The sequence below is a fragment of the Pan paniscus genome, chromosome 8, assembly GCF_029289425.2.
Source record: "Pan paniscus chromosome 8, NHGRI_mPanPan1-v2.0_pri, whole genome shotgun sequence".
Classification (NCBI taxonomy): Eukaryota; Metazoa; Chordata; class Mammalia; order Primates; family Hominidae; genus Pan; species Pan paniscus.
This window is the reverse complement of record NC_073257.2, coordinates 91,852,605-91,984,797: the sequence shown is the minus strand read 5'-3', so window position 1 is coordinate 91,984,797 and position 132,193 is coordinate 91,852,605. Positions and strand designations below refer to the sequence as shown.

General features: G+C 43.2%; 3 protein-coding genes, 1 long non-coding RNA gene and 1 pseudogene across 14 annotated transcripts in view; 2 read left to right on the top strand and 3 right to left on the bottom strand.

Annotated features, from left to right (window-relative positions):
- The first annotated feature begins 12,031 nt into the window (after window positions 1-12,031).
- LOC100982840 (mannose-binding protein A-like) lies at window positions 12,032-32,341 on the top strand. 2 transcript variants are annotated; one of them, XM_055093058.2, is made up of 4 exons: window positions 20,027-20,375; window positions 20,818-20,934; window positions 21,788-21,862; window positions 22,535-23,009. In XM_055093058.2, exons 1-4 carry the CDS (start codon window positions 20,138-20,140, stop codon window positions 22,906-22,908), a joined length of 804 nt encoding a protein of 267 aa, XP_054949033.1. In that variant the 5' UTR covers window positions 20,027-20,137; the 3' UTR covers window positions 22,909-23,009. The 2 variants fall into 2 exon arrangements, 1 of the variants encoding a protein (XP_054949033.1); XR_010113203.1 differs by adding an exon at window positions 21,546-21,618 and having other exon boundaries at window positions 12,032-20,934; window positions 21,788-32,341.
- Window positions 32,342-34,048: 1,707 nt separating this feature from the next.
- Window positions 34,049-79,992, bottom strand: SFTPD (surfactant protein D). Of its 4 annotated transcripts, XM_034930969.3 has the most exons (8): window positions 79,861-79,992; window positions 46,253-46,454; window positions 42,545-42,661; window positions 42,170-42,286; window positions 41,736-41,852; window positions 41,180-41,296; window positions 40,486-40,569; window positions 34,049-38,012 (listed from the first exon to the last, which is right to left on the bottom strand). In XM_034930969.3, the coding sequence occupies exons 2-8, from the start codon at window positions 46,449-46,451 to the stop codon at window positions 37,636-37,638; spliced, it is 1,128 nt and encodes a 375-aa protein (XP_034786860.1). In that variant the 5' UTR covers window positions 46,452-46,454; window positions 79,861-79,992; the 3' UTR covers window positions 34,049-37,635. The 4 variants fall into 4 exon arrangements, with proteins under 4 accessions (XP_034786860.1, XP_054949030.1, XP_054949031.1 ...); XM_055093055.2 differs by lacking the exon at window positions 42,170-42,286; XM_055093056.2 differs by lacking the exon at window positions 42,545-42,661.
- LOC129393136 (E3 ubiquitin-protein ligase ZNRF2-like) lies at window positions 79,809-80,278 on the top strand (annotated as a pseudogene).
- Window positions 80,279-122,429: 42,151 nt separating this feature from the next.
- LOC100974747 (nuclear nucleic acid-binding protein C1D-like) lies at window positions 122,430-122,968 on the bottom strand. Its single transcript, XM_034930973.3, has one exon. The coding sequence runs from the start codon at window positions 122,888-122,890 to the stop codon at window positions 122,465-122,467; it is 426 nt and encodes a 141-aa protein (XP_034786864.1). The 5' UTR covers window positions 122,891-122,968; the 3' UTR covers window positions 122,430-122,464.
- Window positions 122,969-128,026: 5,058 nt separating this feature from the next.
- Window positions 128,027-132,193, bottom strand: part of LOC103785175 (uncharacterized) — a 33,604-nt gene continuing 29,437 nt past the window's right edge. For all 7 annotated transcript variants that reach the window (XR_008619964.3, XR_010113199.1, XR_008619965.3 and 4 more), the window contains one exon: window positions 128,027-130,949. This is a non-coding gene — a long non-coding RNA (uncharacterized LOC103785175). The remainder of the gene's footprint in view (window positions 130,950-132,193) is intronic.

Below are 132,193 nucleotides of genomic sequence, written 5' to 3'. Positions count from 1 at the left end.
TTTGACTGGAAATGCCTGAAATAAATTATTTTTGGGGGGCAAGGTTCAGGCAGAAAGGCAAGGAGTGTAGAATTTTAGAGTTTGTTGTGGTCATATTTACCAACATTAGATGTGAGATTTTATTATTCAGAATGCTTTGATGTATCAAAACCTCAAAATGCTGCAAATGAGAAATCAAAACATTCATGGATTGAATATATACCTTGATTTTGTGGCTCCAATTTACTAAAAAAGCAGTCTGGCCAGTCCAGGAAATATGTCATTTCTCACTATTCCCGGCACATCAAGTTTTTCCTCACATTGAGGTAATGTTTCAGCATGTGCTTATTTTGTTTTTGAATATAATGGTGCATGGCTGTTTGGGCTCTCAGAATTTTTTAAGCCATTAATTTTATCTCAGGTCTTTTTTGCATTCCACACCTTCCTGCATACTAACTATGTGTGTAAATTTCTCTTAAAATCACATAAATTTTCACTTAAAATCCTTACCAGTCCAAATCAATTCATTCTTCCTCATGATATATATTCCTTTTCTATTACCTCAGAAATAATAAAATACTTTACTGTTATCATTTATTTCTGATTTTAAAGTAATGATACAATAGATTTAGATCCTCATTTTAGCCATCATTTTATCATGATCATGTACCACTGAACTTAAAAGTTGGAAAAAAAGCAATCTAAATTTCCTCTGAGTTCCAATCCCATGTAATTTATAAAATTTTGGAAGAACACAGGTAGGTACTCAGAGTAATCAACTTAGCTTTGGAAGAAGAATTTAATTTTTTATTATCTGCCACAACCATAGCCTGGTGAATTGATTTAAATCATTGAGCTATAATTGCTTTTTGAAGATTTTTTATTTTTCCCCTTCTTGTGAAGTAGTAATTAACAAAATGTAAAAATCTAAATTCAATATATAATTTCATGTTGTAAAATAAAGGTTACACATGAAATATAGTTAATGGTCAAATAAATTCTTTGTTAAGATTGGGGACCTTTGCAATTTGTGAGAAACATTCACACACACACAAAGTCTGTAAACAAAGATAAAATGTTTTTGCTGAATAATGTAATTGTCATTTCCTTCTCCCTTATTGAAAGAGAGTTGTCTGTTTACCTGGATTGTTGCTTAAATCTGCCACAAATTTGTTACTCAAAACCTTATTTATTATATTATAGCAAATAGGGTAATAATTACTGTCAGAGAAGGGGACATACTTTTTGTAACTCTTTACATTTTTCTTAAAATACAAATTCTGTTATATAAATTTTGATTTTGAATCTTTTAATTATCTTTTCACTACCTCCCACACATCCTCTAAGTTTTCTTTGTCTTTTTCAACTTCAGTATACAGATTTCAGCAATACTGTAATTTTTTACTGAGTACTTAACATATATAAGAAAAAGATACTTTACAATTTCCACATGCTGTAATGAAATATGTTGAGCTTAGTTTATGTTAACTGCATCTAGTTCTTGTTTGATTTCTTCTTTTTTCCTCTAAAGTTATATTTTATCTTGCAAGTTGTGTATGTGTATTAGTTATGTATTTTTTTAACAAATTATCCAAAATCTTAGTGGATAAAGCAGCAAACATTTATAATCTCACAGTTTCCATGAGTCAGAAATTCAGAGAATGCTTAGCTGCATTGTCTGTGTCTGAGTATCTCACAAGGCTAAAATCAAGGTGTCAGTTGGGCTATCGTTATCCCAAGGTTCAACCAGTGATGAGTCCACTTTTATAGTGACTCAAGTAGCTGTTGGTGGGACTCAGTTCCTCTATGGCTATTCTTAATTGGTGGTTGGCAAGAGGCCTACTTCACTGTTTTACCACATGGATGTTACCCATAAAGCATCTCACAACATGGAAGCAGCTTCGACAGGGCTAATAAATAAAAAGGCAAAAAAGAATGTGCAAGAAAAAAGCCAAAGGCTTTTGTCATCTAGACTTGGAAGTGATTAAGCTCAAGTGTGATTTATCTCAAGCCAACTATCAAGCTGAAAGGACAGGATATGAATGTTAAGAAAAGGGGATCACTGAAAGCCATTTAGGAAACTGCCTACAAATTACGTGGATATGGATGTCTTATGAAAATAAAATTCCTTGTCTTAGAGTGGTGTCTTTTTACTTTCTTTTTCTTTTTTTCTACATCTAATATTTTAGAACCCAAAACATGGGGATAAAGACAAATTTTAGCATCTTATCCTTAATATTTAGGAGCACAGCATATGTCATGTTGAGGATGCTACTATGCCTTTACATTATGTTGGAACGTGTGTATTCATCTCTGGCTCTCTTTTTTTCTCTCAAGTGATGGTGATTTATAATGTCTAGAATAAAGTATACTTAGAAACCAAATTAAAACTGTATTTTATCGTATTCGTGTAAGCTTACTAAAGTATTACTAAATACTCCTGTTTGCATCTTCATCATCTCCAAACTTTTTTCTCCTACTATGGCATCTTTTCATATCTGCATGAACCAAATGTGGCTTTTGAAATAGGAAATTTTGGATGGAATGATAATCCACTATGAAGGAGTCATATAGTTGATGTAAGGAGAAGGGCTGACTTACAAGACCTAAATATATTTTGAAATTCTTCAACACTACTATACCTTCTCCTTAATGTACCCAGAACATATGTCTCAGATTTCAATAGTCCTTGGAGACACATTTTCCTCAAATACCTGAATAAAAAGACAAACCTACAGTCTTACTTTATTATATATAAGAACTTAATAATTTACCAGGTATTCAAAGATACCCAGGAACATTTATCTTCTTCAAAATATTTCCTGATTTTCACTTGCCATTCCATTTCCCATCTGGATCCAGATCAGAACCTTTACCTACTTTTCTGCAGGTTACTCACTCCTGGCTTTCTTCGTGCTTGTGTGGCTCTCTTTTAAACACTTCACACTGAGTTGTGAACACCTATCCCTTCTTTTTTCAAAAGGTCTTTTTTCCCTTCTTTTTTCAGGAGGCAAGGAAGGGGGAGGCAGTAGGAAGGACTGAACAGAGAGGAAGACGTGCAAAATACTCATTTGGAACAATGGGAGATTGAATAGACCGGACAAAGAATGATTAAAGTGAGGACTGCTGGCATGGCCCTGTTTTCCTCCAGCCATGTTTAGTTGCATCGTTGTGGCATGGAATAGATGGAGAGCTGGGTTTATCCAGGGCTCCCATCTTACTAAGCAGATAGGAGGTGACAGGGAGGTGGGTGAGTTGAGGAGGTGTGCAAGGGACCAATGAGAATGGTTGGCCATGGAGTTTAAGCTGGCTCACTAGAGAGGGAAAAGTCATAAAGGAAGGAAGAAACAGTGAACAGGTAGTAAGATCTTGATTGGAGGTGCTGGTAAGGTTTCAGGAGTTTTGTTTCAGGGCAGTACAGGGAGTAACCTGGATAGCTAGGAGGTGGTGGTCAGAGTGGGCTACTGTGGGGTTTGCAGTCCTTGGACCTGACAAGGTCTAAGGTCTGATCATGGAGGGAGGGGGAAGCTGAGGTAGGGCAGAGGACAGGAGTGGGCTTCATGAGATCAAAAGGATGTTAGAAGGATTATCTACCCAGATACTGACATCTCCATGAAGTAAGAGGCCTAGTGTGAAGAAGTTACAACATCTTAAGCTCTTCAGGGATAAGGGAATCATGTGCCACGTGGGTAGCCTCCCCAGTCTAGCACCCAGTATATAGCCTATGCAGAATGAATACCTGAGGGCTGCTGGGGGCGAAAACAAGGTCCCTGTGACAGGACCTGAAGCCTGGGGGTCTCGGTGACAGGAGTGGGCCTAGTTTTTAGGTGTAGAATTGAGCCTTGCGTGCACTGGTGGGATCTTATTGAAAGGAACCCCTCCAAGACTAGAGGAAGATGCATCCTGACAATGTAGGCTCTGTAGGCGTCCCAAGTACCTGGGCTGGGGGTTAGATGGACTCCAAGGCATTTCCTCAGGTGGCAATGGGAGGATCCCTGGGAAGGCAAAGCTGTGCAGGAAGAAAATGGCAAGATGCTACATTCCCTCAGGGAAAGCCCCTTTCCCGGGAGCAGGGAAGGCGAGGTAGTTTAGGCTGGGTCAGTTTGTCCCTGCCCTCAGAGTCTGTTGGTCCTGGAAAAAGAAGGCCTTATTTTATTTATTTATTTTTCTTTGAGACAGTGTCTTGCTCTGTCGCCCAGGCTGGAGTGCAGTGGCTCGATCTCAGCTCACTGCAACCTCCGCCTCCAAGGCTCAAGCGATCGTTCTGCCTTAGCCTCCAGAGTAGCTGGGACCACAGGGACCACAGGCGCCCGCCAGGACGCGGGCTTGCTTTTATTTATTTATTTATTTATTGAGAGAGAGCCGTAGCCTCCCTATGTTGCCCAGGCTGGTCTTGAACTCCTGGGCTCAAGCGATCCTCCCGCCTCGGCCTCCCAAAGGGATGGGATTACAGGCATGAGCCACCGCTTCCGGCCAAAAGAGGGCTTTAGGGCACCCCCAGAACGCGAGATCTCCCTCATCTGTCATCTTTAAAGAGGAGGAAGTGGACTCCCAGTCCAGCCATAGTCCATTCGTCCCGGGCACGGTCACTCCGGGGTGGCCAGGACCAAATGTGCCTCCTTCTGGCTTTTGCACCGCACCAACTAATCCGCGCCAGGCCGCACAGCTGCTCTGGCCTTCGGGGAGGACTCCTGGAGCGCGGTGTACACTGCTCCGGAGTCCCTCCGCAGGAGTTGAGGCAGCGAGTTCCGAGGGCGGGGTGGGGCGGAATCCGGAGGCACGCGGACCCGGTGGAACGCACTGCGCAGACGGCGCCGGCGCCTGCACTCGGCTGTTGACGAGTCTTTCTTCCAGCTCTACCCTGAAAGTCCTCCAGGCACCGGTCTTTTTTTTCTGCCTTTTGTTTCCCTCCCGGCGAGTCGGCGCGACAGTGAATTTCCGTTTCCCGCGGTGTCCAAGCGGACCTGAGGAGTTGCAGTTGTGAGCAGGTTCGGTGGTGCCGCGGGCTGGGGTAGGCGGCGGTGGGGTCCCTGGCTCTGGGGCACTGGGAAGATGGCGAGTCGTGCGCGTGGGAAGGTCCTCTGGCTCATCTTTGCTCCCCAGGAGCAGCATATTTCGCATCTGCCAGAGGTGTGCCCGGGGGTCGTTGGGAGTGGGACGGGGTGAATCCCTGCAGAGAGCCCGGACGGGGAGGGAAGGTGTCGGGGAGACGTGGTTTCCTGGCGACGTGGTCCCGGCAGGCGACTTAGACCTGAGCCGAATGTGTTGACCCCAAATTGCGCTTTTCCCACCAAGAAGAAAAGGGAGAGAAACATTAGGACAAGTTCGGAACTAAAATATAGTAGAGAAGCAACATAATCTCTGAAATCACACAGCTATTCGGTTTCAAAGAGTTCCTAGTGCCCAGCTCTCCTAACTCCCGGCTGGTGTTCCTTGACATTATGGTGATATATAAAGACTTTCTATTTCCGCTCGTGTGTGTGTCTGTGGGAAGCCTCTGACTCACCTCTGTGCCCCAGTAGCACCCTGTGCAGCCTTGCAATGTAGCCCTTATTGCATGGCACGAAAGATACTAGTTTGGATTCTCTGCAAGTCAGATCATAGGTATATCCATTTACTGGCACAGTGGCTAGCACATCATAGACAGACACAAACATTTATTAAACGGAATTAATACAGGACCTTAATTGAATGAAGTGGCACCCTGCCCCGCTGTTTTTCAATCAAGCTGTCAGATTTTATGCAGCCCGATATTCTAAAAAAAAAACTCACTAATTCAGTGATTACCAATTTATTGGCCACAGATTCCCAGGTACCTCAGAAATCACTGGAAGGGTCTCTGTAAGTCCATAGGGTCTCCAGGCATCATTTAGAACCAGTCATATCTCACACATGCAGATATTGCTATTTTTCAAATGTGTGTAGATGAGTTGTAATTTAGGAGTTTTGCAGAGTCAACAGGTACTAAAAGTAATACTGTGATCATGTTGGAAGTTCATAAAAGCATTTTACATTTTTTATTAAAATTTAAGTTTTGGTTTAAGTTAGGAAACCACTTCATTACATTAGTCCAGTCAATATCTAGGTCTGAGCTGTCTAGTATGGTAGCCTCATGTGACTATTTAGAGTTGGAATGAAATTAATTAAAAATTCATTTTTTTCAGTTTCTCTAAGTACATTTTCAGTAACCACATGTGGCTAATGGCTAAATGGCGGAAAAGTACAGATACAGAATATTTCTATCCTTGCAGAAATAGATACTGATGATGTTGACACTTAAGACGAATAAAAAGTAACTTAATCATAAAGTGTAATCTTAGCAGAAGTAACTCATCTAATTTATAGCATAACAGAGATAAATGAAATTGGGGAGGGTTAAGCAGTTTCTACCCTTGTTCAGTGAACAAATACATCATGTCTTCATAAAGAAATAAATGAAATTTAATGTTTTTCCCTGGGTATTGCCTGGATTGTAAAATGCTTCTCCCACCTCCTTACCCCAACCTTCTTCCTTGTAGGTTAGAGTTACTTGTTATTGGTAAATAGCCACTATGGAGACTAAGGACCAGAAGAAACAAAGAAAGAAAAACAGTGGACCCAAAGATGAAAAGAAAAAGAAGCAGCATCTGCAGGATCTCCAGCTAGGAGACGAAGAAGATGCCCAGAAGAGAAATCCCAAAGCTTTTGCAGTTCAGTCTGCTGTGTGGATGGCTCGATCCTTTCACAGGTATGTTTAGCTACAGTCTGATGCTTCTTTCATTGATTCTTTTTAAATAGTAGGAGCCTCTCACAGGTGACATTTGGATTCACAAGTCTAGTCCAGCTCCAAAGGACATGGAGATGCATGCTGTGTGGCTTTTACTAAAACATGAGAAGACTTCCCATAGAAGCTGCCTTGCCTCCAGCATCTGCACACTGGTTGGTGTTTCTTGCCCAAGATACAAGAATTTATAGAATTTGATTCTTCCTAAACTTTAAACTGTTTCTATGGTGATAAGTGTGCTTTTTCCCACTGAATATGTTTTACAAAGTTGTAATATAAAATACAAAAATTACAATATTTAATACTAACATAGCTTTATTGAGTGAGTCCTTATGATATTCTTAGCAGTGTACTTTAAACATTATTCAACTAAATCCTTCCAGCAGCCTTACCAGAGTAGGAATCATTCTTGCCCTCTTTTTATGGACAAGAAAACTGAGGTCAAGAAAACAAGTTACCTCCAATCGTATAACCAGCAAGTAGGACAGCCAAATTTAACTCCAGAGCCTCTGCTCTCATCTGTTATGATGCACTGCCTCAGTATTTACCTTTTGGTTTTTAAAAAATTATTAAAATCACTCATAAAACAGTCAGATTTAAGGAGTGTTTAATTTTCAACTCTCTATACTATTGAAGTTATCTTGTTACATCTTTATTGAACAGCAGTTATTTGGATGGGGCTCAGAAGTTAACAAGTTAATTGACAAGTTAATTATATTTATATATTGTCTGTTATACTCTATGAAATATACGAAAGTACTCATATCTATAAGTATATTTTAAAAGTCTACTTTTACTCTATTTTGAAAGTGAGTTTACTTTTTTGTTTGTTTGTTTTTTTTTAAATGAATAGGACTCAGGATTTGAAGACAAAAAAGCATCGTATTCCAGTGGTTGATCGAACTCCATTAGAGCCCCCACCAATAGTGGTAGTGGTGACGGGGCCTCCAAAGTTGGAAAGAGCACTTTGATATAATGCCTGATTCAGAACTTCATTGGCAGAAGTTGACTGAGATCAGAGGCCCTGTGATGATCGTTTCAGGTAGGGGATGCCACCACAGACATAGAGTTGGCATGGCTGTTGTCATCTGAGGGACATGCGTGTGTTTGTTGTTTTCTTGAGTGGAACATGTTAAATTTTGTCATATCATGTTACTTCTCTTATACTTTTACTAAGTTAGCTATAACTTCAGAAAAGGGTAAGTTCCCAGAGATAAGGATGTGATACATATCTTATCCTGACTGCTGTATGGCTTTGCCAAGCATGTTCCTTGGAAGGGCGTAGCAGGCCTAGTCACTGTGAACATATCATTTAACAAATAGCATGTACCTCCTATGTGCCAGGTGCACATGCTTGCCCTTACGAAGCCACATGCTGGTGGAAGTGCGCGTTTTCTCTTTTTCCTGTGAGAATTTGCCTGCTTTGGGAGATGGCGACCTTTCCAAGTGTGAGGGAAGATGAAACAAACTTCCAGTGGTAGAACGGCAATGTACACTCTGAAATCTCTTGTTATTGCAATAATATAGTTGGATTGAGGCTTTTCTTTATCTTTGGAGCATCCATATTTTCTTTTCCTTTTTTTTTTTTGAGGCAGAGGCTTGCTTTTTTTGATTTTTGTACACATGGCACCTCTCTTCTTTTTTTTTTTTTTTTTTTTTGAGATGGAGTCTCACTCTGTCACCCAGGCTGGAGCGCAGTGGCATGATCTCGGCGGCTCACTGCAAGCTCTGCCTCCCAGGTTGACACCATTCTCCTGCCTCAGCCTCCCAAGTAGCTGGGACTACAGGCGCCTGCCACCACGCCTGGCTAATTTTTTATATTTTTAGTAAAGACGGGCTTTCACCATGTTAGCCAGGATGGTCTTGATCTCCTGAGCTCGTGATCCACCTGCCTCAGCCTCCCAAAGTGCTGGGATTACAGGCGTGAGCCACCACACCCGGCTGGATGTTGGTTTTTATCAAAAGCCTTTTCTGCATCTATTGAGATAATAATGTGGTTTTTGTCTTTAGTTCTCTTTATGTGACAAATCACATTTATTGATTTCTGTATGTTGAACCAACCTTGCATCCCAGGGATAAAGCCTACTTAACTGTGATGGATAAGCTTTTTGATGTGCTGCTGGATTCAGTTGCTGAGTTTTGTTGAGAATTTTTTCATCAATGTTCATCAAGGATATTTGCCTGAAGTTTCCTTTTTTTATTGTGTCTCTGCCAGGTTTTGGTATCAGAATGATTCTGGCCTCACATAATGAGGTATGAAGGAGAAGGAGTCCCTCCTCCTCAATTTTTTGGAATAGTTTCAGCAGGAATGGTACTAGCTCTTCTTTGTTCATCTGGTAGAATTCAGCTGTGAATCTGTCTGGTCTTGGGCTTTTATTTTTTTTTATTTTTTTTTATTTTTTGGTAGGCTATTTGTTACTGATTCAGTTTCAGAGCTCATTCACTATTGGCCTCTTCAGGGATTCAGAATTTCTTCCTGGCTCAGTCTTGGGAGGGTGTATGTGTCCAGGAATTTATCCATTTCTTCTAGATTTTCTTGTGTGTGGATAGAGGTATTCATAATATTCTCTGATGGTTATTTGTATTTCTTTGGAGTCAGTGGTAATATCTCCTCCATTGTTTCTGCTTGTGTTATATATGGATTTTCTCTCTTATTAGTCTAGCTGGCAGTGTTTCTATTTTATTGATTTTTTTGCAAAAAGCCAACTCCTGGATTCATTGATCTTTTGAATACTTTTGTGTTTCAATCTCCTTCAGTTCAGCTCTGATTTTGGTTATTTACTGTCTTCTGCTGGCTTTGGGGCTGGTTTTTTGTTGGTTCTTTTGTTATTTTAGTTGTGATGTTAGGTTGTTAAATTGAAATATTTCTAACTTTTTGTTGTGGGTATTTAGTGCTGTAAATTTCCATCTTAACACCGCCTTGGTTGTGTCCCAGAGATTCTGGTATGTTGTATCTTTTTTCTCATTCGTTTCAAAGAACTTCTTAATTTTGGCCTTAAGTTCATTATTTACCTAAAAGTCATTTAGCAGCAGGTTATTCTATTTTGAATTGAACGTTTATGAAATGCTTAAACATTTTAACTAGCCTTTTTTAAAGTGCAATGAGAACCATTAACAAAGAGATAATAGATACATGAAATGATGCTTATCAATTTACCTAACTTTGCATTTTTCTGTCACTACTATTTTGTGGGAGTCTAAGTCTCTTTGAAGGTCTCTAAGAACTTGCTTTATGAATCTGGGTTCTCCTGTTTTGGATGCATAAATATTAATATTTAGAATAGTGAAGTTTTCTTGTTCAATTCAACACTTTATCATTATGTAATGCCCTTCTTTGTGGGCCAGTCCCAGAGAAAGCCTGTTATATTTCACTCAATTTTCTTGGAAACCTCTCTTGTTTAAAGTGTATTGGGACCCAGGTGCTATGAGATATATTCTTATTCCCCACCTCCAAAATATGTAAATTATTGATACTGTTAAAAGAAAAACTTTAGACAAATTTAAGAGAGTTTACTTGAGAAAAGAAAAAAAATGATTTGCAAATCAGCCCTTAGAATCAAAGAAATTTCAGAGAGACTTTGGCACTGTCACATGGTCAAATATCTATGGGAAAAAAATGTAATGTGCAGAAACCGAAACTGAGGTACAGAAATAGCTGGATTGGTTACAGCTCAGCATTTGCCTTATTTAAACAAGGTTTAACCAGTTGGCCGCCTATGAGTGGTTAAAGTATAGCTACTGGGATTGGCTGAGACTAAGCTGTTGTTACGGGGACACATACTACTAAACTTAGACTTTTAGTTTGTTTACCTGCTAAGTATGTGAGTATGGAGATTTTTCAGGCTAGATTTTAGTTTTATTTAGTAATACATTATGGGATCTGAAGGACACTTTTGTAAAGGTTGAAACAAACATATTTTATGCACATTTCCATTTCCGACAAAAGAAAAATGCTCCTTTAGCTCTGCTAAGTGTGACAGTTTCTAAATTAAAAGAACATTATTTACATCTGAATTGTTAATTCTAATATTAATTTCAAGTATTAGTAATATAATCATTTTTCACTAAGCCTTCCCTTTTATGCCCGTTTACACTTTCAAATCTAATTATATTCCATTTTCATTTTAAAGGTCAAGCCCCAACTGTTTCATGGTGTGCCTTCTTTCTAATTAAGTATTTGAGACCAATGGGAGTCAGGCTGGAACTGTATCATGTCAATTTTCACAAGCTGACATTCACAGTAAAAGCAGTTCTTGATTATTTCCCTAACACCTTTGATGTTAAGGGAAAAAAAAAGCAACAACACTGAGCTGTGTATATTCCCTCCTCATGCTCCTGGGTGAGAAATCATAGTTAGTAGCTGCTGATCTTGGAAATCAGAGTTTCGGCTACATTGCTAGCAATAACCTAAATCAATACAGAATAACAACACAAGCCAGTATGTGGTAAGTCATGAAAAATAGATCCGTAGTGATATCAATTGAAAATGATACAGAAAAACCATATTATCTAGAAAGAAAAATACAATTTTATAACACTCTTGGTCCTGAATAGTTTTAACTATGGTACACAAAGCAAGCAAGCAGCAAATTACAGATAAAGATGACTGTTACTTTCTTTCTACTGTTAACACCCTCCGGTAATAGATTGTAACAGAATGACTATTTGGAGGGTTAAGCATTGGGAGATGTCCCTAATTACATAGCATGTTTGGTAACATCATCACATTTTAATTTGCATAGTTTTGCTGTTTTTGAAACTGCATTTATGAGATTTTGGGGAACAGGGTTAAATGGTGACAGAATAGTGTCCTTTGTGAGTATGTGAAATGGAATAATTGGGATAAATAAATAGGGTTTATGTTTCATCTTCACTTCATCTCCAAGAAGTGAAGCATTATTTGTACCATTCCTTACATTTTATATATTTTAGGAATTTATAAGGTTCTTGTTTAAAGTAGGGTAGTAATTGGAACATGTTTAATATGAGCAATTTTGACCAACTCTCTTATTTTTACATATATTATATATATATATATATATATATAAAACGTTGTGAGAATTATGTAGACATTTAAGACTTCTTTTTTCAGGCTTTGATACTGATTTCTGAAATAAATATGCTCCATAAAAATTCTTGCAATTTTTAATAGTTATGGACTTTCAAATACTTAGTATTCTCACTATACTTTTTTAGAAAGTATATATATATATATATATATATATATATATATAAAGAGAAAATCATTACAACTGTGAAGTATTTTATTTCCCTCTGTTGAGATTTTGAGAGCTATTGTAGCCTTTCAGAGCTTAGATGAGCTACCTGAGGAATTATTTGCAAAGGGATTGCAATCCTAATTTCAGACAAAACAAACTTTACAAACCAACAAAGATCAAAAAAACAAATAAGAAACTGTATACTCAAGTGATGGAAATGGAATATCTCAATTTATCAAATCTTGTAGAACTTTTCATAAGAAAAATATATTTTCTTTAGAAATACGTACTTGGGACCAAATTGTATCACTTAATATTATTTAATATTTTAACTATGAGATTTTTCTAGGACTTGACTTTAATCCTTAGTGTATCATTGATTACTAATTCTTGCTACAGTATGATGAGGGCAATAACATGTTTGAAAATTTAACCTTAAATTTTTGCTAATTCTAGTGGTAGCAAAATATTTATATACCCCTAAATAAATTTTGAGGAATCAAAGGATTGATACATAAGTGAATACATATAAAATGTTGATTGCAAACAAAAGAAAGATGATTGTCTGAGAGAATATAATTTGTCAGGGCATTTTATTTGCAGGACGTAATAAAACTGGACAATAATATCTATCTCGTATGGTCCTTGTGAGTATTAGATATATTAATCTTATAAAGCACATGAAAGAATGCTTAGCACATAGTATTTGCTATATGAGTGTTATTTATTATCAATAGTATTCTTAAGTATCTAGATTTAGAGCTACCCTGAGGCTCTACTGAATACAGTATGTAAGAAATTTCTCATTGTAACTTTCTCTTTTCTGTTTTGCACACATTTCTTGTGGGATTACTTGAAGAAATATTCTCAGTATTGTTCCACATCAAGATGGCCACTAGTAGCACTGAGCTTATATCTTACTAGCTAAGCTACTTTTTCAGAAAATGAACATTGTTTTCCTCAATAATTTCAACAAAATTTCTAGGTAAGTTTCTCAATACACTAGGTTGGATCATGAGCATATTACAAAATAAACCATATGGTTAATCTTTATTTTGGACAGGTTGAGACATATTATGACCACTGCCCATGATGATTAGGTCCATTGCTCTCACATGGTGTGAACTAGAAGTGAAAGAGAGGTAGAAATTCAAAAAAGATTGAAATGCTGCTACAGAAGAAAAAGAAAATACTGAGGTCTCTGTAATCACAGATATTTATGTTATAAGAAATCAATACAGATTAAAAATTAGGTAAGAAAATTGATTTACTAATAATCTTGATCTTTAGCCACATTTCTCTGAAATAAATTTGCTCTAATGCTGTGACGGGGATCAGCAAGCTACGTTTTCCAAGTTCCTTCAAGTGGGATCCTGCTAGGTTCTGCTATTGGGAGGTACTAGAGAAACATAGGCAAAAGAATGGAAGAATAGGTCTCCTTTCCCTGTTTGTTTGCTGTCCTTGCCGATATTCTCCCAAGAACATCCCCTTGCCCTAGGAGCAGTAATTGTTTGAGTTTACCAATTTTTTCAGAGCCCCAGAAAGTGCCTCTTCAGAGGTAACAGCAGCAGTTGGAACATATCTCTCCCTCAGAGGTCTAGCCTCAGCTCAGGAAGGCTTTTACTCTGAGTTAACAAATTTTAATAACTCCAGTCTCTTCCCTTTATTCATCTAAGCTTCTGAGGAGGTCCGTATGTGGCCAGGAGATGGTGGTGATAGCTGCATCTTGCAGTCATTTTCTTTGCTTTCCACAATGTTGTTACTTTTTTCTCCGATTTCTTATGTGGTCAATTTTTTCATATTAACTCATAGTCATAGTGTAGTATTCATACTTTATGTGAAATGAAATGTATTTTATAATGTAGCCATGGCCTACCAATAGCATATTTTCTTTTAGATTTGGTGATATATATTTTGCTTCAGTGACTTTATATCCTTATTTGTTGCCCAAATTAGTTTTTTGTATACAAAACATCCAGTATTACCCTGGTCCCATCATTTCTTCTGTTATCTATTGTCCTGTGATTTCTCCTGGAAAGTGAATTGTTTATCCGTCCATTTCACTCTGTGAAGTCATACAGGTCTATCTATATAGAACTCCTGTGCTCCAATTTATTCCCTGTGTGAAACTGGGCAATGCATTAATCTGGGAATATGTTTCTTCATATGCAAATCAGAGATAACACTTACCTCACAACATTGTTTAGAGCATTAAAAGAAATATAATATGATATCATTCACACAGAATTTCCCTGGGTGTGAATTGAACAATGTCAATTTTTCTCCCATTTAATGTGAAAACTAACTATATAAATAAACAAAAAAAGTATAAAAGAAGAAAAAATCAATAAAAATTATCAAATATATACATATTAAAATATTATCGAGTCTTATACAAATTGAGTTTTTCAAAAATAATAATGATTGTAACTTTTATATTGCAGTTAATGCAAGAAGCATTATGAAGGAGAATCACATGTCTAGAGCAAAGTGATGTTAATAGTGTTTATGTTTGAGCCAGATGGAACTCCTCATAGGAGCACACAGTGCTCACCTCCTCCCAACTTTGCATTCAAAGAAATCATATTCGTAAGCCAAAATTGGTCGTAGAGGAAATATTCAACACCACTAAATTAAGCAAACTAAAAATACAGCAGTTTTTCTCAGTGAACTGGTTGTTAAATACATACTAAATCACCACTAGGTGGTATAGGCCCTCATAAATTGCAAAATAAAAATGGGACTGCTTAGTTTCTATTTTGTTACTTTCTTTATTTCTGAAGAGAATGAGCTCAAATTTTAACAGCAGAGAAAAAAATATAGTTATGAGAGAATCAGACTTTCAAGTATGTGGGGCTATTTTAAGGAAGGACATAGATGTTCTAAGTTTATCCTAGCCAAGAAAAAAAATGTGCTTGGTTGGCTACAAATGAAAATCAATAAAATCCTCCCATAGGATTATTGATCAGTCTAAACCAAGTGTCAATTTTTTTTTTTGTAAAGGGACATATTGTAAAAATCTTGGTCTTTATTGGCCTGTTTCTGTCTCAACTAACAAACTCTGCTGCATTAGTGTAAAAGTAACCATAGGCAAAGAATGTAAATGTAAATGAATAAATATAATTGTGTTCTAATAAATTTTTATTTGTATATCAAAATTTAAATTTTAGCATGTCATGATAAGTTATTCTTTGGGTTTTTTTCAATGAGTAAAAAAATGTATAATCTACATTTAGTTTGCTTGCTCTACTAAGTGAGGTGGGGGCCAGATTCAGCTTGAGGAGGGTGGCTAGCTAACTCTTAGTGTAAACAATATATATTATTTAGTATTCCTTTGAAGTGATCAACTTGGTTATAATCATGGTAAGCTGGCAAGTGAGTTGTAAGATAAGGACTATGTTACTTAAGTTCTCCAGAGAAACAGAACCATAAATGAGATAGATAACTAAGATAGATGTAGACATAGAGGTAGAGATGGAGATAGAGATAGATGAGATAAAGATACAGATGATAGAGATAGATATAGATGACACAGAGATACATATACTGATACAGATGAGATAGATAGAGATAGAGACAGAGATAGCTAGAAGAAGATAATTCTTGGGAGGAATTGGCTCACAAGGATGTCGAGGCTGAGAAGTTCCACAGTCTCCTGCCTGCACGATGGAGGCCCAGGAAAGTTAGTGAAATAGTTCAACCTAAGCCCAAAAGTCTGAGAACCAGGTGTTCCAATATCGGAGGACAATAGAAGATGGATGTCCCAGCTCAAGAAGACAGATTAAATTCACCCTTCCTCTGCCTTTTTGTTTTATTTGGGCTCTGAATAGATTGAAGGATGCCCATAGATATTAGTGAGGATGATCTTCTTCACCCAGTCTACCTATTCAAATACTAATTTCTCTGGAAACACAGACACACTCAGAAATAATGTTTCATCAGCCATGTGGGCAACCCTTAGCCCAGTAAAACTGACACATGAAATTACTCATCACAGGGAGGTCTGGGACAATTCACGTCTTTGTTAATTTAAATAGACACATGAAGAAATTATTTTTCCTCTATCTTTTTTCCTTCTTCTTTCTCTTTCTTTCTTTCTCTCTTTCTCTTTCTTTTTGTTTTTAACTAAAGGACATTTTGTAAGCACATGAAACCAGGGAATTGCAGTAGCCATATGGCTACTATGAGGTGAGAAAAAGGAACGTTTTTGCATCCTGCAGATCTGCCCCAACTATGGTCTTTGTGTTAACTGAGACGACAAATACGTTACTATCTAAGCTTCCTTTAGTAACGTCTTCCACTACCTTTATGTTAAAACATTTTAAAAGATAAAATTAAAAATATAAAATGTTGTCCTTTTAGAGTGGAATAAAGTTGGCTTCCATAAGCTCCGATGTGAATTTTACACTGATTCTGGCCAAATTTTTCAGATAATTTTAGAAAATTGCCTAAAAATACTCTGTAAATCTAGTGTTAATTATTAGACATTATTTTTTTCAAATGTTATTAATATTATAGTGTTAGATGAAGAAAGTATAATCACTAGGGATGAGTTTAATTTCCTTAAGAAAGACAGATATCAGGATCCTCTAATAATACATTAAAGGCTCACTAAAGTCAGAGGTATGTATTTGGTAATGTACCTCACTATATTCTTGTGGACAAGAAGGAGCAATATGGATTAGGTAATGGAATAATTTGGTAAATTATTTAATGGTTAATAGTTACATATTACTAACAAATAAAATGGTTTTAACCTGACAAATTCATTTTTGTTTATATTCTGGTAACATTTTCATCAGTGTTTTAGACATGTTCATCTGTCAAACACATGAAAAGTGAAACAACTCTGAGGATTAGCTAATAGGTTGAATGATAAAATAAAAACCTATATGGATGTCTGTATATTATAATTATGAAACAGCTTTTAGTCATTAAAACTAAATAGGAAAGACCCTTAAATATTACATGTTTAACAATAAACCACACACACATAATGACAATGCTAGGATGAGATACATATGTTTTAAAAAGCAAGATTTTACTACAACAAGCAGTGTTTAGCTAGCTAGGCTGTAAACCAAGGGTTGGCAAAGTACGGCCTGCAAGCCATATCCAGCCAATAGACTGGTTTTGTAAATAAAGTTTTATTGCAGCATGGACACAATCATTCATTTGTGTATTGTCTATAAATGCTTTCTCACTGCAACAGCAGAGTTGAATAGTTGTACAGAGATTATATGGCCCACAAAACCTAAAATCTTAGCCTCTTTCCCTTTACAGTAAAGGTTTATTAATCCTGCCTAAAAACAATTTAGCAGAGTAATTTGGCTACAAGGAAAATAATGATTTTCTCTTATACATTTAATGTCTGGACAAGGTTAATGAGAGCTATGTTTTTCTCCAGGTAGAGTATCCTGGACGTGCAGTTTAAAAAAAAAAAATGCATCACATTTTGAGAGTCTGTCATTTGAAGGCATGGTCTAGTCTAATCATGGTTTATCTCAAATGTAAGTTCAGAAATTGTGGATGTTACAGCAAGACATAATTTGACTCTAAATCAGCAAGTACTTTCAAATATTCAGAACTATCTGGAAGTGAAAACAGCTTCCTCTGTAGACAGACAGCAAGTTTCTTATCCCAGAGCCTTGTAGATAGACCATCTGTGCAGGTTATAATCAGGAGATTCACAAATGTGATAATGATGACATAGTCACATTGACAATGAGGCTTTTAGTCATACAGATTAAATATATACTCTATTGTGCAAACCTCCTAGTAATTGAGAATAAACTTAATCTTGGGCTACAAGTAGATACAAAGTATTCTCAGTTAGATTTTACATGTATACATTTTGAAACTATTAATTTTTTAAAAATAAAGCAACGACTTTAAAAAAAATTTTTATTTATTTATTATTTATTTATTTATTTATTTTTATGGAGTCTCACTCTGTCGCCCAAGTTGGAGTGCAGTGGCGTGATCTTGGCTCACTGCAACCTCTGCCTCCCAGGTTCAAGTGATTCTCCTGCCTCAGCCTCCCGGATAGCTGGGACCACAGGCATGTGCCACCATGCCCGGCTAATTTTTGTATTTTTAGTAGAGACAGGGTTTCACCATGTTGGCCAGGCAGGTCTTGAACTCCTGACCTCAGGTGATCTGCATGCCTCAGCCTCCCAAAGAGCTGGGATTACAGGCGTGAGCCACTGCACCCAGCCAATTTTCCCATTTTTGACACACTAATTCTAAAGTAAACTTTCCCCTTCATTACTTGAAGATTTATTTCAGGTGTTTTTCAGTTCCTCCTAATTTCAGCTCCTCAGTTCAAATTTGGCTCACATTAATGATGGTTATCTGTTCTTGACACATAGAAAATACAAATATAGGACTTTTACTGAATTCTATTTTTTAAAAAGTTCTAAGGAAAAAGCTATTACATCCACATATATGTGTAAAATGTAACATGGACCTAAGAACTACTGTGAATAAATAGCTTGACTTTTAATACAAGAGAGTATATTGAATTTAAAGCTAAGAATCTGGGAATTCTGGAGTACCGTCTGCTAGAAACATTATTATGTCAAAAATAACAAAAAGGGTTATTTGACATGATTTGCTGATCAGTAAGCCCACTGAGGGAAGCCCTCCCAGGTTTATGTGAGAAGTAGTCAGTTTTTTACTGGTGCAGAAGAAATGCTTTTTATTGCTCCAAGGATGGCACTGAGCCCCACAAAGCAACCACTGGGGAATATCAGGTTAATAGCATGAATCTGTGGTTATAAAACAAGCACACTGTTTTAAAAACATATTTAAAGTAATTCATGAGTTGGATGTTTCCTGATAGGTATACTTTTCAGTTTAGGCATTTTAAAAAAAGTCTGCAGTGTACCTTTATTTTCACTTTTACTTTGGTGTTTTGATGTCTATAGAAATGAGCAGTTTCTCTACTTCTTTCCCAGAAATTAATCTCCAATGCTGACGTGAGCACAAAGACCTTATGTACTGCGCTGGGAAATATGTTGTGTTTTAAGAATAAAAATTTTCATTAGAGTTAGTCCATGCATCACAGATATTATCCTTCCTGACAAGAGGAACACTAAAGCACAGACACTGTGTTGGGCTGTAGTTCTCAATGGAAAAATTAAGCTTTTCAAAATGTTAGTCACTGCCATGCTAGATGTTTCTTTAAGTCATTTTTACTACCTGTTTTGATAGATTCTAAGAATCAGTCTTACATTGTATTTTTCTATGGCTTACTGTTAAAATCTTATTCATAAAAATAACTATCACGCATGGAAATAGTATATACCAAAATCATAAACCAGAAAGTAATTTATATTTAACCCTCATAACAGTACTTCAAAGTAGAAATTATCTCATATTGTAGAGGAAACACAGGCTCAGATAGGATATAAATTGCCCATATCACAAAATTAGTAAGTGATGGAGCTAGAATACAAACAAGATCTGCCTATTTACACAAATCAATAATTTTTCCTCTATAACATGTTGTCATTACATGCCTTTGGTTTTCAAGTGAAATGCACTCAACTTCACATTTTAAAATATGCCACAAATGTACCCATAAAGTAAGTGAACATGACTATTGAGTGGGACCACAATTAAAAAGTTTGCCTTGGGACCTTTGAAACAAAGACGGTATACTGACCCTCGGGGAACTGAGTTACATGCCCAAGTCCAGCCAAGAGATGGAACTTGTGGGACCTCAGGTCTCCTGCTCCAGTCTAAGTCCAGCTCTTTCCTTCCATAGGAAAGGAAGAAGAAGGAAACCATGGCTCCTTTGGCACTTTAGAAAGAAATCCGAGCAATCCAGGGGCCAAAGCTCACACAGGCAATGAGTTCTCTTCACCATTGTCTGGACCACTGTACCCAGGGCTCATGGATAATCCTCAAGCCCTGTGGGCTGTCAAGTAGGACGTGCTTAACTGCTAAGACTTGTGCTAACAGGAGCTCTGGGACCTCAGGGAGAATGGGCTCGCGTTCATCTTGCACCTGCCTTTGTTTTAGCACTGATCTAACTCTCACATTTTTTACCCACCCGTCTCCCTAGTAGCCTGAAAGTCATTCAGAGCCAGGGGTTGTGATGGTCCCCTCTGTGTCCGCTGTCCCCAGCACAGGGTCCAGCACACCACAGTGGGTAGCAAATGCTATTTAAATGAGATGGGATGAAATTCCCTTCCTTCACTTTCTTCACCTCAAGGTAAGGACCATGTTCCTGTTTCCGTCATTCCCTGTCCTTCTCCTGTCTGTGGTTACAGCTTCCTGCTCCAAAACAAAAGCCTATGCGGATACCCAGAAGACCTGCTCCATGATTACCTGTGGCATCCCCGTCACCAATGGCACCCCAGGCAGAGATGGGCGAGATAGACCCAAGGGGGAAAAGGGAGAGCCAGGTCTGGGACAGGTTTCTGTGGCTTCCTAAATCTCCACCTCCAGCAAGTGTTCAAGCAAATCTGTGCTTGAGCCTGCCACACGAGGGTTAAAGCACAGACTTGGGGAGGCTCCCCTTTCATCAGGACCCATGCTACACTCAGAACAACCCCTGTAAAATGCCATTGCCTCCAAAACAAAGCTGTTTGCAGACTCTCTGGGATCCCATATTTCCACACAGGAACTGGGGGTGTGTGGTTGTCCCCTCAGAGGGGTGTCCTGCCTGGTTGGGGAGCTGGCCTTGGTGCAGGCCCTCCACCAGGTTGCAGGAGAGTCTTTCTTCTTTGGGTCAGATCACTGGCTCATTGGCTGTTCCGGAGGTGAACATGAATGGAGCATTGAGCTTTTGGGGAAAAAAAAAAAGAGTGACAGCCACTGGGTCATCTTCCCTTTGTCTTGCAACAGGTCAAGGGCTCAGAGGTTTGCAGGGCCCTCCTGGGAAGATGGGGCCCCCAGGAAATACAGGGGCTTCTGGAATTCCAGGACCTAGGGGCCAAAAAAGAGATCATGGGGACAATTCAGGTAAGGGGCACACGTCAGCATGTGTGGCCTGGGGGTCCCGGGCCTGGGGAGCTGAAGGGCCAGCTGGGAGGTCCCCTTTTCCTTCTTCTCCTGCTGCCTCATGGGAAGATGCCCAACTCTGCATCCAGGCCCAGTGCCCCCGGCCCTCTCAGCTTTACTTGGGGCCTGAGGAGACTCCCATAGGTGCCCAGGTGCAGACGTTCAAGCCATGTAGGGCCATTCCCTCATCAGGCCCCTTAGCAGATGGGCCCTGGCTTTTCTTCAGTGGAAACAGTTCAGTGTGCACCTCCGGGGTGCCAGGGAAGAAATAAGGCCCTTTAGGGGGTTAGGTTTACGTCCATTGTCACAAGAGTGGCACGAAAATGTTCTGCCTCTTAGGACCCCTGGCTGATGGGGAACATCACAGCAACTTAGTTCAGAGTAAAATAGAGCAAAATTCAGTAAGAACAAAACAATAATGACAACCCACTTATTCATATTTGTCTACCAGCCTGTCAAAACAATAAAGGTATTTAAAAGTGTATCTGGAATGAGAAATGAGAAAGAATTACAAAGAAAAATTTTCAAAAAGGAGGGTAATGAGTTGAGTATTTTCTTATGAATTCTTACAGTATGACAATATGCAAGCCGTATGTGGAGACGGGGGTCCAGGACTGAAGTTCCAGGTTGTGAAGGGATGCGGAGGTATAGCTGGGAAGGAGGAATGTAGTCATTTTCCCCTTTTTATTTCTTCTGCATTCTTATTTTCCTGGAATAAGCATTCGTCTTAGTAAGCCACTTTGTTTTTTTCAAAATGCTCCGCTCTCCAAATTAAGGTCTTCTCCATAAATACCTTCTCCCTATTGCGTTGCAGTTGCTGAGGCTAAGCTGGCCAACTTAGAGAGAGAGCTATGGAGCCTGAGATCAGAACTGGACCACACGAAGAAGCGTGAGCTTTCTCTCTGCCCATAATGTGTTCTTGGCTCTCACTCTTTTCTTCAGCGCACTCTAGATTTGGAGGAGGTGGGAGGGGAACTAATTCATGAGCACTCGTCCTACACCAGGGCCTGTGCTGGGTGGCATTTTCCCATAAGATGGTTTCATTCAATCCTCTCAGCAACCTCAGTTGTGGTTGTTGAACTTGCTTTATTGACAGGTGAGGAAACCGAGGTGCAGGAAGTGTTAGTGACTCATTTCAGGTCACACAGCCGGGAAGTGGCAGGGGAAGGGTTGGATGGAGATCTGTTGTCCCCAAAGTCTGTGCTCCTTCCTTGTCATCTACTGTGCTCTGATGTCTGTCCCTGCCTCTTCCTTATCCTGGTGCCCAAGCCTGCAGTGAGGCCCAAGACCGTCTCCCTATATGCACCTGTGCTGGGGCAGGTTTTAGCAGATGCTTTTTCAAGGTGGGATACCCAGGGGAGTCTGGGCTGTCTGCAGGAGTCTGGATGCCCCTTCCCAGGCTCTGCAGCTGAGGCTTACTTCCTGACCAGGCTCTGGCCTGAACTGCTGGGCATAGGGTGATTTTTCAGAGGTCTGGCTTCCCAGGGAACTCAGACTGCTTGCCTACTGTCCTGCGCTGGGCTCCAAACCCAGCCAGCCTCACTCACCATTTGTGGTTTCGTGCAAGCCTTCTCCTTGGGGAAAATGTCTGGGAAGAAGCTATTCGTGACCAATGGTGAGTGGATGCCTTTCTCCAAAGTGAAGGCTGTGTGTGCTGGGCTCCAGGCCACAGTGGCTGCCCCCAAGAATGCCGAGGAAAATAAGGCCATCCAGGATGTGGCCAAAGACACTGCCTTCCTGGGCATCACAGATGAGGCAACTGAAGGCCAGTTCATGTACTTGACGGGCGGGAGGCTGACCTACAGCAACTGGAAGAAGGATGAGCCAAATGACCACGGCTCAGGGGAGGACTGCGTTATTCTCCTGAACAACGGGCTCTGGAATGACATCTCCTGCGCCTCCTCCTTCATTGCCGTCTGTGAGTTTCCTGCCTGAAGAGGCACGTTCCTCAGCCCCCTCCTTGGCTCCCTGCTGAACTCTCTGCTGGATCAGGGAGAGAATTCAATGTTGGAAGAGAATTCAATGTTGGTTTTCTTCTGCCCTGTGTTGAGTCCTTCCTTCATGTGGATGGGAGGAAAATGAAGGGGATATATTTGATTGTGGGGTGAGAACAGAAGAAGAGGCTGGCTATCAGGCACAAGGGTTCTGGTTCAGAAATGGCAAAGGACACCACCATCCCACTAGGAGCACAGCGCTGGGTCGGAGTCTACACTGGAAAGGGCCACGTCTGACCCTCTCATTTCATGGTGAAGACACTGAAGCCCACCAGAAGGAACCAGTGGGGCCACACCTGGGTCAGAGTAGGCTGTAGATCCCAGCCACTGAGAGATCTTATTCCTTTTCTCCATGAGTTGCCACTACTGAATGCCTAAACTCCTTCCATGGTGAGCCCAGACCTCTCTAGGACACAGGTATTGTTTCTAGTTGTTCATGAGCTGCGCCAGACAACCTCTCACTACCTGACTGTAACACTTGGCAATATCCTACGTGGGCAACAGTTGTTAGTCCTAGGAATCCTCTCATCCTGCCCATGTAGCTGTGGCCACCCTTTAGTCACTAGGGTGACCTTAAGGCCAAAGAACAGCTTTTCCTCCTGCATCATTTTAGGATGCTGACTCGATATTGAGGTGTGTCAGCTGCGTGTGAGGAGGCAAATTGTCATGCAGGGTGTACCCTTCTCCGCAGGCCTCGTGAGTCTCGTGAGTCTCAGCCCCAACCCCTACTCCAGTCCCCCACCTGCCCAGCAGCCCCTCCTTTCCCTGTAACACCCTCTTCCCATTATAGTTCAGTGGGCCCATTATCAGTACAGACAAGCGGAAAATTACCCCAAAGGTGAGCTTCATACCCTATGGGTTAAATTATGCGGGCCCAGCTGGCCAACAAATGCCATCCACTTTCGGAGCAGGCTTCTGATGCCATTGGGACCCACAGTTCTGCTCATGACCATGGCTGTTTTTCAGCTATCTCAGGGTGGGTGGCTCTGAGATGACATAGAGCCCGTGCAGCAAACTAAGGGAAGGGAATGGATTCCAGCACCTGCCGTATGCCATTCACACAATGAGATGGGAAAATATTTCATAAAAAGGCTAAGGGCCACTTTAACTCTGTGAAAAGCTTTAGTTAATCTTGGTTTTCTATTTTACTTCTCTTTGTATCTGAACTACCAGGAAAATCACCACATGGTTGGAAAGTGCTTGATGAATATTTGTCAAATGGATGCATCAAAAAATTACACAGGGACGCATGGGTGGGATCCCAGGGAGTGAATACCAAGCATGCTTTCTCTCAGTTGTCCTTCTTCTGTAGGACTATCCGGGCAGGGCTGGGACGTGCCAAGGGCATTGGGACCATCAGGGTGAGGGTGGCAGGACCTGTGTCCTTGGCCTCTGGCCTACATAGACAGCCATATCACTGAATTTTCAATTCCAAAAACCCCTTCTAAAGGTGCCAAAATTGGAGTCAATGAGAGGAGTATTTTCGTGATGCACAGCAAAATAATTAACTGCTTCCAATACAATCCACACTGCTTACCGAGGGAACAGGACACTGGTTAAGCTTTAGAAGCACATATGAAGCCATAGTGTATGGCAAATAGAGAAAGGAAGGACCAGAAACTTTTTAGAGGGAGAAAAGACACACATATACGGTGACCCAGAACAAAAGAATGACCAGAACCAAGCATGAATGTTACACCAAGCATGAATGTTACACCAAGCATGAATGTTACACCTGAATGTTCTCACAGCCTAGATGAAAATGAGAAAACTGGCCGGTGATGGTTACATCGTCCTTCCTATGTTATGCTAAGGAGGGTTGTCGTGGTCAGTGCTGAGATGAATGCCTCCTTTTCCACACTGTGCATAAAGGACAATATCTTCAGCCATGAAACTGTAGAACATGCAGTTATGTACTTCACATAGGGGTGAAGTACATAACTGGTTGTTATGGTTTTCCAGCATGCAATGATTGCCCCTCAGTCAGGGAAATGCAAAAAATCTTGCAGGGCAAGCTCCAATTCTTCCATCCCCCTTTCAGACTGCTTCTCTTAGTTCCTTCTACGGGACTCTTTTCCTCCTATCTCTCTCAATGACTACAGCCTCATGTTCCTGCTCTAAGAGCTTTTTATGCCACCAATGCCCTGTACTCCTTCTCCCCAGTTCATAAGCCTCCTTCCCTGCCCCCTGGCACTTTGAGGTTCCTTGCTAATTCTCTCTTCTCTCGGCTCACCTGGCAGGGCATGAAGGCTCCTATTTCTATTTGATGGTAAGGAAGATTGCCATGGTCAGTGCTTCTGGATGGGTCGGGCTTTGTTCTCTCCCTGATCCAGCACCTAACCATCTCTTTTGAGCTCCTCTCTCTAAATGTATCTGCTGCCACACTGTTCTTCCTTTAGTCTGGAATTGAGACAGATTGCCTCTCTGTATTCATTTCTCAGTTCTTATCTGCAAGCAATGAGAGCCTGGTGTGTGTTAGCTGGGGAGAAGGTGGAGTTAATCTGAAGATATAGGATTCTCTTTCTGCAAGAAAGATGCCAAGAAAAACAGCTTTTAAAAAAGATACAGGATTCTCATGAAAGTCCAAAGATTGAAACTTCAGTTCATCCAGGCCTTCCAGGACCTGGGACAAGAGGAAAATTTTGGATTTAAGATGACCCTCCAAACAGTCTCCCTCCCTCCTACCCATCCTTCCTTCCTCCTTCCCTTTCTTCCTTCCTCCCTCCCTCCTTCCCTTCCTTCCTTTCTTCCTTTCTCCCTCCCTTCCTCCCTTCCTTTCTTACTCCCTTCCTCCCTTCCCGACTTCTCTCCTTCCCTTCTCTCTCCCTCTTTCTCTGTCTGAACGGCTGAGGACAGGCAGCTTCCTTTATTAAGGAACAGACAATGATTGACATCTCTTGCACAGGGAACCCAGTGAAGCCACACACTCCACGGACAGGCCTGAGGGGCCCCAGGCAGCTCATTCCCCTGAGACTGCAGGAGTGGGGATGACTGTGAGCAACCTCTTGAGCCCTGCTGTTTGTTCAAATGGAGGAGATGTCTCTGCCATTCATTTCTCACGTTGGCTTTTGGACCGCAGAGCTGAAAGACATCTCCTAGCTGCAGTCTTCCTTTGCTGCCTCTTGCATGGAGTAAGAACCTGAAGGCCATGCTCAGAGCATTCCTGGAAGGGAAGCTAGTGTTCAGAACTCTGTGCAGCCTGGGCTCTGGCTCTGGGCCATGCCCAGGGGAGAAGGCGGCCTCGGTCTCTGTGCACTATGTTAGGGCTGAAGGAGAGATGGCTTGGTGGGTGGGAAGTTCAGATTTTGGGAGCAGGAGACAGGGGTTTCAGGTTAGCTCCCTGACTAATGTACTCAGTGGCATGTCGGTTTCCTGGGCCTCCATTTCCCTATCTATAAATAGGTCACTAAAGACATCTTTCTTCTAAAACTTAATGAATCAATTGTCACACACAAGTCCAGAGTGTAGGAGCCAATTCAGGAGCAAAGTGGCAGGATCTGAGTTTTTGTGTGTGTGTTATTTTGTAGAGATAAGGTTTCACCATGTTGTCCAGGCTGGTCTCGAACTCCCGAGCCCGGGAGATCCCCCCACCTAGGCCTCCCAAAGTGGCGAGATTATAGGTATGAGCTACTGTGCCTGGCCCTGTTTTCAGTTTTTGTTTCCTGGCAATTCTGTCCAAAGTAATTGTGGGCTAAATATTTATCAGCTGCTTCTGAATTCTACAGAAGACAGTCTGGGTAAATTAGAATGACAAATATACCTTGGCCTCAAGGTGGGAACTTCGGATTTAAATTATGTCTGCAGAAGTAGAGACACAGCAAGTATAATCACAATTTGCCTCCTGTGTCTGAATGAAAACAGCTACCAAAGCCTGTGACACTCGAGGCTCAGGCTCCTGCCTGGGTCTGAATCCTGGAATTGTAGGGCCTTGTGCCTGCAGGACACTGTTTCCTCGGAGTCCTACAGCTCTGCTGCTTCACTTTATCCATGTCCAAGCCAGAAGATGGGGAATGGGGTACCAGCTGAGGGCCCAGTGTTCATATCTTTCAAATCTTCTTCCTGCTGGTGCCAGCCAGCCTCCCTTCTCTGTGGCTGTCAGAGGGGGACCAGTGCCAGGGGTCACAGTCAGTCCCTGGACTTGCCCTCTGTGTCACAGCAGAGCCTCTGTTTGCTTGTCATTATGTAACTGGTCTGTGCTTTTGAGCCTGCCAAAGCTCAGGGTTTTTCCATTCTGAAAAGGGATTGGATGCTATCAGTGGGCCTGGGCTGGAGATGCTGGGAAGTAGATTTTATAAAACGATGTTGTCCTGGTAACCCTGAGTGGCTGATGGGCTGCTGGGAAGAGGGGAGGAGATCAGGGCAGTGGGCCATCTGGGAAAGGGTGCTTACAACCCTGGTGGCCACTGTGTGAGGAGTAGACAGTGTCCCCAACTATGAACCTGTGGTTTGTCCAGCAAACACAGGTGTATGTTTCAAAAAAGCTGGGGGCAAGCAGCCATTCATTAACCAAGCAAATGCCTTGGGTGAGGCTAGCCGTTGCCAACCCACAGCCCAGCCTGCCCTGCCCTGGCTTATGCTTGTGCCACCTTGTACCTCTCTTCTGAGTAGTGACCAGCAGAATTGACTGGAATGCTTGACAAAATCATAGGCTCTTGGCCTCATTCTGGACCCAGTGAGTGAAAACCTCAGAAATCTGTCATCTTCACGGGTTCCTCAGGTGAACCGGATGTTTGGCCAGTTTTGAAACCACTGCCCCAAGAAATACAGACACCACAGTGGCTTTCTGCCTGCCTCTCACCATACAGGGCAGCCCTGGAGCCTGGAAGCCAGCATTTTCCCATTCCTTACAGGCCCCTCATGAGGTGAAGGGAGTGCTGCTTAACTGTATAGTGTCAGACCCCAAATAATCTCCCTCAACGGACCAGCGCCCCGCTAGTGAAAACCAACTGCAGACCTAAACCTTCCCTATTTCCAGGGTTTCACTGCTTCCTGTGACTTTAGGGAGGAGGTCTGCGGTTGAGACAGCTCTGAGGAGCTTCAGAGCACGTGAGGCACTGGATGCGTGAGACCTTGAGGGGGAAATTGTGTGCACATGGGCTTGGGGCTGTTTGTGTGTATTGTTGTACATGTGTGAGTGTGTGTTGAGTGCTTGTATGGAAACCAACAATCCAGTATGGAAACCAGAACCCAGTGCTTGATGTTCTCAGCATCCTGCCACTGGGGGGCTCAGCCCCTACCTCCCCAGCCTGTCTCCAGGTTTACCTCTGCATACTCCCCACTGAAGAACATTGGCTTGGGCTGACCCCGGAGACTCTGGGTGAGGAGTTGAGGTGCTTGGTCATGGACAAAAGGTCCTCCGTAAGGGGTCCTTAGCTGTGTTCTAGGACACCGGGGGGTCCACAGAGATTGAGCACTAATATGATCCTCTTTCCCTGCCAGGTCTTGGATTGTATGTCACCATTTCCCCCACCACCCGAGTCCCTACCTGACCACTGAAGCTAAGGTTGCTCCAACCCCAGTCACCATTACAACACTCCATTTTATTTTCTTCTAAGAATTATGGTTATCTGATATCATCTTGGCTATCTGCTTAAGTTATGTCAGTGTTGCAAAGTCATTAAGAATAAGGAATCTAGCTTGGGGTCAGTGGCTCACGCCTGTAACCCCAGCACTTTGGGAGGCCGAAGCGGGCAGATCATCTGAGCTCAGGAGTTCGAGACCAGCCTGGGCAACACAGCCAAACCCCACCTCTAAAAATACAAAAAATTAGGCGGGCATGGTGGCGCATGACTGTAATCCCACCTACTTAGGAGGCTGAGGCAGGAGGATTATTTGAGCCCAGGAAGCGGAGGTTGCAGTGAGCAGAGATCGTGCCACTGTGCCCCAGTCAGGGCAATGGAGTGAGACTCTGTCTCAATAAAATAAAATAAAATAAAATAAAAATAAAAATAAAAAGAGTAAGGATTCTGGAGTCAGACTGCCTGGATTCAAATCCTGGTTCTACCAGTTTGCACCTGTGTGACCTGGGCAAGTCACGTAATACACTCTCTGTGTGTTAGTTCCCTTCTTGGTAAAATTGGGATCATGACAGTGTCCACCTCAGAGGGTTGTTGAAGGAATAGATGAACTGATATAAGCAAGGCAATTAGGACAGCACTGGCCTGCAATAAATGCCATGCAAACATTAGTCCCTGCTGTTGTTATTAGTACAAGACCATATCACTCACTTCTGCAGTCCCACTGCCTTGAAAAGGGCTGGGAACCACATACACACTCAATCAATAACTGTTGAATGAATAAGTGAATGAATAATAAATGAATGAATCTGAGTCCTCCACCAAGATGTGACCCAATTCCCTTCTCTGGAGCTTAACTCAGCTCTAAGCTGGATCCAAGAGAGAAACAGCAAAACTCATTTTGGAATATGGTTACGGACACAGCCTCCTTTCTCTGATAATTGAGCATCCCTGGCCCCGGCAGCAGTGGCCATGTGCAGCTGGTGCTGTGGCCTCGTGCTGCCCCCTGCTGGTTGCCTGCAAGACAAGGCCAGCAAACCCAGAGAGACTCAAGCCCAGCCAGGTGAGTGGTGGGATCACATGAGCACCTTGTCTGCAACTTCAGATGCTCCCGCTTTCCTCCTCTCGACGATTGTCCTGGTTGCTTTGCTCACTGGGGTTGTGCCCCCACCCTGCAGGGCCAGGGCCAGACGCACGCTCCTACTGCGTGACCGCAGGTCTTCAGCATGCTGGATCCCGACAGCCCTCAGTGCACAGCAAGCCCCGGGGACTGGCGGGATGCTCTGCTCCTTGTCTGTACATCTGTCTGTCTCCTTTCCAAGCCTAGAATGTGATCTCTTTAGGGCAGGACCCACAGGCCACCCCCACACTCTCCTTGCCTGCCCCTCCACAGGTCTCTGTGTCCGAGGCAATTTCAGAATCCCCTCAAGACAGGACTTTGCTGCTGCTCTTGCCCGAGCCCTGTCGGGGCTGGATTTGTGGGCTCCTCTCTGGGTTCCCTTTGCAGACTTTTTGGGTATCTCTCTCAAATGCAGTCACTTTTTTCTTTCCTCAGCATCAGCAGGGAAAGAATCTGGACTTTTCTCTGAATCAGGTTCTTTTGGAGAACACTACTAAGTATATGCTTGTGATTTTCGTGTGATGACCTTGCGTCATTTCAAAAGGACAAAGGGGTTCAGGCTGGGAACCTGTAACTCAGGACAGTTTAGGGACTCTGCCTGGGACCCATCAGGCCACCAGCAGAGGGTCCGGTGCACAGATGGGTGGTGGGGATCTGCTAGGGGGTCTCAAATGGAAATGACATTGTTGTTCCGCCAGCTTCAACACTGTCCTTGTTTCTTGTTCTTGGGCTTCCTGGGAAGCCAGCTGGTGGAAGCACAGGATTCTTGCAGAAGTCCCAGAAGGTGCCTTCACTGGGTGCATGATGAAGCTGGGGGCAACCCCCTTGTTGGGTACCCTATGGACCTGCAGGGCAGTGCCCTCTTAAGCCAAGGATGACAAACATCAGCACGCATACTTACCCTCTCCTCCCCCATATCTGTGCCAGATGCAACTAATCAACGATCTCCTACACAGCCTGGAAAAGATCCTGAAAGCTATTTAACCCCACAGTCATTACCAAGGGATGTGAGATGGTGTGGGAAAAAAGACTCATTGTCCAGCCCTACAGCCCTGCCCAGAGCTCCTGATGTGTCCAGCTTCCTATCCCCATGAGAATCTATGACCTTGACAATTACAGAAGTACCACCAGAAGCCATATGCCGAGTTGCATGTGGGACCCTTTTCCCCAGTGAGAGCATCCTTTGGAGACCTCACCTTGCCCAGCAGTGCTGACCCTTTCCTGTGCTGTCTGCAAGCAGTTCCTGGGTGGTCATCTCTCCTACACTGATGGGATCTGGTTCCCAAGCACCCCAAGGGCAGGAATCAGAAAAGGTCATGAACATTTTGGATTCACTATGTGAAAAGGGTCTGGGGAGTCCAGAGGTAGAAGCTCCCAACCATGGCTGAGATGGAGGGGAAGGTGATGAGACATGGTTTAACATCACACTCACTGTTATATGGTCGTGCTTGCCTAATGCACCAAGATTATGAGCTAAATTCCACATCAGATAAAAAGCAGTGCCGCTTTCCTCCTCAGCCAGGGAGCTATAAACCACCTGGAGCTTCAGGGCAGGGAGTGTAGAATCTGACCCCAGGCCACAGAGCAAAAGCAAGGGAAGGATGGGGAGGGATGCCAAATTCCCTGAGTTCTTGCTGCTTTCAATTCTGATCAATGCCTAAAAGGAAGTGAATATGTTATCTCAAAATTATTTTTATCTTTTTCGTATCTCTGCTCCTTTCTTATCGCTACTACATATGTTGGCTTTTTTTCTTATACAGATTTATCAACATGTATTTGTCTAATTCAACTCTTAAAAAGTCTAGTTTCTGAGATAATTTGTCATATCTATTATTGCTTTTTGTCGTTGTCAACACAGGGTCTTGCTCTGTCTTCCATGCTGAAGTGCGGTGTCACAATCATGGCTCACTGCAGCCTCGACTTCCTGGGCTCAAGTGATCCTCCTGCCTCAGCCTCACAAGTATCTGGGACTTCAGGTGCACGCCACCACACCTGGTAAATATTTATTTATTTATTATAGAGACAGGATCTCCGTATGTTGTCCAGGCTGGTCTTTAACTCCTGACCTCAAGTGATCCTCCCCAATCAGCCTCCCAAAGTGCTGGGATTACAGGTATGAGCCACCATGCCCAACTTATTTCTATTATTGTTATTTGTTTTATATTTCATTAATTTCACTTTTATATTTATTTGTTTTGTCCTTTTTTTGTTGTTTTAAAAAGATGAACACTTAGTTCAACTATTTTCAGTCCATGTTTTTTATTTTTAAATTTTTAATAATGAAAGCAAAGTTACTTATTTCCTCTGAGTATAGCTGTAACTCTATCTCATAGATTTTGGGATACATATTACTGTTTCATTAAGGTTTAAAGATTACTACTAAGATTATGCATTTTTCACGTATCAGTACTATTGGCCATTAGTATTTCTTCCTTTATGAATTTCCTCTTCTCATTCTTAGGCCATTTTCCTATTTAGATATTCATTATTTTCTTATTGATTTATCTGTTGTGTACATTGCAAATACATAACCACTTTTCTTTTACATTGTGTTTTACTTTTCAGTAGAAAAGTTTTACGTATTTCTTATGTAGTCAGATATATCAATATTATCACTTTGGGTTCCCTTGTCTGATAACATTCTTAGATAGCTCTTTTTCCTTCCAAGACCACATAAATTGTTACTTATATTTTCTTCTAATTTTAATTTGTATATGTAATAAAATAATCTGATTTTACACTTCCTCTAAATGTTTATTTAACCCAGAATGATTCATTGGTAAGTCATTGTTTTCCTGTGATTTTGGCATTCTCTCTTTATCATGCATATAGAACACATACGTGTATATATACATACTTGAGCCCATTTTTAGCCTTTCTGTTCTTTTTCATTGTTCTGTCTATTTCTGTGTCATTAATATACAACTTCAATTATGCTAGTTTTATAAAACCCTCTAACATAGATGGGTCAAGTGCATTCTAATTATCCTATTTTAAGCAATTTTCCTAACCCTTGAGAGTCATTCTTTCATAAGAGCTTTAGAATCACTTCATGAAGTCCTCACACCTTCCTCCACTCCCTCTTTTCTTTCCTGTGAACATTGTATAGGGGTACAGTAAGTGTCTAGGTTCTCTGTGGGATCCCCATCCCTCTCATCCTCTCTCTGTTCTCTCAGGCCGTCTCTCTAGCTGGGGGCCAAGCATCCCCTTCCTGCCCTGATCTTTCCCTCTGGTCACAGAATGCGTTTGCTTGGCCTGAAGTTGCCATCAGAACTTTCAGCCCTGGCCTGGCCCCAGGCACTTATGCTTCAAATGAAGTATTAAGGGAATTAAAAAATAAATATGTACAAGGGCTGGCAATGAGGCCACTCTGCAGTTTCCTCAGATCAAAGGGCCTAGAGACATCTTAAAAACACTTTATTCAACCCTACAAACAGGACTTACATAAGGACCATTCTGCTCAGGCAGGGTGCTGCTAAGTCCCTCTCTGTGGCTCAAAGGTGTTTCAGCCAGGTAGTCTGAGATTGCCTACAGACTCTTAAGTAAATAGAGGGCAAACATGTTAATATTCAAATGTATCCAGGAAGGATGGGTGCTGCAGTAACAACCCCCAAATATCACTCAGAGTACAAGTCCATTGCCTAGATCCAGGCAGTTGCTTTCCATGCATTTGCTCAAGGGCAGTTGCTTTCCATGCATCTGCTCAGGTTCCAGAATGTTTGATTGTACAACAACTTTATTATTATTATTATTATTATTATTATTATTATTATTATTATTATTGAGACAGGGTCTCACTCTGTCGCCTAGGCTGGAGTGCAGTGGCGCAATCTCTGCCCACTGCAACCTCCACCTCACGGGTTCAAGTGATTCTCCCTTCTCAGCTTCCCGAGTAGCTGGGATTACAGGCACGTGCCAGCACTCCCAACTAATTTTTGTATTTTTAGGAGAGACAGGGTTTTGCCCATATTGGTCAGGCTGGTCTTGAACTCCTGACCTCAAAGTGATCCACCCGCCTCGGCCTCCCAAAGTGCTGGGATTATAGATGTGAGCCACCGCACCTGGCCTTGTACAAGAACTTTATATCTACCAATCTGTCTATAATCACAGAAGACATGGCAGCAGACGAGAGGGCATTTTAGAAATGTATACCCACTCTTTTCTGCTTCTCCCCAGGAGTGACCCACATCACAGGTTCATGCCTGCCTTCAAAAGTCCTCTCAGTGAAAGATTGGCGAGAAACAGTAAAACCTACCATAAGATGCCAGGCCTGCTGTTAGCCATAGAGAGGCCTAATAGTCACAGGCAATTAGAGTGGACAGTAATGAAGACTGCTTTGATCTCTGAGTGGCTTGGTAATTGCACAAAGAGAGGTCTCTTCTCTATTCTCATGGTTAAAACTCTTATCATCCATCCATTCATTCTAAATCCACTTGTTGAGCACCGCTATTGTCCATTGCCAGAACAATCCTGCAGCTTACTCATCTTGTTATGTTAGGGAAGTGCAGGATCACGAGGGCATGACTAGCCATGTCAATCTTTGTATCCAATGCCTGGATAAATATTTGACATACAGATTAAGACTGCATTTCTCTAATAGATAACTAGTTTCTTTGCTCTAGGTAGGTAACTTGAAAATGTCAAGCACATCATTAAACTTGAATTTTAAGGTGAACATCTGGAAAGGAAGAGTGGTTGAGAATGCCCTGAACTTATGCCACTCAAGTTTCAGTGATGTGTATCAAGGGGATTCAGAACATAGACAGGATCCTAGAAAAGCAAACGTCAGAGGGCTCCACATCAGCTGCTCATTATGGAATGTGGACTGGGTTGGTGACAGAAGGTTGAAAACCAGGATGAGACTTGAGAGTATACTTTTTAACTGAACAGGGGTTTCTCTATGAAACTGCTGTGAAAGTCCCCACTTCAGACATGGATGGGTCCCAGCCTGCTCTCATGGTGTCCATGGTGAGAGTCACAACATCACCTGAGAGTGCAAATCACTTGACACACAGGCTACTAAACAAGGGACCCTGACTGCTACAGTTAAGGTGGGGCAGACACTGAGATCTGTGTTGACCTTGGCCCATGTGTGTTAGTGCAGGGGAGACCTCTGTGCTCAGGAACTGGTTAGGACCTGAATTTCTGAAATAACTGCTTCAGTCCCCTATTCCAATCAGCCTGTGCCTACAGATCTCAAATGGCCCTCCCTGCTTGTTCTCTGTGCTGGAGAGCAAACCAGACCCCTGTGGCCCATGGCACTGATGGATCTGAAGCTTCTTCTTGGGGTTTGAAGTATCCACATTCCAGGCCTTCAACATCATAGGAGATTTTTTTCTCTCCACACACTTCAACTACGCTGACTTTTCCCTTAGCAAGAAGTAGGTTTGGCTTAAGTATTGGGGTAGGTAGTGGTCACTTTCAGGGGGTCTTCCCAGACCATCATGATCTTGCATCTATCCCAGTGGCCATATTGTACCACACGGACCCACTCCCCAAGTTTAGTTGATTGGACCAGAGGTGGGCATCTGAGACAGAAAGACTCATTTCCACAGGAGTTTCCAATTGATCCCATTGGAGAGTTTCTGATTTCTGTGCAGCCGTCTTTAGGACACATGATTCTTAATGCTTGGGTAGTCAAGAGACCAGGAAGCAGAGGAAGCTGGTGTGCAAAAAAGGGAAAGATGCAAAGATGCACAGGGAGAAGCAGAAGCCAGGGAGAGAGCTTGCCATTACCTGAGTCCCCCTAGTCCTTTTTAAGCCCATTTGGAACCCTTTATTCAGAGAAAAAAACACTTCTCTTGGTTTATGCTACATCCAAGTGTTTTCTCTTACTTGTAATAAAAAAGCCATTCTGAGCTCCCTCAATGAATGTGTTTCGGTGTGGTCTCTGAGTAGTTTGCTTATTATTGTGTAACTGACTTATATTTCAGAAGCTGCCACAAATTTGGGGATTTTTTTTTTTCAGTAACTGGAGAATGATCTTAGCAGAAAACCTGGGCTGCATGCTGTCTTGAAGTGTGGCTTTTGTTTTATAGACATGCTGTCCTATATATGAAATGTACTTGTAGGAGTGTCGGGAAGAGGGATGGGACTGGGGGGGTCCCATCCAGAAAGAGAAGTCTCCCTGGTTTGTGTAAACTAAGGAGAGAGTGGCTGATTTTCTATCAGGAAAGAGGTTGTTTGCCCCCCCTCTTTTTTTTTTTGAGATGGAGTCTCGCTCTTTCACCCAGGCCAGAGTGCAGTGGCGCAATCTCAGCTCACTGCAAGTTCCGCCTCCCAGGTTCACACCATTCTCCTGCCTCAGCCTCCCGAGTAGCTGGGACTACAGGCGCCCACCACCGCGCCCAGCTAATTTTTTGTATTTTTAGTAGAGACGGGGTTTCACCATGTTAACTAGGATGGTCTCTATCTCCTGACAGCATGATCCGCCCGCCTCGGCCTCCCAAAGTTCTGGGATTACAGGCATGAGCCACCACGCCCGGCCTTGTTTGCCCCTTTTATGGGGCCATGGTTCATCCAGGTGTCACTGACATCTTTTGAACACAGGTGTCATTTAAATCATTATGTGCAATAATATGTCAAATCAACTAAATATGCATGATCTTTGGCCTATATATTTACAGCCTAAATGTATAGGCTTTAGGGTCAAAATGACCTTGCTAATGACCCAGCTGTAACACTGACACCCCCTTTTGTCCCTGCACAGTTTCATCCCTCTCTGTGCCTTGGTTTTCATATTTGGAAAATGAGGAGGAGGATTTAACTAGATTATCTCTAAGGTTGAATGGGGAAAGAACATTCCTGGAATCACCAGGCAAGAAGAGGATTGGAGGTAAATCGGAGCTTGGCCAGAGACCCTTTGTTCCAAAGTTCCCTAAGATTTCAGACAGCTTTAGGATTGTGCAGCTGGTACTCCTCCCATGAGTCAAGAGGCAGTCATGTTGGCAGTGATGGAGAGAGATCCTGGGCAGTGCAGGGGTGAGGAAGGGCCTACTGAGTGCAGGGCCATGTGGCCTGGCTGGGGAGGCAGACATTCTCTGCCAGGTCACCCTGCCATGCTGTGCAGCTTCCTGGGCTCAGACCTTGAAATAAGAGGCAGCCATGGAGGCTGGGAGCCTCCTTTTATCCCTGGGCTCCAGCCAGAACTGGCTAGAGGAATCCGGGGTTCAGGAAGAGGTGCTGAATAGGGATACATCTGCAGGGGAGCCACCAGCCTCCAGAAGGAATTCGAATGAGGGGACAGGATGAGCTCATCTCTGGAGTGAGTGTAAGAAGAGAAGACAGCTGAGAGCTGAGACTTTGGCACTGCACCATTAAATGGTCAAGGAGAGAAAGAGGGACAAGCTAAAAAGACTAATAAGGGGCCAGGGGCGGTGGTCTACACCTGTAATCCCAGCACTTTGGGAGGCCAAGGCAGGCAGATCACTTGAGCCCAGGAGTTCGAGACCAGCCTGAGAAACATGGCAAAACATCATCTCTACCAAAAATACAAAAAATTAGCCGGGCGTGGTGTCTCATGCCTGTGGTCTCAGCTACTTGGGAGGCAGAGGTTGCGGTGAGCCCAGATCGCACCACTGCACTCCAATATTGGTGACAGAGTGAGACCCAGTCTCAAAAAAAAAAAAAAAGAGACCAGGCAAGAGTGGTATCTGTGAAACTGGGAGGAGGAAGTGCTTGAAAGAGGAGGGAGAGATCCGCAGGGTCAAATGCAGCTGATGGTTTGAGAAAAGGGCCTGAAAAGGAGTCTTTGGGTTTAGGGACAGGAAGGTCATTGGAGACCCACTTTACCCCTTATAGGGAAAGTAGGCTGGCCCCTTCTTCCCCTGAAAGGAGTTTTAGTGTGAAGGAAGCCTCACATTTCACTCTGTGGTGTCCTGCAGCAGCTGTAACTTTTGGCCACATTCTGTAGAGAAGTCCTTCCCGGCACAGATGGTCACCTTTTTATTAGGATATTGGCAGCATGAGGGTCTAAGCCTTGACTTCTGGCCAAACTCCTGGGCCAAGCGCTGCCCCACCCACCCCAGTTGGCTCAGAACTCGCAGACCACAAGACGCTTTTCTCCACAAGCCTTGTCATTCCACTTGCCATTGGTGAAGATCTCCACACAGTCCTCTGACCCGCCATCATCGTTGGGCTCCCCTGGGGCCCAGTTGGAATAGACCAGGGACTCTCCTGTGGGGTAGGTGAACTTGCCCTCTGTCTTGGAGTCAGTCATGCTCAGGAAAGCAGCCTCGTTCTTAGCTACGACTAGCTGTTGCAAGGCGGCATTCTCAGCGGCAGAGCGTGGAGAGGCCAACTGCCCACCAGCCTGTGTGCACACCAGCTGTGCCTCCGTAAATGGTTTGACGAAGCCTGCTGTCTTGAAAATCTTCTCCCCGACACTTTGGCCATTTGGGAAGAGCTCAACTAGGAGAAGAAGAGAGTCAGGTTGGGGTTGTGGCATCACCTGGCCAAAGCTCAGGGGCTCTGAGACCTCTGTGCTCCAACCTGAGCCTCTCAGACCTCCCAAACAGGCACCACATCAGGATGCCAGAGAGAATGCAAGAGAGATTGTTCCAGAACAGCCCCCGTCCCATGACCTACCCTGTGAGGTGACACCATGATTCCCCACTTACAGATGAGAGCACTGGAGTTTAGAGAAGCTAAGAGGCTCAAAGTCACACAAGCAGCAAACGTGCAGTTAGGAATTCAACCTCACTCAGTCTGACACCAAAGCTCAGACATGCTCTATTTTGGCACATGCTATATACTAGAATTGATTTCTCAATTACTAGGTAGAAATGAACAATTTTTCCCAAGTTGATCACAGTGTAGACCAGGCCAGTTTCTGAGAGTACAGAAAACACCTGCAGTTAGCCCACTGTCACCCTGTACAACAGTAGGGGATGTGGGGTTGTCGGAGAGGGTCTGTGCTGTGTGATGGGGTGATGAAAGGGGAGAGACAGGAAGAGGAGAGGACATCTGAAAGCTGTCAGATGCTAATCTCTGCTCTGCGTCTGGCCTCATGTCGGCCTCTTAGTATGCACATGGATGATGTCCTAGCCAGTCAGCCTGCCTGGGAGGTGCTGAGGGAGTGGAGGAGAGCATCTGAAGGGCATGTGTGAGTGAGGCACAGGGGAGTGGTGTTAGTGCTGGAGACAGCCCTGGGTGGGAACTGGAAGACCAGGCATTCAGATCCACGTTGCGTGGGCAAGGGAAAGTCACTTCCCTTTTCAGGGTTTCCATTTCCTCATCTCTAAAATGAGGGCTCACTTCACAAAAGCTGTTGCGTGGGCAAGGGAAAGTCACTTCCCTTTTCAGGGTTTCCATTTCCTCATCTCTAAAATCAGGGCTCACTTCACAAAAGCATTGCCTGTGTGACATGTCAAGTATCTCTTTTTAGTCTGTCTTTGTGGCTCTTGGGCCCATGCATGGAAATCTTCTGCAAAGGACACTGGAAGCTCCAGAGAAGGCTGTGCCCCTGGCTTTGTTGGGCTGCTCAGAATGCAGGCTGCACCCTGACTCATCGTCCTTAAGATTCTCCATGGGCTCAGGGTGGCACCCAGAGCAGCCCTGAACAAAGTCAGCATAAGAGTTCATGTACCATTACTAAGTTTATGTGCCATGCACATATGTGGGCATGCCTTTGAATATATGTGCATCTACCCAAAGGTACGTGGGAGTATGTAAGGTTCATCTGGATGTGTGTGCATATTTGTGTGTGCTATATAGACAACATATGAGCTCATGTATGTAGATGGAGGTGGAGTGAGTGATGGTGTTTAAGTGCACACACATGCGGTGGGTGCATATGGACATGTTCCTCTGTGTGTTTCTGTCACTGTGCCTCTGAGTGAATTAGAGCATATGCAGAAAGAGATATATACCAAATGCTTGAAACTCTCATTTCAGAGCTTGGGTACTTAGAAGCCAAACCTGTGTTGCACCCAGTCAGCCCTTTTATGCTCTACTACTTCAGAAAACTTTAATCTTTTATTTTTTGGCTCAATGAGATGCGCCTGAACTCAAAGCTGATATCAGGAAAGGCGGAGGAGAGTAGGGGCAGTTGGGCACTGATGTGGAGATTCAAAAAGGCACCAGGCCCTCAGCTGTGTGTCCCTGGAGGCCTCTGACTCTTCAGGATTCCAGGGTTAGGGCAAAGTCTCTGCTTTAAAATACCTCCAGAGCTGCAGGTAGAGCCCAGCAGTGGCTGGAGCCCAGAAGCAGCCTGCCCCCTATTTGAACCAAGAGCACGTCTAAGGTGAGATATCTGATGGCCACATACCAAGGTCAGGCCCCCACCTGCCTTGTACCCCCAGAGCAGAACCCCAGTCCTAGTTCCCAGAACAGTATCTGGTTTCTGGGCTGCCTTGGGATGTGCAGCAGCATCACTGGGGACTCCATACCTGGCCCCTCTGAGGTAAGAAATGCAGCCCGTGTTGGGTAGCCCCTTATCTATCAGAGGGACCAGCACAAAGTAGGCAGGAGAGAGGCTCTACTGAATTGCACTGGACTCAGGACAACAATTTGTCTCAGGGCACAGGTGGCATTGAGGTTGGTGGGTAGTTCAGGAGCCTGATGGCCTTAACTATGCTACTGCCAGCCTGGTGAGCTGGTGATAGGGGCCACATCCTCCTCCTTTGCCCCCTTGGATCTACTTTGAGCTCCAGGAGCAGGTGGCTGCCCTCTTCTAGCCCCATCCCAGCCTGAGCCCTACCCCCTGCCACAGTCCCAGGTCCAGCCCTACACAGGTCCCAGCTCATTCCCATCCTAGACCGAGGGCAGGCTCTGCCTCAGGCCCAGCCAAAGGTCTAGCCCCAGCCAAAGGCCAAACCAAGGTCGAGATCTAGTGTGGGGCCCAATGCCAGTGCTGGATCCAGGTTCAGATCCAGGAACTCACCTTTCTTATACTGAGAGAAAGCAGCCTGGAGGTGCTGTACTTGTCCCTGTAAGGCCTCAACCTGCTGCCTCAGAGAAGCAACATCTGGAGGGGAGAAAATGGCCAAGTAAAGACTTGTCCAGAGAGCGAAGGAAGAGCTCAGAGTCTGGGCCCCAAAGGAAGGGTGTCTAGTTTCGGGCACATATTGTGGAGCTGACCCACAGCAAGCCCACATCTACTGACACAGCTGGCCTCTGCTGTGTAAGGATGTCTTATGGTTCTGCTATGAACAAATTGCTGCCTGTACTTCACTGACACTGAACCAGATGACATTGTGACTTTAAAGTCTTGGAATATAATGGCATCTCCATTGGGTGGGTGGGGGGGGTTGCTGGGCAGGAATACACACTCATGTGTTTCCTATCCACTGGGTTTTTAATGCCCAAAACTGTCCTATGAATTGGGAAGGCAGTTGTAGTTTTCCCGATAGTCAGATGGAGAAGCTGCCCAGGTTGCTTTCCCATGAGTACTAAGTGGCTAAGACCAGAGCCCCGTGCTCCTGCCTTCCAGCCTGTCCGCCTTTCCTGAGTTCCACCCACCAGCTGCCATTAATGGGGCACACATCCCAGAGCCCCTCCTGTGGCATGAGGAGGGCTTCCTCCCTGCCCACCCATGCCCCAGCGGGGCTTCCCTGGGCCAGGAGCTGCTACCTTACCTGGAAGCCCACTTTCTCCCTTTCCTCCTTTGTCTCCAGGAATGCCTTTGTCCCCCTTCAATCCCGGGGGTCCCCTGGCACCTGGACTTCCCTGGGGACCCATGGCTCCAGCAGACCCTGGGGTAAAAGAAGAACTGGGTGAGCTATGTACTCATTTTATTTTTTTTGTTTTTAGCATTTTTACCTTCCCATACATGGACTAACTATCCTTATTGCCCAGAAATAGACAGATGGTCCCCAGTACCCAGCCATGCAGCTCCCTGTACACTGACTGTCCCTGTTACCCAGCAATCAACCCCGCTGTGGAAAACTGCCCCGCCACCCAACAACTAACCTTCCCTGTATACAGACTTCTCCATTGCTTGCGCCCCACTCTCCCTAGATAGGAACAGTCCCCAGAGCCCCCTCATGCACCCTTCTTGGATACAGATTCTCTCCATGTTCCAGCGATACCACCTCTGCCTTTGTGGGTGGTGGAGGGGGTGTAGGCATTGACAGCTCCAAGCAGGCACAGGAGAACTGGACCCAGCCCAGCCCAGCTCTTTCCACTGCTCACCTGCTGCCCCTGCGTTTCCAGGGACTCCACGCTCACCAGGGACACCTCGCTCTCCCTTAGGGCCTGCGAGGCCTCTTGCCCCTGCCGAGCCCTGCATGCCTGGGGCACCTACTTCTCCTGAAGAAGGAACACACAGGAACAAACACAGCTAAGAGTGCATTCAGCAGGTGTGGTTTTGTTAGCAATGGAGCTTTTTGCCCGCAACTTTAGGGTCAGAGAGAGAAGTGGGGAGACTCTCCTTGCTTTCTGGGGCTCCTCTGTGGAGGGTGAGAGGAAAATATTGCAGTTGTGGGGATTGGGAGGGTGCATGGCAAGCCTTTGCAGCATCAAGGGTCTGGACTCTCCCTGGCACTCTGAGCACGCCTCAGGTCATACCATGGACCCTTGTCCTTCCTCCTTTCCCTTCTCAGACTGGCCACAGACCAGCCACCTACCTTTGGGCCCAGCTTCTCCTTTTGGGCCTGGCTTGCCCTGAGGTCCTGTGTTCCCCTGCTTCCCCAGGGGACCTTCTCTTCCAGCTGGACCAGGCACACCGGGAGGTCCTGGAGGTCCTGAGCAAAAGCACTAGCCCGGTCAGTAACAATGAATCCTCTTGGCAGGAGGAGTGTGTAGTAAGGTGAGGGTAATAACAGAGGTAAGGGAGGCACCACTGTTGTCCTCCCAACAGCAGGTCCCATCTTTCCTGAAATGACCCAGTGCCACCTTCAGACAACCTTCTTCCTGGGATGGGCTCTGTGTGTGCCCACTGGCATATCCTTGCAGCTGCACCACCACCTGGAAACACCTGAAGTCGACACCCAGTTGCTCACCACTTGGCCCAGTGTCTCCCTTTGGTCCAGGTTCTCCAACAGAGCCATTGTCCCCTTTGGGCCCAACTGGGCCAGCTTGTCCAGGCATCCCTGCTTGCCCTGCAGCTCCTGGCAAACCTGTAGCAGCAGAAGAAATGGACAAAGACCTGGCCCTAGACCCAGAAAGGGCCAGCCTCCTGCAGGATCAGCCCCTAGCATTCCTTCAGGATTCTGCAGAGCATGAGACTTCCACTGTCACACACCCGGGCCCAGTGGTGATCCAGGAAGTGGGTATCAACATCCCCATTTTATAGATGAGGAAGAAGCCTTCCAGAGCTGGAGGCGGATTAAAGCCAAGACCTGCCTGACCTTCTATGCGGTGCTCCTTCTCCTACCCCAAGGCCACTGTATTGATGGCAGGCAATTTGTCAGCTCTTACCTGTGATCATGGACTTCTTGCGTTCCATATATATATATATCAGGGAAGCCAACCAGAAATGGCACCAGACAGGTGGTGCTAACTTGTTCATTCAGTTATTGGTCGATTTGCTCATTTATTTGTTCACTAAGAGCCATCTACGCAGCATCTACTTTATACCTAGCACTAGGCAAGATGCAAATCTGAGCTTAGCCTCAGGTCCTGCTCAGCAGGGGGTTCATAATACACTGTGAGACAAGGGAGAGGAAGGACAATGCATGAAGTGTCCCTCATCTCATCCGAGCGTCCCCACCCCAGCACTCACACACTCAGAGCTTTCTTCTTCAAAGAGAAAGTGGGATTTTAAGAGCAAGGAGAATCGAGGGAGATTTGCAGAGAGGAGGTGACATTTCAGGCTTGGAAGCCATGCTCCCGTGGCAGAGGAGGCCAGGCCTCCGTGGGGGGTGAGCATGTGGTTGTGGGTAAATTTGCTGGATGGGTGGAAGAATCTGTGTTGGCATATCCCAGCAGCACCACCACCTGGAAACATCTGAATTCCATGCCCAGTGGAATTCCGTGCCCTGGGTCCGGCCACTGGTTACAGTCCTTATTAGGGATGAAATGGAAGCACAGAGGGTTATAGGATGTGCCCCACCTCTGACACCCAACAGCACGTTTTCCTCAAGGCAGGATGCCCTGACCCCAGGTGGAGCCTTGCTTGGGCTTCACCCAGGCCAAGTCAGCAGCAGGAAGATGGACCAAGAGAAAAATGTCACTCTCCAGAAGGGAGTGTTAGAGCCCACTTGTTCTTGGTACACAAACTATGGAGGCCATGAGAGTACCAGGGTGGAGGAGGGGCACCTCCCCAAATGCTGCACCCATGCCTTTCAAAACACTCACTGTGTATCGTAGTGTACCCAGAGACCTAGACCTGCACCCGAGTGCCACCTGAAGTGGAGCTTTATGGCCCAGCCTTTTGCCTGTTTTGACCCCTAAAACTCCTCCACCCCTTCCAGCTTCCATTCGCTCATTCCATAAATATCTCTGGAGCCTCTAATACATGCCAGGCACTGTCCTAAATACTGGGGATAAACAGCCCTTCTCTGGGGAGCTTCAACTCTATCTCATAGAAACAGATAATAAAACATTAAAAATGTACAACATATGATATGTTAGATATAATGCCACAGGGAAAAGTAAAGCATAGGGTGTGTTGGGGGTAGGGTCTGTTTTTGGTAGGGTGGTCGGGGAGTGCCTCACTGAGAAGGTGATCCAGGAGTAAAGTCCTGAAGGAGGTGAAGTATGAGCTGCAGGGACAGCTATGAGAAGAGCAAATGGCAAGCCCCTAAAGAGGGAGGAGGCTGAGCGTGACCGGGGGCCAGAAAGAAGCTATGTGGTTGGAGCTGAGTAGGGGTGGCAGCACCAAATTCAGAGGAGCAGCAGGGGTACAGGGGTACAGGGTGGTCCTGCCGGGACTCATGGGCTGCTGTAAGGTGTGTGATTTGTCCAAGGGAGATGAGCATCCCTGGAGGGACTCCCCCACGGAATATTGCTGAGCAGGAATGCTGAAGGTGCTGAGGAATAAGGAATTGTTCCCCCCAAAGGCAGGATCTGGGTCATATTTACCCTCCATGATGTCGGGGGTGTCACCAGAGTGACTCAAGCTTCACCCTCCACCCCTGCTCAAAGATCTCTTCTTTCAAGCCCCAATTTTCCTCGTAGCAGATTCTGGGAACCACATGCTTCCAACTCTGCAGGGGTGGTTGTCACAAGCACAGACTTTGGCCCACAGAGACCTATTCTGGGTAGATTCTGAGGATGCTGAGGATTCTGAGGGAACCCAGCCCTCAGACCTGTAACAGTGGAGTGACTGGAGAGACTGCGATTGAGAAGCCAGAGTGGAGCCTCATCCTGCAGCCCCACTGTGTTCTGTCCTGTGTCCAAGTACTGAACCAAAGCCAGGCCTGGAATGTGCATGGGTTGAGGCACATATGTGGGGAAGGGAGGCCTTGACCATGCTTCAGGCAGCAAGCTCCCAGGGCCATTGTGGGAAAGATCCCTGAGATTCAAATCCAGGGCCCCACTGGAGGCCAGACTGAGTTGGGAATCTCTGAGAAAGAGCTGCCAAGATGAACCCCACCCCAATTCTGGGATCCCCCCTGGACAGCCCTCCCCAAGCCCCATCCCATTCACGTTGGGAGCCACTTTCTGTCTGTAAGGGATAGGCAGATGCTTACTTGCCCCTTACCCCACAAAGCCTGGGGATATTGCTTCGTCTTTCCAGAAAGTTAAAGACTGTATCTGATCCCTTTGAAGCCCTGCCCAATGTCATAGAGGTCCCTCAGTTCATGCTGCTGGCTGATGGAATTCTCCTTTCTTGCCAGTAAGACCTAGATCTTTCCCTACAAGCGGGGAGCAGTATTCCCAGGGACAATTCCCTTACTCATCAGTACCTCTGCTAAGCTCAAGATAATTCACCTATTAGGTACAGCAGAAAATGCAACTTTATCCCAAAGACTCAAGAAAAAATAAAGCCTTTGGCTCAATTATTCATCACTGGGTGGTAGATATCATTCCCATTACCAGATAAAAAAACAGACTCAGTGACACTGAGGGGCTCTCCCAGTGTGGAGATGGAGCCAGCAGTAAAGCCCAGGCCAGTCTGATGCAGAGTCTTCGTCCTTTCCACCTCCAGAATGGTTGCTACTTAGCCTCTCTGCATCATCATTTTCTTACCTGTCGAAGGAGATTAATATGTCCCCTGTAAGACTCTTGGGAGGATTAAATGAACTACTCAAGTGAATGCCCAAGCACAAGGGTGGACAAAGAAATGTGAGTGCCTTTTCTCTCCGTGTAATGTATTAAGAGCAAATCCTCTTGATTAGGCTTGAGAATGGAGCCATGGAGCCCCATTTTTCCCACCCTTCATGCAGTAGTGTTTAATTAAATATTTAAAATATTTAATGCCCTGCACAGGCATCATTTAATTGGAATGAACAACTGCTAACTGCTGGCACAGGGCTCTAGAAGGCCCCAGATATCAGTAATTTACCACTGTTTGCTTGCTCTTGGGATAGGAAGGATCCGGGGATATTAGAGGAGGAGCTAGGGCAGTTGGGTGCTGGAGGAGGCACATGGGGGCTCAGCACAGCCACTTGTTTGCCAGCTGGTGGAGCAGTGTGGAACTTGCCTTCTTGGGGGGAAGAAACACGTCTCCACACTTCCATAACAAAGTACCCAGAGTTGCTGGGCTAGTTACAGTTCCAATGACCATTCCTCCCCAGCAGGATAAGCCCAGGGCCCCACCCTACCTGGGTCCCCCTTCTCGCCCCGAGGGCCCTCTCTCCCATCCCGTCCATCGCGACCAGGCAGGCCACTCTCCACTGAGCTACACATGACCAGGGTGCAAGCACTGGGCGTTGTTCTGTGGGAGTAGGTCTTCATTTCTGCTTCCAGGTAGCCCAGGGGCTGTGTGAGCAGGACCAGTGCAGAGAGGAGGAAGAGCAGCATGGCCTGGAGAGGTGAACAGAAAGAGAAAAGACATGCTTATGCTTCGTGGACATGGTTTAGGGCTTGGCTCAGCTTCTAGAGGTGACAAGAAGCCCCCATTCCCTCCTTCTGTCCTCTGCTATGGGGCCTAGAGCAGCAGGAATCCAAAAGCAGTTTAAGGACAAGGAGGGCACAAGGTCTGGATGGAGAGCATGAGTTACCCAGCTGGAACTCTGACATAGGTTGACAGCAGCATCCCCCATTCCCAGGTGCTCATGTCTTCCCTTCTTGTGCCTTCCCTTGGGCACTAAGTTTGGCACAGTGGCTAGGATGTAGCATTCCTCACTGGGGCCATCTGTCACATCAAGAAGGGTTCATTGAGTGCCTCTGGGCAGGACACCCCCCCCCCCACTCCCTAGACCATCTCCCTGTCTGTACCACTGAGGCAACTGGCTTAGCTCAGACAAGGCAAGCCTGTTTCTTCTCTCTTGCTGCCTTGCATGGACTAGCACTGGTGCTGATAGTGCTGGTCTGAAAATGCAGCCAGAGTCCTGAGTGCTTAGTGATGTCCTTCCTGAGCACAGGCTGGGAGTGTGGTGCACATTTGCCTGGCGATTTGCCATTCCTCGAGCAGGTGCTGTCTCTAGAGAAAAGTCCCAGAGGGAACCCAGGTGAAAGTTTTCAGAGACACTAAACTAGCAGTAGGAGAAATCCTGAGACACCTAGAGTTCTTCTAAGACCTGAGAGGGTTTGGAAAAGAAGTATGTGGAGTCTGGGCATGGTCGCTCATGCCTGTAACCCCAGCACTTTGGGAGGCCGAGGCGGGCAGATCACTTGAAGTCAGGAGTTCGAGACCAGCCTGGCCAACATGACAAAACCCCATCTCTACTAAAAGTATAAAAAATTAGCCGGATGTGGTGGTGCGTGCTGTAATCCCAGCTACTCGGGAGGCTGAGGCAGGAGAATCTCTTGAACCCAGGAGGTGGAGGGTGCAGTGAGCCGAGATCGTGCCACTGCACTCCAGCCTGGGCAAGAGAGTGAGACTCCATCTCAGAAAAAAAAAGAAGTCTTATATGGAAAGAGGACATGCCAGGTAGGCTCAGTCAGGCAGAAAGCTAGTGTTGTGGGTAAGCAAGAGCAACTACCCAACAGGGCACCCATTTACTATCTAAGATGGTCAGGAACTGAGATCAGGATAAGAGCAGGACCTGGGACATTACCTGTTTTGGGTATCTTTTCTCTCAATGAGAAACCGTAAAGTTATGAGAGTGAAAAGAGCTGATCAGATTCGCAGAGGCTAGGAACAAAGCCAGAGGGACTTGTGCAAAGAAAGGGGTCACCAGGCCAACTGGGGTGGTGGCAAGTGGGGGGCTTCCTGCCCAGAGGAGTGCCTTCTTCTTTGACTGCTGGTGATTCTGGGCTGTGGATGACCCCTATTTCTCACTAGCCTCTTTCAATTTTGAAATCACCACTTCCTTGGGTATCCTGGTAGTCTCTAGAAACACCTGGGTGAGCTCACTGCCAGCAGCGGCTACCTTGTTACACCTGTTCTGGCAGAGGCTCAATCATGAGCAGCAAGGGCCAGACCCAGGCCAGAGCAAGGGCATTGTTCTGTGCCCTGCAGCTCCCTCACCCCTCAGGCCCTGTGTCTGATTCTGGGGAAGAATGAAAGGCAATAGGCATTCTGTCTACAGGCTCAAGATGGCACAGAAGGCACCAGCAGCCACTGTGGCTTGAAGGACACTTGGAGAGGGCAGACCCGGGTTTTCAGGCCCAGGATTCAGATGAGGCATCTTAGCTGGGGCAGCAGATGGAGTGGGCAGAGTTGTGGTCCCCCTCAACCCCTGCAGTGCCCAGTTTATGCTAAGCTTTCAGAGTACAATTTCATTGAAAAGGCCATCTCCTCTGAACATGGATTGGAAAATCAGAGACCTACTCCAGTAAGTATATTTTTTAAAGTAAAGACCTGAAGCTATGAGAAAAACAGGCTTTCCCTGCTTTTCCACAGGCTGTTGGCACCAGGATGGGTTTAGAACCCCAGCCTGTGAGTGCCTGGGTTTGTCTCTCTTCCACTGTCCTTTCTGAAGAAATCAGTGCAGAAAAGAGCCTAGAGATAAATTAGCATTGCATTTTTCCACCTGAAGCTTCCACACTGTGGCATCCCAAGTCTAGATAGTGTCACACCCACTCTTCCACCCTGTGCACCCCCAGCTCAGAAAGCAAATCCTCCCCTGGGCTGAGGCCACTGAATAAGGGGCAGAAGAGCACCATAAGACCTCCTGTGCTCCCCACCTCCTGCGCCCATGCCTCCTAGACCAGAACAGCTACACAGACCCTCCACACCAATAGGTTGAATTGCCCAGGTCGGCAGAGGGATATTTACAGGATGTGGAGAAAATAAAAAGAAGGCAAGAACAGAGACACTTACAGTTTTCTTCTTGTTAGGCCCCAGGAGCTCCAAGCAAACTAGCCTTTGCTTGGCAGGCACTCACTATTTATGCCTGCCCTTAGCTGCCCAGCCCCAAAAACTCCCTTCAAGAAGTGGGGCAATTTTCTTCTTTATTGACTCACTCACTCTTATCCCCACCTGCGTTCTGGAAACCTGCCACTGATATTCACAATACTATGCACATCCATCACTATAGTTTGCAGAACACTATCAGGCCTTGAACTCATCTGCACCTTTCTCACTGCAGCTCTGTGAATTAAGTGGCATCATCAGTGTCTGTATTTTATAGATGTCTAGAAATCAGGAGTCCAGAGACCAGCAGGTTGCACAATGACCTACAGCGATTGCAAAAGGAACTCACAACTGCAGATCTTAAGAGCCAAGACCTGCTGTGTCCACTTCTCCTCTTCCTTTGTCTCAACAGCACTGCCCAGATATTGGGAAAGAGCTGAGAGCTGCTTGGAATACCTGGGCAGGGGTGGGGCAGGTAGAGTGGCTGCAGAGGCAGCAGCATGTGGGGGCAGCAGCTAGGGAGCTGCCACCTGGAAAGAGTTGCTCTTTTGCATGCTGCTCTAGGCCTCAGAGAGCCCCTGCCTCGCTTGTCTTTTGTGGGATGGATTTCCCTTAGCAGACCTCTGCCTTGCCTTGTTCAGGCTTGTTCTCCCTGCCGTCTTAGCTGGTGTTTGTCTTGTGCACTGTTCTCGTAACTAGTTAGGACCCCTGAGCTGATGCTACTTTTATCCAATCTTTTAGTCTGTATGTATTTTTTTTTTTTTTTTGAGACAGTCTCACTCTGTCACCCAGGCTAGAGTGCCATAATGCATTTATAGCTCACTGCAGCCTCAAACTCCTGGGCTCAAGTGATTGTCCTGCCTCAGCCTCTTTACAGGTGAGCATGATCACACCTGGCTAATTTTTCTTTTTAATTTTTTACAGAGATGGGGTCTCACTCTGTTGCCCATGCTGGTCTCAAACTCCTGGTCTCAAGCAATTCTCCTGCCTCAGCCTACCGAAGTTCTGAGATTACAAGTGTAAGCCATCATACCCAGCACCAATCTGTATCTTTTAAGTGGAACATTTACTCCATTTATTATCAAGGTTAATATGATATGTGATGTTTTGTTCCTGTCATGATAATTGTTACCCAGTTGCTTTTTAGTCTCAATTATGTAATTGCTTTATATAATCTGTGAGTTTTTCACTTTAATGTGCTTTTATGATGAGGAGTATTGTCCATTCATTTCCATGTTTAGAACTTTAAGCATTTCTTGTAGTGCTGGTCTAGTGGTGACAAATTCCCTTTGCATTTGTTGTATGGGAAAAACTTTATTTCTCCTTCATTTATGCAGCTTAGTTTAGCAGGATACAAAATTCTTGGCTGGCAGGATTTTTGTTTAAGTAGATTAAACATAAGACCCCAATCTCTTCTGGCTTGTAAGGTTTCTGCTAAGAAGTCCATTGTTAGTCTGTTGGGTTTTCCTTTATAGATTAGACATTTCTCTCTTGCTGCTTTTAGGATGTTTTCCTTCACATTGACTTTGGATAGTCTGACGACGATATGCCTTTATGAGGTTTCTCTTGTAAAGCATCTTCCAGGTGTTCTCTGAGCATCTCCTATCTGGATGTCTAATTCTCTAGCAAGACCAGGGAAGTTTTCCTGAATTATTCCCTCAAATAGGTTTTCCAAGCTTTTAGTTTTTTTTCTTCTCCCTCAGGAATGTCTATATATTGTATATTTGGTAACTTTATGTAATTCTATATTTTTCAAAGTCTTTGTTCATTTTTAAAAATTTATTTTTTCTGTATTTCTGTCTGACTAGGTTAATTCAAATGACTGGCCTTCAGGCTCTGAAATTATTTCTTCTGCTTGGTCTAGTCTTTTGCTAAAAGTTTCAACTATATTTTATAGTTCCTTCAATAAATTTTTATTTCTAGAAGTTCTATTTGGTTTTTGTTTTTTAATCTCTATCTCTTTTGTAAATTTTTCATTAATATCCTGAATTATTTTTCTGATTTCCTTATGTTAGTTTTCAACTTTCTCTTGTATCTCATTGAGCTTCCTTACAACTCATATCTTAAATTCTTTATTTGTTATTTCAAAATTTTTATATTGGTTAGGATCCATTGCTAGGGAGCTGGTGTGATCCTTTGGGCATGTCAAAATACTGGTTTTTCATACTTCCAGAGTGCTTATGCTGATTTCTTCTCATCTAGAGAAGCCGTTACTTCTTACTTTTGAACTTACTCTCATTTGAATGGGATTTTTTCCCCCTTTGAAGGTGTGACTGTATGTTGTGTGTGATCATTTGGCTTCAATTTTGGGTGCCTTCCGTGGATCACAGCTCTGTATGAGTTCCTTGGTCATAGATAGCTTTTGTGTGGTGGCTTTATTATGCTGTATAGATAGCTTTTGTGTGGTGGCTTTATTATGCTGATTGTAGTAGCAATGTATTGGGCATATGAGCAGGAATACTACCTTCTGAGGGGCTGGGAATGTGGAAGTCTCTGAAATTTATCTCATTCCCCAGCACTATACCCTCTGTCAGCCTGTTTTTTATTTGGTTGTGCAATTCAATCTGCATCCCAATAAAAGCTGGCTGTGGCATAAGCTGATGGGTACTTGGTCTTTGTTTTCTGGGAGGGGATCTCTGTTGTCACAGGCAGTTGGCTGGTCTGTGGATGGCCTGATTCCCTGAAGGGAACACAAAGCTTTGGAGGGGGACACAAAACTGAGGGGCACTAAACAACCAAGCTCACCCTGGGAAACCCCAATTATGAGCAGAAGCAACTGCCTTGATGGGAGTGGAAATGGGAGCTCATGGTGAAAGGCACTGATGTCTCCACCAGAGTGGGAAGGAGTATACCAGCTCCACATCCTGGGAAGGCAGGAAGGCAATCCACTTTCCTAAAACACCCTTGTCCTGGAGCTTGTGACCTTCAGTTCAGATAGACATTGTCCTTCATCTCCAGGCTGCAGTGTGATGGAGGTCTGCAGAAAACACCCGTCCTGTGGCTACCACCAAAATGGCCTTGGGATAGAACCTCTTCCCTCAGCAGCTCTGATACTCATCTGCATTCTGCTATGGGAATGCTGCTGCTCCATATGGGGAGGAGGATAAACTCTGCCCTTCGTGCAAGGCTTGGCCAGCAGGCACCCCATCAATGGGAGTGCAGCTGCCCCCAGGAGCCCTCAAAAGCCATCCCCAGGTGCACTTGTGCCAGCTCCCAGTAGGGACAGCCAAGGGTCTATCTGGAGCATTGAGTGAGGGGGTAGGAGAAGACTCCCTTTCCATGTTTATTCCCAGGCACCAGTGTCACCTGCCTACTGGTGCAGAACCACACTCCTCCTCTTCAGACCCCAGAACCATGCCTGTGTCTCTGCTGGGAGGGGCACAGCCAGCCTCTTCTCACACGTGGGGAGCTCTTAGGCAGAGGAGAGCAAATGAACTGGTTTCTTTTATCCAAAGGAGTACGTTGGCACAGACACTCTCCCTTCTCCTAAGGGCTAGACTTCTAGGAATTCCATAGCTCCCCAGGGTCCCACCCGTCCCCTGTGGTTGCTGCAGTCTAAGTGGGTTCTGGGGAATGTTTATGGAGGATCTAGTGATGCAGAATCACAAGGGCTGGGATTCCCTGGGAAGAATAGAGACCCACAATGGGTGCATAACCAGTATGACACCTGCCACTTCAACTCAGGTTTTGGGGGAGAGCGAGTGTGCCTGCATGAGCTGGCCACCCAATGCTCTGCCCTAAAGAAGTTCCCAAATTGCCACTGACAGCAATGCCTGGGCTCACAGGTGCAGAGGGTTTCTCCAACAAGTTCAGCAGTCCATAGTCTGCCACAGGAGTGAGGGGAGCAACTTCCCCTCCTACCCTCTCCATGGGACTCTATGTTCCTTGGAAGTCAATCTCTGCAAAACTCTTGCTGTCTTCTTTTTCAGCACCACAGCTTTTTCCTGTGGGTTCCCCAATAGGTCATGTCACTCATTCCTCAGTATTCCACTCAGACCATGATTATTCAACTGCAATTTTGTTTCTTTGTTCTGAGGAGAACTGGTGTCCAATGTCTCTAGACAGCCATCTTGGGGAAAGGAAAACTCCACTTGTCTTTATAATTACTTTTACCAGTGAAACTTATACTTTTGTGTGCATTTGTGTTTCTGTTTAACCTCTTTTTATTTCAACCTCGAGAACTTCCTTTAGCACTTCTTGCAAGGTGGACCTAGTGGTGACAAACTCCCTCAGTATATGTTTGTCTTGGATAGTTTTTATCTCTCCTTCACTAATAGAAGACACATTGCTGGGTACAGAATTCCTGATTGACAGGTGGGTTTTTTTTTTTCTTTCAGTACTTTGAATATATCATTTCATTCTCTCCTGGTCTGCAGGGTTTCCACTGAGAAATCTCGTGATAGTCTTTTGGAGGTTCTCTTTTATGTGACAAGTCAGTTTTCTCCTGCTGCTTTCAATTTTTTTTCTTTGTATTTGACTTTGGACAAACTAATTATAATGTGTTCTGTATAGACCTCTTTGGGTTTGTCCTATTTGGGAAATTTTGGGCTTCATGAATCTAGATATCTATTTCCTTCCCTAAATTTGGGAAGTTTAAAGTTACTATTTCTTTAAATTTTTTAAATTACTTTAAATTCTACCCCCTTTTCTCTCTCTTCTACTTCTGGGACACCCATAATACACAGAAAGGTTTGCTTCATCGTGTCCCATAAGTCCCATAGGCTTTCTTTACTCTTTTTTATTCTTTTTTTCTTTTTGTTCCTCTGATTGGATAATTTCAAATGACCTGTCTATGAATTTGCTAATTCTTTCTTCCACTTGATTGAATCTCCTGTTGAAGTGCTCTATTCAGTTTTCAATTCAGTCCTTGAGGTCTTCAGTTCCAGGATTTTTGTGTTTTCTTTTTTTATATATAGTTTTTATTTCTTTGTTAAACTTCTAATTTTATGTATTGTTTTCCTGATATTTTTTCATTGCCTTTCTGTGTTTTCCTGTATCTTGTTGAGCTTCTTTAAGATGATTATCTGAAATTATCTGTTGAGCAGTTTGTGGATCTTCATTTCTTTTGGTTTGGTTACTGGAGCTTTATTAGATTTATTTCATGGTGTCATGTTTGCCTGATTCTTTATGATCCTTGTATGCTTGCATTGGTGAGTCTGCATTTGTACAAGCAGCCAGATCAGAGATTCTGGGTAGGTTGGCTGATAGGGTCAGCAGACAACCTGCTGTTGGTGACCACAGGTGGGCCTATTGCTGAAATCTGTGGGTAGGTTTGCTGCATGTGTGTGCTTGCTGCAGGTGTCCGCACATGGGAGGACCTGCTGCTGGGGTACACATTTGAGCAGGCCTATTGCCATTGTCTGCAGGTGGGGTCTGCCTGCTGTCAGTATCTGCAGGTATATTTGGCTAATTGTTGTAGTGGTGGGTGGGTGGTGGGTACTGCAGTAAGGGTCTGCAGGTGGGCAGGTTGCCTTGGAGTTTGTGGGTGGAGAGGATCACCAACAGGTCTGCTAGTGTGCATGGTCACTGCTAGTTTGCAGGAGGTGGAGCTGTTTGAGTTCTGTTGACTAGCCTTCTATTGGGGCCCTGGATGGACAAGTCTGTTAATAAGGGAATAGGATTTCCTTCTCAATGAGGCTTTTTGCAGTCTTAAGTCCCCCAAGTGTTAGGAGAAAAGCTGAGTGTTGGGAGAGAAGCCAAGGCAGGGCTTGGAACAAGTCCACAGTCCAGAGTCTAAAACCCCTGGTGGCCTTGGGAATGTATCTAGACTTGCTGGCTCCTTGCTTCTAGCACTCCCATTATCTCAAGTAGCCATATGCTTCAAAGAAAATGCTAAACCATCACAGCTATAGCTCATTCACTTGATACACCGCTTCCTTTCAACCCCCACATCCTCACCACCTGTTTCTTTGTTTGATCACCAATAAATAGCTTGGGCCTCCAGAGCTTGGGGCCTTCGCAGCCTCCATACTAGCAGTGGTCCCCTGGTGCCAATTTCTCAACTTGTCTTTTCTCATTCCTTTGACTCCACCAGACTTCGTAGCCCCCATAGCCTGGTGTTGGGTCTGATGACCCCAACACCAAGGAGCTGGAACCTTTTACTTGGATCCCAAAGGTTTTATAAAGGCATTTTGTCCATGAATGGTTGTTAAATTGGTATTTCTGAGCAGGAAGGAAGGCTGGGGATCTTCTGTGCTGCTATCTTCTTGGTGTCATGAGACTATAATTATAATGTTTTGAAGAGTAAGGTTTTATCTTAAAATATTTACCACCTTGCTTTGCAACTAAGTTGCAAAGAAAGACAAATATAGGGATCCTGAAGTAAAACAAAACAAAACAAACAAAGAAAACCCTGCCATACCTTATGTTCTGCAAAATCTTGAAGCTTGATAGTCTAAACCTGTAATCCTCCACCCCCTCTCTCCACCACAACCTCACAGAAAAGGTAGGATTGCTTATGCTCAGGTGCTATCTTTTGTTGCAATCTAATCTGTTCACTAGATTCTGCAACAATTGTCAATGGGCTGAATCCAATTCACATGCATATGCAGGTTCTATGAATGTCTAACCTAATAAAAATGACAAAGTGAGAGTGCTTGAAACTACCTTTTTGGATGAGAATTCTAGGCACTTTACCCTTTGTTTCTTTAAATATTAACACAATAAAGGAAAAACACTTCACTGTGTAGCTCTATTATTCACTAGAGAAAGGAGTGGCTAAAGAGAAACATCTCTACTGCATCCTGACTGGTATTACTTCTGTCTCCTGCATCATTTGAAACTACTGAGAAAGAGCATGTCTTTTAATCTTACTATTGATAACTGAATCAAAGACAAAGAGGCAGAAAAAAATATGAAGCAAATGTTGGCGGGAAGTAAAGAGATACAACCATACTAATTTCAAAAAAACAGAATTTTCATCTAAAAGCATGACTTAAAAAATCGTTATAGAATCCATCTGATTTTATATGAAAATGATTTATATATTTATTGTGAAAATTTAACATTGTGAGAAAAAAGTTTAAAATCACCAAAATGGGGATGGAGCCAAGATGGCCGAATAGGAACAGCTCCAGTCTACAGCTCCCAGTGTGAGCGACACAGAAGACGGGTGATTTCTGCATTTCCATCTGAGGTACCGGGTTCATCTCACTAGGGAGTGCCAGAGAGTGGTTGCAGGACAGTGGGTGCAGCACACCATGCATGAGCCAAAGCAGGGCGAGGCATTGCCTCACTCAAGAGCACAAGGGGTCAGGGAGTTCCCTTTCCTAGTCAAAGAAAGGGGTGACAGATGGCACCTGGAAAATCGGGTCACTCCCACCCTAATACTGTGCTTTTCCAACAGGCTTAAAAAACAGCACACCAGGAGATTATATCCCGCACATGGCTTGGAGGGGCCTATGCCCAGGGAGTCTCGCTGATTGCTAGCACAGCAGTCTGAGATCAAATTGCAAGGTGGCAGTGAGGCTGGGGGAGGGGCATCTGCCATTGCCCAGGCTTGATTAGGTAAACAAAGCAGCTGGGAAGCTCGAACTGGGTGGAGCCCACCACAGCTCAAGGAGGCCTGCCTGCCTCTGTAGGCTCCACCTCTGGGGGCAGGGCACAGACAAACAAAAAGGTAGCAGTAACCTCTGCAGACTTAAATGTCCCTGTCTGACAGCTTTGAAGAGAGTAGTGGTTCTCCCAGCACGCAGCTGGAGATCTGAGAACGGGCAGACTGCCTCCTCAAGTGGGTCCTTGACCCCAGAGCAGCCTAACTGGGAGGCACCCCCCAGTAGGGACAGACTGACACCTCACACGGCCGGGTACTCCTCTGAGACAAAACTTCCAGATGAACGATCACGCAGCAGCATTTGCGGTTCACCAAGATCCGCTATTCTACAGCCACCGCTGTTCTGCAGCCACCGCTGCTGATACCCAGGCAAACAGGGTCTGGAGTGGACCTCTAGCAAACTCCAACAGACCTGCAGCTGAGGGTCCTATCTGTTAGAAGGAAAACTAACAAACAGAAAGGACATCCACACCAAAAACCCTTCTGTATGTCACCATCGTCAAAGACCAAAAGTAGATAAACCCACAAAGATGGGGAAAAAACAGAGCAGAAAAACTGGAAACTCTAAAAAGCAGAGTGCCTCTCCTCCTCCAAAGGAATGCAGCTCCTCACCAACAACGGAACAAAGCTGGACGGAGAATGACTTTGATGAGCTGAGATAAGAAGGCTTCAGAAGATCAAACTACTCCGAGCTACAGGAGGAAATTCAAACCAATGGCAAAGAAGTTTAAAACTGTGAAAAAAATTAGATGAATGGATAACTAGAATAACCAATGCAGAGAAGTCCTTAAAGGAGCTGATGGAGCTGAAAGCCAAGGCTCAAGAACTACGTGAAGAATGCAGAAGCCTCAGGAGCTGATGCGATCAACTGGAAGAAAGGGTATCAGTGATGGAAGATGAAATGAATGAAGTGAAGTGAGAAGGGAAGTTTAGAGAAAAAAGAATAAAAAGAAATGAACAAAGCCTCCAAGAAATATGGGACTATGTGAAAAGACCAAATCTATGTCTGATTGGTGTACCTGAAAGTGACATGGAGAATGGAACCAAGCTGGAAAACACTCTGCAGGATATTATCCAGGAGAACTTCCCCAATGTAGCAAGGCAGGCCAACATTCAAATTCAGGAAATACAGAGAACGCCACAAAGATACTCCTCGAGAAGAGCAACTCCAAGACACATAATTGTCAGATTCACCAAAGTTGAAATGAAGGAAAAAATGTTAAGGGCAGCCAGAGAGAAAGGTCGGGTTACTCACAAAGGGAAGCCCATCAGACCAACAGTGGATCTCTCAGCAGAAACTCTACAAGCCAGAAGAGAGTGGGGGCCAATATTCAGCATTCTTAAAGAAAAGAATTTTCAACCCAGAATTTCATATCCAGTCAAACTAAGCTTCATAAGTGAAGGAGAAATAAAATACTTTACAGACAAGTAAATGCTGAGAGATTTTGTCACCACCAGGCCTGCCCTAAAAGAGCTCCTGAAGGAAGCACTAAACATGGAAAGGAACAACTGGTACCAGCCACTGCAAAAACATGCCAAAATGTAAAGACTGTCAAGGCTAGGAAGAAACTGCATCAACTAACGAGCAAAATAACCAGCTAACATCATAATGACAGGACCAAATACACACATAACAATATTAACTTTAAACATAAATGGGCTAAATGCTCCAATTAAAAGACACAGACTGGCAAATTGGATAAAGAGTCAAGACCCATCAGTATGCTGTATTCAGGAAACCCATCTCACATGCACAGACACACATAGGCTCCTTCATAGAGGAAGATCTACCAAGCAAATGGAAAACAAAAAAAGGCAGGGGTTGCAATCCTAGTCTCTGATAAAACAGACTTTAAACCAACAAAGATCAAAAGAGACAAAGAAGGCCATGACATCATGGTAAAGGGATCAATTCAACAAGAAGAGCTAACTATCCTAAATATATACGCACCCAATACAGGAGCACCCAGATTCATAAAGCAAGTCCTTAGTGACCTACAAAGAGACTTAGACCCCCACACAATAATAATGGGAGACTTTAACACCACACTGTCAACATTAGACAGATCAACAAGACAGAAAGTTAACAAGGATATCCAGGAATTGAACTCAGCTCTGCACCAAGCAGACCTAATAGACAACTACAGAACTCTCCACCCCAAATCAACAGAATATACATTTTTTTCAGCACCACACCACACCTATTCCAAAATTGACCACATAGTTGGAAGTAAAGCACTCCTCAGCAAATGTAAAAGAACAGAAATTATAACAAACTGTCTCTCAGACCACAGTGCAATCAAACTAGAACTCAGGACTAAGAAACTCACTCAAAACTGCTCAACTACATGGAAATTGAAAAACCTGCTCCTGAATGACTACTGGGTACATAACGAAATGAAGGCAGAAATAAAGATGTTCTTTGAAACCAACGAGAACAAAGACACAACATACCAGAATCTCTGGGACACATTCAAAGCAGTGTGTAGAGGGAAATTTATAGCACTAAATGCCCACAAGAGAAAGCAGGAAAGATCCAAAGTTGACACCCTAACGTCACAATTAAAAGAACTAGAAAAGCAAGAGCAAACACATTCAAAAGCTAGCAGAAGGCAAGAAATAACTAAAATCAGAGCAGAACTGAAGGAAATAGAGACACAAAAAACCCTTCAAAAAATTAATGAATCCAGGAGCTGGTTTTTTGAAAAGATCAACAAAATCGATAGACTGCTAGCAAGACTAATAAAGAAGAAAAGGGAGAAGAATCAAATAGATGCAATAAAAAATGATAAAGGGGATATCACCACCGATCCCACAGAAATACAAACTACCATCAGAGAATACTATAAACACCTCTACGCAAATAAACTAGAAAATCTGGAAGAAATGGATAAATTCCTCGACACATACACCCTCCCAAGACTAAACCAGGAAGAAGTTGAATCTCTGAATAGACCAATAACAGGCTCTGAAATTGTGGCAATAATCAATAGCTTACCAACCAAAAAAAGTCCAGGACCAGATGGATTCACAGCCAAATTCTACCAGAGGTACAAGGAAGAGCTGGTACCATTCCTTCTGAAACTATTCCAATCAATAGAAAAAGAGGGAATCCTCCCTAACTCATTTTATGAGGCCAGCATCATCCTGATACCAAAGCCTGGCAGAGACACAACCAAAAAAGAGAATTTTAGACCAATATCCTTGATGAACATTGATGCAAAAATCCTCAATAAAATACTGGCAAACCGAATCCAGCAGCACGTCAAAAAGCTTATCCACCATGATCAAGTGGGCTTCATCCCTGGGATGCAAGGCTGGTTCAACATACACAAATCAATAAATGTAATCCAGCATATAAACAGAACCAAAGACAAAAACCACATGATTATCTCAATAGATGCAGAAAAGGCCTTTGACAAAATTCAACAACTTTCATGCTAAAAACTCTCAATGAATTTGGTATTGATGGGACATATCTCAAAATAATAAGAGCTATCTATGACAAACCCATTCATACTGAATGGGCAAAAACTGGAAGCATTCCCTTTGAAAACTGGCACAAGACAGGGATGCCCTCTCTCACCACTCCTATTCAACATAGTGTTGGAAGTTCTGGCCAGGGCAATTAGGCAGGAGAAGGAAATAAAGGGTATTCAATTAGGAAAAGAGGAAGTCAAATTGTCCCTGTTTGCAGATGGCATGACTGTATATCTAGAAAACCCCATCATCTCAGCCCAAAATCTCCTTAAGCTGATAAGCAACTTCAGCAAAGTCTCAGGATACAAAATCAATGTACAAAAATCACAAGCATTCTTATACACCAATAACAGACAAACAGAGAGCCAAATCATGAGTGAACTTCCATTCACAATTGCTTCAAAGAGAATAAAATACCTAGGAATCCAACTTACAAGGGATGTGAAGGACCTCTTCAAGGAGAACTACAAACCACTGCTCAATGAAATAAAACAGGATACAAACAAATGGAAGAACATTCCATGCTGATGGGTAGGAAGAATCAATATCGTGAAAATGGCCATACTGCCCATGGTAATTTATAGATTCAAGGCCATCCCCATCAAGCTACCAATGACTTTCTTCACAGAATTGGAAAAAACGACTTTAAATTTCATATGGAACCAAAAAAGAGGCTGCATTGCCAAGTCAACCCTAAGCCAAAAGAACAAACCTGGAGGCATGATGCTACCTGACTTCAAACTATACTACAAGGCTACAGTAACCAAAACAGCATGGTACTGGTACCAAAATAGAGATATAGATCAATGGAACAGAACAGAGCCCTCAGAAATAATGCCACATATCTACAACCATCTGATCTTTGACAAACCTGAGAAAAACAAGCAATGGGGAAAGGATTCCCTATTTAATAAATGGTGCTGGGAAAACTGGCTAGCCATAAGTAGAAAGCTGAAACTGGATCCCTTCCTTACACCTTATACAAAAATTAATTCAAGATGGATTAAAGACTTGCATGTTAGACCTAAAACCATAAAAACCCTAGAAGAAAACCTAGGCAATACCATTCAGGACATAGGCTTGGGCAAGGACTTCATGTCTAAAACACCAAAAGCAATGGCAACAAAAGCCAAAATTGACAAATGGGATCTAATTAAACTAAAGAGCTTCTGCACGGCAAAAGAAACTACCATCAGAGTGAACAGGTAACCTATAAAATGGGAGAAAATTTTTGCAACCTACTCATCTGACAAAGGGCTAATATGCAGAATCTACAATCAACTCAAACAAATTTACAAGAAAAAAAAACAACTCCATCAAAAAGTGGGTGAAGGATATGAACAGACACTTCTCAAAAGAAGACATTTATGCAGTCAACAAACACATGAAAAAATGCTCGTCATCACTGGCCATCAGAGAAATGCAAATCAAAACCACAGTGAGATACTATCTCACACCAGTTAGAATGGCGATCATTAAAAAGTCAGGAAACAACAGGTGCTGGAGAGGATGTAGAGAAATAGGAACACTTTTACACTGTTGGTGGGACTGTAAACTTGTTCAACCAGTGTGGAAGTCAGTGTGGTGATTCCTCAGGGATCTAGAACTAGAAATACCATTTGACCCAGCCATCCCATTACTGGGTATATACCCAAAGGATTATAAATCATGCTGCTATAAAGACACATGCACACATATGTTTATTTTGGCACTATTCACAATAGCAAAGACTTGGAACCAACCCAAATGTCCAACAATGATAGACTGGATTAAGAAAATGTGGCACATATACACCATGGAATACTATGCAGCCAGAAAAAAGGATGAGTTCATGTCCTTTGTAGGGACATGGATGAAACTGGAAACCATCATTCTCAGCAAACTATCGCAAGGACAAAAAACCAAACACCACATGTTCTCACTCATAGGTGGGAATTGAACAATGAGAACACATGGACACAGGAAGGGGAACATCACACTGTGGGGACTGTTGTGGGGTGGGGGGAGGGGGGAGGGATAGCATTAGGAGATATACCTAATGCTAAATGATGAGTTAATGGGTGCAGCACACCAACATGGCACATGTATACATATGTAACAAACCTGCACATTGTGCACATGTACCCTAAAACTTAAAGTATAATAATAATTTTAAAAATCACCAAAACACCTTTCTTAGACAATCAATTTTAACATTTTGGTGATCATGTCTTTATTATTTTCTCTATGTATATGTGAATCTGTGTATGTAAATATACACACAAGTGAATATTTTTATATATACTTACATACAAAAATATACATATGATGAAAATCATGTAATGCATCCTATTTTTTCCTTATTAATAGCTTTATAATTTTCTAAAGCTATTTTTTAGTTCTTCTCCTGTCTTCCTCTCCTCCATTCACCTGTCTTATGTTTTTTAACTCCACTGTCCTCCACAACCAAGTAACATTTTCCATGTGGACCTCTTTACATTCACTTGTCTATGCTTCTACAGTCATTTATCAGCATATATGCATATATTTATGCTTGTAAGTGTGTTGGGAGAGTTTCCATTTTTTAAGGATCATATTAAACTTGCTTCTATTTGTTAAATTTTTCTTTTTAACAATACGTTGTAAAAATGTATTCAACTCCGTGCATATAAATTTAACCCACTCTTTTTTAGAGCAGTATAATTTTGCCTGGTGTAAATTTATCAAAACCTTTTCAATGATATTTCTATTAAAGTTGACTCTTTCAGGTTTTATAACCATGAAAAGTATTACAATAAACTTCTTTGTCTCTATTCTATCTGTGTATATATCTATCTATCATTTATCTATCAGTCTACCATCTGTCTACCTACCTTTCCTTATTCCTGGTGTCTTTGTTTCTATTAAAAAGATTTCCAGCTGGGCACAGTGGTTCACATCTGTAATCCTAGCATTTTGGGAGGCTGAAGCGAGAGGATTGTTTGAGGCCAGGAGTTTGACACAAGCCTTGGCAACATAGAGAGACCTTGTCTCTGCAAAAAATTAAAAAATTAGCTGGGCATGGTGATACATTCCTGCAGTCCTAGCTACTTGGCAGGCTGAATCTGGGAGGCTGGAGGATCAGTTGAACCCAGGAGTTCAAGGCTGCAGTGAGCTATGACCACTACTGCACTCTAGCCTGAGTGAGAGTGAGACCGTGTCTCTTAAAAAAAAAAAAAAAACTAGGAGTGAGACTCCTGGATTGGAAGGTATATGCATTTTCATTTTAATAAATATTGCCAGAGGCTTTCAAAAACCTAGTATGTTATCTATCTCAACCAAGAATGTCAGAGTACCTATCCTAGCATCAGTGCTAATTCTAAAGTACTCCTTTCTCATTTTTGTGAATATGATGAATGAGGATTAAAATCTGATTGCTATTTTAGTTTGCATTTCTATGATTATTAGTGAGGTTGAATATCCTGTCATGTATTTATGACCATTTGGATTTTCACTTCTCTAAAACAACATTTACATAATCTCCTTTGTCCCTGTTTCTATTTGATTATTTGCACATTTTAGGAGCTTATTATATAGAGTGAGCTTGTGTTTAACTCCCACTTACAAATGAGAACGTGTGGTATTTATTTTTCCATTCCCATGTTAATTCACTCTAGGATAATGGCCTCCAGTTGCACCCATGTTGCTGCAAAGGACATGATTTCATTCTTTTTTATTGCTGTGTAGTATTCCATAGTGCATATGTATCCCATTTTCTTTTTTATCTGTATCTCTCTAATCCACCTGGCATTCACTCGATTTCCCCATATTTCCTTCTTTCCTGTTCCTCACCCTGATCATACTTGGTTTATTGATGGCAGTTCCACCAGGCCTAATCACCATTCACCAGCAAAGGCAGGCTATGCTATAGTATCTTCCACACCTATCATTGAGGCTACCACTCTAACCCCCTCCACTACCTCTCAGCAAGTTGAACTCATTGCCTTAACTCGAGCCCTCACTCTTGCAAAAGGACTACTCATCAATATTTATACTGACTCTAAATATGCCTTCCATATCCTGCACCACCATACTGTTATATGGGCAGAAAGAGGTTTCCTCACTACACAAGGGTCCTCTATCATTAATGCCTCTTTAATAAAAACTCTTCTAAAGGTCGCTTTACTTCCAAAGGAAACTGGAGTCATTCACTGCAAGGGCCATCAAAAGGCATCAGATCCCATTGCTCAGGGCAGCACTTATACTGATAAGGTAGCTAAAAAAGCAGCTAGCATTCCAACTTCTATCCCTCATGGCAGTTTTTCTCCTTCTCATCAGACACTCCCACCTACTCCCCCACCGAAACTTCCACCTATCAGTCTTCCCACACAAGGCAAATGGTTCTTGGACCAAGGAAAATATCTCCTTCCAGCCTCACAGGCCCATTCTATTCTGTTGTCATTTCATAACCTCTTCCTTGTAGGTTACAAGCCGCTAGCCCGCCTCTTAGAACCTCTTATTTCCTTTCCATCATGGAAATCTATCCTCAAAATATCACTTCTCAATGTTCCATCTGCTATTCTACTACTCCTCAGGAATTTGTCAGGCCCCACTCCCTTCCCTACACATTAAGCTTGAGAATTTGCCCTTGCCCAGGACTGGCAAATTGACTTTACTCACATGCCTTGAGTCAGGAAACTAAAATACCTCTTGGTCTAGGGAGACAGTTTCACTGGATGGGTAGAGGCCTTTCCCACAGGGTCTGAGAAGGCCACCACAGTCATTTCTCCCCTTCTGTCAGACATAATTCCTTTGTTTGGCCTTCCCACCTCTATACAGTCCAATAATGGACCGGCCTTTATTAGTCAAATCACCCAAACAGTTTCTCAGGCTTTTGGTATTCAGTGGAATCTTCATACACTTTACTGTCCTCAATCTTCAGGAAAGGTAGAATGGACTAATGGTCTTTTAAAAACACACCTCACCAAGCTCAGCCTCCAACTTAAAAAGGAGGACTCTGTCAAGTATAGAGCCCAAAAACTCACCAACCAAGCTGAACCCCCTTGGGCACTCTCTAATTGGATGTCCTGGGTCCTCCCAATTCTTAGTCCTTTAATACCTGTTTTTCTCCTTCTCTTATTCGGACCTTGTGTCTTCCATTTAGTTTCTCGATTCATCCAAAACCATATCCAGGCCATCACCAATCATTCTATATGACAAATGTTTCTTCTAACAACCCCACAATATCACCCCTTACCACAAAATCTTCCTTCAGCTTAATCTCTCCCACTCTAGGTTCCCACATCGCCCCTAATCCCGCTTGAAGCAGCCCTGAGAAACATCGCCATTATCTCTCCATACCACCCTCCAAAATTTTCACCACCCCAACACTTTACCACTATTTCATTTTATTTTTCTTATTAATATAAGAAGACAGGAATGTCAGGCCTCTGAGCCCAGGCCTGCACATATACATCCAGATGGCCTGAAGTAACTGAAGAATCACAAAAGAAGTGAAAATGGCCTGTTCCTGCCTTAACTGATGACATTACATTGTGAAATTCCTTCTCCTGGCTCAGAAGCTCCCCCAATGAGCACCTTGTGACCCCCGCCCCTGCCTGCCAGAGAACAACCCCCTTTGACTGTAATTTTCCACTACCTACCCAAATCCTATAAAACAGCCCCACCCCTATCTCCCTTCACTGACTCTCTTTTCCGACTCAGCCCGCCTGCACCCAGGTGAAATAAACAGCCTTATTGCTCAAAAAAAAAAAAAGTTATTGATACATAATAGTTGTACATATTTATGGAGTATATGTGATATCTTGACTCATGCATACAATATATAATGGTCAAGTCAGGATAATCGGGATATCCATAACCTCAAATAGTTATGATTTCCCTTTGTTGGGAATTTTTTAAAATAATTTCAACTTTTATTTTAGATTTAGGGTGTACCTGTGCAGGTTTGTTACATGGGTATATTGTATGATGCTGAGGTTTACGGTACTATTATACCCACTGCCCAGGTAGTGAGCATGGTACCCAATAGTTTTTCAACACTTTCCCCCTCCCCAGTGTCTATTGCTGCCATCTTTATGTCCATGAGTATCCAATGTTTACTCCTATTTACCAGTGAGAACATGCAGTATTTGGTTTTCTTTTGCTACATTAATTCTCTTAGGATAATGGCCTCCAGTTCTATCCATGTTGCTGCAAAGGACATGATTTTATTCTTTTTTATAGCTGTGTGGTATTCCATGATGTATATATACCACAGTTTCATTATCCAATCCACTGTTGATGGGCATCTAGGCTGATTTCATGTCTTTGCTATTGTGAATAGTGTTGCAATGAATATATGAATGCATGTGTCTTTTCAGTGGAATTATTCATTTTCTTTTTGATATATACCCAGTAATGAGACTGTGTCAAAAGTAGTTCTGGGTCAAAAAGTAGTTCTAAGTTCTTTGAAAAACATCCAGACTGCTTTTCACAATGGCTGAACTAATTTACATTCTCACCAACAGTGTGTAAGCATTCCCTTTTCTCTGCAGCCTTCCCGACATCATATTTTTTTTTCTTTTTCATGATAGTCGTTCTGACTGGTGTAAGATGGTATCTCATGGTTCTTATTTGCATTTATCTGATGATTAGTGATATTGAGCATTTTTTCATATGTTTTTTTGGCCACACTTATTTTGAAAAGTGTTTGCTCATGTCCTTTGCCCACTTTTTAATGGGGTTGTTTTTTGCCTGTTAATTTAAGTTCCTTATAAATTCTGGATATTAGGCCGGTCGTGGTGGCTCATGCCTATAATTCCAGCACTTTGGGAGGCTGGGGCGGGCGGATCACCTGAGGTCAGGAGTTTGAGACCAGCCTGACCAACATAGTGGAATGCAGTCTCCAATAAAAAATAAAAAATAAGGGCCAGGCATGGTGGCTCAAGCCTGTAATCCCAGCACTTTGGGAGGCCGAGGCCTGTGGATCACAAGGTCAGGAGTTAGAGACCAGCCTGACCAACATGGTGAAACCCCGTCTCTACTAAATATACAAAAATTAGCCTGGCATGGTGGCAGGCGCCTGTAATCCCAGCTACTTGAGAGACTGAGGCAGGGGAATCACTTGAAACTGAAAGGGGGAGGTTGCAGTGAGCTGAGATTGCATCACTGCACCCCAGCCTAGGGGAAAGAGCAAAACTCCGTCTCAAAAAAAAAAAAAAAAAAAAAATCTGGATATTAGACCTTTATCAGATGCATAGTTGGTGAATATTTTCATTTTCTCCACATCCTCAACAACACTTATTATCCTTTGTCTTTTTTTATAGTAGCCATTTTAAAAGGAGTGAAGTTGTATCTGATAGTAGTTTTAATTTCCATTTTCTCAATGATTACTGATATAGAATTTTTTTTATATACCTCTTGGCCTCTGTATGTCTTCTTTTGAGAAATGTCTGTTCAGATCATTTGCACATTTTAAATCAGCCTATTGTTTTCTGGTTATGGAGTATTTTAGTTCCTTATATAGTAACCCTTTATCAGATGTAGAGTTTGCAAATATTTTCTCCCATTCTGTAGGTTCTTTTAACTCTGATGTTTGTTCTTTGTTATACAGAAGGCTTTTAATTTGAAGTAATCATATTTGTCTATTTTTGCTTTGATTGCCCTTGCTTTTGGGGTCACATCCAAAAAATAATTGCCCAGACCAATGTCATGGAGTGTTCCCCGTGTTTTCTTCTAGTAGTTTTTTCAGGTCCTATATTTACTCTTTAACTCATTTTCAGTTGATTTTAGTGTATGGTATGAAATAAGTTTCTAATTTCAATCTTCTGCATGTGGACCTCCAGTTTTCCCAACATCATTTGTTGAAGAGACTGTTGTCTCCCCATTGAGTGTTCTTGGCATCTTTTTCAAAAATCAGTTGGCTGAGAATGCATGAATTTATTTTTGGGTTCTCTGTTCTGTTCTGGTTATGTCTCTGGTTTTATGCCAGTACCATGCTGTTTTGGTTACTACAGCTTTGTAGTATGTTTTGAAGTCAGGTAGTATCATGCTTCCAGCTGCATTCTTTTAGCTCCAGATTTCATTGGTTATTTGAAGTCTCCTGTGGTTCCATATGAATTTTAGGATTATTTTTTCTACTTATGTGAAGAATAGCTCATATTTTTATAGGAACTTTATTGAATCTGTAGATCATTTTTGATAGTATGGTCGTTTTAACGGTATTAATTTTTTCAAACTGTGAACATGGGATATCTTTTCATTTTTGTGATCTCTTCAATTTCTTTCATTAATGTTTTACAGTTTGCCTTGTAGAGATCTTTTATCTCCTCGTTTAAATTTATTACTATGTATTTTATTTATTTTGTAGCTATTGAAATAGGATTGCTTTTTTATTTCTTTTTCAAGTAGTTCATTGTTGGCATATGGAAATGCTGCTGATTTTTGTCTGCTAATTTTGCATCCTACAACTTTACTGAATTTATCAGTTCTAAGAGTTTTTTTGTAAATTCTTTAGGTTTTTCTATTTATAAGATCATGTCATCTGCAAACACATAAAATTTGACTTCCTTCTTTCCAATTTGGATGTCTTTTAATTATTTCTCTTACCTAGTTCTTCTGCCTAGAACATCATCCAATACTGGGTTGAATTAAAGTGGTGAGAGTGGGCATCCTTGTCTTGTTCCAGTTTCTAGAGGCAAATACTTCAGCTTTTCCCTATTCAGCATAATGCCACCTGTGGGTTTGTTATATGTAGTCTTTATTGCATTCATGTATGCTTCTTTCATATCTAGTTTGTTGAATATTTTTATCATGAAAGGATATTAAATTTTATCAAATGCTTTTTCTGTGTCTATTGAGACTGTCATTTTCTTTTGGTCCATCATTTTGTAAGTGTTATGTATCATGTTGATTGGTTTGCATATGTCAAACCATCCCTGCAATAAATCCCAATTGATTATGGTGAATGATATTTTTAATGTATTGTTGAATTCTGTTTGCTAGTATTTATTTTGAGGAATTTTGTATCTCTGTTCATCAGAAATATTGGCCTATGGTTTTCTTTTTTTGTTGTGCCCTTTTCATGTTTTGGTATGAGGGTAACATCATCATAGAATGAGTATAAAAGAATTTCTTCCACTTCAATTTTCTGGAAAAGTTTGAGAAGAATTGGTATTAGTTCTTTCTTAAATATCTGGCATAATTCAGCAATAAAGCCATCAGGTCCTTGGCTTTTCTTTGATGGGACACTTTTTATTAGTGATTCAATCTTGTAGCTCGTAATTGGTCTGTCCAGATTTTCTACTACTTCTTGGTTCAATCTTGGTGGTTGTATGTGTCCAGAAATTTTTCCATTTTCATTAGGCTTTCCAATTTATTGGCATATAGTTGCTCATAATAGTCTTTAATGACCTCTTCTATTTCTATGGTATCAATTGTAATGTCCCTGTTCATTTGCAGGAATGCTCTTATATGTGACTTTATGCTTTTCTCTTGCTGTTTTTAGATTCCCTCTTTGTCTTTGAATTTGATAGTTTGAATATAATGTGCCTTGGAATTGACCGTTTTGGGTTGAATCTATTTGGAAATGTTTGACCTTCATGTACCTGGATGTCTATATCTCTTGCAAGACTTAAGAAGTTTTTAGCTATTATTTTGTTTAATAGGTTTTCTATGCCTTTGTTCATCTTTTTTCCTTCTGGAATCCATAGGAAGATGACCCTCCACCTCCCAAACTCCCTTTCAGTGAGGATTAATTTCAGACCCTGTTTGACATGCTGCAAAGCTCACCAGGGCATCATCTTTAGGAGAAAGGTATCAGTCTTATTACACCAATTCAGGCCTCCTGTCTTGGATGCAAAGTTAATATAATGCAAAGGATGGGGGAACAAGAAACACAATAAATTGGAGAGCAAAACTAAGGCAAGAAGAAGCCTCAGGCACTTTAAAACACAAAGAGGGCTGGGCACTGTGGCTCATACCTGTAATCCCAGACCTTTGGGAGGCCAAGGCAGGCGGGTCACAAGGTCAGGAGTTCAAGACCAGCCTGACCAACATAGTGAAACCCCGTCTCTACTAAAAATACAAAAAATTAGCCAGGCATGGTGGTGGGCACCTGTAATCCCAGCTACTCAGGAGGCTGAGGCAGGAGAATCACTTGAACCCAGGAGGCGGAGGTTGCAGTGAGTGGAGATCACACCACTGCACTCCAGCCTGGGCAACAGTGTGAGACTCTGTCTCAAAACACACACACAGACACACACACACACACACACACACACACACACACGGAGCATTTTGACTCAGTCATGTGGATAGCACCTAACTTCCATCCTCACTTCATGACCTAGATAATTGTTTCCAAGCTCCATATTGCCCCTAGAGAAAGCATGGGAACCAGGCTGTGAATGATTTCCCTGAATCCTGAATAACAAAAACATTTTCATGGCAAATATGATCTCCTCTCCATGACCATCACTTCCTTGGAAGTCTGTACCACATACAAACTGGAACCAAACCAAGGTAATGAGAAAAGGTGAAAAGGGGACTTGTCCAGACTTTTCTCCCTTTTGGCAAGTTCAAAAGTCAAACCTGAAGGCAGGCAAATGGGCAGAACATGGGAGGATGCTAGATTTTCTCATCCTGTGAGTTCATGACAAGGAGTTTTTATCCTAGCTCTGAGAGTTCCAAATGGGAACTGGAAGTTACTTCACTCTCCATCTCTCAAGGATTGACTCAATGAGCTTATATAAATCCATAATACTGAGCTGTTTTCATGAGTGATTTTCCCTTTAAACATTGAAACAGAAAGAAAATGACAGTAAAAGTTACAATAGCCCCTCCATGAAATCATTAAACAAAGTCTATGAACATTAATATTCCCACTTTGTTAGCATTTTTGTTAGTATTAACATGCATATCATGAAGCTTCCCTTTTTATTATAAATAAATTGTACATCAAGTTCAAGCCTCTTGGTTGTCTTTCTTCATTTGTGTTTTCTCTTTTCTATTTTTGTACCTTCCAAGGATACATCATGGATCTTCAAGCTGTAGGGAAGTTTCCACTGGTACATTAAAAATATCTTTGAAGGCCAGGCGCAGTGGCTTACATCTGTAATCCCAGCACTTTGGGAGGCCGAGGCAGGTGAATCACAATGTCAGGAGTTCAAGACCAGCCTGGTCAACATGGTGAAACCCCATTTCTACTAAAAATACAAAAATTAGCCAGGTGCAGTGATGGGTGCCTGTAATCCCAGCTACTCAGGAGGCTTAGGCAGGAGAACTGCTTGAACCTGGGAGGGAGAATTTGCAGTGAGCCGGGATCCCGCCACTGCACTCCAGCCTACGCGATAGAGCAAGACTCTGTCTCAAAAAAAAAAAAAAAAGTCTTAGAAAACGAAATGTTAATTTCTTTGTGTTATTTTATCAATATACCCTCTGTCCCATCTGTTTTACAATTCCATTAGTCCTTTGCATTGTCTCCTTTCATATATACATGTGAGAGCAAGGACAGGGTACCCAGCTCTAGTTCATAGCTTGCATCTACAAAGGTGCCGGTCTGGAATAACACCACAGTGTCATGCAGTGAACTTCTTGGGATGACTCTGGATGCATTATGCCAAAGAGTTTCTTTGGTTTGTGTATGTGGAGCACAAGTGCCAGAAAATTCTAAACTCATTTTTTACTGGTGGATTACTCCAAGTAGAGGATACTTTTCCACATAATGCTGATTATGTTAACTGTGAAATTAGGATCTCTGTGTGTTTCACAGACAGACAGACACACACCCACACACACAAACAGTAGCATCACAGATTCCCCTTAAATAAACTGAAAAATTTATTTGACAGCATTAGGACTATGCCGTTAGTTGTTTTATTCTCAATTGTACCCCCAGATATTTTTTATTTTTATTTATTTATTTTTTTTCTGAGACAGAGTCTTGCGCTGTTGCCCAGGCTGCAGTGCAGTGGCACGATCTCGGCTCACTGCAAGCTCTGCCTCCTGAGTTGACGCCATTCTCCTCCCTCCGCCTCCCGAGTAGCTGGGACTACAGGCACCTGCCACCACGCCCAGCTAATTTTTTTTGTATTTTTAGTAGAGACGGGGTTTCTCGATCTCCTGACCTCATGATCTGCCCGCCTCAGCCTCCCAAAGTTTTGGGATTACAGGTGTGAGCCACCACGCCCAGCCACCCCCAGATATTTTTTATATGCCATCAGAGATGAGACAGTCTAGTATTTCTAGTCATGCCTATATTTTCAAGAGTGATGTGATCATAGTTCTCTGGTTCATTAAAAAAAATCTGATATTGGCCAATTTTAAGATACATACAAAATATATCTCTATGTATATATACCTCTCCATCTATCTCTAAATGCATATAAAGTGTATCTCTCTGTGTCCATATCTACTTCAACAATCCCTTCACCTCTCCTCATTGCACCCTTCTATTCTTGTTTGTATATATACAGATGTGCCTACAGCTAATGTTGAAAGAGGAGGAGTCTTTTCTTTGGCAGAAATGCTGAGACCAGCTCGGTCAGGGAGACTCTAACCCAGCAGTGCTAGAGGAATTAAACATACACACACAGAAATATAGAGGTGTAAAGTGGGAAATCAGGGGTCTCACAGCCTTCAGAGCATTAATTAGCATTGTTTCTATAGATATTCGATTAACTAAAAGTATCCCTTATGGGAAACAAAGGGATGGGCCGAAATAAAGGGGTGGATCTGGCTACTCTGAGTAATTTAAAAGGAAAGGGCTCAAATGTAGCTATAATATTTCCCTGTTGATCTGGGGGGGTGTATTCCAACAGGGAACCACCAAGCCTCTAAATCACTCTCTCATCTAGCTTGCTGAATTCCTGCCTGAATAGAACTAAGAGCAGTCGCTCTAGGTGCTGCTCAAACAGTCACTGGGGCAACTACTTTTTGCCCAGTGTCCTCCGGAAAAGAAAGATCTGGGGGGTCATTTTCTTCAAAATAATAAGGAGGGGGTGCAGAAGGGTAGGGATGAACCTCTCCCTCCTTTGCCACTTTAGCTTCAGCTGGTAAAGAAACCTGCTCTGTAACCTCTTCTGTTACTTTGTTATACTCTCCTTCCTCCTCCTCATCAGTGTGAAAAAGTTCCTAGGTGGAATGAACCAGACCCCACACTTGTCCCATTGTTACCCTGATGCTTCCAAGCTCCCCTTCTTACTCACCACGGGGATTGCTTTAAAAGTACTCAGGTGTCCTCCAGCTTAGTTCCACATTCTCCAACTGTTGCTCCGGCGGCCCTTCGACCTGGATTTGAGTCCCCATGATGGACACCACTTGCTGAGACCAGCTCAGTCAGGGAGACCCTAACCCAGCAGCACTAGAGGAATTAAACCCACACACACAGAAACAGAATTGTAAAGTGGGAAATCAGGGGTCTCACAGCCTTCAGAGCTGAGAGCCCTGAACAGAGATTTAACCATGTATTTATTAACAGCAAGCCAGTCATTAGCATTGTTTGTATAGATATTCAATTAACTAAAAGTATCCTTTATGGGAAAGGAAGGCATGGGCCCAAATAAAGGGGTGGGTCTGGCTAGTCATCTGCAGCCAGGAACATGCCCTTAAAGCACAGATTGCTCATGCTATTGTTTGTGGCTTAAGAATGCCTTTAAGCGGTTTTCCACCCTGGGTGGGCCAGGTGTTCCTTGCCCTCATTCCAGTAAACCCACAACCTTCCAGCGTGGGTGTTATGGTTATCATGAACATGTTACAGTGCTGCAGAGATTTTGTTTATAGCCAGTTTTGGGGCCAGTTTATGGCCAGATTTTGGGGGGCCTGTTCCCAACACAGAAGTGGTGGGCTATACCTTGTGAAACAAGAGTTCTGGATACAGTGGCCTTAAGAAAAACAAGTTTCTCTTTTGGCAAAAGAATCAAAGTGATGGCCTTTGGTTCTGAAAGGAAAGAGTGACTCCAGTAGCATGAGGACTTTAAGATTTGGGGAAACTTGAATTGCCAAAGGCAATAAATGGTGCTGAAAGCTGGAGTTCAGCTGGTTTTGTGGTCCTGGTCAGCCAGCCCAAAGAAGCCTGAGATCCAGGCTTGCACAGTGGATCCTATCCCATCACCTGACAGCCTGTGCAAAAACACATCTGCATGCTCCCAGAAGTCCCTGGCTACTGAGTCAATCATATCTACTGCTCTGGGAAACCACAGAGTTTGGGAGGGTGAGTGATAAAATGGCTGCTGAAGGAAGTCCAGTGCCAGAAGAGTGATGGCACCACCACTGCCACTGCTGCCAGAGTCCAAGTCCAGGCTGGAAAAAAAGGGCTTTTTTCAGTAAAGCCATCTGCACCTAAAGGGAAAAACCCTGAGGATTCAACAAGAGCATAATGAAGCTTTCCACCTCCCCCTTCTGAGAACTGGGGACAAGAAGTCTTCAAAACCAAGTTATGGGACTAGCAGGCCACTTCTAGTTCAAGTGGCATGGGTCATTGGCTGCTGCCTGGCAACCATCCTCTCAGAGTGGGTGATATGGTTTGGCTGTGTCCCCACCCAAATCTCAAGTTGAATTGTATCTCCCAGAATTCCCACATGTTGTGGGAGGGACCCAGGAGGAGGTAATTGAATCATGAGGGCTGGTCTTTCCCATGGTTTTCTCATGATAGTGTATAAGTCTCATGAGATCTGGTGGATTTATCAAGGGTTTCTGCTTTTCCTTCTTCCTCATTTTCTCTTGATGGCAGCCATGTAAGAAGTGCCTTTCTCCTCCCACCATAATTCTGAGGCCTCCCCAGACACGTGGAACTGTAAATCCAATTAAACCTCTTTTTCTTCCCAGTCTTGCATATGTCTTTATCAGCAGCATGAAAACAGACTAATACAGTGGGGAAGAAACTATAGGAGTGAGACGTGGCCATTTCACCTCTGGAGCCAAACTCAGCTTAGTTCCTGGCTGGGTGCCAAGGATTTATTCTTTAGCAAAAGTCTCTGCAATTAGTGACCCTCAATCAAGATCTTTTTACCCTGTGGAATCCCTCCCAACCACAGGACTCACTGTATTGGTGCTCTGCTCACAAACAAGCCCCAGCTGAAACCTGAGGCCAGAGAGCAACCTACTAGCTGTGAAGAATCCTAGAGTTCCACAGGACATTACTTCTATTAATACTCATAATGTTTCATTTAGTTCAAGCAAGCAGCTTTTCTGGTACTTAATCATAAACAAACAACAACAACACACATACACACACACAGTGCTCACACATGCACAAAGCAACATTGTAATCTATTTGATGTATCTAGTTTCACAGGTAATCAGTCTCATTTACAAATCAATCTGGCTAGTTTTTCTTGTCCTCATGGTAATATACGGAACTTGTGTTTTTCAGGTATCTGTGGTGAAAGAGCCCTCTTGCCAGCTGGAATTATTTAAATGTAGCAATTTTCATCCAGTCATTGCTTTACAACACAGATGTGATATCCACAGCCTACTAAGGAGTTGTTACAGATTTTTTTCCATTTATACATGAAGTAGGTCTTCAGATTTACTTCTTTTTTTTCCCTTTCTTTTCCACCTTTCTTTCTTCCTCTCTTTCTTTCATTATCTTCAATTTTGAGGAAAGTTTTATTTTTCAGTAAAGAGATCTTGCATGATACCTCACATCTTTCATTTAACCTGTTCTCCAGCACCACCCTTCTCCCAGCTTATTAAGCAGTGCAATCTTTGTCTGAGTTCAAGAATTTCTTGACTTACCCTGACAGTAGCACTCAAGAACAGGTGAGCCTAACCACTTGCAGTCTGTTTACCTTTTCTTTAAAGTGAAAAGGAGGATGTCCCATTTTTTGCCTTTTGGTTTTTATCAGATGATATAGCTTTGCCATAATTTGTAGTTACAGTAGATTAGTTACCATCTGTCCAAGATGCAATGCTGTTTGGTATAATCTATGGGACCTAACATAGGGGTGCAAGGATGGTTCAACACATGCAAATCAACAAATGTAATACATCACAACAATAGTGTGAAGGAAATATCCATGTGATCATCTCAATAGATGCAGAAAAAGTATTTGATAAAATTAAACATTCTTTCATCATAAGAGATGAATTTATTATATTCATCACAACAAATTAGGCATATGCTGGGTGCAGTGGCTCATGCCTGTAATCCTAGCACTTTGGGAGGCCAACGTGGGTGGATCACTTGAGTTCAGGAGTTCAAGACCAGCATGGGCAACATGATGAAACCCCATCTCTACAAAAATTACAAAAATTAGCCAGGTGTGGTGGCACATGCCTGTAGTCTCAGCTACTTGGGAGGCTGAGGTGGGAGGATCACTTGTGCCTGGGAGGTTGAGGCTGCAGTGAGTCAAGATTGTGCCACTGCACTCTAGCCTGGGCAGCAGAGTGACACCCTGTCTCAAAAAAAAAAAAAAAAAAAAAAGGTATAGAATGAATGTACCTCAACAAAATAAAGGCCTTATATGACAAATCTACAGGTAACATCATTCTCAATGGTGAAATTCTAAAATGTTTTCCTTGAAGATTAGAAACAAGACAAGGATGTACACTCTTGTTACTTCTATTCATCAAAATACTGGAAATCCTAGCCAGCTCAATTAAGCAATAAAAAGAAAGAAAAGGCACCCAAATGAAAGAAAGAAAGAAAGAAGTAAAATTGTCTGTCTGCAGATTACATTATCTTATATTTAAACCCTAAAGACTCCATCAAAAAACTGTTAGAATAAATAAATTCGGTAAAGTTTCAGGATACAAAACCAATGTGCAAAAATCGGTTGCAATTTAAATACTATCAACAAACTATCAGAAACAAAAATTAAGAAAACAATCTTAAATAGCATCAAAATGTTAAACTATCTAAAAATATCATGAGAAAACATAAACCAGAAAATAAAAAATAAATAAAATGTCTAGGAATAAATTTAACCAAGCAGGTGAATGATCTGTACACTGAAACACAATAAAACATTGATAAAAAATTGAATCAGGAAGCAGAGCAAGATGGCCAAACAGAGCCCTCCAATGATCATTCCCCATGCCCTGCAGGAACACCAACCTGGACAACTATCCGCACAAAAAAACACCTTCATAAGAACCAAAAATCAGGTGAGCAATCACAGTACATGGTTTTAACATCATATCAAGGACAGAGGCGGTGAAGAGGGAAGGAAAGAGTCTTGAATTGCCTACACTACCCCCATTCACTGGCAGCATCAAGTGGTATGAGAGAGATCTGTGTACTTGGGAGAGAGAGAGCAAAGTGATTATGGAACTTTGCATTGGAATGCTGTCACAGCAGAAAGCAACACAGGACACAGTTCAGCCAGCACTCACAGAGGAAGCATTTAGACCAGCCCTAGCCAAAGAGGAATTGTCCATTCCAGGGGTCAGAATCTGGATAGACCCACCACCATGGGATAAAGTACTCTGGGATCCTAAATAAACTTGAAAGGCAGTCTAGACACAAGGACTGAAATTCCTGGGCAAGTCCCTATGCTAGCTGGGCTCAGAGCCAGTGGACTTGCTTGAGGTGTAGGTGACCCAGTGAGATATCACCTGGAGTGGCCAAGAAAGTGCTTGCCTCACTCCTCCCCGCCAACTCCAGGCAGTGCAGCTCACAAATGTGGGAGAAAAAAGAGTGAAGAGGACTTTGTCTTGCAACTTGAATACCAGCTCAGCCACAGTAAAATAAAGCACCAAGCAGAGTCCTGAAGCCCCAATTCTAAGCCATAGCTCCCAGATGAAATTTCTAGACTCATCTTGGGCCTGAAGAAAACCCACTGCCCTCAAGGAAAGAAGCCAGTCCTTGCAGAATTCACCCCCTGCTAACTAAAGAGCCCTTGGGCCCTGAATAAACATCAGTGGTAACCAGGCAGTAAGTACCATGGGTTTTGGATGAGACTCAGTACATTGCTGGCTTCATGTGCAACCCAGCACATTCCCAGCTCTGGTGGCCACAGGGAGGGACTCCTGCTTGAGGAAAGGAAAGGGAAAAGTGAAAAGGACTTTGTCTTGTAACTTGGGTACCAGCTCAGTCTCGGTAAAATAAAGCATCAAGCAGATTCCTAAAATCCCCAATCCCAGGCCCTAGCTCCGAGACGGCATTTATAGACTCACCCTGAGACAGAAGGGAAATTGCTGCACTGAAGAGAAAAATTCAGTCCTGGCCAGGATTCATCACCTGCTGACTACAGAGCCCTTGAACATTGAATAAACATCAGTGGTAGCCAGGAAATTGTCACCAGAGGCCTTAGGTGGGACCCAGTACTGTGCTGGCTTCAGGTGTGACCCAGCACAATCCCAGCAGTGATGGCTATGGTAGTGCTTGTGTCACCCCTTCCTCAACTCCAGGCACCTCAGCATGGAGAGAAAGACTTTGTCTGTTTGGGAGAAGGTATGGGAAGAGAACAAGAGACTGTCTGGTAATCCAGGGACTTCTCTCAAATTTCACCCAAGACCACTAAGGTGATACCTTTATGGGTCTGCAAGAGTCACAGCATTACTGAGTTTGGGGTTCCCCCTATTGTGTATTTGGCTGCAGTGACCAAATAATTCGATTACGACGCTCAATTCCCTTTGAATACTTGAAAAGCCTTCTCAAGAAGGACAAGTACAAACCAGCCCACACTGAAAAGATTAAATACCTAACTCTTTAATGCCCAGACACTGGCAAATATCCACAAGCATCAAGACCACCAAGGAGAACATGACCTCACCAAACTAAATAAGGCATCAGTGACCAACTCCAGAGTTAGAGAGATATGTGACCTTTTACACAGAGAATTCAAAATAGCTGTTTTAAGAAATTTCAATGTAATCCAAGATAATACAGAAAGGGAATTCAGAATCCTGTTAAATATATTTAACAAAAAGGTTGAAGTAATTTAAAAGAATCGAGCAGAGATTCTGCAGCTGAAAAATTCAATTGACACACTGAAGAATGCATTAGAGTCTCTCAACAGCCGAATTAACCAAGCAGAAGAAAGAATTAGTCAGCTTGAAGACAGGCTATTTGAAAATACACAGGGGAGTCAAAAGAAAAAAGAATAAAAATAATGAAATTTATAAAATAGCTTCAAAAAGGCAAATATAAGTTATTGGTCTTAAAGTGGAGGTAGAGAGGGAAATCAGAGTAGAAAGTTTATTCAAGGAGATAATAACAGATAACTTCCCAAACCTAGAGAAAAATGTCAATATTCAAGGGTAAGAAACCTATATAGGCCGGGCGGGGTGAGGGCTGGGGAACCTTCTCCCCGCCTGGGCACCCCCACCTTCGCGGCCCAGATCCTCCCGCCAGCCCAGCCCCTCCTTCGCAGGGGGAGCGAGGCGACGGTTGCCGGGAAGCGCGCAGCACCCCTCCCTCCCATTCTTCGTCCTCCCCTGGCGCGCCGCCCGTTTTTCCTCTTTCTCCGTTAAAAACAACTGGGTGGCTGTGGGAAAAGGGAAGGTGGCGCCGGCGGAGTCTGGGCAGGCGCCTCCCACTCAGCCGCCAGCAGCCCTGGGAGCCGGAGGATGGCTGCGGTAGCAGCCACAGCCCCAGAGGAGGCGGTGCCCGACGCCCGGGGCGCCCAGCGCGCCCAGACCGGCAGTGGCCTTCATGGCGCACCAGAACCTAAACCAGAGGCAGCCACACGGACACCTGAGCCGCCTCTTCCTGCTAGAGCCAGCGAGGTGTGCCCGCAGCCGAGACCCCTTCCTCTCCACGTCTCCTCGTCTCCTTGTCTCCCGTGCCCGCGTCAGGCCGCCAGCCTCGCCCACCTCCCCAAGAAGAGCGCGCCGGGCGACGACTGCCCCTGGGGCGGCGGCCCTGGACGTGCGGGGGGCCTCTCTGGGCCCGCTGCTGCGCCTTGGCCCTGCCCTCTAGCTCCCGCGCTCGCTCCCGCCCTCCTGGCTCTCCGGGCGCGCCTGGCGGGGCAGGGCGGACATGGGCACCAAGCAGAGGAGCCTCACGCGAAAGTACTGGGGCTCGGATCTACCTTCCAGTAGCAACGGAGGAGCCAATGGGACCGCGGGCGGCGGCGGGGGCGCTCGGGCCACCGCGGGGCGGTTCCCGGCTCAGGTGCCCAGTGGGCACCAGCCCAGCGCCTCGGGCGGCGCTGCTGCGAAGGCCCTGGCAGCCCCGCGCAGCCGCTCCCGCGGCGGGGCCGTGGGGAGCGTGGCGTTGGGGGCCCGCGCAGCGCAGTCCTCCTTCAGCATGCCGAACAGTAGCAGCGGCCCATAGGGCTTACAGGACTCGGTGCACAGCAGCCCTGAGGAAGGTGGCGCGGCCGGTCCAGGCCGGTGGGCGGGAGCCCCGCCAGGCAATGCCTGGTGATCAGCACCTTACCAGCTCACCTCTTGCCGCCCATGTTTGGAGGTGCTGAGAAACATGTCTGTTCTTCAAGAGCCAGCTAATCATTTTTACCAAGTATGATAATTAGCTGCCCTGATTCAGATACCATTTCCTTATTGTGACATAGGGGTGACTACTGTCAGAAAACCCTGAAAATGTTTTAAAACAAGTACTAATGGGGCTTGGCGATTCTTGCCACGCTTTTCCAGAGCTCGGACCTTGCTATTATTTGCTACTGGGCACCCACAAACCCTTGCTTGTTAAACTGATCTCCTTCAAGACTCAAGAAAAGCGCCATGCGGCTCCCTCCTAGGGCTCTCCTGCCCTCTCCTCACCAAAGCCCAGAGTGGTCTTCCTGGAGAACTGAGGCGCCTGCAGTTTGTGCACCTTTTCCTGGAGCTGCGCCAGGAAATTATGTATCAACTGGAAGCAGCCCAGAAGGGTCTTGGCAATCACGTCCAGCTGCAAGCCATTTGGAGGTCTCAGATTGCGCACCTCCTCCCGCCCCCTGGCAGGTTCCCTCTGCCTAGGGTCCAAAGCTACAGAGGCAGCCCGGACTCTTCCACCTCCTCCTCCATCTCTGGCTCCCTGGCTTGGGAGGCCCCTCAGCTTCAACTGGCTGGGGCGGGAAGATTGAAATGGCTGTGGAGCCGCTGCTTTTGAGCTTACTCCTCGTTTGCCCAACTATTTTCTCATAGTTCCTGTTCTGGTGGAGCCGGGTCAATTTCCCACGCAGCCCAGCCCAGTAGGGCGAGGTCTGGAAAGGCCTCACTGGCCTCGCAGCCTCAACTACTTGTACCGGCCACCGCAGCGGCTGCGGACCTCCCAGTCGTCATGGCGACTGTGAAATGTGGGGTGGAGGGCGTGCAGTCAAACCATTTCGCCCGGGCAGTCCCTGCATGTCCCCCAACGTGCTCCGCAGCGGCGCGCAGCACCCCAGCCTCCGCGCGTCCCCGAGCGTGCAGCCTTCCGTGAGGGCAGCCCCATGCACAGCCCCCCAAACCTTCCCCCGCGCCTGCAGCCCCCCGGTGTGCGCAGTCCCCAAGCCCGCATGTGCAGTTCCCACATTGCGCGCAGCTCCACCTACAGCCCCCCACACGCTCCCAGCCCCACTGGCGCAGAACCCATCACCGCTCGCCCTTCATGCGCTTCACTGGGCATGCAGCCCCGGGAGCACGCAGCTCCACGCAGCCTCTCCACATGCTATCCAGCGCCTGCGGCCTCCTCTTAACAACTTTTGCCAGGACCACACATACCTGCCCGTGGGCTGAGTGGATTGGCAATGACAATGGTGACAGCTGACATTTACTGAGTACATGCTGTGTTCCAGATGCTACATCTCCATTTCTTAGATGAAGAATCTAAGTCTCAGGGCCTCATCCAAAACCATACAGCTAATAAACAGTACAGTTAGGATCTAAGCCCAGGGAATTTTACTCTAGAACTGACAGTATTAATCACAGTGCTCTCTTGGCTTATATTTCTAAGGCATATGCTGTAACCACTTTATATATATATATATATGTGTGTGTGTGTGTATATATATATATGTGTATATATATATATGTGTATATATATATATATATATGTATATGAGATGGGGTTTCACTCTGACACCCAGGCTGGAGTGCAGTGGCGCGATCTCGGCTCACTGCAACCTTCGCCTCCCAGATTCAAGGGATTCTCCTGCCTCAGCCTCCTGAGTAGCTGGGATTACAGGCACGTGCCACCATGCCCGTATAATTTTTTGTATTTGTAGTAGAGATAGGGTTTCGCCATGTTGCCCAGGCTGGTCCCAAACTCCTGACCTCAGGTGATCCACCCGCCTCGGCCTTCCAAAGTGCTGGGATTACAGGCGTGAGCGGCTGCGCCCTGCCTATAACCATTCTTTTTTAGGGAGGTGTGGTAGATGGTGCTACCCTGGATCTGTAGTCAGGATTTGAAGAAGGGAGAAGGTATTTGCTTGTGAAGAAGGCACCATGCATTGTGCTCAGTAGTGGTGACTGGAGAGAGAGCTGGGAGGGGCACAGGGAGCAAGGTCCCTGCTTAAAGGCAGTTATCTAGTTTGGAGAAACTTAGCTGGATAGTCAGTTCTAACATGCATTTGGCAAGCACTTATCATGCACTGTAAAGAGGCAATGTGTCTAGTTTGTTAGAGGGTGGGCTCTGGAGTCAGACTCCTGGCTTTGAACCCCAACTTCCCTGCCATTTTCAAATGACACTGGAGAAGTCACAAAACCTATTTTTGTCTCAGATTCCTCCCCAGTAAGAGTGGGATGTTAATAGTACCTCCTTTGGCTTGATATGAAAATTCAATAAGTTGATATATGCAGAACGTCTTAGAACAGCGACTACCTTAGAGTAAATCTTCAGTAAGTATAAACTAATTATACTATGTTTTTGGCACTGAAGCCATGTCGCGGTGAGTAAGACAGTTCCTGACCTCAAGAATCTCAGAGTCTAGTACTGGAGACAGGTAAACAAATACTTGCAAAGTGTGTGGTGTGAGAGAGGTGTGACGGGTGGGCAGGAGCCTGCAGCAGGCACGTCTGACTCATCCTAGGTGTGTATAGTGCAGAGAAGTTAGCCTAGGCTTTCTAGGGGCGCTGATGTCTGGGCCAAGTCTTGCAGAGCAGGGAGCTAGTCAGGGGGAGCTGTAGTGATCCAGCTCGGGACTGAGCAGGAGGTGAAAGTGAGCAGCTCGCATCTGTAGGGTTGCCAGATTTAGCAACGGAAAGTACAGGATGCCCTATTAAATGTGAATTTCAGATAAAATAATAACTTTTAAGAATAAGTATGTGTCATGCAATGTTTTTAGTATAAGTATGTCCCAAATATTGTATAACCACACAAATTATTTGTTATTTATCTGAAATTCAAATTTCACTGGGCATCCTATGAAAAGTCTGGCAATTTTATCTGTCCACATTTAGGAAGGTGCAGTGTGTTTCAGAGTAGCTGGAGTGATGCAAGGAGGAAAGGCAGAGTGGGCCGGATGGGGCTGAGAGGCATGCAGGAGGCAGTTCATAAAAGACCTATTCTATGTTAAGGGATTTGGATTTTATCCTGAAATTAATGATGAGCCCTTGGAGAGCTTTAGCCACAGGGATGTGAAACTGTAGCGATATCAGTGTCAGGCATGATGAAATGAGTGTTAGTTTCTATGGCTGAATAGCAAATTACTCCAAATTTAGAGTCTTAAAACAGTAAACATTTATTATCTCACAGTTTCTGTGTCTCAGGAATTCAGAGGCAACTTAGCTGGGTGGTTCTGGCTGAGGTTTCTCATGAGGTTGTAGACAAGATGATGACCAGAGTGGCAGTTATCTAAAGGATGCACTGGAGCTGGAGAATTTGCTTCTAAGGTGACTCACTCTAATAGTTGGGAAGGCACTGCTGGCTGTCAGCAGGAGAGCTCAGTTCCTTGCCACAGGGACCCACCACAAGACAACTTGAGCCTCCTCACAACATGACAGCTGCCTTAGTGATCCGAGACAGCAAAGTGACCTTAACTTTGGAAGTCATATGCCACCTTGTCATTCCCATATATCCTAGTGCTAACACAGCTCAGCCCTGCTCAATGCAGAAGGGTCCTACACAACGATGTACATATAAGGAGGTGGGGATCATGGGTCATCTTGGAGGCTGCTTATCTGGGATGGCAGGCTTACATGGTGATGCCTGTGACCTTGGAGGTGGAGGAGAATGATGGGCGTACAGAAGAGTGGAGAAAGGCTGGGAGGAATAGAGATGTGGCAGAGGAGGGGAGGCAAAGAAAAAAGAAAGGGGGAAGGGGTGTTGGAGCAGATTGTAGTCTGTCTGCAGCAAAGAGCATCACCAAAGCCATTCTAAGGGAACTAGATCCACCTCCTTCTCTCCTGGGCATGCCCCAAAGATGGTTGTGGCCTCCAGAGAGGACCCCAAAAGAAAGCACAAAAACTAGACAGTGGGAGGGCAGTACCCAAAAGCCCTGAGTTTCTGAGCAAAATATTGAAAGTTTCTATGGTGAAATAGGAAGTTAACACGCTTAGGAAGAAAAAAATGGTAATGATTCAAGGAAACATAATCACACACAGTTTCAGTCTTAATGGACAGGGGAGGACCCATAAAAGTAATCTATCATCTATCAATTATATCAACTGTCTATCTGTGATACCCTACCCTGTTTTAACCTGAGTGACTCTCTCTTAGCTGAGAGAGCCGGACAGATTCCATTTTAGCTTCTTCACTTACAGCCCCCTTATCCCCCTCCCTTAGGGGAATAACTAGTGCAAGCTGACTCCAAGCACATCCAGGAATGCACTTACTGATAAGATATTGAGGCAAGCTGTACCAGCAGCTGCTGGGGATGTGCTCAGTGGATGGTACCCAAGCCCCTGCATTTATCTCTTTGTGATAGTTTAAGCCCCTGCACCTGGAACTGTTTATATTTCTGTAACTATCTCTGTAACCATTAATTTTTTTAAACTTTTTGCCTGTTCTGCTTCCGTAAAAATTGCTTCAGCTAGGCTCCCCATCCCCTATTTAGATCACAGTATAAAAAGAAATCTAGCCCCTTCTTCAGGGCCGAGAGAATTTTGAGCTCTAGCCATCTCTCGGTTGCCGGCAGTAAAAGGACACCTGAATTAAAAAAAAGAAAAAAAGAAAAAGAAACTTATGGGATACCAAGCAGATTTAACCCAAATAAGACTACCTCAAGTATTTAATAATCAGATTTCCAAATGTCAAAGATGAAGAAAGGATCCTAAAAGCAGCAATATATAAGAAAAAGATAACATATAAAGGCGCAACACATCTGGCAGTAGATTTCTCAGTGGAAACCTTACAGGCCAAGAGAGAGTGGCATTATATATGTAAAGTGCTGGAGGAAAAACTTGTATTCTACAATATTAAATCCAGTGAAAATATCCTTCAAACATGAAGGAGAAATACTTTCCCAGACAAATAAAATCTTAGGGATTTTATCAACACCAGACTTACCCCACAGGAAATGTTAAAGGGAGTTCTTCGGTCTGAAAAAAGAAAGGATGTTAACAAGCAATAAGACATCTGGCTGGGCGCAGTGGCTCACGCCTATAATCACAGCCCTTTGGGAGGCAGAGGCGGGTGGATCACAAGGTCAGGAGTTCAAGGCCAGCCAGGTGAAAGTCCATCTCTACTAAAACTACAAAAATTAGCCAGGTGTGGTGGCAGGCACCTGTAATCCCATCTACTCATGAGGCTGAGTCAGGAGAATCACTTGAACCCAGGAGGCAAAGGTTGCAGTGAGCTGAGATCGTGCCACTGCATTCCAGCTTGGGTGACAGAACAAGACTCCATCTCAAAAAAAAAAGAAAAGAAAAAGAATCTGAAGATAAAAAACTCACTGGTAACAATAAGTACATAGATAAATATAGAATATTATAACACTGTAATTGTAGTGTGTAAAATACTAATGCCTTGAGTAGGAATACTAAAAAATGAACCTATCAAAAATAATAAGTATAACAACTTTTTAAGACACAGCAAGTAAAATAAGATATAAATAGAAACTAAAAAGTTAAAAAGTGGGAGAATGAAGTTAAAGGGTAGAGTTTTATTTGTTTTCTCTTTGCTTGTTTGTTGCTTGTTTTTGCAATAAGAGGTAAGTTGTCAACAGTTTAAAACATGGGTTATAAAATGTTATTTGCAAGCCTCGTGGTAACTTCAAATCACAGATACACAAAAAAATATAAAACAAGAAATTAAAACATATCATGAGAAAAAATCACTTTCCCAAAAAGGCAGATAGGAAGAAAGAACAAGAAGACCACACAATGACCAGAAAACAAATAGCAAAATGGCAGCAGTAAATCCTACTTATTAATAATAAAATTAAATGTAAATGGACTAAACTCTCCAATCAAAAGACACAGAGTAGCTGAATGGATTAAAAAGACAAGATCCACACTTTGGGAGGCCGAGGCAGGTGGATCTCAAGGTCAGGGGTTCGAGACCAGCCTGACCAACATGGTGAAACCCCATCTCTACTAAAAATACAAAAATTAGCTGGGTGTGGTGGCAGGTGCCTGTAATCCTAGCTACTCAGAAGGCTGAGGCAGGAGAATTGCTTGAACCTGGGAGGCAGAGGTTGCAGTGAGCTGAGATCACGCCATTGCACTCCAGCCTGGGTGACAGAGCGAGACTGCATCTCAGAAAAAAAAAAAAAAAAAGACAAGATCCAATGACCTGTTGCCTACAAGAAACACATTTCACCTATAAAGATACACATAGATAAAATAAAGGGATGGAAAAATATACTCCATGCAAATGGAATTCCATGCAAATTGAGAAGAGCAGGAGTAGCTACACTTACAGAGATAAAAATAAAGTTCAAGATAAAAACTATAAAAAGAGACAAAGAAGGTCATTATATAATGATTAAGGGATTGATTCAGCCAGAGGATGTACCAATTGTAAATATACCTACACCCATCCCTGGAGTACCCAAGTATATATAAAGCAAATACTATTTGAGCTAAATAGAGAGAGAGACTCCAATGCAATAATAGTTGGAGACTTTAACATTCCACTTTCAGCATTGGACAGATCATCCAGACAGAAAATCAATAAAGAAACATAAGACTTAATCTGAACTACAGACCAAATGGACTTAACAGATATTTACAGAATAACTCATCAAATGGCTACAGAATACACATTCTTTTCCTCAACACATGGATTATTCTCAAGGATACACCATATATTAGGCCACAAAACAAGTCATAAAATATTCAAAAAAATGGAAATTATATTAAGTATCTTATCTGACAAAAAAAGAAATAAAACTAAAAATCAATAACAAGAGGAACTTTGAAAACTGTTAAACAATAAACAATATGGCCTGTATGACCAATGAGTCATTGAAGAAATTAAGAAGGAACTTAAAAAATTTCTTGAAATGGCCAGACACAGTGGCTCATGCCTGTAATCCCAGCAATTTGGGATGCCAGGATGGGCAGATCACCTGAGGTTGGGAGTTCAAGACCAGCCTGACCAACATGGAGAAACCCCATCTCTACTAAAAATACAAAATTAGGCATGGTGGCACATGCCTGTAATCCCAGCTACCCAGGAGGCTGAGGCAGGAGAATCACTTGAACCCAGGAGGTGGAGGTTGTGGTGAGCCGACATTGCACCCTTGCACTCCAGCCTGGGTAACAAGAGCAAAACTCCGTCTCAAAAAAAAAATTACTGAAACATGAAAATGGAAACACAACACACTGAAACATATGGATGGGATATGGCAAAAACAGTAATAAGAGAAAAGTTTATAGCAGTAAGCACCTACATCACAAAAGTAGAAAAACTTCAAATAGACAACCTAATGATGGATCTTAAAGAACTAGAAAAGCAAGAGCAACCAAACCTAAAATTAGTAGAAAAAGAAATAATAAGGAACAGAGCAGAAATAAATAAAATTGAAATAAAAAATGAAAGATAAATAAAATGAAATGTTGGTTTTCTAAAAAAACAAAACAAAAGCAGCAAACTTTTAGCCAGACTAATGAAGAAAAAAGAGAGGAGGCCCAAATAAATAAAATCAGAGATGAAAAGGGAGACATTACAACCAATATTCAGAAATAGAGATACAACAGAAATTCAAAGGCTCATTAGAGACTATGGGTAACTGTACACCAATAAATTGGAAAACCTAGAAGAATGGATAAATTCATAGACACATACAAGCTACCAAATTCAACCTTGAGGAAATTCAAAACCTGAATAGACAAACACCAAATAAAAAGATTGAAGCCATGATAAAATGTCTCACAGCAAAGAAAAACCTAGGACCCAGTGGCTTCACTGCTGAATTCTACCAAACATTTAAAGAAGTAATAGCAATCCTACTCAGACTATTCTGAAAAAAATAGAGGAAGAGGGAATTTTTTCAAATGTATGCTACAAGGCCATTATTGCCTTGATACCAAAACCAGACAAAGACTCTATACTTTAAAAAAAAAAGAAAAGAAAACTACAGGACAATATCTCTGATGAACATTGATGCAAAAATCCTCAACACAATCCTAGCAACCCAAATTCAACAACACACTAAAAAAAATTCATTATGACCAAGTGGGATTCATCCCAGGAATGCAAGGATGGTTCAACAGGTGGAAATCAATTAATGTGATATATTATATTAACAGAATGAAAGACAAAAACCATAGGATGTCAGGTGATGCTGAAAATTATTTGATAAAATGTAATATCCCTTTATGATAAAAAGGATATGATAGAAGGAACATACCTTAACATAATAAAAGGTGTATAAGACAGACCCACAGCTAGTATCATACTGTACAGTAAAAAACTAAAAGCCCTTCCTTTAAGATCTGGAAAGTGACATGGATGCCCACTTTCACAACCGTTAATCAACATAGTACTGGAAGTCTCTAGTTGGAACTTCCAGTTTTGGAAGATAAGAGAAAGAAAGAAAAGGCATCCAAATTGGAGAAGAAGAAGTCAAATTATGCTTATTTGCAGATGATACGATCTCATATTTGGAAAAATCTAAAGACTCCACAAAAAAACAGTTAGAACTGATAAATTCAGTAAAGTTGCAGGACACAAAACTAACATACAAAAATCAGTAGCATTTCTACCTGCCAGTAGCGAACAATCTGAAAAAGAAATCAAGAAAGTAATCCCATTTACAATAGTTTCAAATATAATAAAATACCTAGGAATAAACTTAACCAAAGAAGTGAAAGATCTCTAAAATGAAAACTATAAAATATTAATGCAAGAAATTGAAGAGGAAACACACAAAAAATGGAATGACATTCTCTGTTCATAGATTAGGATAAACAATATTGTTAAAATGTCTATTCTACCCACAGCAGTCTACAGATTCAATGCAATCCCCATCAAGATACCAATGACAATCTTCATAGAAATAGAAAAAATTATTCTGAAATTATATGTAACCACAGAAGACCCAGAATAGCAAAAGCCACCCTGAACAAAAAGAATAAAACTGGAAGAATCACATTGCCTGACTTCAAATTATACTACTGAGCTGTAGTAACCAAAACAGAAAGAGACTGGCACAAAAATACACATATAAACCAATGGAACAAAATAGAGAATGCAAAAATAAATCCATGCATCCATAGTGAACTCATTTTCATCAAAAGTGCCGTGAACATACATTGAGGAAAGAACAGTTCAGTTCAGCTCTGATTTTGGTTATTTCTTGTTTTCTGCTAGCTATGGGGTTTGTTTGTTCTTGTTTTTCTAGTTTCTCTAGGCGTAATATTAGGCGGTTAATTTGAGATCTTTTTAATTTTTTGTTGTGGGCATTTAGCACTATAAACTTTCCTCTTATTACTGCTTTAAGGCTGAGTATGGTGGTTGATGTTTGTAACCCCAGCACTTTCGGAGGCTGAAGTGGGAGGATCACTTGAGTTCAGGAGTTCAAAACTAGCCTGGACAACACAGTGAGAACTTGTCTCTACAAAAGAAAAGAAATATATTAGCCAGGCATGGTGGCACGTGCCTGTAGTCCCAGCTACTCAGGAGGATTACTTGAGCTGAGGAGATTGAGGCTGCAATGAGCTATGATCACATCACTATACTCCTGAGTGACAGAGGGAGACCCTGCCTTAAAAAATAAAAATACTGCTTTAACTGTGTCCCAGAGATTCTAGTATGTTGTATCTTTGTTCTCATTACTTTCAAATAATTTCTTGATTTCTGCCCTACTTTCATTGTTTACCCAGAAGTCATTCAGGAGCAAATTGTTTAATTTCCATGTAATTGTATGGTTTCGAGCAATCTTCTTAGTATTGCTTTCTATTTTTATTTCACTGTGGTCTGAGAGTATGGTTGGAATGATTTCCATTTTTTAAATTTAATTTTCTGAGAATGGATTTATGCTGTATTGTGTGGAGTATGGACTATGTGCTGATGAGAAGAATGTGCATTCTGTTGTTTTGGGTTGGAGAGTTCTGTGGATGTCTGTTAGGTCCATTTGGTCGAGTGTTGAGTTCAGGTCTCAAATATCTTTGTTAATTTTCTATCTCAATGATCTGTCTAATATTGTCTGTGGGGTGTTAAAGTCTCTCACTATTATCATGTGGTTATCTAAGTCTCTTCATAGGTCTCTAAGAATTTGTATTATGAATCTGGGTACTCCTGTGTTGGGTGCACATATAGTTAGGATAGTTAAGTCTTCTTGTTGAGTTGAACACTTTATGTAATGCCCTTCTTTGTCTTTTTTGAGTACCGTTGGTTTAAAGTCTGTTGTCTGAAATTAGAATAGCAACCCATGTTGTTTTTTTGTTTTTCATTTGCTTGGTCAATTTTTCTCCATTCCTTTACTGTGAGCCTATGGGGGTCACTGCATGTGAGATGGGCCTCTTGAAGACAGAATACGGTTGGGTCTTGCTTTCTTATCCAACTTGCAACTGTGTACCTTTTAATTGGAGCATTTAGCCAATTTATATTCAATGTTAATATTGATATATGTAGATTTGATCCTGTCATTGTGTTGTTAGCTGGTTATTATGCCGACTTGATTCTATAGTTGCTTTACAATGTCAATGGTCTATGTACTTCGGTGTGTTTTTGTGGCAGCCCATAATGGTCTTTATTTCCATATTTAGCACTCCCTTAAGAACCTCTTGTAGGGCAGGTCTATTGATCACAAATTTCCTTAGTATTTGCTTTTCTGAAAATGATCTTATTTCTCCTTTGCTTATAAAGCATAGTTTGGGCAGATATGAAATTCTTGGTTTTAGTTTCTTTTCTTTAAGAATGCTGAATATAGACCTCCAATCTCTTTGGCTTGTAGGATTTCTGCTGAAAAGCCTGCTGTTGTCCTGATGAGGTTCCCTTTGTAGGTGACCTGCCCCTTCTCTCTAGCTGCCTTTAATATTTTTTTCTTTCACATCAACCTTGCAGAATCTGATGACTACGTGTCTTGGGGATGGTTGTCTTGGATAGTACCTTGCAGAGGTTCTCTGCATTTTCTGAATTTGAATGTTTGGCCTCTCTAGCAAACTTGGGGAAATTTTCATGGACAATACCCTCAAATATGTTTTCCAAGTTGCTTGCTTTCTCTCCCTCTATTTCAGAAATGCCAATGAGTCATAAATTTGGTCTCTTTAAATAATCCTATATTTCAGCTGGGTGCAGTGGCTCACGCCTGTAATCCCAGCACTTTGGGAGGCAAGTATTAACAGCAGAAAAGACCAAGTAGGGAAAGAATCTCAGAGCTTAAAGACTCCAAATTATCTCAATCAGACAAAACAAGAAAAAAGAATAAAAAAGAATGAACAACTAGGCACGGTGGCTCACGCCTGTAATCCAGCACTTTGGGAGGCCAAGACGGGCAAATCACGAGGTCAGGAGTTTGAGACCAGCCTGACCAACATGGTGAAACCCAGTCTCTACTAAAAATGCAAAAATTAGCCAGGCGTGGTGGTGCATGCCTGTAATCCCAGCTACTCGGGAGGCTAAGGCAGGAGAATTGCTTGAGCCTGGGAGGTGGAGGTTGCAGTGAGCTGAGATAACACCACTGCACTCCAGTCTCGGTGACAGTGAGACCTTGTCTTTAAAATATATATAAAGTAAAAAGTAAATGATCCTAAATTTCTCTAAGGTTTTGTTCTTTTTTTTTTTTTTTTTTTTTTTTGTGAGATGGAGTCTCGTTCTGTCGCCTAGGCTGGAGTGCAGTGGTGTGATCTCGGCTCACTGCAACCTCTGTCTCCCAGGTTCAAGCAATTCTCCTGCCTCAGCCTCCTGAGTAGCTGGGATTACAGGCATGCGCCACCACACCTGGCTAATTTTATATTTTTAGGCAGAGATGGCGTTTCTCCATGTTGGTCAGGCTGGTCTCGAACTCCCAACCTCGTGATTTGCCAGTCTCAGCTTCCCAAAGTGCTGGATTACAGGCGTGAGCCACTGCGCCCAGCTGTTCATCTTTTTTTATTCTTTTTTTCTTGTTTTGTCTGATTGAGATAATTTGGAGTACCAATCTTTAAGCTCTGAGATTCTTTCCCCATTTGGTCTTTTCTGCTGTTAATACGTGCAATTGTATTATGAAATTCTTGTAGTAAGCTTTCCAGTTCTATCATATCAGTTTGATTCTTTCTTTAAAATGACTATTTTGTCTTTTGGCTCCTCTATCATTTTGTTGTGTTCCTTAGATTCCTTGGATTAGGTTTTAACTTTCTCCTGGATCTCAAGTATCTTCATTCCTATCTATATTCTGGAATCTATGTTTGACATTCCAGTCATTTCAGACTGTTTAAGGACCATCGTTAGGGCACTAGTGTGATCATTTGGAAGTTAAAAGACACTCTGGCTTTTTGAGTTGCCAGAGTGCAATGGTGCCATCTCAGCTCACCACAACCTCCACTTCCTGGGTTCAAGCGATTCTCCTGCCTCAGCCTCCTGAGTAGCTGGGATTACAGGCATGTGCCACCATGCCTGGCTAATTTTATATTTTTAGTAGAGATGGAGTTTCTCCATGTTGGGCAGGCTGGTCTCGAACTCCCAGCCTCAGGTGATCCACCCGCTTCAGCCTCCCAGTGTGTTGGGATTACAGGCATGAGCCACCGTGCCCGGCTGTGCTGGTTCTTTTTAATCTGTGTGGGCTCAAGTCCCTTTAATCTTTAATGTTGCTGTCCTTTCCTTTATCTTCTTTGAGGACTTTAGGGGTTTGATTGTGGTATAAGATGGGTTCAGTCAACTGGATTCAATTCTAGAAGATTTCAGAGGACCAAGACTCAGCTCAGCACTCCTGGGCTGTGCACTCTAGCTCTGGGGGACTGGTACCAGGTCCCTGACTTTGTCTTTGGCCCATTGAGATTAGTAACCTCTGGCACTGGATGGGCCAAGGTGTTTCCAGTCTGCTGGCCACAACACTCCATTGGGGGTTGCTGGCCAAAGCGTTCCACTGGGGCAGTGTCAGCAGGGTCCATGCTCACTTGTGTGCACCAGCAGCTGCAGCAGCACAGCTGGGCTCAGATGCATCGGCTGTAGCAGGGTGCTGGCCCTAGCCTTTGCCTTATTTTTCACGGATGCTATAACTGGCAAAATATTTTGGTATTGCATTTTGGGCCACAATCCGGTAGGTAAAACTTAAGAGTGTTAGCCAGCAGATAGGCTGTTGCTCTGTTGCACGGCTCTTTTGTGTTTTGGCACATTTAACAGTATTGCTCTATGGTGATAGGGGAGAGAGATGACTCCCTCACCTAGTCTGCTACTGGGCCTTGGACGTGCCCCTCTGATACTGACCTCGTGCCAGTGTTTCTTTTGTTGGGTGTCTGGTCCATGAGGCTCCCTCAAGTAGGAGCCACAATTGGAGAAATCTAGGAGAGGAGTAGATTTGTGTCAGAGGGATTGAAGTCGCATTGTAGACACACAGAGTTTTATTTGCTGGGTAAAATCCAAGTGGAGGCCATATCTTTGCCAAAGTCAGCCCTGCAGAAGGAGGCACAGCCCACTCCATCAGCCTGAGAACCCAGGCATCTCACCTCTCTCAGTGATCCAAAAGTGAAGGCTTTTGGATCACTGAGAGAATTCCAGAAGCAGAACTGCTGGGCTGGAAGCTCTAGCAGGTGTGATCTGCCTGGAGATAAGAGGGCAGGGGTGGGTGGAGTCCTGCCATCAGTATATTTCCTGAGACAACAGGAGGCTGCACTCACTGGCAAAATTCAGGCGGAAGCAGGTATGGCCATCTGGCTACAAGCAGTGGGGGTGGGTAGAGTTGTCCACCTTGCTGTCCAGGTGTTTCCCAGGACAACAGGAGACTGTACCTGTCAGCTGAGCTCAGCAGTGGGACCACTGGGCTGGAAACTCTAACAGGCATTGCCTGCCTGGTTATCAGCAACAGGGGTGGGTGGAGTTGTACACCCTGCCGTCAGGGTTTCTCCTGGGGCAACGGGAGGCTGCAGCTGCTGGCTCAGTTCAGTCAGAAGCAAGACTGCTGAAGCTGGTGCCAAGCTTGTCTGGCAAGGCAGGGTGGAGTCATCTTACTGCTCCCAGGCTCCACATCTGCAGCCTCTATTGGGGCTGTGATATTGGTGCTGGTTTGTTCTGGGGTCCAAAGTTTATAGAGGTTCCCATGAACTTGAGAGTTGCCTTTACAAAAACTCCAGGTGGCTAGCTGTCTGCCACAGTTTAGAATCAAGGTTAGGGAGCATATGCAGGGGGGAAGTACCAGAGGGATTCTCCCATTCCCAGGCTTGCACGGGGCCCTCTGGAGGGTGTGAATTCCCTGGGGTGCTCTCACTCACTCTTTCCAGTGCTGGGGAGCTTCTCCTGGTTCTACATTGATCCCAGATGGCAGCTGCCCAGCTTCAGTCCTCTCTGCCCTCTTCGTCCCGTTGCTGCCTTGGTGGATCCCAATGTGGTTTGTTCAATGTTCAGCTTGTAGGGTCAGTATTCACTAGCACTTTTGTTTCCTCTCCATGAGAGAGGCACATATGAGCTGCTTCTGGTCTGCCATCTTGACCCCTCCTTTCCTTCTACTTTTTAAGAAATCATTGATCATTTGGATTTTCCCAGAAATAGTTCTATTCATTTTATAACTTAGTAACAGAGTTACTTATATTTGTCTACATATTTTTCCTCCCAAACTTGATCTTAAATCCCCTTTCTAGATTACATTAATGATTAAATTCTTCCAGTTTTCAACCAACCAACAACTACAATGATCTTTGAGGAATTACAGAGCAGAAAGAGCAGGGGAAATATTTGCAATACTGTTTATAAATAGCATAAATCTAACACAATGAGTTTTTGTTTTTTAACTGATTCTGTGGTATCAGAAAAAGTTCCCAAAATGTTGGTTTGTGCAGCAAATCATTAAAAAGGAACTACCATGCCACCAGGGGCTGTGCCAGGTAATGGGGACACCACCAACAAACTGACAACTACCACATTTGGACCTGTCACTCCTCACCCTTGATTTTCAAACTTGCATACTCAAATATCCGCTTAATATCTCCACTTGGATTTTACCCAGCAAATAAAACTCTGTGTGTCTACAGTGCAACTTCAATCCCTCTGACACAAATCTACTCCACTCCTAGATTTCTCCTCTACTAAAAGGCAATTCCCGTTTTCCATTTACTCAAAACTTTGAAGCTTTGAGTCCCCTCTGGAGTCATCTTTGACTTTACCTTTTCTTTCACTGCATAACCAATACAGCATAAACACCATCCACTCTGTCTCCAAAATGTACTCAGTCTTACTAGTTCTCTCCATCTGCACAGCCAGCACCCTCTCTATCCCAAGATACCATCACCCTACAAATTAGCCTCACTCTACTCATGTTTTCCCAACACACATTGGTATCACATATAGATAAACAAGAAATGTGGCAAAATATCAATACCATTTTACCAGGTGATTAATGCTATTACACTGCTTCATAATTCTTTTCATTTTTTATATTATCTGTAAAAATGCAAATATTATGATACTTTTATTATGTGAGAAATTTCATACTTTTTATTTTGGTTGACTACCACTCTTTTCTCTTTGATATCATTCAATTATTTGCCTCTCTATTAAAAAAAAACTAGTACCTACATCCATCTATATTTTTTCTTTTTTCTTTTCTTTTCTTTTTTTTTTTTTTTGAGATGGAGTCTCGCTCTGTCACCCAGTCTGGAGTTCAGTGGTGTGATCTTGGCTCACTGCAACATCTGCCTCCCGGGTTCCAGCGATTATCCTGCCTCAGCCTCCTGAGTACCTGGGATTACAGGCATATGCCACCATGCCCAGTTAAATTTTATATTTTTAGTACAGACAAGGTTTCATCGTGCTGGCAAGGATGGTTTCGAGCTCCTGACCTCAGGTTATCCACCCATCTTGGCCTCCCAAAGTGCTGGGATTACATGTGTGAGCCACTGCGCCCAGCCTCATCTATATTTTCCAGGAAATTTACAAAGCTCTAAATTTGCCAGGCGTGGTGGCTCACACCTGTAATCCCAGCACTTTGGGAGGCTGAGGCAGGTAGATTGCCTGAGCTGAGGAGTTCGAGACCAGCCTAGGCAACACGGTGAAACCCTATCTCTACTAAAACACAAAAAATTAGCCGGGCGTGGTGGCATGTGTCTGTAGTCCCAGCTACTTGGGAGGCTGAGGCAGGAGAATTGCTTGAATCTGGGAGGCAGAGGTTGCAGTAAGCCGAGATCGCCCCACTGCATTCCAGCCTGTGCAACACAGGGAGACTCCGTCTCAAAAAAAACAAAAAAACAAAAAAACCCTCTAAACTTACATGACTTACACACACATGACAATGCAGTTGTTTGACCAGTTCTCTGGTCGTAAAATTAGGGTAAGGGTGCTGTGCATATTTCTCATTAAGTCTGCACAATTCTTCCTCAGGAAATTTATCTTTGTGTTTTGTTTTTCCTCTTATTTTCTGTTCCCCTTACTTTATATCACCATCCTCTTCAGCAATGGAACCTAACAGAAAGATGGAGATAGATAAGCATTGAAGACTGTGGCTCACACTTGTAATCCTAGTACCTGTAATCCCAGCTGAGGCAGGAAAATCACCTGAGGCCAGGATTTCGAGACCAGTCTGGGCAATATAGTGAGACTTCATTTCTATTTAAAAAAAAGAAAAGAAAAGAAGAGTACTGGTAGTATTCAGAGAAAAAATGATTAATCACAACAATGTTGGTACAACTGACTACCCGTTTATAGTGTAAAATTAGGGCCTCACAGCCATTCACAATAATAATGTTACAAATGGAAGCAGGGGTTAGCAAACTATTACAAATGGGCCCTATCCAGCCAGTTTCAGTTTTTATAAATAATTTTCTTGGGACACTAGCCACACCCATTTATTTACCTATTGTCTATGGCTGCTTTTAAGCCGAAATGACAGAGCTGAGTACTTGAAACTCCACTTTGCCCAATGCCCAAAATGTTTACTTTTTGTTGTTTGTAGGGAAAGTTTGCCAAACCCTGGATTACAGAATTTATCTTTAAAATTAGGAGTAAATAAATGAGAATACTGTATAATTCCATTAATATTTTATATAAAACAGACAAAACTAATCTTTGCTGTGGTTAATTTGTTTTGTTTTATTTTGAGATGGAGTCTTACTCTGTCACCCAGGCTGGAGTGCAGTGGCACAATCTCGGCTCACTGCAACCTCCGCCTCCCGAGTTTAAGTGATTCTCCTGCCTCAGCTTCCCCAGTAGCTGGGATTACAGGCATGTGCTGCCATGCACAGCTAAATTTTTTTTGTGTTTTTAGTAGAGACTGGGTTTTACCATGTTGGCCAGGCTGGTCTTGAACTCCTGACCTCAAGTGATCCACCCGCCTCGGCCTCCCAAAGTGCTGGGATTACAGGCGTGAGCCACCATGCCCAGCTATGCTGTGGTTAAAAGTAAGGATATGAGCTACTGGGGGAAGGGTATCAGTGCCTTAAAGGGAACCAAAAGTAGGCTCCTGAAGTCAGGTAATATTATCTTTCTTTATCTGAATGTTTGTTCCATGAGTTTGGTTGTTTTGTGACAATTTATTAAACTGACTATGTATGATACATGGTCTTTTGGGTATGTGCACTATATTTCAATAAAGTTTATTTTCAATAGCCTACATGTCTTATCTAACCTGTACTCCTCCTGCCTTTCCTCTCTGACATCATTTTCTACTGTCCACCCCTCCGCCTCACATAGGCACCATCTAGTGATATTGGCCTCCTTGCTTTTTCTTAAACATCTCAGGCTCCCTCCCACCTCAAGGCATTCCAACCTCTGCCTGCAAAGCTTCCTGACCTCTCATGATCCCCATATCCCTTGAATCACTCCTTCATCCCCCTCTCAGCCTTTGCCAGGTGGCCTTTTCAGATAGGCTTACTTTCATCTACCTATTTAAAGCTGCAATTCTCCAAAAATTCCTAATCCCCCTTATCTTATTTCCTTTTTTTACAATGCTATATTTTCTCAGTAATAATTTCTATTTCACTTATGATTACTTTCTGACCCTCTCACCCCTTCCCAAACACACTAAATTGAAAGCTCTAGAGATTGTTGGATTTTGTCTATCGTGTTTATTGATATTGTCTCAGAGCCTAAAACAGTGCCTTACAAAAGTAAGCACACAATAAATATTTGTTGACTGGATTAATTAGAATGAATAGGTATGGATCAGGCCCAAAGTGTCAAGCACTGACGTAAAAGCCCTGAGCAAGATAGGCATGCCCCAGAAATAGAAATAGCAAGGCAGAGACTATGAGTGGAGTACAGCGAGTGCATGCAGGGAAGGAGGAAGCGAGGTTACAGAGTAGATGGAGGTCAAATCATGAAGGGCCATGGGGCCAGGCATGGTGGCTCATGCCTGAAATCCCAGCACCTTGGGAGGCCGAGGTGGTGGATCACCTGAGGTCAGGAGTTCAACACCAGCCTGACTGACATGGCAAAAAGCCATCTCTACTAAAAATACAAAAATTAGCTTGGCGTACTGGCACGTGCCTGTAATCCCAGCTACTGGGGAGGCTGAGGCAGGAGAATCACTCGAACCCAGGAACAGAGTTGCAGCGAGCTGAGATAGCATCACTGCACTCCAGCCTGGGCAACAGAGCAAGACTTCATCTCAAAAATAATAATAAAAATAAAATAAATAAATAAAAATGAAGGGCCATGAAGCCATTGTAGGGCTGACTTTTGTATGAAATGGAATCAGAGGGAAGGTCCAGAACTAGGTAAGGCAAGTGTATACTCACCTGGGATGCAGAAAGAGACCCAGTAATGAAGATAAAAAGTATTTTAATGTAACAGTTTATAAAGAATGAAATTGACAAACTATAGCCAACACAATGGATACTTGTTGTTTATAAATAAAGTTTTATGAAAAACAGTGCCAGGATATGATTTACCAGTGAAGTGGCTTCACTTGTGCAAGTTAGAGTTAGATCCTGATATTATTTAAAACTTCGATATCTTGTTCATTGTGAATTTTTGCACAAATTTTTAGTTTTTTAAATGTTGCCGTAATATATTTATTGGATTTCCAGTTTCTGATCTGGCTTGTAAGATGCTTGGAGGTCATCACTCCCATCCACAAAACATAAAAAAAACACCAGTTAAACTGAAAATCAATAACTCTTCCTAGATTTATGAGAGAAGTGAGGTCACAGGCAAACTGCTGCCCTTTAAATTGAAGACAGACAGGAAGATGCAGAGAATCAAAACAAGGAGCAGAAACTGACTAGCAGAAACCATTGGTAGAATAGGAAAACCTGCACTGCAATCAAGAGTTGCTGGAAGCACAGTATGGCCAGGCTTGAGAGTTAAAAATGCCAGGATAGTCCAGCCTTTGTTGGCTTTAGTCCCAAGAGTCCTACCAGATTCTCAAAGTAAAGATCAGAGAAAATTCTCCTTGTGCTTTATGTAGGATGAGAGGAAAAGTAGACATTATGAAATATGCTCAGAGCATTCTCTTCTTCTTAAGGGATGCCCTCGAAAGAACCTATTTCACCAGAGCCTTCCCTACAGGGATTTTACCAGAACCTAGCTGATTTAAGAGAAGCAAAATTTCTAACTGCAATTGGGCAAGAATATGAAAGTAAAGGTGTTATATTGGAAAGGAAAAAGTGAAAATTTTCAGATGACATGACCTCTCATAGAGAAAATCCAAAGGAATCTAAAGACTATTATAGCAAGTAAATGAGGTTGTAGAATGCAAGATCAAAAATTTTAAAAATTAGGCCAGGCGTGGCAGCTCACTCCTGTAATCCCAGCATTTTGGGAGGCCCAGGTGGGCAGATTGCTTGAGTCCAGGACTTTGAGACCAGCCTGGGCAACATGGTGAAACCCTGTCTCTACTTTAAAAAAAGAAATAAACAATCAGTTTTATTTCTGTATACTGGCAATGAACAATTCAAAAATGAAAATAAAATAAACCTATACACAATATCATCAAAAACAATAAAATACTTACAAATATATTTAACAAAAAGATTCAACATATGCACACTGAAAACTTCAAAATGTTATTAAAAGAAAATATAAAAGATCTAAATAAATGGAGAAATATCCCATGTTTATGGATTGGAAGACTTAAACTCCCAAAAAGAGATCAAAAAATACTCCCCAAAGAGATCAACAGATTCAATTCACTTCCTATCAAAATTTCAACAGCCTTTTTGCAGAAATTTACAAGCTGACCCTAAGATTCATTTAGAAATGCAATGGACCCAGAATAGCCAAATTAATCTCGAAAAAGAAGTACAATATTGGAGGACTTACGCTTCCCAAATTCAAAACTTACTACAAAGATATAACAATCAAGAAAGTGTGGGCTGGGCGCATGGCTCACACTTGTAATCCCAGCACTTTGGGAGGCCAAGGCGGGCAGATCACTAGGTCAGGAGATCGAGACCATCCTCGCTAACACAGTGAAACCCCGTCTCTACTAAAAAAAAAATACAAAAAATTAGCCAGGTGTGGTGGCAGGGGCCTGTAGTCCCAGGTATGCAGGAGGCTGAGGCAGGAGAATGGCGTGAACCCGGGAGGTGGAGGTTGCAGTGAGCCAAGATTGTGCCACTGCACTCCAGCTTGGGTGACACAGCGAGACTCTGTCTCAAAAAAAAAAAAGAAAGAAAGAAAGAAAGAAAGTGTGGTACTGACATAAGACAAAACTTATAAATCAGCTGAATAGAATTTAGAGTCCAGAAATAAACCCATACATCTATGATCCATTGAGTTCAACACCAATGCCAAGACAAATTCAATGGGAAAAGTATAGTCTTTACAAGAAAAGGTATTAGAACAACTGGCTATCCACAAGGAAAAGAATGAAGTTGAATATCTATCTCAAGTTACATACAAAAATTAATTCAAAAGGGAAGGAAGCCCTAAGCATACAAGTCAAAACTATGAAACCATCAGAAGTAAGCTTACCTGACCTTAGATTAGGCAACAGTTTCTTAGACATGATACCTAAAGCACAAGTAACCAAACAAAAACTAGATAAATTGGCTTCATCAGAATTAAAAACTATTGTGCATCAAAGAACACTGTCAAGAAAGTTAAAAGTCATCACATGGTATGGGAGAACATATTGATAAACCATTTATCTGTTATGGATTTAATATGCAGAATATACAAAGAATGGCTAAAACTCAACAATGAAAACACAAACAGCCCAATTTAAAAATGGGCAAAATGACAGGCCAGACACAGTGGCTCATGCGTGTAATCCCAGCATTTTGGGAGGCTGAGGTGGGTGGATCACTTGAGGTCAGGAGTTTGAGACCAGCCTGGCCAACATGGTGAAACCCTGTCTCTACTAAAAAAATACAAAAATTAGCTGGGCATGGTGGCACATGCCTGTAATCCCAGCTATTTGGGAGGCCAAGACATGAGAATCATTTGAATCAGGAGGTGGAGGTTGCAGTGAGCCGAGTTTGTGTCACTGCACTCCAGCCTGGGCAACAGAGCAAGACTCTGTCTCTAAATTAATTAATTAATTAATTTAATTAAAATGGTCAAAATGAAAATTTTTTCTGGAAATAAGAAACACAAAGGCCAATAAGCACATTAAAAGATAGTCAACATCATTAAACACTAAGAAAATGCACACCAAAACCACAAAATGAGGCCTGGCACACTGGCTCACACTTGTATTCCTAGCCAAGGCAGGAGCATTGCTTGAGGTCAGGAGTTCAACACTAACCTGGCTAACATAGCAAGACCCCATCTCAAAAAAAAAAAAAAAAAAAACCCACAAATGATACCATGGCACCACTCACTAGAGTGACTATAAGTTTTTTTTAAAACAATGTGTTGGCAAGGATATAAAGAAACTGAAATGCTTATACGTCTCTGGTGAGAATATAGAATGGTGAAGCTGAAGGTGGAAAACAATTTTGAGTTCCTCAAAAAGGTTAAATATAAAGTTACCGTATAACCCAGCACTTCCCCTAGTAGATACATACCTAAGAAAACTAAACAAGCTGGGCATGGTGGCTCATGCCTGTAATCCCAGCACTTTGGGAGGCTGAGGCGGGCAGATCACCTGAGGTCAGGAGTTCGAGACCAGCCTGGCCAACATGGGGAAATCTCATTTCTATTAAAAATACAAAATTAGCCAGGTGTTGTGCCAGGCGCCTGTAATCCCAGCTACTCAGGAGGCTGAGGCAGGAGAATCGCTTGAACCCGGGAGGCAGAGGCTGCAATGAGCCGAGATCACGTCACTGCACTCCAGCCTGGGCAAGATAGAGCAAGACTCTGTCTCAAAAAAAAAAAAAAAAAAGCAAACTGTAAACCTATGATGACACAAAAGCTTGTACACTAGTCTTCATAGTAGCATTATTCAGAATAGCCAAAAGGTGAAAATAACCCAAATATTCATCAACTGATGAATGGATGAACAAAAAGAACATTAAAAGGAATAAAGTACATTGGGGGAGGTTGACATGGGGAGGGATAGCATCAGGAGAAATACCTAATATAGATGACGGGTTGATGGGTGCAGCAAACAACCATGGCACATGTATACCTATGTAACAAACCTGCAGGTCCTGCACATGTGTCCCAGAACTTAAAGTATAATTAAAAATTTTTAAAAAGGAATAAAGTACAATACAATATGGATGACCATTGAAAATAGCAAGCTAAGTGAATGAAGCCAAAAACAAAAGGCCATATATTGTGTCATTCCATTTATATGAAATGTCCAAGGCCGGGTACAGTAATCCCCACACTTTGGGAGGTGCCTGTAATCCCCACACTTTGGGAGGTCAAGGCAGAGGGATATCTTGAGTCCAGGAGTTCGAGACCAGTCCGGGCAACATAGCGAGACCTTGTCTCTACAGAACATGAAAGAAAGCCAGGGAGGATGGCTTGAGTGCTGTTGCCAGGGAAGGAGAGGAATGTGGATGTGGAGTGGCTGCTAATAGGTACAGGATTTATTTTTGGAGTAAAGAATATGTTCTGAGTTTAGATAGTGGTAATGATTGTACAACCTTTAGAATATACTTAAAGATGTTGAATTGTATAGTAATTTAAATATATAGCATTTAAAATGGCAAATTTTATAGTATACAAATTATATCCCAATTTTTAAAAAAATGACTATGCCACTACTTACTGAATCCACAATTTCCCCTCCAGAGGCTAAACAGTGATTTCAGTTCCAGAGGCAAAGTCCCCACATGGTCACCATGTGCTTCTTCAAAACTGACAAAAACTGGACCAGGACTGGTCTGCAAGAAGGGCAAACTTCTCCTTGACTCTTCCTTTCATGTTTCTCAGACCCGAGTTCAGAGAAAGATGGGGCAGGCTTGGGGGCCTGGGGGTCTTCCGAGAGGGTACAGAGGTCTTTCTGGAAGGGATGCAGAACGCTGGAGATCCCAAGCCTCAGAAGGAACTTTGACCTCCACCATGTGCTCACTGTGGGACACCTTTCCGCTCCTGCTACAAAACCACTCAGTGCAGGATGAATCCTGGAGCCGCAGAATGGCTTACTGATCTGCCAGGGCCTCCCAGGAGAGTACAAATGCCTTGAACCTCCAGGTCTGGGTACGGAGCCTCTTCAAGTCTCTTCAGCCTTCAACAAAAACCCAACAGGACCCAGGACCTCACCCACCTTCTCACTCACATTCTACCATCCACATAACAAGACTTAAAGGTGTTCAATGCTGGCCGGGCATGGTGGCTCATGCCTGTAATCCCAGCACTTTGAGAGGCTGAGGTAGGCAGATCACCTGAGGTTGGGTGTTCGTGACCAGCCTGGCCAATGTAGTGAAACCCCGTCTCTACTAAAAATACAAAAATTAGCCAGGCGTGGTGGTACATGCCTGTAATCCCAGCTACGTGGGAGGCTGAGGCAGGAGAATCGCTTGAACCTGGGATGCAGAGGTTGCAGTGAGCCTAGATAGCACCACTACACTCCAGCCTGGGCAACAAGAGCAAAACTCCATCTCAAAAAAAAAAAAAAAAGGCCAGGTGCGGTGGCTCACGCCTGTAATCCCAACACTTTGGTAGGCTGAGGTAGGTGGATCATGAGATCAGGAGATCAAGACCATCCTAGCTAACATGGTGAAACCCCATCTCTACTAAAAATACAAAAAATTAGCCAGGCGTAGTGGCATGCACCTGTAGTCCCAGCTACTCGGGAGGATGATGGCAGGAAAATTGCTTGAACTCAGGAGGCAGAGGTTGCAGTGAGCTGAGATCACGCCAGTGCACTCCAGCCTGGTAGACAAAGCAAGATTCTGTCATAAATAAATAAATAAATAAATAAAGGTACCCAATGCTGTACATGCAACAATTTCCTAAAACTACCTCAAGAACAGGACATCTGGTTGACTCAATTTGTAAAAGGGACATCTAATTTACATGAGATGCCAGATATATCTGAATTGTTCTCTCCCCTGGCTGGACACTAATCCTCACCTGTAATCGCCAGTAACTTAGTCCCTACCTCTTGTTTCAAAAGCTAAAATTCACTTTTTTTGTCCAGAAAATGCAAACCTGGATACCTCCCTTCAGAGGATAGAAGTAGATTTGTAAAGAAGGTTAGGGATAGAGAGGAGGTAGGCAGGGGAGATGTAGATATAACATAGATATAGATACAGGTATAATTTACACAGAACTATACATAAAAAGAGTATATATTTATACAGAGAGAGGTACATATAGACACATGTTGAACATCCCAAATCTGAAATGCTCCAAAATTTCAAACTTTTTGGACACTGACATGATGCCCAAAGAAAATGCTCATTGGAGCATTTCAGATTTTGGATTTTCAGATTTGGAATGCTCAACCAATACAATGCAAATACTCCAAAATCTGAAAAAAAAAAATTCAAAATCTGAAACACTTTTGGCCCCAACCATTTTAAATAAGTGATTCTCAACCTATACAAATATAAATGAATATATGTCAACTGACAAGCATCGGATTTGTTTTCATAACTTGGAGAACTCTTTCCACATTTGTGTTGCAAGTATCAGAATGTGACTAGTGATACTTGGAGTTCTCATCTCTGGATAAACTTGAGAATCACTTGCGGGAACACAATAATCTCAGGAAACAACTTAAAACTAAAAAAGAATTACATCAGACTCTCTTCAGATAGTTCTGTGTCATAAATATCTATGTGGGCATGCGTGCACACACACATGTATGTTAATCCCCTAGGTGGTTAATGAATGTACAGCTCATGTTAGGAGCAATAGCTTCTGATGACTGTACTTTGGTAATGAAGAGAGTTTGGAATATGCTGGCACTTGTGCTTCCGTGTATAAACTCTCACACATATGTACCCAGATACAACATTAAAAATGTCTACTACATGGCGGGTGCGGTGGCTCACACCTGTAATCCCAGCACTTTGGGAGGCCAAGGTGAGTGGATCACCTGAGATCAGGAGTTTAAGACCAGCCTGGCTAACATGGTGAAACTCCATCTCTACTAAAAATACAAAAATTAGCCAGGCGTGGTGGCGGGCACCTGTAATCCTAGCTACTTGGGAGGCTGAGGCATGAGAATTGCTTGAACCCGGGAGGTGGAGGTTGCAGTGAGCTGAGATGGCACTACTGAACTCCAGCCTGAGCGACAAGAGTGAAACTCCGTTTCCAAAAAAAAAAAAATGTCTACTGCATACCTGTAAGAAGTACAAAACTGGTATGTTTGTAGACATAAGCTATGAACTAGATCTATGTTGTGCACCTAATGTCATTCCAAAACCTTCAAGTGCAAATGAAGAAGATGGAAAATTACTGAAAACTTGTATAATGGGGACATAATGCAATTTGATAAAGTAACACAAGGAAAGGATAATAATTTTTTCAAATATATTTTTATTGTACAAAACTAAAGCCACATACACTTTGTTACGTTATGATGTATTTTCACGTTATTACATCAAAAGAAGGTAGAAGACTGAGAAAAGGGATGATTATTGAAGAGATTTTAAGGTTATATATAATTCATTTGTAATAAAATAGGCTATTTTATGGGTATGTATGGAAATAACTATCTCAGCATAAGATTCTATACGAAAAATCCACAGCTAGGCCAGGCGCAGTGGCTCATATCTCTAATCCCGAAACTTCGGGAGACTGAGGTGGGTGAATCACGAGGTCAGGAGTTTGAGACCAGCCTGGCCAACATAGTGAAACCCTGTCTCTACTGAAAATACAAAAAAATTAGACGGGCATGGTGGTGCATGCCTGTAGTCCCAACTACTAAGGAGGCTGAGGCAGGAGAATCACTTGAACCTGGGAGGCAGAGGTTAGGTGAGCCCAGATCGCACCACTGCACTCCATCCTGGGCAACAGAGCAAGACTCTGTCTCAAAAAAAAAAAAAAAAAAAATACACAGCTAACATCATACTCAACAGTGAAAAACTAAAAGCTTTTCCTCTCAGGTAAGGAAAAGCGAGGATGTCCACTCTTGCCACTTCTATTCAAGATAGACTGGAAGCCCGAGCCAGAGCAATTAGACAAGAAAAAGAAAAAAGGCATCCAAATTGGAAAGGAAGAAGTAAAATTATCTGTTTATGGATGATGTGGTCTCATAAATAGGAAAACCTAAACAAAGCTATTAGAAATAATGAACAAATTCATCAAAGTTACAGGATTTTTTAAAAAATCAGCATACAAAGATCAAATGTGTTTCTATACATTAACAATTAACAATCTGAGTAGCCAGGTGCAGTGGCTCATGTCTGTAATTCCAGCACTTTGGGAGGCTGAGGCGGCGGATCATGAGGTCAGGAGTTTGAGACCAGCCTGACCAACGTGGTGAAACCCCGTCTCTACTAAAAATACAAAAATTAGCCACGCACGGTGGTGCATGCCTGTAATGCCAGCTACTCAGGAGGCTGAGGCAGGAAAATTGCTTAAACCTGGGAGGCAGAGGTTGTGGTGAGCCAAGATGGTGCCATTGTACTTCAGCCTGGGCAAGACAGAGTGAGACTCTGTCTCAAAAAAAAAAAAAAAAAAAAAAAAAGCCAGGCATGGTGGCTCACGCCTGTAATCCCAGCACTTTGGGAGGCTGAGGCAGGTGGATCATGAGGTCAGGAGATCAAGACCATCCTGGCTAACAGGGTGAAACCCCGTCTCTACTAAAAATATGAAAAATTAGCTGGGCGTGGTGGTGCGTGCCTGTAGTCCCAGCTGCTCGGGAGGCTGAGGCAGGAGAATGGCGTGAACCCAGGAGGCAGAGCTTGCAGTGAGCCGAGATCACGCCACTGCACTCCAGCATGGGCGACAAAGCGAGACTCTGTCTCAAAAAAAAAAAAAAAAAAAATCTGAAAAAGAAGAAAACGATCCCATTATGAAAGCATCACACAGCTGGGCTTACCTATATATCGAAAAAAAAAAGCATTAAAAGAAATAAAATATTTAAGAATAAACTTAACCAAGGAGGCAAAAGGCTTGTATACTCAAAATTTCATAACGTTGAGCCAAATTTAACAAAACACAAATAAATGAAAGCAATCTTGTGTTCATGAATTTCAAGATTTAATATTGCTAAGATTCTCATACTATTTAAAACCTATAGATTAAATGCAATCCCTATCAAAATTTCAATAGCATTTTATAGAAATAGGAAAAACTACCTTAAAATTCCTATGGAATCTGGGCCCAGTGCAGTGGCTCACACCTGTAATCCCAGCACTTTGGGAGGCCAAGGCAGGTGGATCACTTAGGTCAGGAGTTCGAGACCAGCCTGGCCAACATGGTGAAACCCCACCTCTACTAAAAATACAAAAATTAGCTGGGTGTGGTGGTGCATGCCTGTAATCCCAGCTACTTGGGAGGCTAAGGCAGGGGAATCACTTGAACCTGGGAGGCTGAGTTTGCAGTGAACCAAGATGGTGCCAGTGCACTCCAGCCTGGGCAATTGTGAGTTGAGTGACACTATCTCAATAAAACAAAAACAAAATTCCTATGGAATCTCAGAGAAAAGCAAAATAGCCAAAACAATCTTGAAACAGAAGAACAAATTTGGAGATCTCACAATTTCTGATTTCAAAACTAATTATAAATTGATAGTAACCAACAGAGTATGGTACTGGCATAAAGGCAAACATATAGACCAATAAAACAGAATACAGAGATCAGAAATAAACTCAGGAAAATGTAGTCGAATGGTCTTCAACAAGAGGACCAAGATCATACAATGCAGAAAGGACAGTGTCTTCAAGATAGAGTTGGGAAAATTGAATACTTACATGCAAAATAATGAAGTTGGATCCTTACCTTACACCATATATGAAAATTTACATTTAAATATTCCATTCATTTTGAGCTAATTTTCATCTTATAAATTTCATATTATAGTTTTTTTTGATGGAGTGTTCCTCTTGTTGTCCAGGCTAGAGTGCAATGGTGCAATCTCATCTCACCACAACCTCCACTTCCCAGGTTCACGTGAATCTCCTGCCTCAGCCTCCCAAGTAGCTGGGATTAAAGACATGTGACACCACACCCAGCTAATTTTGGTCTCAAACTGGCTAGTCTCGAACCCCTGATCTCAAGTGACCCTCCCGCTTCAGCCCCCCAAAGTGCTGGGATTACAGGCATGAGCCACCACGCCCGGCCTCATATTATACTTTGAAGCCTTACATTTAAATCTTCCATTCATCATGAGTTAGACCTAAAAGTATAAAACTCCTATAAGAAATCATAAGGGAGGGTGGCTTATCCTCATTTGAAAAGGGGGAAAAAGAAATCATAAGGGAGGCCAGGCATGGTGGTTCACACCAATAATCCCAACATTTTGGGAGGCCAAGGCAGGAGGATGGCTTGAGTCCAGGAGTTCAAGACCAGCCTGGGCAACATAGGGAGACCTCACCTCTATAAATAAAAATAAATAAATAAATAAATAAATAAATAAAATAAAAAGAAATCATAAGGGAAAAGCTTCATGAGGTTAAATAGTCCATGATTTCTTGGATTGACACTAAAAGCTCAGGCAACAAAAGCAAAAATAGGCAAATAGGACCATATCCAATGTTAAAACCTATGTGGATCAAAGAACACAAAGTGAAAGGCAAGCTATGGGATGGGAGAAAATGTTTGCAAATTATATCTGATAAGGGGTTAATATCAAGAATATATAAAGAATTCCAACTGGGCACCGTGGCTCACAGCTATAGCCTCAGCACTTTGAGAGGCTGAAGTGGGGAGATCACTTGAGCCCAGGAGTTCTAGATCAGCCTGGCCAACATGACAAAACCCTGTCTCTGTGAAAAATACAAAAAATAGCCAGGCATGGTGAGACACACCTGTAGTCCCTGCTACTTGGGAAGCTGAGGTGGGGGGGTCACCTGAGCTCAAAGAGGTTGAGGTTGCACTGAGCCAAGATTGCACCACATCACTCCAGCCTGGGCATGGAGTAAGACCCTGTCTCAAAAAATAATATAAGTCACATAATATATAAGAATTCCTATAACTCAACAACAAAAAACTCGATTGAACAATGAACAAATAACTTAAATAGACATTTATCCAAAAAAGGCATACATGTGAAACGATGCTTAACATCACTAATCATTAGAGAACTGCAAATCAAAAGCACAGTGAGATATCACCTGACACCCATGAGGATGGCCACTATCAAAGCAACAAAAAGTGACACGCGTTGATGAGGATGTAGATAAGTGAGAATTCTTGTACACTGCTGGTGGGAATGTAAAATGGTACAGCTGCTATGAGAAACATTAGAAAGCTTCCTCAAACAACGAAAAATGGAATTACCATGTCCAGCAATCCCACTTCTGGGTATATGCCAATAGAATTAAAAGTAGGATCTCAAAGACATATTTGTACACCCATGTTCATTGCAGCATTATTCATGATAGCCAAGAGAAGCAACCCAAATGTCCATTGATACATGAATGGATAAACAAAATGTGGCATATACATTAAATGGAATATTATTCAGCCTTTAACAAAGGAAATCCCATCACAGGCCACATAGAACCTTGAGGATATTATACCAAGTGAAATAAGTCAGTTACATAAAGTAAATGCTGTATTATTCTACTTATGTGAGGTACGTAAAGCAATCAAACTCATCAGAACAGAAAGTAGAATGGTGGTTGGCAGGGGATAGGAAAAGGGGAAATCAGGAGTTGTAAATAAGAGCGTTACAGACCAAATTGTGTCCCTCCCAAATTCACGTGTTGAAGTCCCAACCTCAACAGGATTGTATTTGCAGATAAGACCTTTAAAGAAGTAACTATGATTAAATGAGGTTTTAACTGCCTGGGTGTGGTGGCTCACACCTGTAATCCCAGCACTTTGGGAGGCCGAGGTGGGCAGATCACCTGAGGTCAGGAGTTCGAGACCAGCCTGGCCGACATGACAAAACCCTGTCTCTACTAAAAATACAAAAAATTAGCCAGGCATGGTGGCACACGCCTGTTGTCCCAGCTACTTGGGAGGCTGAAGCAGGAGAATCGCTTGAACCCGGGAAGCAGAGATTGCAACAAGCTGAGATCACACCACTGCACTCCAGCCAGGGTGACAGAGCAAGACTGTCTCAAACAAAAAAATAAAATAAAAAAACTTACAGCTATCTATTGCACAACAATGTGAATATAATTAACATTACCAAACTGTACACTTACTAATTGTCAAGATTGTAAATTAAATATTTTATTTTTACAATTAAAAATTAAAAAATAAGCACTCCCCTTTGGGCTTCAAAATGGTAGGCGCTTCTTTCACCAGTACCACAATGTGCTTGTTGTTCATTTTCCTTTATATTACACTAATTTTGCATCCAAGGAAAGGAGGCCTGGATCGAGGTCATAATAAAAAAAAAAAAAATCCTCCTCCTAAATCTAAAGCCTTGGCGAACTTCCCAGCATGTGGAGCAGAATCTGAAAATCTTCACTAAGCGGTTATTCAGGTCATGGACTGTCATCTGCTTAGAAAGATGATATCTTTTCCTGAGAATCTGTGGCAGACAGAAGTTAACCTAAAAAGCTTGAAGTTTATCTATAGTGCTGGTATGGTCAGTCAAGTAGTGCGATGGCTTTAAAAGGGGTGGGGCCTGCGCTGCCACCTGTGTCTCAGTTTGTCCAGGATATGCAGGTCCTTTTACAAGGTTCCCATCAGCAATAAGAGACTGGAGACACTCATTCCAGCATTGCATAGAGAGAGCTGTGTCTTGCTGACCCAGGCTGTGCCATTGCTGTTTAGGGTCACCAGGCTGAGGCTGAGCCAGATTCTTAAAGGGCAGCACTACCAGGCCAGTGTGCTTGTTCCCCTTGTCACCTTGGCATCTTCCTTGGTATGGGGGTCAGAAAGGAGTCTGCATATGTGACAGCCCCACTCATAGAATTGGTACTATTGACACAGGACTTCTAAGTGTCAAAGGAGAGTGAGAGCTCTCTCCCTGCACACCCTGGGTAGGCTGAAGCATCATGACCCCTGGTCCCTGGCTCATGCAGCTCCCAGGGGGATCCCAAGGAACAAAGGACATGTAGAATGGGAGAAAAGCCAGTACAAAGGACTGTTTGCTGCTGAAAAACTTGGAAGGAGGAACGGGAGCAGATCTGCCCACCTCTGCCTCCCAAAGTGCTGGGATTACAGGCATGAGCCACCGCGCCCAGCCAAGTCTGACACCTTTAAAAGTCTGAAAAGAAACATTTACCGCTGGGTGCCATGGCTCATTCCTATAATGCTAGCACTTTGGGAGGCCAAGGCAAGCTGATCACTTGAGCTCGGGAGTTTGAGGCCAGCCTGGGCAATATGGCAAAACCTCATCTCTACAAAGAAAAAAAAAAAAAAAATTAGCCAGGTGTGCTGGCATGCACCTGTAGTCCCAGCTACTCAGGAAGCTGAGGTGGGCAGATTGATTGAACCTGGGAGGTCAAGGCTGCAGTAAGCAAGGATCACACCACTGCACTCCAGCCTGGGTGACAGATGGCAGTCTTGTCTCAAAACAAAACAAAAAACAACGGCTTACCATCTATTCTCTTTGAGGGAGGTATCATCCATATAACAAGGCCAACTTTGCTAGTCCACCTTCTTCCTTTCTGTCTCTTAACCTGTCTTGCCACTAAACCTGATTTACTTGTTTCGGACCATGCTCCAAGTCTATATTTTTTAGTGGCCTCAGGATGGTATATAAGTTTCTGTAACTCTTTGGGAAGTTGGGTCTTCATTCTGAAGACTCCTGTGTACACGTTAAATAAATCTGTATGTTGTTTCTCCTGTTGTCTGAGATGTTTGAACCAGAGTGGCTCCATCTGGAATAGGGGCTGGTTAAAATGAGGCTGAGACCTACTGGGCTGCATTCCCAGGTAGTCAGTCATTCTCAGTCACAGGATGAGAGATGGAAGTCAGCACAAGATACAGGTCACAAAGACCTTGCTGATAGAACAGCCTGCAGTAAAGAAGCCAACCAAAACCAAGATGGTCACGAAAGTGATCTCTGATCATCCTCACTGCTCATTACATGCTAATTAAAATGCATTATTTTATTTTTTATCTTTTATTTATGTATTTATATATTTATTTATTGTCTTTTTTTTTTTTGGATGAAGTCTTGCTCTCTCGTCGAGGCTGGAGTGCAATGGTGCCATCTAGGCTCACTGCAACCTCCGCCTCCTGGGTTCAAGCAATTCTCGTGCCTCAGCCTCCCGAGTAGCTGGGATTATAGGTGGGCACCACAACACCTGGCTAATTTTTTGTATTTTTAGTAGAGATGGGCCTGGTGGTGGGCACCTGTAATCCCAGCTACTCGGGAGGTTGAGGCAGGAGAATTGCTTGAATCTAGGAGGTGGAGGTTGCAGTGAGCCAAGATTGTGCCACTGCACTCCAGCCTGAGCAACAGAGCAAAAACTCTGTCTCAAAAAATGAAAAATCAAAAAAGATAAAGAGAAAAAGAAAAAAGAAGAAAAAGGAAAATAAGAAAAAAAAAACCCAAAAAGTTCAAAAACAAAACAAAAAAATACAAAATATTTTACAGAGTTTAACTCTTTCCATCGGCACTATTGATCTGCTTTTAATTCCCAAGCATTGTGCTCAAAGCCTATATCTGTTATCTAAATTAATTAATCAAAATATTTTTAGATAAAACTTCTTACACACAGCTGGAATCTAAACTAATGAATGCCTTTATGAATACCATATGAGAGCTAACAGCACCTTACATTGTTTCCTGGCCTTTCCTTCTCACCATTGGTTCCAACGAGCTCAGTACCTCTCAGGCAGCCAATCACCAGGTCTTCTCACATGCAGCAATTTTATTACCAGAATTTGAGTAAACCCTATCTCCCATACCCAGAACAGATCATCTAAACATGAAACTGCCTTTGCAAAAGTTATAACAGTGAGAAAATTATGACAGTGGAAGAGATCTGAACTAACCAGCCCCCACCTTGCCTTTGTTAATTAATTTATCTACTTTTGAGACAGGGTCTTGCTTTGCGGCCCAGGCTAGAGTGCAGTGGTGCAATATTGGCTCACTGCAACCCCCACCTCCCGGGCTCAGGCTACTCTCCTGCCTCAACCTCCCAAGTATCTGAGACTACAGGTGCATGCCACTACACCCAGCCCAGTTTACCTTTAACCTCCAAACTATCCCTAGACATTCCTGGGCTTGGGCGAAGCTAACTTTGGGAGACATTTAGTTTATAGTTTAAATGATAATAGCCCTTCCCCAAAACTGCCTTTGTAAAGCTAATGAAAGGCCACCAGGATAGGAGGATAAGAGGAGCCTGAATTCTGCTGATGTGGAGGCCTAAAGGATTACCAGCCATTATTCCACAGGTCACAATTTCCCCAATTACTCCTCCAGATAACATCACTATTGTAGAACCTAAGATTGGCCTTTTGAGATGTCTTACAGCTTTTTGCACTTCTGACAACTGATAGCTCCACCCAGACTGCCAGCCACCCTGTGGGCCCACCCAGATGCAGACTCAGCACAGGAGGACCGTATTCCACACCCGTATGATTACATCCCCACCTAATCAGGTACATCCGTTCCCTACCTGCCACACTATCCTTGAAAAATCCTAGCCTCTGAATTTTCAGAGAGGTTGATTTAAGTAACAACTACTTCTCCACGTGGTGAGGCCAACCTCATGTCAATTAAATTCTTTATTGCAATGCCTTGGTCTCAGTTAATTGGTTTCATCTGCACAGTAGGCAGGACGAACCCATCAGGCAATTAAAAACATAAGAAAATTTTATCCTCTTGAGCATTTTCAAAAATTGAGGTCATTATAACCAATTAATCAGAGACTGTATATTAGATGCTAACACCTGAACTCAATTTTTACCCCTAAAAAGACATATCCACTTATCTTCATTGGTTTAAATACCATCTCACTTGGGACAATTATATGCCTTATCTCTTTAATAAGTTAAAAAATTATCTTAGTTTAATTATTGCATCAATAATTTTATTCAAAATAATTCAATATAGAATTTCTTGTGTATGAATCAAATTAGGGACATTAGCTTAAAAAAAATTAGGGCCAGATGTGGTGGCTCACACTATAACCTCAGCACTTTGGGAAACTGAGGTGGGAAGATTGCTTGAGCCCAGGAGTTTCAGACCAGCCTGGGCAAGATGGCAAGACCATATCTATACAAAAACTTTTTAAAATTAGCTGGGACCCGTGCAGTGGCTCACGCCTGTAATCCCAACACTTTGGGAGGCCGAGGCAGGTGAATCACCTGAGGTCAGGAGTTCCAGACCAGCCTGGCCAACATGGCGAAGCCCTATCTACTAAAAATATGAAAATTAGCCAGGCGTGGTGGTGCATGCCTGTAGTCCCAACTACTCAGGAGGCTGAGGCAGCAGAATCGTTTGAACCCCGGAGGTGGAGGCTGCAGTGAGCTGAGATTGCGCCACTGCATTCCAGCCTGGACAACAGAGCAAGACTCAGTCTCAAAAAAAAAAAAAAAAAATTAGTCAGTCATGGTGGCTTGTGCCTGTAGTCCCAGCTACGCAGAAGGCTGAAATGGGAGGACTGATTGAGCCCAGGAAGTCGAGGCTGCAGTGAGCTGTGATTGAGCCATTACACTCCAGTCTGAGTGACAGAGTGACATCCTGTCTCAGAAAGAAAAAAAAAAAAGAGATATGCACAGAGTTATTGCTCTTGTTTTATTTTTTTCACTACATAACAGGAATAAACTTCATGGCAAAATAGAGACCTAAGAGAATTGCTTGAAAGTGCTTAGCCTAGCTTTTCTCTTTACTTAACTTTGAAAGAAAATAAATAGAAACCAAATGCCTACCTGAATTCTAGGCTCTGGAATGCCAATTTCTTTGGCCAGTTGATCCCTGGCAGCTATACCAGGATAGGGATTCTTTTCAAACCATGCCTGGAGGGTATCTTTTTGACTCTGGTTCAAAACAATCCTCTTTCGCTGGGCCTCTCTTTCTAGTGAGCCTAGCAAAGACACAAAGGAATAAAAGAGTATGAAGAATGTGCTTATAGATTAAAATTGCTGGCATTATTTCAGACGGAAAGCCAATATATCCATTGATGACTCTATGTTTTTACTTTAGCAACATATCTTAAGTCATGCTAGTAAGGATACATATAAGTGTAAATTCATCTTTTAGGAAATATGATAGGCAATGATCTAAGTATACAGAGCAAAAGCTTACAGAAATTCCACAATAGTACATGCAAGAAAATAGGAAGCAACAGAATTAGAAAAATGCGTAAAATTAATAAAACAGGTAAATATCATGTAAAAAACTAAAAGGTTAAAACACATCCTTCTAATCATAGTTTCATGATTTCAACTTTTTTTTTTTTTTTGAGACAGAGTCTTTCTCTGTCACCCAGGCTGGACTGAAATGGTGCGATCTCGGCTCACTGCAACCTCCACCTCCTGGGTTCAAGCAATTATCCTGCCTCAGCCTCCAAAGTAACTGGGATTACAGGTGCCCATCACCACACCCAGCTGATTTTTGTATTTTTAGTAGAGATGAGGTTTCACCATGTTGGCCAAGCTGGTCTCGAACTCCTGACCTCAGGTGATCCTCCCACCTCGGCCTCCAAAAGTGATGGGATTACAGGCATGAGCCACTGCTCCCAGCCGTGATTTAAACTTTCATAAACTCTAGAAAACAAACAAGCCCTTTGGCATCAACACAGAGAACAGCCAGCAGGCTGATAGGAACTTACCATTTGAACTTTTGGCCAAATCCATACTGGGAAGAGTGGCCTGGATTCCAGAATCTAGTGGCTTCACAGAACAACTGCCAGAGACACAAGATACAACAAAACGCAGGGTGGCCCACCCATCTCTCCAAATCCTGACCTCAGGTGATCCACCCGCCTGGCCACCGAAAGTGCTGGGATTACAGGCATGAGCCACTGAGCCTGGCCACACCCATTTATTAAATACCTTTCTACTGAATCCCTTCATTAAATATTTAACACCACTTAAAAGGATTTTGAAGTAATTAGATTAAGGGTAAGATGAATTTTAAGTAGAAGTCCAGATTCTACTACGTAATTTTGCATCTATCATGATACTTTTCCAAATATGACTTTGGTTCTCTGCTCTCTAGTTTCCACATATTTAAGCATTTTCTTCTCTGTGTTCAGGTTCTTTTATTTCTTAATTATTTTGACTTGTCCATGCTATTTAATGAATGGAGAGTCTCGCCTTACTTTGTACTTTTCACATTCTCCTCAGCTTTTCCTGCAACTTATTTTATTCCATCATCAATATGGTGGTCTGGCCATATGCCAAGTTAGCTAGTCTAAGGTTTGCAGTTTTTCCATCAAACATGAATGCAGGTGTTGCTATAAATGCATTTTGCATGTGTGATTAATATATAAAATCAATTGGCTTTACCCAAAACAGATTATTCACTGTAATGTGGGTGGGACTGGAGAGCAACTTTAGCTCCTGCCTGAGAGTGTCAGCTTACCTTTCCCTACAAATTTCCTTCCTGCCTAGTCAGTCCCCACAATTATGTAAGTCAGTTTCCTTGAAAACTGATTCTGTTACTCTGGTTGAATTTTGACTGACACAGATATTGGTACAGTCAGTGGCTGTATAACAAAGAATGTTATAGATGAGTTTTCTGAATTGATTCTGGGTTTCTGAAATTGGTTCTCTAATCAAATAAACTTTAAGGGCACTGGCCAGGCACGATGGCTCAGGACTGTAATCCCAACACTTTGGGAGGCCAAGGTGAGTGAATCACGAGTTCAGGAGTTCAAGAGCAGCCTGACCAACATGGTGAAACCCCCGTCTCTACTAAAAACACAAAAATTAGCCAGGCGTGGTGTGGGCACCTGTAATCCCAGCTACTCAGGAGGCTGAGGCAGAAGAATCGCTTGAGCCGGGAGGCAGAGGTTGCAGTGAGCCAAGATCACTCCACTGCACTCCAGCATGGGTGACAGCAAGACTCCATCTCAAAAAAAAAAAAACAACTTTAAAAGCACTAATGACCAGTTCCAGTAATAGAGAGGGCACTGGGTTCATCACTAAATGTGGCAATTTATCACCATTGGACACTCCTAATCAAACCTACAGAAAGCATCAGAGGCTAACACTGAGTCCCCAATATGGCACCATCACCCAGGGTGATAAGCTATACCTAGAGGAAAAATAATTACATTAGACCACTACCATTGTAGAAGGAATGAAGTTTGTTCTTACTGGAATAGACATGCTGCATATGCTTTTGCCTTCCCTGCACCCAATCCTTCAGCCAAAAGAATTATCTGTAAACTGACAGAATGCCTTATCTACTGTCATGGTACTCCATACAACATTGCTTCCAACCAAGCAGCTCACTTCCTAGCAAGTGAGATATAGCAATGGGCCCATGCTCATGGATTCACTGGTTTTGTCATGTTCCTCAGCATCCTACCTAAAGCAGATGACTTTTTTTTTTTTTGGACAGTCTCACTCTGTTGCCCACGCTGGAGCACAGTGGCATGATCTCGGCTCCCTGCAACCTCCACCTCCTTTGTAGCTGGAATTACAGGCACGTGCCAACATGCCTGGCTAATTTTTGTATTTAGTAGAGACGGGGTTTTGCCATGTTGGCCAGGCTGCTCTCAAACTCCTGACCTCAGGAGATCTGCCCGCCTCAGCCTCCCAAAGTGCTGGGATTACAGGTATGAGCCACCACGCCTGGCCCAGTTGACTTTAAATAAGTGGTCTTGATTATTGAATTAATCAGTTGGAAAAAAGGCCTTCAAAGCAGAACTGAGTCTTCCATAAAAAAAATTCTGCCTATGAACAACAGGATCAGCTCTTGCCCAACCTTTCCTATGGACTTTGGACTTTCTCAAGTGATCCTCCACAATCACATAAGCCAGTTCCTTGCAACAAATCTCTAAATATATACTAGTTCCCTTTCTTGGTTGATACTCTGATGGATACAATCATCCCATTGTTTATTTTGGTAAAATGACATAATAGGAAAACTTATATGGGTAGATTTGTCTCTGGAGATAGGCCATGGGTGATACAAAACTTTTTCGAATCCTAGAAAGATGGCAGATGGGCTGGGCACGGTGGCTTATGCCTGTAATTCCAACAGTTTGGGAGGCCGAGGTGGGCAGATCACGAGGTCAGGAGTTTGAGACCAGCCTAGCCAACATGATGAAATCCCATCTCTACTAAAAATACAAAAAGTAGCCTAGCATGGTGGCACATGCCTGCAGTTCCAACTACTCAGGAGGCTGAGGCGGAGAACTGCTTGAACCTGGGAGGTGGAGGTTGCAGTGAGCCAAGGTAGCACTACTGCACTCCAGGCTGGACAACAGAGACTCCGTCTCAAAAAAAAAAAGAAAGAAAGAAAGAAAAAAGAAAGCTGGCAGCCCATCTTATGCCACTGTAAATTTTTGGTAAGTCTATGTCAGTTGTGAATACCTGGAAGGCAGAAGTGAGGAAAATAATGAAAGCAGAATATCACGATAATGACTCATCTGCTCTTAGCTGGTACTGTACATAAGGTATATATTGTACATACGGTACATATTATACATAGGATATACATTATACCTAGGGTATATGAAGAAAGAAATGAGTTCAGAAAGAAATATTTTGCTTAAGAGGGCGAAGGAAATGGAACAGAAAGAATACATCACTGGCCTGGCGCAGTGGCTCACGCCTGTAATCTCAGCACTTTTGGAGGCCGAGGCGGGCGGAACACGAGGTCAGGAGATAGAGACCATCCTGGCAAATGCGGTGAAATCCAGTCTCAACTAAAAATACAAAAAAATTAGCCGGGTCTGGTGGTGGGCGCCTGTAGTAGCAGCTACTAGGGAGGCTGAGGTAGGAGAATGGAATGAACCCGGGAGGGAGAGCTTACAGTAAGCCAAGATCACGCCACTGCACTCCAGCCTGGGCAACAGAGCAAGACTCCATCTCAAAAAAAAAAAAAAAAAAGAAAGAAAGAATACGTCACTGTAAGGTAAAACCTACAGATATACAGATATCTTTTCTCATTTTAAATAAGGAAATAAAAGCATAGAGGCCCACATCCTAACAACAACTATATATATACTCAAACCTGGGTTATGGCCATCACACCATTGCTTTAAAGCAAAAAGGTGCAATGTGGACATCTACAAGCCACTGGAGGGTACTTCCATGACGAGGAACCAAAGTATTGAGTAAGCCTTCACAATTCAAACAGCTCTTCAGAAAACCCTGAGGGTCAATGGAGAGGCCACACATACACCATGGTTTTAGAGGGAGGAAGCTCACAGCCTACTTGGAGTTGCCAGGTGCCAGGACCAGTCCCCGGACCTGGACCAGATCTAAGGAGGTGGTGATGAAGGAACTTCAGACATCACATTCCCTCCATGGACCCATGTGATCCTAGCTACAGGAGTTCCCACGATCCCTATAGACATTTTGACTTCCAGGGAGAGCCGCCTGGAGAACAAGCAGAGGCACAGCTTGAACCTGAGCAAAGCACAGAAGGCTTCACTGAGCTGTGCCGTGGTAGCAAAACACAACCATAAACGCTGATTTCCGAAGACACTTCGTCTTGCACTGAGCGTGGGACCGAGGTGCACCTGGACCACACTCCCCCTACCACCTCACTCCCACTACCTCCCAGCCCCTCCCAAGACTGCCCACCTGGCCAGTCTCACAGAAGGATACCCACAGCACACCTCCACTGCACTGCACAGAGAAGAGTGCTGTGCGGGTCCATGTGCCAGCATGGGAGCTGGGTGCCCCTCCCTTTGCAAGACTGGACTGGGAAGGGCATGGCCTGATAGCCAAGGCTTCTCCCCCATGGGGTGTCATGGCTGAGAATGCCTGGAACAGCTCACCAACCTGGATGCAGACAGCTGAGAACAAGCCTAGCCAGTTGGGCCTGCTGTCAGTGTGGATGCCAGAGGGAGACTCACCAGGTCAGAAGAGCATGAGCTGGGCAGCCCTCATAGTCACTTGCAGGGCTGAAAACCCCAGGTCACAGGTACCATAACAGTTGTACACCACTGGTGCCACTGCATTGCCTAACTGCCCACAGACATACCCCACAACCCACTTGACTCCAGCAACCACAGGGGACCAGAGAGAGGTCACAGAGGAGTTGCGGATCTCTTGGTGTCATAACCCTCTGTGCAGTCCACTCAAGGTTGGGGGAGTGCAGCCCACCAAAGCCCCCTTTGGAACAAAAGAAACATGGCCACAGCACTAGTCACTGAAGGGGTCACCATAAGAGCCTGTGAATGGACATGGAGAGGGTGTCATCTCTTGCCTCTCATCTCCCCTCCCCAGTGCACTGTTGCAGATGAGGCAGGGGCACTTCCACTTGGGACCCATTATACATGTGATGAAAGAGGCTGCTCTGGCCAGGCGTGGTGGCTCATCCCTGCAATCCCAGCACTTTGGTAGGGAGAGGCAGGCAGATCACCTCAGGTCAGGAGTTTGAGATCAGCCTGACCAACATGGAGAAATCCCAACTCTACTAAAAATACAAAATTAGCTGGGCATGGTGGTGCATGCCTGTAATCCCAGCTACTCCAAAGGCTGAGGCAGGAGAACTGCTTGAACCCAGGAGGCGGAGGTTGCAGTGAGCCAAGATCATGCCATTGCACTCCAGCATGGACGACAAGAGTGAAACTCGGTTGTAAGCAAACAAACAAACAAGAAAACTAAAAATAGAATCACCATTCAACCCAGCAATCCCACTACTAGATAGATGCCTAAAGGAAAATAAATCATTCCACCAAAAAGACACCTGCATTCGTATGCTTATCACAGCACTATTCACAAGAGTAAAGACATGAAACCAACCTAGGTGCCCATCAGTGGTGTACTGGATAAAGAAAATGTGGTACATACACACCATGGAATACTACACAGCCATAAAAAGAATGAAATCACAGACTTTGCAGCAACATGGATGCAGCTAGAAACCATTATTCTAAGAAAATTAATGCAGAAACAGAAAACCTAGTATTGCATGTTTTCCCTTGTAACTCGGAGTTAAACCCTGGGTACACACAGACATAAAGATGAGAACAAAAGACACTGGGTACTCCAAAAGAGGAGGAGGAAGGGAGGGGGGAAGTGTTGAAAAACTATCTATAGAATACTAGGTTCACTTTTTGAGTGACAGGATCAATAAAAGCCCAAACCTCAGGACAATTGATTTGCAGTATGTGCAAATATATCCATGTAACTAACCTGCACATGAAACTTCAAATCTAAAATAAAAAATAAAATAAAATAAAGCAATCACTGGATTAAAACTTCTACCAAGAGATCATTTCAGTTGTCTACACTACTACAGAGGAAAAATAATGTGTGCTTTTGCTACAATTGATAAGCTCAAAATAATTAAGAGAAAGAAGAAATAGTGAATTGGGGAAGTGACTAATTGTATCTGGAGCTACATCCAATCAGCTACATTAAATGGCCTTTACTGAGTATTTTATATGTGTCTGTGGATGGTATAAGTGTGTTATTTCATTGAAAATAGTACAAATATTTACAAAGAATATTTCACTTAAATTTCACAGTTGCTAAGAAAATGGTACTTGCAAGACTGACCTATATAAAGAAATAAGAGTCTCTTCAGTAGAGATGGTAAATTGTAAATATAAAATATATCACAATGTTAAAATCCTCATAGTGCAAATCAATAAAGATAACGACCTTTGGAGAGGAAAGTATTGAGCTTTACAAATTTACTGTAAATTTACATATTAATTCAACAAGGAATACTTTTAAACCTTGCACTGCCACAGAATTATTTTGTGGGAAAAAAAGATGTACTTTTTGAATATGTGTACATCAAAATCAAAAAGTTAACTTTTACTTTTTCCTTTATGGGCAACTTTGGATGCATTTTTCGGTTTTGGTTCCCAGAGGGCATTTCTTACAAATCTTGAAGCTGCACCTCTGTCCAGCTTGCCAGCCTTTTTCTTGTCTGTTAATTCCTTGACTCTGTTCATATATACTCTGATTCTTTCCAATTCCTGCTTTACTGGATGTTCCTTAGGATTCACTCCTTGGGTTGCCAAATAAACCCAAAACATTGAATTTAATGTGTATGCAGAAACCAAATCCACTTTTGCTTGTTCAAGTGGGTCCAACTTCTGCAACAACTCATTTCTAGAAACAGACATCATGTTCTTCAGCATCTCATCCGCAGCATCAATGGAATTCGCAAATGCTGACAAATAATCGTGAATTTCTACTGGAGAGTCATTAATTTCTTCAGCTGCCATCATGGCTGACTCACGGCCTTCGACTCCAGTCTCCTAAAAAGCGGTCAGGCAACGAAGACTTCAATGACGTGCCGGATCTAGAACTGAGTCTTTTAAAAGTATTTCTCTACATTCCCAGAAATACATTTGTTATAATTGCATCTTATGGCCTTTTTTTCAACAGAAGTAAAATTTCTGGAACATTGGAAGAGCACAAAATTTATTTTCTAAATGAAATATTCAAGGACGCTTGTCATTCTCTCAGGCTCAAAGCCTAAAGAGGTACACCAATAAGACAAGATTCATTATCACATCGAAGATCATGGGAAGATGTTTGCTCAGGTGGTCACGTGATGTACAGAAACAGAGGGAAACACAATTGAACTAAATAAAGACGCAGGCTGGGCGCAGTAGCTCAGCCTGTGATTGCAAGATTTTAGGAGGCCAAGGCAGCAGATTGTTTTAACCTAGGGGTTCTACATATATATATAAAATATATAATATAAATATTTTATATATGTAATCCCATCTACTCGGGAGGCTGAGGCAAGAGAATCGCTTGAATGCCGGAGGTGGAGTTTGCAGTCAGCCAAAATCTTGCCACTGCACTCCAGCCTGGGAGACAGAGCGAGACCCCATCTCAGGAAAAAAAAATAATAATAATAATTATATATATATATGTATATATATAAAGAAATAAAGTCCCAATGTTTTCTACATGTGGAAGAAAAGGTAGAGTGACCCAAATATTTCTTCATCCTTGAGTAGTGGTAGATTATTTGTACTTTTAGAGAAAAGCACAAAAGGTAAAAGAAAAGCCTCTTTGGATTTACTTTTCCATGTCCTAAAGTACTTTTCAATCAAAAGTGAAGATCAATCAATCGTCTCAGGGTCATTGTAAGGAACAGCACTTTGTTTCAATGAGTAAGAGGGACATCACAGATTTGTCCCTCGCCAGTGAGGCGTGAGATATTCCAACCCTGCAAGCAGATGGAGATGTTGAAACTATCTTCAAGAAAACAGAACCACAGAACCAGGACTGGGCGTGGTGGCCCATGCCTGTAATGCCAGCACTTTGGGAGGCTGAGGCAGGTAAATCATCTGAGGTCAGGAGTTCCATACCAGCCTGGCCAGCATGGTGAAACCCCATCGCTAATAAAAATACAAAAATTAGCTGGGCGTGGTGGTGGGTGCCTATAATCCCAGCTACTCCAGAGGCTGAGGCAGGAGAATCGCTTGAACCCGGGAGCTGGAGGTTGCAGTGAGCTGAAATCCTGCCACTGCACTCCAGCCTTGGAGACAGAGCGAGACTCCATCTCAGAAAAAAAAGAGAAGAGAAAACAGAACCAGATTTCCCACTGGCACTGACAGGGCTGGTATTCTTAAAGCAGTAACTGTGAATTTCTATCTGAACACATTTCTATTATTAAAAGAAATAAAGAAAAGAAAAAATAAAAATAAATAAAACAACAACAAGAACACAACATAAAACCAAGAAAAAGGGATATCTCAAGGTTACTTTACATCACTAGGCCTACACCCAAGGGTAGAGACCAAAGCACCAGCTGTTCTTCAGAGAAGAAACACGATGATCCAGATGAAAGAAAGATGTTTCCCAATGGGTTCAGATGTCCTTTTAGAATCAAGGGAATGTCCCTATTATATGCCAAATCACTACTTAAAGTTTATCTGGTGGGGCATGGTGCCTCATACCTATAATCCCAGCACTTTGGGAGGTCGAAGCAGGAGGATCACTTGAGCCCAGGAGTTTGAGACCAGCCCTGGCAATACAGCAAGACCCTGTCTCTACAAAAAATAAAACAACTAGCTGGTGTGGTGGTGCGCACCTATAGTCCCAGCTACTCAGGAGGCTGGAGTGAGAAGATCACTTGAGGCTGAGAGTCAGGGCTGCAGTGATTACAGGCATGAGCTACTGGGCCTGGTATTTTTTTTTTTTCATCATGTAATACATCCATGTAATGAAATTTATTTCTTACAGTGCTGGAGTCTGGGAAGTCCACAGTCCCTGGGCCGCAGCTGGTTGGCTTCTGGTAAGGGCCTCATCCTGCATCATAACATGGTGGACAGCATCACATGGAGAGAAGCCGCAGGAGAGAGGCAAACAGGCTTTTATAACAGACCCTCTCTCATGATAATTCACTCCCCATTATTCCTACTCACCCATTAACCCACTCATTCAGGATTGCATTAATCCATTCAAGAAAGCAGAGACTTCATGTTCCAACTATCTCTTAAAGGACCCACGTTTTAATCCTGTTACTTCGCAGATTACGTTTCAGCAGGAATTTCAGAGAGGACAAACAAGTCATAGGACCATTTTTTTCAATTACACTTCCATAAGAATTTCTCAATTTTACTTAATCTTTTCAGTGAATAAAGTATTTGATTTTGCAATTAGATTTTGATTATGGGATAGAAAGCACAAAGAAATAAACTTTTGTGGAAACCATAATTGTTTATTTTTCTTCCACCTATCAGTCTAGGTATTTATAAAACTCAACTTGACTTTTTAAAAAATTATAGAATGGGCATGCAAATAGGCAGATACTCCTCCATCAGAATCAGCTTCTCCTATTCTTTTTTTTTTTTTTTTTTTGAGACAGAGACTTGCTCTGTTGCCCAGGCTGAAGTGCAGTGGCATGACCTCGGCTCACCGCAACCTCCACTTCCAAGGTTCAAGAGATTCTCCTGCCTCAGCCTCCCAAGTTCCTGGGATTACAGGAACACAGGCCACCATGCCTGGCTAATTTTTTGATATTTTTATTAGAGACGGGGTTTCACCATGTTGGTCAGGCTGGTCTCATACTCCTGACCTCAAATGATCTGCCCACCTCAGCCTCCCAAAGTGGCTTCTCCTATTCTTGAGGATATCAACACATCTACAGCTGACATTTCAACTATTATGATGGGCTACCAAGGGCATGAAGTGACAGAAGATCTAAGATCCAGATGGAGCACTGTAAGTTGATAGAAACACCAGTGAAATTTCCTATAGGAATTTCTTTTGGCCACATCATATCTGAGCTAAGAACTATAACCCACTTTTCAAGAGAGTGAATACTTTATTTACCTGAAAGCTCTCCATACCTGTACTTCACCTGGACAGGGGAGGCTGCAGAGGGACAGGTTAGTTCCTTTAAGGAGACACCATGAGATGACCAGGGACTATCCAAACTATCCAAATCCCCACAGCAGGCTCCCCACTGCACCTGGACTGCCACCTGCCACCCTTCTACTTCTCTCCAACCTTGGCTTCCAGCTGGAGCTGGTTGGAGAGTGGAGGGACTACACTGTGAGCCCTGGAGACTCTGTGTGGGGTACAAAGTCCTTTGTCTGCAACCAAACACAAATTATCAACTCCTGTTAGCAAGAGACCATGAGGTGTGTGAAAGAAAAAGAAAAAAATCTTTTTTTTTTTTTTTTTTTTGAGACCAGGTCTCACACTGTTACCCAGGCTGGAGTGCAGTGGCACGTTCTTGGTTCACTGCAACCTCTGCTTCCTGGGCACAAGCAATTCTCCAGCCTTGGCCTCCTGAGCAGCTGAGATTATAGGCTCAGACCACCGCACCATGCTAATTTTTGTATTTTTTGTACAGATGGGATTTCACTATGTTGTCCAGACTGGTCTCAAATTCCCGAGCTCAAGTGATCTGCCCACCTCAACCTTCCAAAGTGCTGGGATTACAGGCATGACCTACTGCACCCGGCCTAAAGGCTTTATTGTCTATAACAATAAATAAATGCAAAATCTACGGATCGGGGAGACACAGGCTCCAGTGTAAGACAAAAATTGAGCTCCAAAGAACAAAAAGAGGTCCTGGCTTAAATAGGGAAAGGTCCTGCCCTAGACGTCAATATGGTCTGTACATGCAAATGAGGATTGAAACTGGTTCAGACCTCACTGGTTGAAAATAACTGTGTCTCAGTTGGGTAGTTTCTAAGCCCAAAGCCAGTGGTCTCTGTAGGGTGCCCCTTTCAGGCAGCTGGCAGGAGATTTCCAGCCACGTGTCTCGGCTCTGGTTTCAGAAGCCATCTTAGCTCAGAGGTGCAAACAGGATGTTTGTCTAGAGCTGCCCTCTCCTCGGAAGAGGAATGCATGACTGCTCTTCTGTCACCCCACCATGGCCCCTTGGCTCCCATCATCTTCATCTGAGTGTCTCTTTCAGCCAGAAGACGTCCATCTCCTCTGGACGTCTTTAGAGCTTCATTTCACACTCCCAGCTTGCTCAGAGTTCCAATTGCCCCTGCCGGGGAATGAGGCCCAACATTCCCACCAGAACCAGGCTCAGACCTTTCTCTCTAGAGCCTAAAATACAATCTCGAGTAATGACAAGCCAATCTCAATTCTGCCTCTAGGCACTAACTCCCCATTCTTGGCTCCAAAGACAGGGCCACCTTCTGAAACCATCTTTGCAAAATTATGACAGTAATTTGAGTCTGACAGAATTGACTCCATCTTGTTTCTAACCTCCAAGCTATGCTCAGTCATTCCTGGACATAGATCAAGCTGCTGACTTTGAGAGAAATGTAGTTTATCTATTTTATTTTTATTTTATTGTTATTATTTATTTATTTATTTTTTGAGATGGAGTTTCGCTCTGTCACCCAGGCTGGAGTGCAGTGCACTCGGCTCACTGCAACCTCCGCCTCCTGGGTTCAAGCAATTCTCCTGCCTAGGCCTCCTGAGTAGCTGGGACTATAGGCGCGTGCCACCACACCCGGCTAATTTTTGTATTTTTAGTAGAGACGGGGTTTCAGCATATTGGCTAGGCTGGTCTCGAACTCCTGGCTTCATGATCCACCCACCTCGGCCTCCCAAAGTGCTAGGATTACAGGCATGAGCCACCGCGCCCAGCCCTGGTTCTGTTTTCTTGAAGATAGTTTCAACATGTACATCGGCTTGCAGGGTTGGAATATCTCACCCCTCACTGGTGAGGGACAAATCTGTGATGTCTCTTTTGTTCATTGAATTAAAGTGCTGTGCCTTTGATTTTACAAGGTATGTTTCATAACGTTAAAGAAAAAAACATTTTTCTTCCTTATCCAAATGTAACTTTAGTAATTTAGTGAATGTAAACCCCATTCATTTTTTTATATCTTTTCCATGTGTGAATGCAGGTATATATCGAAGAATAATAATTACTTGCTGCTTTATCCTTTATTTTCATGATTATCATATTATCAAACTACTCAATAACTCGATTTTTTACAAACAGTATGTCCGAGAACACTCACACAATTACACAGATCTAGGCCTTTTTTTTTAAAGCTGTCCTAGCTTCTCACATTATATGATGTGTCTTCTTTGGGCTCAGTGTTCTATAAGAATGTCCAAGAGTTTGTCTATGAGACACATCCAGTAACAGAATTGCTGGGCATCTATGACTTCAATAAATATTCCAATTGGCTGTCCAAAGTGATAGTGCAAATCACACTCATCACCTGCATTGGAGAGTTGCTCTTTACCTATTCTCAATCTTATAGTAAGAGAAGGAAGATATTTACAAAATGAAGTATGTCTGCATGTCATATGACTTGGAAATATGTGCAAAACATGCTTTATTCTGCAAATTAGTATCACATGACACAATTGGTTAGAATGTAAACATGAAAAACATCATACAATGTAGAAGAAGGAAGGGGAAGGGGGAAGGGGGAATGGGGAAAGGAAAGGCAAGGGAAGGGATTATCAAAGTCTTTACAATATAGATTATACGATATGAGTTTAGAGTTTTCAGGACTGTAAATTCAGAGTGCAAGAATAAAAGACCAAGCTTTTGTTTGGTTACTCTCTGTATTGCTTAAACTATCATAACATACATCATTTTGTAATTAATTAAATATTGTCAAGAAAACAAAATGGAAATAACACAAATTCTATGCAGTGGATGTGTTTTACACAAAGCCCCGAGGGAACCCTGCAGTTCAGGAAATGTTGCTCCTCTAGAAGGCAGGCACCACTATGTGAAAGGCGCCCCCTAGTGGGAGGGATGCAGCCTGAAGTGCTGCACAGGGCAGCATTGGCAGGACCCGCTCTGATGGACAGAACTCCAGAATACTTGAGAAGTGATTCCACATCCTGAAGCTCAAAATTATGAAAATTGTTTCAAAGTTTGGGGCTTTTTTCCAAACACTCAGGTCAACACAAGGCATTCAACTGCTCGTCTGGGCACTCTCAGATCTTGTGGGCCCACGTCCAGAGGTGACTCAGTCAAAACACTGGTTCTAGGCAGCAGCTCTCAGTGAAGGGGGTGAGGAGGGGTCTGCACACCTGCTCCAGCACAGAAGCCCCCTGGGGCTCTTTACAGTGCAAAGCTGGGGCTGCAACTCCATCGGGAGTCCCTATCTTCAACAGAGAAGCCTCAGGTGATTCTATGCCTTAAGTGTATGCAGGCTAGGCTGATGTTGGGATGTCCTTCACAGTCAGAGCTTTGGTGGGCTGTCTGTGAAAGGACACATGGCTGCCGTCCCAGCAGGCCACACATCATGGCTGGAGATGCTGTCCCGGTCGATAGAGATGACAGCTTTGCTGTAGCCACCTTAGACACCCCTCCATACAAAGTATCTTTTTTTTTTTTTTTTTTTTTTTTTTTTTTTTTTTTTTTGAAATGGAGTCTCACTCTGTTGCCCAGGCTGGAGTGCAGTGGTGCAATCTCAGCTCACTGCAAGCTCTGCCTCCCGGGTTCAGGCCATTCTTCTGCCTCAGCCTCCCAAATAGTTGGGACTACAGGTGCCCGCTGCCACGGCTAGCTAATTTTTTTTTGTATTTTTTAGTAGAGACATTGTTTCACCGTCTCTACTAAAGATCAAGGATGGTCTTGATCTCCTGACCTGGTGATCCACCCACCTCAGCCTCCCACAGTGCTGCTGTTAGGTATCTTCTAAGGAGGAGACAATGTCTGAGACAGGGACTGTGCAGAGCCTCTGTCTTCTGAAGCACAGATTGCTTTGGATTTGGCAACTGCTGTCATTTGGGGGTTGCCTTGCTTGCTGCCTTGGTGCTTGTTAGTTTTGTTCTCCATACTCTAGCTCCACCTTCTCAGGACACTGCTGCCCTACCAGAAGAGACCAGCAGCTCACAGAGCCTTCCTGAGTTCAGCATCTTTATGTGCAAGCTCTGCAGAGCCCTTTTCCTCAGGCTTCTGTGTGGATGGTTGTGGGATGACCTGTGGATGATGCTCTCTGAAGCCTAGCACCATTTCCTAGAAACACAGTCCTGGTCCCAGCAGTAAACACTTGCAGACTTCTCATCCCAGAGCTGCTGGATTTGGGACCTGGGTTGCTCTGCAGCCAGCTATGTTGCTGCATATCTTACCCAAGAGGCGTTTGTGGAGATCTGATCACTATTTGCAAAGGTGTGTGCCACAACTGAGAGCATAGGGACTCTCCATTACTTGGGAACATCAACCATGCTGCTGGGACTGAAGGGAAAGTGCCTGCTTCCCTAAATCCTGTGACTCATATACATTAGAACCTGATCCTGGAAGACCAGCTTCTCCTGGTAATTCTGAGGCTGAGGCTGCTCATGATGACATTCCCAACCATTCTGCTGATGTCCTTGAAAGAGTCAGTAAAGAAAATAACCTTTCTGTTCCTCCTGCTGCTGCCTCTCTCCCTGCACACCATGAACACAGCACAAAGGGGAGGGCCTTGCATGCTGGCTTTCCCCCATCTCAGGCTTGTCCCTTTCAGAATACTGAGGAGGAGATGCAGAAGGATAAGGAAATAATGCTGATCTACATCGACAAGGGCCATTTTCTGTATCACCTGGATACTCCAAATCACAGCTTAGTTTCCTTTTAATCCATAAGGCTACAGTTATTTGAGCCATCATGTTAATTGGGAGTCCCCTGTGTCTCCGCGGAAGAGTGGCCAGTTCCACCCAGTAGAACTTCCTGGGTACAAGAAGTTCTGCTCAGGGTCATCATTGGGAGATTCCACCTGGTTTTCCTGGATTCTTGTAAATGGGTGGCCTTTGGCAGAGGAATCATGCAGTTCCCTGGCAGTGAACATTCTGTGTCTCTCTCTAAGTGGTGGTCTGGCTTTTATTTTGAAACCAGTTCTAAAGAGAAAGAACAGTTTGTTAATTCAATCTGTTGGTTAAGACATATTGTACAATGCATTTCCACAATGTAGAATTTTACAGTTAAGTTTAGTCTCAGGATGATCACTGACTTGTTTCCTGACTTGAATAAGACACAAAGAATGAAGGCAATCCTTTGTGGGGCTGCACCTTATGGAGGTTATAAATTGTGCACAATCCCAAAATTTCAACTGCCTCATAGTTGCAGTGGCCCTTTTGTACATGCAAACCTGGACCTTTCAAAATCTACCAACCTGTTTGCAACCCTCCGCATTTGGAAAGAACAGACTTCCAGCCTTTCCCTAACTTATTTATTTTACTCACGCTGACCTACCAGGATAAACTTATGATTCAATATACTCTAAATTATACTCTTAAATTCACTGTATTCAAAGGCTATGCATAAAACAAGCAAGAGTTGGCTGGGCACAGTGGCTCATGCCTGTAATCCCAGCTCTTTGGGAGGCCAAGGCAGGTGCATCACAAGGTTGGGAGTTCAAGACCAGCCTGGCCAACTGGTGAAACCCTGTCTTTACTAAAAAAAATACAAAAATTAGCTGGGCATAGTGGTGTGTGCCTGCAATCCTAGCTACTTGGGTGGCTGAGGGAGGAGAATTGCTTGAACCCAGGAGGGGGAGGTTGCAGTGAGATGAGATTGTGCCACTGCACTCTGGCATGGGTGACAGAGCAAGACTCTATCTAAAAAAAAAAAAAAAAAAAAAAAGAAAAACAAGCAAGAGTTTGTAATAACCTGGCAAGGCATCTTACACGTGACTCTAAGCATTCCATTTGACACCTCTAGTCTTCATTTTTTCCCCTCCTCCACAAAGAGAGGATAATTACACATGCCAACCATAATCCCTAGGGGTTTAGGGGAGGGAGAAATGATCAACACTGTTTTAGACTCTCCATCCTAATAAGCTCTGTTGTGGTACCGCACCTAGAGCCCTACCATGCAGGTAAGGATGTCTGGGGGCCTTTTAATATTTGATCCCTCCAGGAACCCCTCTGTCTGCAAGTTCAGAATTGCTTTAGGTTAATAGCGCTTAAAGCTAGAAAGATGTCTGATCCACACCTACAATGACTGCTTAAAACAAAGTTGTGGGCCAGGCGCGGTGGCTCACGCCTGTGATCCCAGCACTTTGGGAGGCTGAGGTGGGTGGATCACCTGACATCAGGAGTTCGAGACCAGCCTAGCCAGCATGGGGAAACCTCATCTCTAC

Coding starts and splice junctions, on each gene's coding strand:
- LOC100982840 (XM_055093058.2), top strand. CDS start 20,138: ATGAGATGGGATGAAATTCCCTTCCTTCACTTTCTTCACCTCAAGGTA. Junction 20,935..21,787: donor AGATCATGGGGACAATTCAG/GTAAGGGGCACA, acceptor ATTGCGTTGCAG/TTGCTGAGGCTAAGCTGGCC. Junction 21,863..22,534: donor ACTGGACCACACGAAGAAGC/GTGAGCTTTCTC, acceptor TTTGTGGTTTCG/TGCAAGCCTTCTCCTTGGGG.
- SFTPD (XM_034930969.3), bottom strand. CDS start 46,451: ATGCTGCTCTTCCTCCTCTCTGCACTGGTCCTGCTCACACAGCCCCTG. Junction 42,287..42,544: donor GGGAGACACTGGGCCAAGTG/GTGAGCAACTGG, acceptor GCTTTTGCTCAG/GACCTCCAGGACCTCCCGGT. Junction 41,853..42,169: donor AGGAGAAGCTGGGCCCAAAG/GTAGGTGGCTGG, acceptor TTCCTTCTTCAG/GAGAAGTAGGTGCCCCAGGC.
- LOC100974747 (XM_034930973.3), bottom strand. CDS start 122,890: ATGATGGCAGCTGAAGAAATTAATGACTCTCCAGTAGAAATTCACGAT.